Genomic DNA, 121,463 nt, shown 5'->3' with positions numbered 1-121,463 from the left:
TCTCTCTATCATCGATAAGTTTCCTATAATCTCTTGAATTTACCTATTGGTTTTGTTAATTAGTCTCATATATTTCCAACAATCTGAGAAGTGACTTGCTCCAATTAATAATCAAATACGAGCATTGCACCTGACATGTCTAAATTGGAACCATTTGATGGAAACCATTATAAGAGATGGTCTGAGAGGATGTTATTTTATCTTGAATCTATTCATGTGGATTATGTGTTATTCAATGATCGTGTATCTGATGAAATGCATGAGCTTGCTCGTTATGCTTCTATTAGGAATTTTGAAAGGGATAATTGTACTTGTAGGGGTCATATTCTGCATTACTTGTCCAATTCATTATTCGATATTTACTGTGGTTATAACTCTGCTAAGGAAATTTGGGATGCATTAAAAAAGAAATATTCCATGGAAGATGCTGGTTTTAAAAATATGTTGTTGGTAGGTTCCTTGATTTTAAAATGGTAGATGAAAAACCAATCATGGATCAGGTCCATGAGTATCAACATATTGTTTTAGAAATTTTGGCTAAAGGGATGAAAATAGATGAGGCGTTCCAAGCAGCTGCTCTCATAGAGAAGTTGCCACCTTCTTGGAAGGACTATAGAAACTATTTGAAACACAAAAGTAGAGACTTATCAATGGAGGACCTAATTGTCCACATCCAGATTGAGGAGTCAAACCGGATGAGAGATATAACAAATTATACTAACCTAGAGTTCACATCTAAAGCAAACTTAGTGGAACAGAAAAATGCAGAAAAATTTCAAAAAATATGGAAAGGGCCTAATGGAAAAACTGAATGTATATTCAAGAAACAAAATAATATTGGAAAGAAAAAGAAAGGTCCTTGCTTTGTGTGGGAAAAATTGGTCATGTGGCTTCTGATTGAAAGTTCAGGAAGGGACAAGATCACCATCACCCCAAGCCTCAAGCCAACTTGAAAGAATCTGAGGTGATAGCTGCAGTTGTGTCTGAAGTGAATCTGATCAACATCATGATTGAATGGGTAGTGGACACTGGGGCCACTAGACACATCTGCTCAAACAAGGAGATGTTTCTTGACTATGAGAAAGTCATAGATGGAGAGAGCGTCTATTTGGGAGATGCTCATACTGCAAGTGTTGCAGGAAAAGGTAAGGCACTTTTGAAATTAACTTCTGGTAAGTCTCTAGCACTGCACTCTGTACTTCATGTTCCTAACATGCGAAGAAACCTAGTGTCTAGATCCTTTCTTAACAAAGCAGGGCTCAAATTGGTGTTTGAAGAGGATAAACTTGTATTAACTCGCAATGGTGACTTTGTTGGGAAGGGCTACTGTCATGGGGGACTCTTTGTACTTGATGCTAGTTTTGATAAAAATTAATGATAATAATAAAAATAATACTTTTATCGCTTATTTTGTTGAATCTTTGATCTGGGGCATGCAAGATTATGCTTTGTGAATGTTGCATCAATAAAAGGAATGAAACAATTAAACTTGATAGTAAATCTAGAAATTAAGAATTCTCAAATGTGAAGTTTTCGTTTGAAGCAAGCACCAAAGATGAAAAACAAATAAAAGAAAATAAATTTGGAATTATGCATAAAGTGGTTGCTCAATGTACTTGAATCTTTGAAAGGATACCAAATATCTCAAAATGTGGGGGTACTTGGCTAAAGTTGGAATCCCTAGATTTTAAAGGTTGGTGTAGATTATTTCTCCATTTACTCACCAATAACAAAAATAATCTCAATATAAAAAGCAATCTCTTGATGCAGAAGCACCAAAATAATGGCATGGAAATAATTAATCATACATTCGTGTCAAATGGATTTATTGTGAATGAATCTGATAGGTGTGAGTATATTAAGCTCAATGCAAACTTTGACTTTATAATTTGCTTGTATGTAGATGACATGTTGATATTTGAAACTGATAAACATGTTATCAATTATACAAAAAAATTCCTATCATCAAAATCTGACATGGAAGACTTAGTAGAAGCTAGTGTGATATTAGGAATTAAAATAATTTGTGGCATTAAAGGTAATTTCTTATCAAAGCCACACTACATTGAGGAATGAAATATTTGAGAAACTCACTTTGAGAGTGAACCTGTAAGCTCGTCATATGATCCTAGATGAGGAAAAATAAAGGGACTAGTGTGTCACAATTGGAATATGCTAAAATTATAGGCAGTGTGATAGTCATAATCCTTTTTGTACTAACTTGTTTATTGAGAAATTTGAAAGGTACAATGAGGATATACAAATGTGCCGGAAGATTCTATGATGCAAATTGAGCATCTGACAATGATAAAAACCAACTCCACATGTGATATACAACTGTGTACCAAACAAGTTGCCTTAACCAATTTCATTGCATTGTGAATTACATGCAGCCATTGGTAGATCAAAGGAAAATTTTACAATGGGAAACAAGGACACATGCAGTTAAGGCACAAAATTGTGTGACAATTTATAAAAACTGGTGTGATAGCCTTGGAGTCTATGAAGTCAGAGAAAAATCTAGAAGATTCTTTGACTAAAGGACTATCTAGAAAATTTGTCCATGATAAATTGAGGGGGATGGGATTGAGGCCTATAGACTGAATCACCCATGATAGTAACCCAACCTATGTGATCGAAGATTCCGTGAATTAGGTTCAATGGGTTCAAACAAGTCGTGGAGAGATTCAATAATGCATTATCAAAAATTGTCCCTCCCTATGGTGTAGTTGGTGTAGATAATGCATACTGTCAAAGTGAGAAGGTTAAGTAGAACTCTTAATGAATTCATAACCTGTAAAGGTTGTGTGTGACAGTACACACTTGATGAGCTCACCTATATTGGTGTGGAAGTGGAGGCTGTTAGGGATTTTACCAAATCAAGGAGTAACAATGAGTGAACAAATGAACACATCAAGTAAATAGAAATTAGTGATTGACTTGGAGGCACAATTGAATGTTATTCTTAGACAATATTTGTCCCCATTCGCAAGTTGTTAAAGGGTTTCTACAAACTTGTCCCCAGGATATAACTAAGTTTATTGAGTTCTATAAATAACAATTTTGGAGAACACCCATAGGATTTCTTGTGTTTCTTTGTAACTTACTATTTTGGGGAGACATAACTAAACCATAGGAATAACTATTACATTACAGCGCTTATTACAGTCTACCAAACATGCCCTAAGTTTTTAAACTTTCAATCTTAGCCATTGATGAAGGCCACAATTCAACTTCTTACAACCACTCTAAAAACAGGCGCGTCGTGAGGCACGGTATTAAATATTTAAATGCTATAAAATATTTTAGTTTGTCTTCCTCATTACCAATTAGTTTTGAGGTGAAGTGGCACAATTCACAATCCGACAAATGGTATTAAAGCTAAGGTTATGAGTTTGAGTCGTGAGAGCCTCATTATGAGGGAGGATTGTTGGGGTTATGTCTATTATGTCATTACACCATACAATTACACTTTTGATAACTAAAATTGAAAGTTAAAAAACTTATTTTTAATATCAACCTTTGGTTCAAACCTTTTAACCTTTTTTTTTTTTTTTTTTTTTTTTTTAATCATTTTATCTATTCAACTTTTTCCTCTCATAATTATCTGGTGCAACAGTCGTAATTATGTAGTACTAGGTTCTTGTTTTTGTTTCTGTTTCTTTTTTTCTTTTTCTTTTTTCTATAATGAATAATTGTAAATATATATATATATATATATATATATGTAATAATTGATACAAAGCCTTCTTTTTTTTTTTTTTTTTTTTATGGGAATCGAAACAAAGGCTATTGAGTATACATTGAAAAAATCTATGCAATAATTGAGAGAGTCTATGATTTGTTTTTATTTTTTATTTGCTGTATAAGAGTCTATGACTCTATGATTGATACACATACGTTCAAATTCAACACAGATATAAGATATTTCCTTGAATCCTTAATAAAACTATTTATTCTACTTGTATCCCGAATTAAATTCTTATAGATAAAATCAATTTTTCAATAACATGTGGATCTACGTCTACCCCTCTTCCCAGATTTATCTTTTATCATTTATCTTTTATCTTTTTCTTTTTTAATTTCTATGCTTTTTTTTTTTTTTTTTTTTGGAACTGAAAAACTTCTGTCTTTGATACAATGCTTGAAATAAACTTGTGTCTATGAAAAATAGGATTACAAATAAAAGTCTGTCTGAAAGTATAAAAGATGACAAGGCTATGTCGGTGAGGTCTGGGAGGGGGAAGATTACAAGAGTCTGTCTTGGCTAAGAGAGGGAGAAAGTGTTCTGCAATTGGATCTAAAACTTCGACCTCCTGTGAGTCTGTGATTTTATAGTGAAAATAAACCATGTCTGTGTTGAAAAGTAACTCAAGTAGGTAAAGTTAACTTGAGTTGAGTTAATCCGTTGGTGTAAACCTGTAGAATCATATAGAAATTACTATTAATGAACAATAAATTTTTTTACTATTCATAAACAATAATCTGTTGGTGTATTAACTCAAGTAGCCACTTGTCTGCAGTTTTCTTGTTGAGTCTGTCAGCAATATTTTAGTCGTACATCTGTCAATCTATCTAACCATAATAAAATATTTCTTCTTACTATAGTGGACCAAGCTTTGAATGGTGTCTTCTAAAAAAAAGAATATGCTTTGAACGGTGAATTAAGATATTAACAGTTGTTAAAGAGAAATAAAAAGTTAAAAAAAGTAAATAATAAAAACATTCATTAAAATTAAAACGTGATTGTTGCGTCTATGTGATAAAGCTGTCGAAGCTACATATGTTTTTCCATGGTAGGACAGGCTCATAATTGGAATATAGCTGTAGGCTGTAGCAAGTGCTACTAAATCTCAACACTTGCGCCTTATTTTTTAATCATTTTTCTCTCTTATCTTTCTTGCTTAATTTATATTATTTTAATAAATTGATTAGGCAGCGGCTGCGGCTGCGGTTGCATTTGGTTGCTCCAGAAGCTTATAAACCTTGAATGGGGCGCATCTCTAACCGATGTGGGACTAGGGTGTCAAGCCAATATCGGCCAAAGTGCCTGAGGTGAAAATCCCAAACACCACACTCGGGGCAGTGAACAAAACCTTGCAGGCCTGGCTCCCCAAAGAGGACAAACGGCTTGCGGGGGAAAAATCCCCTACAGATAGATATTCAGATGAGAATCTCCTAAGCAATATATAAATCCAAGTAATCAACTGCCAAAATCCCATATCAAGCTTCATCAAATTAGGCCTTTGTCAATGGCTCTCAACCTACTTGCTTCACTCCCTATTTGCAATTTCCCAAGAGCAGCTCTCCCACCTAAAGGTCCCATCCATTTCAAATCACTTGTAACAAGCAAAAGGGACATTGTTCCTGGTTCTGTCCAGTGCAAGGTCTCCAACAAAATTTCAAGTAGTACTGATATTGTTCGACGATCGGCTAATTACCAACCTCCCATTTGGGACTACGATTACATTCAGTCACTGAGAAGTGAATACCAGGTACGTACATAATAGTATTGTTTTCATTGTTAGGTTTACTAGTACTTGAATTATTACTGGAAACTGATCACTGGGGTCATGTTAATTATAATATTGTGATGTAGGGAGAAGAGTACACAGGGCAAGTTAACAAGTTGAAGGAAAAAGTGAGGATGATGCTTCACAAAGTGGTGGATCCTTTAGAGCAATTGAAGCTAATAGATATTTTGCAAAGACTAGGATTGTCTTACCACTTTGAGAGTGAAATAAAAAGAATCTTGGAAGTTCTATACAACAATGATCATTGTGGTGATACATGGAAGGAGGAGAATTTATATGCCACAGCTCTTAAATTTCGACTGCTTAGACAACATGGATATAAGGTGTCCGAAGGTAATTAAGAAATTTTTTGATTTCATAGTGGGATATTTATTACTAACCAATTTTTTTAAACTACGGTGCACTTCCCCCCCCCCCCCCTCCTGTGAATTGTTTTCATTTTGAGATTTTAAGTTTCAAAATTTTCATTTTTTGTTTTTCAAATTTTATTTCATTTTTATATTGACCATATCCATTTCTATTAGTGATATGACTATTAAGTTTTTATACCCCAAATTGTGCAAATATGATTGGATTGGATTGTTAGAGTGTATGTTGTGCGGGCATGTGCTGAATCCCACATCAGATGTTTACTAGGTGGATCATTATTATGAAAAGTTTCAATTGCAACTTCAGTAGTCCTTTTAGGATGTAATTAAGCACAAATGTGACTAGACCCCAAAAGTGCACAAATTAAGGTAAATTTAATAATTTTTTGTTAGAAACTAAACAAAAATAACAACCTAGTCCCAAGTTTTTTGGGGTCAACTATAGATCCTTAATAAATCAGTCAAGATCGACCACATATATTATTTTCTATTATTCTATTCTATACAAAATATTCTCTTGTCACTTCCTTATTTGATAAATTTTTTTTTTTATTTAAAATTTTTACTAATGACATCTACTACACAAAAAACAATAAAAATAGATACAACTTACTTGAATTTGGTTTTGTGCATCAATGAATCTTAGATGACTATACATTTCGATGGGGATAAAAAAAGTGCGAGTAATGCTACATGCACAAATTATTTTACAACATTTTTACAAACTGTTGATGTGACAAATTTTTACTGATTTTCATCTAAGCTCACCACTAACATAATTTTTCACATACCAATAATCACCAACTGCATTAGTAATTTATAAAATAATTTGTGACTATAACATTACTCAAAAAGTGCATTACACATCATAATTACACATTCAATACTTGATAACATGCTTCTTGAGCCCTTAGAACTCCCTTTAATGATTGTTGGGTTGCTGAGTGCAGAATTTTTCAATAGTTTCATGGAGGGAGGGAGTTTTAAGAGATATCTTTGTGATGATACCAAGGGAATGCTATCCTTGTATGAAGCCTCATTTCTTTCTATAGAAGGTGAGAATAGCTTGGATGAAGCAAGAGAATTCTCAAAAAAACATCTCCAAGAATTTGTCAACCATAATAATGATCAATATCTTTCTACCATGGTGAGCCATGCCTTGGAGCTTCCACTACATTGGAGGATATTAAGAGTGGAAGCGAGATGGTTCATTGATGTATATAGGAGCAAAGAAGACATGAACCCTATCTTGCTTGAGCTTGCAAAACTGGATTTCAACATGGTGCAAGCAACCCACCAGGAAGATCTCAAACAAGTGACAAGGTCAAAAGCTTGTTAATTCTCATTCTATAAATTAAGCTTCATTTGATATATAATTCTTGATTGGTAACATATTTATTGACAACCCTTGGAACTTCCAAGTTAGAAGGATGACTATATAGAAATTGAAGCATAAACTGATAAATACTAAAATTAAAATAAAATCTCATGGCAAAAAATAACAAATAATAAAATTAGTTATAGCGTAAATTTTAAAATTAAAGCTAGTGTTTAACTTACCTTATTCGAAAGGTAAGAAAATGCATTGAAATAAAAAGAAAATTGACATTCTCTTGTTTCTTTCAAATAAAGTTGGTGGAGGAGCATTGGCTTGGGAGAAAAGTTAAGCTTTGTGAGAAATAGGCTGACAGAGAATTTCTTCTGGACAGTGGGGTGTACATTTCATCCTCGGTTTGGTTATTCTCGAAGAATCTCAACAAAGGCCAATCTAATCATTACGGTAATAGATGATGTTTATGATGTGTATGGCACTTTGGATGAACTTGAGCTCTTCACAGATGCTGTTGAGAGGTTAGCATTAATAGAAATAGGCCTTGAATGCTTCAAAGCTATCTTTGACATAATAACTTAAGTGAACTTTTTGTGATTTCAGTTGGAATATCAATGCAATGGATGGGCTCCCAGATTATATGAAGATGTGTTTCCTCGCTCTACAAAATTTAGTTAATGAAATGGCTTTTGATACACTTAAGGAACAAGGATTCCACATCATTCAATATTTTAAAAAATCAGTATGACCTTGACTTATAAATTCATCTATACTAATCTTTTAATATCTTCTTCTTGAACCCATGATATGTTATACTAGCTCTAATTCATTGTTCCTTCATAAATATTTCAGTGGGCAAATTTATGTAGAGCTTATTTGTTGGAAGCAAAGTGGTACTATAATGGATATACCCCTAGCCTTCAAGAATACCTTGATAATGCATGGGTATCAGTGTCAGTGCCAACTATACTATTGAATACTTATTTTTCAACCACAAATCCAATAACAAAGGAAGCCTTAGATTTCTTCGAAGAATGCCCCAACATAATACGTTGGTCATCAATGATTATACGACTTGTAGATGATCTTGGAACATCTAAGGTATGTAGAACACACTATCCTAAGAGTATCATCAACCAAAATTTCATACAGTTATTAATTTAAACCCTTACGATCTTTTCATTTTTTTTTTTTGCATCAGTTTGAGTTAGAAAGAGGTGATGTCCCTAAATCAATTCAATGTTACATGAATGAAACTGGTGCTAGTGAAGAAGATGCCTGTGAATACATTAGGTGTTTGATTAGTGCAATATGGAAGAAGATAAACGAAGAACGAGCTGAGACTTCTCCCTTCTCCGACACATTTATTGAAATTATATTCAACATTGTAAGGGTGGCCCATTGCATGTACCAGTATGGAGATGGACATGGTGTTGGAAATCACGAAACTAAGGATTGTTTATTATCATTATTTGTTCAGCCCATTCCACTACATAGAGATTGACATGATGAATTATTGATATATAAGGATGCAGATTTGAAGTTTGAATTCATCAATTGTATTACATATTACCTCTGAGATTTATGAGTGAGTTAGTTTGTGTTTGTGAGTGTTTTACTTATGTCGATGAGTTTTGGGAATGTTGTTTGTGTGAGTATGTGAGAGTTTGTGAATTTAGTTTGCCATGTTTGATTGAATGTAATTGTAATCCTTGTGGACCATATCATTCATTGTGAACTTGGTTGGAATTATATGTAGACGTAGTCTTGGAGTTGGGCAAACCATGTTAAATATTGTTCTCTTGTCTAATTGCTTTATTTTCTTATTTGTGCAAAAGTGTTTTTGCTAGCCCTAAATCACAACAAATCAGTATCAAATCTCAAAGTTTTGTCATGGTAAAGTTCAAAAAAAAAATTATGTTAGTGCATTTTCAGTAGCTTAATTGCATAATATTAAGCTAATCAAAAGATATAATTTTTTGGTAACTTTTATGTCAAATGTATGATAAAAAGCTAAAAACTAGCTTATTTCTAAATAAAGCAAAAAGTTAGATTATTCGGAAAAAAAGGATTAGACAAAAGGCACACTGTTAGTTACACAGTCATTATCTCCTCTACTTAATGCATTCTTTGATGCCTATTACATAGGGTGTCTTGGCAATAAATGCTTTACCGGTGTCTTTTGTGTTTATCTCAGTAACAATTTATTCTCTTAGAGCTCCCAAAATCAACCTACAGTTGCTCGTTCAGTCACCAAAGTGAAGCATAGATCTATTGTCAACACTCACTACAAGAAAAAAAGTCTAGCGAGGGTAAAATGCCCTCGTAAAAATTCAAATATCACCGTAAAAGGTTATTAGCGAGGGCATATGGCCTTCGAAGACCGTCGTATTTGCTCTTCTTGCTAAAAGAGAATTTGCGACCATACTTTTGCAAATAGATAATTTACGAGGGCAATCCACCGTCGTTATTGAACAAATTTCCCCTCACAAATATATTACCAAACGACGAGAAAAGTTGACGACTTATTTTTAGCGAGGGGAAGCAGTCGTCATTAACAACTATTTGTGAGAACCTTCATACCCTCACAATTAATTATTTGTGAATTCCAAATTGACGATATATTTTTTAGAGACAAATAGTGTCGTCGCTAAAATTGATTTGTGAGGGCTTTTGACCCCTCACAATTAGTTAGAAATAATAGTGACAACGTTAAGTTGTCACTTAAAACGTTTTTGCAAGGGGTTAAATGGCGTCGCTATTCTATAAATTGCGAGGGACTTTGTTGTCACTATAAAGTTATTTATGACCAAATTTTTATGTCAGTGATAATATTTTATATACTATTTTAAATATTTTATTATTTAAATATTTTTAGTTTATTTTATATCATTTTTGTTTAACTATCCTCTTACAATAGTACAATGATTACTAAAAATTGATCCATTGAAACATAAAAATTCTTATAAGTTCAAACTTTATAATATAGAATATACAAAAAAATCCTGAAATTAAACCATGACATAAAAATATTGTTTTAAACAACTAGAATTATGAAAAGATCTATATTAGTTTTCCTCTAGGTCACCCTCCAAGTTGCTTTCAACCTCCATGTTATTGTTTGAGTTGTCCTCTTCATCTCTGCTAGTACCATCCTTTAAAAAAGAAAAAGCGTTAAACAAGAGTTAAAATGAAACAATTAAAGTGAATTTATATTTGTATCAATGCTTCAATAAATAAGTACACATATTACTATATCAAATATAATCATATAATATATCATAAACAACAGTAATATATTTTTTTAAATTTAACAATAATAATAACTTAATTTGATTACTTAAACCACTGTCAAAATTAAATATAAATTAAAATAATATAACAATTGTGAAAAATGTAAACCACAAATAATGGTTAGAGAGAGTGCAAGAGAGATAGAGAGAATTTATGACATGTATTTCATTTATACTCACCCCTCATTCTCCATCCATCCATTTATCCACCATCTTTTTCCAAAAGGGTGTAGGAATGAAGGAAAGACCATTCTTGTAATGATCTTCTTTCTTTGTGTACTTCTTAAAAATAGGATTTTTGATGTGAAACATCCAATCAAAATAGTGGTGTTTCACATATTCCACAAATGCCTTCTTAGAACATACATTAATTGGACCCTTATATGTTTTGGAACTTTTAGTGGAATTTAATTTCAATATGGTTTACCTTAATACTAGATATTGAAGTCCATAACACACCATCCCAATTCCTTATCACAATAAATGAGTGGTTAACTTGCAAAATAAGAGTATATTATTTATAAAAATGTTATCAATGCACTTACAAACTTGAGTACTATAATCTTTATTTTATTAAGATCGACCAATCTAACATGTTTCTCATTAACAAATTGAAGCATAAACTAATAAATACTAAAATTAAAATCAAATTTAATAGCAACGTGAACAAATAATTTACTGGGCCGACCCTATATATTATGGGGCCTAAGACAAAAATTAAATCTAAGCAATTTATATATTTAAATATCAATTCATTAATATAAAAATTAGTTGTAAGGGCACAAAATCTTTAACGGCCCAACAACGATGTTGGGCTCGCACACGGAAAGTCCCTCACAATAATATTTGTAGAGAGTGGGATTAAAAGGCCAGCGTTGGATCACAGGGGGACATTTCGGGCCGGACTTTAGGTGAACCAACATGAGATAAAGCTTTGGGCTGGATATTCAGGCCCTTCAATCTTGTGTTTAGGAGGATTTGGCTCCTCGGATCATGTCCGAGGAGCGATGGTGTTGTCCTTGGTTACCCGTCGGCGGGTTTTTAGGTGGTGTCCGGCGTGTATTCTCCAGGCATTCTCTTTCATCAAGTCTTTTTCAGAAGCTAGATGGGAGACCCTCTTCCTTATTAGTTTACCTTTCCTTTTATACTAGCCTACGTTTGTTGTCCCCCGTCCACGTGTAGGGTCGATCTTTCCAGGACAGATATCTGTCCCATCAATCTAATCCCAAAATTACTGTAGATGATCCATAAAGCCTAAGATCCCGGCTCTGTTAGGGGCAGTGTCATGTCAGGGAAGGGCATTAAAGACAACTTCCCCAGGATATTTTCTGATCTTTCTAGCTTACTCGTGTTCCATTCCTATCCCTGAGGTTTTGGGCCTGCCGAGGACGAAACCGTCCTCGGCTATGTCTTCGGGCTATTTTTATGTTTCCTAGTTTCGAGTTTGGGCCCTGGCCTTCTTCAGTTTAAGACCGGTGGGCTTCCCATAAGCATGTGGGCCGGACCCATAAATTATTGGACCCCACATTAGCCCCTTAAAATCCTGCTGTCCAACATCATGGTAGGACAGGTGGATTTTGATGATGTCAAGCCCTTATTGCCGTTCACTTTCTTCGGATCTTGATCAATTCTGGCGACTCTTCCCCTCCACAAGGAACGCACCGGTCTACGAGCTGTTTTTCCTGGATTTGCACACGTTGCCGTTATGCTGTGTGGTTATCTGCAGCGTGTCTTTAATGTCTTCCCATTTACGAGGCCTCCCAGATGCAACGGTTACTGATGGTGTGGGAGAACGAAACGGCGCGTTATACTCTAGATTTCCCTGGGGATCTGAATGTGTCACATACCCTCTTCTTCGTTCCCTATATAAAGAGAGAAGACAGAGGGTGACTCTCTCATATCTGAATCCCTCACGTTCTTCTCAGAATCCACTTCCTCCATCCGGTTACTCCCTATTCAATAATACTTTTCTCATAGTAATCCACCATGAACAAATCCTGCCTTTCCCAGAAATGCCATGTTCTGACAAAACTTGAGATGGCTCGGTCAGGGCAAGGGTGGCGGAGGCTTAAGATTTGCCTCCCCATTCTTTTAGCCAAAATCCGAAGCAGGGACTCGTCACACCCCATTTCTGGTGTGACTGAGTCGAAAACCTCCATTGTCATCTCCATCCGCTCTCTCATGAGCATACCTAATATGGCTCCCCTTCTCCCTCTTTTGCTCCTTTTACTTTCTTTTCATTGCTTCCCTCTTCTTCTCCTCCTTCCCGCTCATGTCCTCCATCTTCTTTTTCCCTTGCATTCTTCAGTGACAAGAGCTTGCTGAAGTGCTTCCATGTCTTCTAATTCTTCTTCCTTCTCCTTCATTATTTTTGTATAAGGATCTTCTCCTGATATGAGCAGTACTGAGGCATAGATTTCAGAAAGACTTTGAAGGCGAATTCAGAAGACACCTGATGGTTTACTTGTGTTACGGATGTTGTTACTGTTTTAGCAGTTCATTTTTTGTATAGGCTCGTTTAAGCCCTTCCTTGTACGTTGTAACAATTTTTCATATTAATAAAAGTTATTGTTACTCTATTTTGTATGTCTTGTTTATATATCTTAACAAATGTGGAAGCGCTGCTCGGCGTAATAGTATAGCATTTCAATCGATAATAAATAAGGCCAAAGTAATCGTTGATAAAAAGATGCCACGATGACTTTAACAAAATTATTATTCAACATGGCAATCCGACCAGTGAGGAATGAGACTTATCTTAAAATTAGCCGTGATGGGTATTAAATGCTTCGATAAGATGTAAGAAGTAGCTATCCGAGGACGTGTTACCCACCGGATGAATGGCCTCTTTAGGTTGACGATCATTAGGTTGTTCTGCTATTTTCATGATACGCGAGACTTAACCCTTTCCAGTATTTAAGCCGAGAAATTTCTTCATTCGGGCAGTTGATTTCCCAAGCAGCCTGAGTCCGAGGACTTTGCAAAACCTGGGTTTTGTTCAAGACTTATGCGTTTTATCTTATGTACTTGACTTTTTCCCTTTAGGCTTGAGTCCGAGACTTGGGTCTTTATCGGTACTAGGTTTTCCCTTTTAGCTTGGGTCCGAGGACCATGCAAGCCTTAGGTTCTGTCCGGGACCAATGTCTGCATTAGTACTTGGTCTTCCCTTTCAGCTTGAGTCCGAGGACCATGCAAGCCTTAGGTTCTGTCTGAGACCAATGTCTGCATTAGTACTTGGTCTTCCCTTTCATCTTGAGTCCGAGGACCATGCAAGCCTTAGGTTCTGTCCAAGACCAATGTCTGCATTAGTACTTGGTTTTCCCTTTTAGCCTGGGTCCGAGGATCATGCAAGCCTTAGGTTCTGTCCAAGACCAACGTCTGCATCAGTACTTGGTTTTCCCTTTTAGCTTGGGTCCGAGGATCATGCAAGCCTTAGGTTCTGTCCAAGACCAACGTCTGCATCAGTACTTGGTTTTCCCTTTTAGCTTGAGTCCGAGGACCATGTAAGCCTTAGGTTCTGTCCAAGACCAATGTCTGCATTAGTACTTGGTTTTCCCTTTCATTAGGCATTTCCCGAGGTGCCGAACAGGGTGTCTCTGGGCCTTTATGCAAAGCGGGCCTGGGTCGCGAATTCAATGAACCCGCGGATTAAGAGATATTTCTGCAACCTCTGGCCATGCAGTACTTCTCTGACGCCCCAAAGATCGAGGCGCGCCTTTACGAGGCTCCTTCAGTCTTTTGGCTGCAGTTGACGTTGGAAGTTGAGCCAAGACCACTTTGTCTATAGCGCTCCTTGGGACGCCGCGTGAGTTGACTGCCACTATCTTGTCTTTTCAAATTAATAGGAGGGAGAGAGGGTTGCTTTATATATACACCCAGCCTTTTAGTTTTCTCCCACATCACGCTTCCCATCCCCGGAGCTCTCCTTTCTTGACATAACATGTCGAAAGCGAGGGTTGGGAAGAAAGAACTTCCTCCGCCGCAGGGGCGTCGTGTCTTCATGAGGCTTATAACAGTAAGGTATGGGCACAGGAAGCACAAGTTCAGGAGAGTACTCCATCTCTACCGAGGGGGAAAGGAATCTTCCCCTCTTTTAGTCAAAATCCGAAGCAGGTTCTGTCCATGCCAGAGTTTTGGTGTGGCAAAAGAAAGATTTTCCTCCATCAGCGCCTCTGCTTTGCGGCAGGCGTATATTTAGAGAAAGCCCCACCACCTCCAACTCCCTACACCTTTTCTTCAACGGTGTCAGGTTCAAGTTGGGCCTCTTTGGCTGCCTGAGTTATGGGCAGGTAAGGGTGCGTGGGAAGAATAAGGTCTCGGAGCTGTAGCCAACCTTTCCTCCGACATACCTCCTCGGCTTTCTCCAGCTTTCTTGTATTTTTCTTTTTCTTGCTTATGTAGTAAGCTTTGACGTAGGCTGATTCCAGCTTTTCGTTTGTACACTGTACTATTTCTTCATCGTAATAAAAATGGAAATTGATTTACATGTTTTAAGCGTTGATTTAATGGGCAACACAACTTTGTGAACGAATGTGTTCTATGTATGTGTTGCTTTGAAAATATTTGTGATAAAGCTACTTTGAAGCATAATCTAATCAACTCTCATCTGTCAGCACTATCAGGCATTATATCGATAACTTGTAATAAATCAAACTTAAGAAACTAACCGGGATGTCAGTTGGGTATTCTGTGATAAGCGCGTGAATATCGTCCAAGGCTGATGATTTATAAATATTCCATCCGAGCAATCGACTGGGAGTTAGGGAACTCCGATGGCGCTTTTGCGTACTTGGTTTCCCCATAGGCTTGAGTCCGAGGACCATGCAATGCCTTGGTTCTGTCCATTACTTGTATGATTCCTTTTTTGTACTTGGTTTCCCCATAGGCTTGGGTCCGAGGACCATGCAAGGCCTTGGTTCTGTCCAAAACTTGTATGATTCCTTTTTTGTACTTGGTTTCCCCATAAGCTTGGGTCCGAGGACCATGCAAGGCCTTGGTTCTGTCCATTACTTGTAAGATTTCTTTTTTGTACTTGGTTTCCCCACAGGCTTGGGTCCTAGGACCATGCAAGGCCTTGGTTCTGTCCATTACTTGTAAGATTTCTTTTTTGTACTTGGTTTCCCCACAGGCTTGGGTCCGAGGACCATGCAAGGCCTTGGTTCTGTCCATTACTTGTAAGATTTCTTTTTTGTACTTGGTTTCCCCATAGGCTTGGGTCCGAGGACCATGCAAGGCCTTGGTTCTGTCCATTACTTGTAAGATTTCTTTTTTGTACTTGGTTTCCCCATAGGCTTGGGTCCGAGGACCATGCAAGGCCTTGGTTTAGTCCATTACTTGTAAGATTTCTTTTTTGTACTTGGTTTCCTCATAGGCTTGGGTCCGAGGACCATGCAAGGCCTTGGCTCTGTCCATTACTTGTTGGAGATCAGCCCCTAGACCATGGCGGGGGGGATTGGCCTGAAGCCGGAAGCCCCTAGAGCTGTCCGCGCTGTTGACACTGCAGGGCGTAGCCCCTAGCAAAAATTCGGGTCGGAGCAACGACGGCATGTCGCCGGAGATGGAGGGAATCCCACAAACCTCAGCTGGCTAGAGAGTTGACTCAAACACCTCCTACGCCAACGCGCAAGCCTTCCCACAGACGGCGCCAATTGTAAGGGCACAAAATCTTTAACGGCCCAACAACGATGTTGGGCTCGCACACGGAAAGTCCCTCACAATAATATTTGTAGAGAGTGGGATTAAAAGGCCAGCGTTGGATCACAGGGGGACATTTCGGGCCGGACTTTAGGTGAACTAACATGAGATAAAGCTTTGGGCTGGATATTCAGGCCCTTCAATCTTGTGTCTAGGAGGATTTGGCTCCTCGGATCATGTCCGAGGAGCGATGGTGTTGTCCTCGGTTACCCGTCGGCGGGTTTTTAGGTGGTGTCCGGCGTGTATTCTCCAGGCATTCTCTTTCATCAAGTCTTTTTCAGAAGCTAGATAGGAGACCCTCTTCCTTATTAGTTTACATTTCCTTTTATACTAGCCTACGTTTGTTGTCCCCCGTCCACGTGTAGGGTCGATCTTTCTAGGACAGATATCTGTCCCATCAATCTAATCCCAAAATTACTGTAGATGATCCATAAAGCCTAAGATCCCGGCTCTGTTAGGGGCAGTGTCATGTCAGGGAAGGGCATTAAAGACAACTTCCCCAGGATATTTTCTGATCTTTCTAGCTTACTCGTGTTCCATTCCTATCCCTGAGGTTTTGGGCCTGCCGAGGACGAAACCGTCCTCGGCTATGTCTTCGGGCTATTTTTATGTTTCCTAGTTTCGAGCTTGGGCCCTGGCCTTCTTCAGTTTAAGACCGGTGGGCTTCCCATAAGCGTGTGGGCCGGACCCATAAATTATTGGACCCCACATTAGTAATTAAATCTTTGTATTAAGGTAATGTCAAGTTGCCAACTATAATATTTTTGATATCTCTAATTAAATTTTTTATTATAAATTTATTTATTAGTAATTAGTCATATATTTATTTGATGTTTTCTTTTTAATTTTATAAAACTTATTTTTCATTAACAACTGCAATATTACTTAAAAATGAAAAATATCTGATTGTAGACTACTATATATTAAAAAGTTGAAATTCGATTTATAAAAAAAAAAAAAAAAAAAAAACAAAAACAAAAAGAAGAAGAGAGAAAGGTATGAACGTAAGCTATAAGGTTTGGAATTATTTTGTTTCTTTTTGGTCTTTTGATTTTCTTTGTTGAGAGAGATCAGAGAGAGAGAGAGAGAGAGAGAGAGAGAATTTTCAACTTCTTTGAGAGAGATTACATGTTCTACACTCTAAATCTCTCACATAGAGGAAACGGAGAGTTTGTCATCACACGAAGATTTTTTTTTTTTTTTTTTTATAAATTTTTTTCTCTTTTTTTTAAAAAATACTTTTATTTATTGAGTAAAATTTGAATGTTTAATTAATACTCATATCCTATTGATTAAAATTTGGGGCCTTAATTAAGCAGTTGTCTAATTAACTCACCTAAGGCTCATGTTGGTCCTCATAATTAAATTAATTATAGCCTAAATTTTAAAAGTTAAGCTATGTTTAACTTACCTAATTCAAAAGGTTAAATATGCATCAATATAAAAAGATTTTTTTATTTTTTTTATTTTTTTTTTGGCTTCAAATAAAGGTGGTGGAGGAGCACTGGCCTTGCAGAAAAGTTGAGCTTTGTGAGGGATAGGTTGACAGAGAGTTTCTTCTGGACAGTGGGGTGTACATTTCATCCTCACTTTGGATATTGTAGGAGAATCTCAACGAAGGTCAATGTACTCATTACAGTAATAGATGATATTTATGATGTGTATGGAATAATGGAACTTTAGATGAACTTGAGCTCTTGACGGACGCTGTTGAGAGGTTGGTATTAATGACAATACGCCTCAAATGCTTCAAAGCTATCTTTGACATAAAGACTTAAGTGTGCTCTTTGTGATTCCAGGTGGGATATCAATGCAATGGATGGGCTCCCAAATTATATGAAGATATGTTTCCTAGCTCTACACAATTCAGTTAATGAAATGGCTTTTGATATACTAAAGGAACAAGAATTCCACATCATTCGATATTTAAAAAAAAAGGGTATGCAATTGACTTCTAAATCCATCTATATTAATCCTTAACATTTTTTTCTTGAATACATGGTATGTTATACTACTTTAAATTCATTGTTCCACCATAAATTTTTCAGTGGGCAGATTTATGTAGAGCTTATTTGTTGGAGGCAAAGTGGTACTATAGCGGGTATACACCAAGACTTCAAGAATACCTTGAGAATGCATGTATTTCAATAGGAGCACCAACTATATACACCAAGACTTCAAGAATACCTTGAGAATGCATGTATTTCAATAGGAGCACCAACTATACTACTACATGCTTATTTTTCCTACACAAATCCAATAACAAAGGAAGCCCAAGATTGCTTGGAAGAGTACCGCAACATAGTTCGTTTGTCATCAATGATTTTGCGATTAGCAAATGATCTTGGAACATATACAGTATGTAGACCACACCATCCTAAGAGTTTCATCAACATGACTTTCATTTCGTATAATTCACAAACCCTCATAATCTTCTTTTATTATTATTATTATTATTATTATATATCAGGATGAATTAAAAAGAGGCGATGTTCCTAGATCAATCCAGTGTTACATGAACGAAACTAGTGCTAGCGAAGAAGATGCTTGTGAATACATTAGGTGTTTGATTAGTGCAACATGGAAAAAGATGAATAGAGAACAATCTGTGATTTCTCCCTTCTCTGAAACATTTATTGAAATTGCATTCAACCTTGGAAGGATGGCCCAATGCATATACTAGTATGGAGATGGGCATGGTGTTGGAATCATTGTTTGTTCAGCCCATTCCACCATATAAAGATTAACATGATGAATTATTGTTATATAAGGATGTAGATTTGATGTTTTAACTCATTAATTATATTGCATATTACCTTTGAGATTTGTGAGTCAGTTTGTGTCTATGAGAGTTTTGTGATTGTTTGTGAGGTTTTGATTGAGTGCGGTTGTAATCCATATCATTAATTGTGAATTTTAGTTGGCGTTGTATGTGGACATAGGATTGGAGTTAGTCAAACCATGTTAAATACTGTTCTCTTGAGTGATTGTTTTATTTTTTTAATTCATGTGAAAGCGCTTCCTATAGCCTTAAATCACAACAAGTTGGTATCAAAGCTCAAAGTTTGGTTAAGTTCACCAGAAAATATGTTTAGTGAATAGTGGCGGAGCTAGAGGGGGGCCAGGGGGTCATGGGCCCCCTAGCTTTTTGAAAATTTATTTGTTACTTTGGTCTCCTTTAAATCTTAAATTTCCATAGAAAAGTCCAAATTTAAAAAAAAAAAAAAAAAAAAATTCGATTGAATCAAAGACCCACAAAAGAAAAAGTGTCTAGCCCAAGTTCAATTCAACAATAAATTTCCAAATCCAAACCCAAAAAAAATCTATAACAAATTCCCAAATCAGCTAAGTAAGGAGAAAAATAAAAGAAAAAAAGAAAAAAAAAATCCCTTGCAAATCAAGATTCCTCAAAATACAAATCGGAAAAACATTGGAATATAACGAAATCTTCCATCATGTAGCATCTCTCATTCATTTGCCCTGCTCCGATCCAAACTTCAATCAATGACTAGCAACGACCTCCCTCCAGACTAGTGAGTGGTGGTGCAACAGTCTCTCTCTCTCTCTCTCATTTGTCGAGATCTCTCTCTATTTTTTTTTTTTAATCTCTGTCACTCTCTCTTTGTTTTGGATCTTTTTGATGAAGTAGTAGTTTCATAGACAATGCCACGTAGTGTACCACAAATCTAGATTTTGTTTATTATATATATTTTTAGGGTTCAGTTAATGTAAACCCTTAGAACATACATTAATCATCCATTTTGGAAATATTTTATGAAGAATTGAAAAAATTAGAAAGAAAAAAAAAAAGTTAGTAACTTTTTCATTTTTCCATAAAAATGTTTTTTAGAATGATTTAATTAATGTATATCAGTATATCTTAAAAGCTTACATTAAAAAAAAAAAAAAAAAAAAAAAAACTCATATTTTTAAAAATTAGTGGTTCACAGCTTGCCCTTTTTAATGATGATGATGATGTTCCAATTACTGAGCAAGACACAATATCTGAGGATTCTTTGGCTGTTAAAGAATCCAATGATTGTTTTGCTAAGGATATGGACCATGTTTCTGAATCTATGTCCCCACAACATGAATGTCAAAACCTGGCAAGCAAAGACTCAGAACTGAATGTGACAGAGGGTGATGACCAAAGCAATTGAGATTCTGAATCAGAATCCACCACTGAAGGGGAGTCAGATTCTAAATCGGAATCTGCCATTGAAGGGAAGTCTGATGAAGAGATTGCAACAGATGAATCATCTGAGTGTGAAGAAAAATACAGTGATGATGATGCAGAAGCAGCAGAAGAAAAGGATTTAGAGGCTCCAGTTCTTCCTATTGGTTTTGAGAAGTTGGAGAACAACCATTCTGGTTCTGAAGGCATTGTTGCTGAACAATCGGACATACAGGTTTCTGTTGAGAATCAGGCATCTACTATGGAAATTTATAATACTGAAGCATTGGTTGATGTGTATGTGATTGAAGCAGAAGAAGTTGCCATGAAAACCAATGACCAATCATCGGTTGGAACTCCAATATCTATGAAGAATGAGTCCAGATCTCCTAATTTCTGACAGTGAAGTCACATTATCAACTGTGGCAACAAATTCAATATCTGAGGACAAGACTTCTTGTCATGCTGGTGATCCAATGGCCAAGGCAGAAGAGGTGCATGAAACTTTGGTTGATGTTTGTGTAATGCCAGCACATGAATCAAACATGAGTACTGATCTAATTTCCGACAGCAAAGTCACCTATGAAATTCCATTTCAACCATTTGCAGCTGACCAGCTTTCGGGACAGTTTCCTCGCCCTACTCAGTTGACACCAAGGAAATCATCAGCTATAAAAGAATCAACAATTCAAAAGGTTTTAAACTCTGGGTCAAATTAAATTAGGAAAAACTAAGTAAAGGAATAACAGCTGGGTCATTTACGACCCAAGCTAACTTCAAGTGAGGGAGGTGAGTATTAAACTCTCTCCTCTGTCATCACATCACATCATTTGGTTCACCAATTTCTCTCATCTATTCCTTATTTTCACCTTAAAACATGCTCTTTCCTTTGCCTCAACACAACCCCGAATACACAACAATCAACCTTTAATACCATAGCTATGAAAGGAAAGTTTAAAAGGAGAAATTTTAGGGGGATGTTTATCACGGCAAATTTATAAAGATGTGTTAGTCAACCTTGTTATACACTTAACAAAAACAGAGGAAAGGATGTCTCTTAATACATATGAAATAGCAACAAAATTCCTAATTCAGTGTCTTACTCTTCCTTCAATTTCTGTGGGCATTAATACGAGTTCAAACCTTTGGTTTGTGAGTGCACACAACCATAGCTTGCCGTTGAATCCTGGGGCGGTGATCGCTTTCTGCACCAAGGATAAATTGCATCCAATGGGGCGAAATCACTTCTTAGGACAGTGGATTGAGTTCCACACCTCAACTCTCTCTATCATCGATAAGTTTCCTCTAATCTCTTGAATTTATCTATTGGTTTTGTTAATTAGTCTCATATATTTCCAACAATCTGAGAAGTGACTTGCTCCAATTAATAATCAAATACGAGCATTGCACCTGACATGTCTAAATTGGAACCATTTGATGGAAACCATTATAAGAGATGGTCTGAGAGGATGTTATTTTATCTTGAATCTATTCATGTGGATTATGTGTTATTCAATGATCGTGTATCTGATGAAATGCATGAGCTTGCTCGTTATGCTTCTATTAGGAATTTTGAAAGGGATAATTGTACTTGTAGGGGTCATATTCTGCATTACTTGTCCAATTCATTATTCGATATTTACTGTGGTTATAACTCTGCTAAGGAAATTTGGGATGCATTAAAAAAGAAATATTCCATGGAAGATGCTGGTTTTAAAAATATGTTGTTGGTAGGTTCCTTGATTTTAAAATGGTAGATGAAAAACCAATCATGGATCAGGTCCATGAGTATCAACATATTGTTTTAGAAATTTTGGCTAAAGGGATGAAAATATATGAGGCGTTCCAAGCAGCTGCTCTCATAGAGAAGTTGCCACCTTCTTGGAAGGACTATAGAAACTATTTGAAACACAAAAGTAGAGACTTATCAATGGAGGACCTAATTGTCCACATCCAGATTGAGGAGTCAAACCGGATGAGAGATATAACAAATTATACTAACCTAGAGTTCACATCTAAAGCAAACTTAGTGGAACAGAAAAATGCAGAAAAATTTCAAAAAATATGGAAAGGGCCTAATGGAAAAACTGAATGTATATTCAAGAAACAAAATAATATTGGAAAGAAAAAGAAAGGTCCTTGCTTTGTGTGGGAAAAATTGGTCATGTGGCTTCTGATTGAAAGTTCAGGAAGGGACAAGATCACCATCACCCCAAGCCTCAAGCCAACTTGACAGAATCTGAGGTGATAGCTGCAGTTGTGTCTGAAGTGAATCTGATCAACATCATGATTGAATGGGTAGTGGACACTGGGGCCACTAGACACATCTGCTCAAACAAGGAGATGTTTCTTGACTATGAGAAAGTCATAGATGGAGAGAGCCGTCTATTTGGGAGATGCTCGTACTGCAAGTGTTGCAGGAAAAGGTAAGGCACTTTTGAAATTAACTTCTGGTAAGTCTCTAGCACTGCACTCTGTACTTCATGTTCCTAACATGCGAAGAAACCTAGTGTCTAGATCCTTTCTTAACAAAGCAGGGCTCAAATTGGTGTTTGAAGAGGATAAACTTGTATTAACTCGCAATGGTGACTTTGTTGGGAAGGGCTACTGTCATGGGGGACTCTTTGTACTTGATGCTAGTTTTGATAAAAATTAATGATAATAATAAAAATAATACTTTTATCGCTTATTTTGCTGAATCTTTGATCTGGGGCATGCAAGATTATGCTTTGTGAATGTTGCATCAATAAAAGGAATGAAACAATTAAACTTGATAGTAAATCTAGAAATTAAGAATTCTCAAATGTGAAGTTTTCGTTTGAAGCAAGCACCAAAGATGAAAAATAAATAAAAGAAAATAAATTTGGAATTATGCATAAAGTGGTTGCTCAATGTACTTGAATCTTTGAAAGGATACCAAATATCTCAAAATGTGGGGGAACTTGGCTAAAGTTGGAATCCCTAGATTTTAAAGGTTGGTGTAGATTATTTCTCCATTTACTCACCAATAACAAAAATAATCTCAATATAAAAAGCAATCTCTTGATGCAGAAGCACCAAAATAATGGCATGGAAATAATTAATCATACATTTGTGTCAAATGGATTTATTGTGAATGAATCTGATAGGTGTGAGTATATTAAGCTGAATGCAAACTTTGACTTTATAATTTGCTTGTATGTAGATGACATGTTGATATTTGAAACTGATAAACATGTTATCAATTATACAAAAAAATTCCTATCATCAAAATCTGACATGGAAGACTTAGTAGAAGCTAGTGTGATATTAGGAATTAAAATAATTTGTGGCATTAAAGGTAATTTCTTATCAAAGCCACACTACATTGAGGAATGAAATATTTGAGAAACTCACTTTGAGAGTGAACCTGTAAGCTCGTCATATGATCCTAGATGAGGAAAAATAAAGGGACTAGTGTGTCACAATTGGAATATGCTAAAATTATAGGCAGTGTGATAGTCATAATCCTTTTTGTACTAACTTGTTTATTGAGAAATTTGAAAGGTACAATGAGGATATACAAATGTGCCGGAAGATTCTATGATGCAAATTGAGCATCTGACAATGATAAAAACCAACTCCACATGTGATATACAACTGTGTACCAAACAAGTTGCCTTAACCAATTTCATTGCATTGTGAATTACATGCAGCCATTGGTAGATCAAAGGAAAATTTTACAATGGGAAACAAGGACACATGCAGTTAAGGCACAAAATTGTGTGACAATTTATAAAAACTGGTGTGATAGCCTTGGAGTCTATGAAGTCAGAGAAAAATCTAGAAGATTCTTTGACTAAAGGACTATCTAGAAAATTTGTCCATGATAAATTGAGGGGGATGGGATTGAGGCCTATAGACTGAATCACCCATGATAGTAACCCAACCTATGTGATCGAAGATTCCGTGAATTAGGTTCAATGGGTTCAAACAAGTCGTGGAGAGATTCAATAATGCATTATCAAAAATTGTCCCTCCCTATGGTGTAGTTGGTGTAGATAATGCATACTGTCAAAGTGAGAAGGTTAAGTAGAACTCTTAATGAATTCATAACCTGTAAAGGTTCTGTGTGACAGTACACACTTGATGAGCTCACCTATTTGGGTGTGGAAGTGGAGGCTGTTAGGGATTTTACCAAATCAAGGAGTAACAATGAGTAAACAAATGAACACATCAAGTAAATAGAAATTAGTGATTGACTTGGAGGCACAATTGAATGTTATTCTTAGACAATATTTGTCCTCATTCGCAAGTTGTTAAAGGGTTTCTACAAACTTGTCCCCAGGATACAACTAAGTTTATTGAGTTCTATAAATAACAATTTTAGAGAATACCCATAGGATTTCTTGTGTTTCTTTGTAACTTACTATTTTGGGGAGACATAACTAAACCATAGGAATAACTATTACATTACAGCGCTTATTACAGTCTACCAAACATGCCCTAAGTTTTTAAACTTTCAATCTTAGCCATTGATGAAGGCCACAATTCAACTTCTTACAACCACTCTAAAAACAGGCGCGTCGTGAGGCACGGTATTAAATATTTAAATGCCATAAAATATTTTAGTTTGTCTTCCTCATTACCAATTAGTTTTGAGGTGAAGTGGCACAATTCACAATCCGACAAATGGTATTAAAGCTAAGGTTATGAGTTTGAGTCGTGAGAGCCTCATTATGAGGGAGGATTGTTGGGGTTATGTCTATTATGTCATTACACCATACAATTACACTTTTGATAACTAAAATTGAAAGTTAAAAAACTTATTTTTAATATCAACCTTTGGTTCAAACCTTTTAACCTTTTTTTTTTTTTTTTTTTTTTTTTTATCATTTTATCTATTCAACTTTTTCCTCTCATAATTATCTGGTGCAACAGTCGTAATTATGTAGTACTAGGTTCTTGTTTTTGTTTCTGTTTCTTTTTTTCTTTTTCTTTTTTCTATAATGAATAATTGTAAATATATATATATATATATATATATGTAATAATTGATACAAAGCCTTCTTTTTTTTTTTTTTTTTTTTATGGGAATCGAAACAAAGGCTATTGAGTATACATTGAAAAAATCTATGCAATAATTGAGAGAGTCTATGATTTGTTTTTATTTTTTATTTGCTGTATAAGAGTCTATGACTCTATGATTGATACACATACGTTCAAATTCAACACAGATATAAGATATTTCCTTGAATCCTTAATAAAACTATTTATTCTACTTGTATCCCGAATTAAATTCTTATAGATAAAATCAATTTTTCAATAACATGTGGATCTACGTCTACCCCTCTTCCCAGATTTATCTTTTATCATTTATCTTTTATCTTTTTCTTTTTTAATTTCTATGCTTTTTTTTTTTTTTTTTTTTTGGAACTGAAAAACTTCTGTCTTTGATACAATGCTTGAAATAAACTTGTGTCTATGAAAAATAGGATTACAAATAAAAGTCTGTCTGAAAGTATAAAAGATGACAAGGCTATGTCGGTGAGGTCTGGGAGGGGGAAGATTACAAGAGTCTGTCTTGGCTAAGAGAGGGAGAAAGTGTTCTGCAATTGGATCTAAAACTTCGACCTCCTGTGAGTCTGTGATTTTATAGTGAAAATAAACCATGTCTGTGTTGAAAAGTAACTCAAGTAGGTAAAGTTAACTTGAGTTGAGTTAATCCGTTGGTGTAAACCTGTAGAATCATATAGAAATTACTATTAATGAACAATAAATTTTTTTACTATTCATAAACAATAATCTGTTGGTGTATTAACTCAAGTAGCCACTTGTCTGCAGTTTTCTTGTTGAGTCTGTCAGCAATATTTTAGTCGTACATCTGTCAATCTATCTAACCATAATAAAATATTTCTTCTTACTATAGTGGACCAAGCTTTGAATGGTGTCTTCTAAAAAAAAGAATATGCTTTGAACGGTGAATTAAGATATTAACAGTTGTTAAAGAGAAATAAAAAGTTAAAAAAAGTAAATAATAAAAACATTCATTAAAATTAAAACGTGATTGTTGCGTCTATGTGATAAAGCTGTCGAAGCTACATATGTTTTTCCATGGTAGGACAGGCTCATAATTGGAATATAGCTGTAGGCTGTAGCAAGTGCTACTAAATCTCAACACTTGCGCCTTATTTTTTAATCATTTTTCTCTCTTATCTTTCTTGCTTAATTTATATTATTTTAATAAATTGATTAGGCAGCGGCTGCGGCTGCGGTTGCATTTGGTTGCTCCAGAAGCTTATAAACCTTGAATGGGGCGCATCTCTAACCGATGTGGGACTAGGGTGTCAAGCCAATATCGGCCAAAGTGCCTGAGGTGAAAATCCCAAACACCACACTCGGGGCAGTGAACAAAACCTTGCAGGCCTGGCTCCCCAAAGAGGACAAACGGCTTGCGGGGGAAAAATCCCCTACAGATAGATATTCAGATGAGAATCTCCTAAGCAATATATAAATCCAAGTAATCAACTGCCAAAATCCCATATCAAGCTTCATCAAATTAGGCCTTTGTCAATGGCTCTCAACCTACTTGCTTCACTCCCTATTTGCAATTTCCCAAGAGCAGCTCTCCCACCTAAAGGTCCCATCCATTTCAAATCACTTGTAACAAGCAAAAGGGACATTGTTCCTGGTTCTGTCCAGTGCAAGGTCTCCAACAAAATTTCAAGTAGTACTGATATTGTTCGACGATCGGCTAATTACCAACCTCCCATTTGGGACTACGATTACATTCAGTCACTGAGAAGTGAATACCAGGTACGTACATAATAGTATTGTTTTCATTGTTAGGTTTACTAGTACTTGAATTATTACTGGAAACTGATCACTGGGGTCATGTTAATTATAATATTGTGATGTAGGGAGAAGAGTACACAGGGCAAGTTAACAAGTTGAAGGAAAAAGTGAGGATGATGCTTCACAAAGTGGTGGATCCTTTAGAGCAATTGAAGCTAATAGATATTTTGCAAAGACTAGGATTGTCTTACCACTTTGAGAGTGAAATAAAAAGAATCTTGGAAGTTCTATACAACAATGATCATTGTGGTGATACATGGAAGGAGGAGAATTTATATGCCACAGCTCTTAAATTTCGACTGCTTAGACAACATGGATATAAGGTGTCCGAAGGTAATTAAGAAATTTTTTGATTTCATAGTGGGATATTTATTACTAACCAATTTTTTTAAACTACGGTGCACTTCCCCCCCCCCCCCCCCCTCCTGTGAATTGTTTTCATTTTGAGATTTTAAGTTTCAAAATTTTCATTTTTTGTTTTTCAAATTTTATTTCATTTTTATATTGACCATATCCATTTCTATTAGTGATATGACTATTAAGTTTTTATACCCCAAATTGTGCAAATATGATTGGATTGGATTGTTTGAGTGTATGTTGTGCGGGCATGTGCTGAATCCCACATCAGATGTTTACTAGGTGGATCATTATTATGAAAAGTTTCAATTGCAACTTCAGTAGTCCTTTTAGGATGTAATTAAGCACAAATGTGACTAGACCCCAAAAGTGCACAAATTAAGGTAAATTTAATAATTTTTTGTTAGAAACTAAACAAAAATAACAACCTAGTCCCAAGTTTTTTGGGGTCAACTATAGATCCTTAATAAATCAGTCAAGATCGACCACATATATTATTTTCTATTATTCTATTCTATACAAAATATTCTCTTGTCACTTCCTTATTTGATAAATTTTTTTTTTTATTTAAAATTTTTACTAATGACATCTACTACACAAAAAACAATAAAAATAGATACAACTTACTTGAATTTGGTTTTGTGCATCAATGAATCTTAGATGACTATACATTTCGATGGGGATAAAAAAAGTGCGAGTAATGCTACATGCACAAATTATTTTACAACATTTTTACAAACTGTTGATGTGACAAATTTTTACTGATTTTCATCTAAGCTCACCACTAACATAATTTTTCACATACCAATAATCACCAACTGCATTAGTAATTTATAAAATAATTTGTGACTATAACATTACTCAAAAAGTGCATTACACATCATAATTACACATTCAATACTTGATAACATGCTTCTTGAGCCCTTAGAACTCCCTTTAATGATTGTTGGGTTGCTGAGTGCAGAATTTTTCAATAGTTTCATGGAGGGAGGGAGTTTTAAGAGATATCTTTGTGATGATACCAAGGGAATGCTATCCTTGTATGAAGCCTCATTTCTTTCTATAGAAGGTGAGAATAGCTTGGATGAAGCAAGAGAATTCTCAAAAAAACATCTCCAAGAATTTGTCAACCATAATAATGATCAATATCTTTCTACCATGGTGAGCCATGCCTTGGAGCTTCCACTACATTGGAGGATATTAAGAGTGGAAGCGAGATGGTTCATTGATGTATATAGGAGCAAAGAAGACATGAACCCTATCTTGCTTGAGCTTGCAAAACTGGATTTCAACATGGTGCAAGCAACCCACCAGGAAGATCTCAAACAAGTGACAAGGTCAAAAGCTTGTTAATTCTCATTCTATAAATTAAGCTTCATTTGATATATAATTCTTGATTGGTAACATATTTATTGACAACCCTTGGAACTTCCAAGTTAGAAGGATGACTATATAGAAATTGAAGCATAAACTGATAAATACTAAAATTAAAATAAAATCTCATGGCAAAAAATAACAAATAATAAAATTAGTTATAGCGTAAATTTTAAAATTAAAGCTAGTGTTTAACTTACCTTATTCGAAAGGTAAGAAAATGCATTGAAATAAAAAGAAAATTGACATTCTCTTGTTTCTTTCAAATAAAGTTGGTGGAGGAGCATTGGCTTGGGAGAAAAGTTAAGCTTTGTGAGAAATAGGCTGACAGAGAATTTCTTCTGGACAGTGGGGTGTACATTTCATCCTCGGTTTGGTTATTCTCGAAGAATCTCAACAAAGGCCAATCTAATCATTACGGTAATAGATGATGTTTATGATGTGTATGGCACTTTGGATGAACTTGAGCTCTTCACAGATGCTGTTGAGAGGTTAGCATTAATAGAAATAGGCCTTGAATGCTTCAAAGCTATCTTTGACATAATAACTTAAGTGAACTTTTTGTGATTTCAGTTGGAATATCAATGCAATGGATGGGCTCCCAGATTATATGAAGATGTGTTTCCTCGCTCTACAAAATTTAGTTAATGAAATGGCTTTTGATACACTTAAGGAACAAGGATTCCACATCATTCAATATTTTAAAAAATCAGTATGACCTTGACTTATAAATTCATCTATACTAATCTTTTAATATCTTCTTCTTGAACCCATGATATGTTATACTAGCTCTAATTCATTGTTCCTTCATAAATATTTCAGTGGGCAAATTTATGTAGAGCTCATTTGTTGGAAGCAAAGTGGTACTATAATGGATATACCCCTAGCCTTCAAGAATACCTTGATAATGCATGGGTATCAGTGTCAGTGCCAACTATACTATTGAATACTTATTTTTCAACCACAAATCCAATAACAAAGGAAGCCTTAGATTTCTTCGAAGAATGCCCCAACATAATACGTTGGTCATCAATGATTATACGACTTGTAGATGATCTTGGAACATCTAAGGTATGTAGAACACACTATCCTAAGAGTATCATCAACCAAAATTTCATACAGTTATTAATTTAAACCCTTACGATCTTTTCATTTTTTTTTTTTGCATCAGTTTGAGTTAGAAAGAGGTGATGTCCCTAAATCAATTCAATGTTACATGAATGAAACTGGTGCTAGTGAAGAAGATGCCTGTGAATACATTAGGTGTTTGATTAGTGCAATATGGAAGAAGATAAACGAAGAACGAGCTGAGACTTCTCCCTTCTCCGACACATTTATTGAAATTATATTCAACATTGTAAGGGTGGCCCATTGCATGTACCAGTATGGAGATGGACATGGTGTTGGAAATCACGAAACTAAGGATTGTTTATTATCATTATTTGTTCAGCCCATTCCACTACATAGAGATTGACATGATGAATTATTGATATATAAGGATGCAGATTTGAAGTTTGAATTCATCAATTGTATTACATATTACCTCTGAGATTTATGAGTGAGTTAGTTTGTGTTTGTGAGTGTTTTACTTATGTCGATGAGTTTTGGGAATGTTGTTTGTGTGAGTATGTGAGAGTTTGTGAATTTAGTTTGCCATGTTTGATTGAATGTAATTGTAATCCTTGTGGACCATATCATTCATTGTGAACTTGGTTGGAATTATATGTAGACGTAGTCTTGGAGTTGGGCAAACCATGTTAAATATTGTTCTCTTGTCTAATTGCTTTATTTTCTTATTTGTGCAAAAGTGTTTTTGCTAGCCCTAAATCACAACAAATCAGTATCAAATCTCAAAGTTTTGTCATGGTAAAGTTCAAAAAAAAAATTATGTTAGTGCATTTTCAGTAGCTTAATTGCATAATATTAAGCTAATCAAAAGATATAATTTTTTGGTAACTTTTATGTCAAATGTATGATAAAAAGCTAAAAACTAGCTTATTTCTAAATAAAGCAAAAAGTTAGATTATTCGGAAAAAAAGGATTAGACAAAAGGCACACTGTTAGTTACACAGTCATTATCTCCTCTACTTAATGCATTCTTTGATGCCTATTACATAGGGTGTCTTGGCAATAAATGCTTTACCGGTGTCTTTTGTGTTTATCTCAGTAACAATTTATTCTCTTAGAGCTCCCAAAATCAACCTACAGTTGCTCGTTCAGTCACCAAAGTGAAGCATAGATCTATTGTCAACACTCACTACAAGAAAAAAAGTCTAGCGAGGGTAAAATGCCCTCGTAAAAATTCAAATATCACCGTAAAAGGTTATTAGCGAGGGCATAGGGCCTTCGAAGACCGTCGTATTTGCTCTTCTTGCTAAAAGAGAATTTGCGACCATACTTTTGCAAATAGATAATTTACGAGGGCAATCCACCGTCGTTATTGAACAAATTTCCCCTCACAAATATATTACCAAACGACGAGAAAAGTTGACGACTTATTTTTAGCGAGGGGAAGCAGTCGTCATTAACAACTATTTGTGAGAACCTTCATACCCTCACAATTAATTATTTGTGAATTCCAAATTGACGATATATTTTTTAGAGACAAATAGTGTCGTCGCTAAAATTGATTTGTGAGGGCTTTTGACCCCTCACAATTAGTTAGAAATAATAGTGACAACGTTAAGTTGTCACTTAAAACGTTTTTGCAAGGGGTTAAATAGCGTCGCTATTCTATAAATTGAATGGTGAATTAAGATACTAACAGTTGTTAAAGAGAAATAAAAAGTTAAAAAAAGTAAATAATAAAAATATTCATTAAAATTAAAACGTGATTGTTGCGTCTATGTGATAAAGCTGTCGAAGCTACATATTTTTTTCATGGTAGGACAGGCTCATAATTGGAATATATAGCTGTAGGCTGCTGCAAGTGCTGCTAAATCTCAACACTTTCGCCTTATTTTTTAATCATTTTTCTCTCTTATCTTTCTTGCTTAATTTATATTATTTTAATAAATTGATTAGGCAGCGGCTGCGGCTGCATTTGCGTAGCGTGCTTTTTTTTTTTCTTGTCCATGATACTGTTCATAAATCAGCCCAACGATAAAAATGCATGAATAGTAATTTAGATTAATAGAAAATATTTTACTATAATTTTTTCAACAATAAGTTTTCAGTTTTTAGTAAAATAAACAGTATTTAAATGCACATTAAAAAGTGGACCCAAAGAAGAAAATAAGAGAAAAAAAAAAAAAACTTATGAGATCATTGAGTTTTCTTTTGAGGTTCACTAAAATGCAATCTCACCAAAATGAGGAAAAAATGATAGAGAAAATGTGAGGGATGAAATGTCTGTTTTGGACAAAATTGCCCCCGGTATAATATGCCTTTTTTTTTTTTTTTTTTTTTTTTTTTTTTTTTTTTTTTTAAATCTGTTGGCTTTATCCTTTCTTTCATGTTTGTCTTTTTCCTTCTCTATTTTCTATTACCTCTCAACAGTTCTAAGATCTCGTTCCTTTTGTTTTATTATTATGATTTTTTTATTATTTTTTTTTTTGTGGTCAACTTTTTTATTTGGCTAACATATTTAGTTTTTATCATTTATACCATATTTTAATTTAGTTTCTAACCTTTCAATTATGTTAATTTGGTCTCTAACCTTTCAGTGTCATATCAATTTAATTCATGTCATTATTTCTTGGACAAGAAATTACTGATATGGCAAATGGTTAAAAATAAAAAATTAGTTTTCGTTAATGTAGCAATAAACTAATTTTTTATTTTGGCTGTTTTTCATGTCAGCAACTTTTATCCAAAAGATAACAATATGGACTAAATTGACATAATATTAAAAAGTTAAAGACCAAATTAACACAATTAAAAGGTTGGAGACCAAATTGAAATATGGTATAAAAGATAGAAATCAAATATATAGTTTACCATTTTTATCTATTATTTATTTTCCATCCGTTTTGGTTTTTTTTTTTTTTTTTTTTTTATTTTTAATAATGAAGTGGCCATATATATATATATATATATATATATATATATATATATATATATAATTTTTTAATAAAAAAATAATGTGTTACTTTAAAAAAAAAAATTAATAGAGGCATAAAAGTAAATTTATACAATCTATCTTTTCTATCATTTAATTTTCATTTTCAATCAAACAAAATAGTTTTCCATCTTTCAATTTTTTCATCCCCAACCAAACACCTAAAAAGAAAATTAAATTTTTTTATATCCTCTTACTTTTTCATCAACTCTCCATTTTTATCTTCCTACTTTTCTATCTCATCTTTGATAGGGTGGAAAAAATATGATGTGAGGTGAATTGTGAAAGAGTTTCTAGTAGTTTACTCTCTCTCTCTCTCTCTCTCTCTCTCTCTCTCTCTCTCTCTCTCTCTCTCTCTATATATATATATATATATATAATACAACATCAAAAGTCACAATTTTGTCACAAATATCCGAAGTTGTAGACTGTAATTAGCTGTTTATCAATTTCACATGAACCCACTAATTTTTCTTCACTACTCACAGAGTCTTCACGTAGATAGTTGGGACAAAATTGTGATTTTTAATATGTATTTAAAAATTTTAATTGTAAAATGATATATTGAGGTAGCAAAAAGTAATATTTTTGGTGTTAAAAGTAACAAATTTATTTGTGAAGAAAGCGGATGTTAGTGGTCAGCACGTATGACTACAAAGTGTCATATACCATGGATAGCATTGACGTTGATTCATGAGACCATATATGCAAGTACATGTCTGTACATCGTATTAATAATACAGAACTTTACCACATGTTGAACATGATGCAAATTATAATTATAATAATGGATATATAGTCGGATGAGAATCTCCCAAGCAATATATAAATCCAAGTAATCTACTGCCAAAATCCCATATCAAGCTTCATCAAATTAGGCCTTTGTCAATGGCTCTCAACCTACTTCTTTCACTCCCTACTTGCAATTTCCCAATAGCAGCTTTCCCATCTATAGGTCCCATCCATCTCAAATCACTTGTAACAAGCAGAAGTGACTTTGTTTCTGGTCCTGTCCAATGCAAGGTTTCCAGCAAAATTTCAAGTAGTACTGATATTGTTCGGCGATCAGCTGATTACCAACCTCCCATTTGGAACTATGATTACATTCAGTCACTAAGAAGTGAATACCTGGTACATGAAATATTTTATTGTTATTTCATTGTTAGATTTACTAGTACTTGAATTATTATTGGAAACTAATCACTGGGCTTATGTTAATTATAAGGATCATGTTATTGTATGTTTTAAGGGCACACATTAGTCATCTATTTTTGGAATCATTTTATAGAGAATTGAAAAGATTGTCACAAAAGTTGGTAACTTTTTCGTTTTTCCATAAAAAATTTCCTAAAATGATTTAGTAATGTATGCCCTAAAGGTACACATTAGTAAAATCCTAATTATAATATTGTGATGTAGGGAGAAGAGTATATGAGGCAAGTTAACAAGTTGAAGGAACAAGTGAGAATGATGCTTCACAAAGTGATGGATCCTTTAGAGCAATTGGAAATGATAGATACCTTACAAAGACTAGGATTATCTTATCACTTTGAGAGTGAAACGAAGAGAATACTAGAAGGTCTAAACAACAATAATCATGGTGGTGATTTGTGGAAGAAGGAGAATTTATATGCCACAGCTCTGAAATTTCGTCTGTTTAGACAACATGGATATAGTGTGTCTGAAGGTAATTAAGAAATAAATTGATATTTATAAGTTATAACTAACTAATGTTTTTGAATTATAGTGCACTTTTGACCCTTATTTTAGTATTCAATTTTTTCTAAAAATATTTTATACTGTTTTTATATTGTTCATGTTGTCCACTTCTATTAATAATCTAACCATTAAGAGGTGATACCCCAAATTTTGTGAATTTGATTGAATTGGATTGGTTAAGTGTGCTTTAAGCCCTACATCAAATGTTTACTAGGTAGATCTTGTGTGTTGCATTTATAAATAACCACAATGAGTCACAAATGTAACTTGATTATAGTCATTTTGGGGTGTAATTGCAAATGTAACTAGAGTTTTTCTCTTGTAATGATAGAATGGTATCAATGCCCACTTTGCCCGCTAGGGTGATGGGTAGGTCACACAAGAGAACGTATGGCCCTTAGTGGGTTGGATTGTGGGAACCCAAAAGTCCTTGGACTCTAATTGGTATGACGCACGCACACGTGTATGTATATATATATATATATATATGTATATAATGGATGGTCAAATTGCTAATGGAAATAGATTACATGGCTAATATGAAAATATAATAAAATATAAATTTCCAAAATGAAAAATTTGAAATGATGAAAACAGTTACAAACTTTAACAGTCAACATTGTATTTTAGTCATGTTTTTAACAGAAATCCCAAATGTGCACAAATTAAGGTATGTGTGTGTATACATCATTTTTGGAGATTAAAGTTAACCAACACACAAATACAACAACAACCATGCTTTAGTCTCAAACTCTTTATTGTTGGCTATGATCCTAACAGATTAATCAAGGTTAACCACATATATTTTTTTCGTCATTCTATTCTATCCAAAGTCGTATTCTTTGTTACTTTCTTAATTGACATGTTATTTTTTACTATTCCTACTAATGTTAGCTCTTACACAAATAACAACAAAAATATATACAACTTCCTTGAGATTGTTTAGGTCTACCAATGAATAATAAATAAAGTTTAATTTAAAAAAAAAAAATCAAATTACACAATAATTAAACATTAAATATTCAATAACTTGCTTCTTGTACCCTTCAAACACCTGTTAATCACTGTTGGGTTGCTGCGTGTAGAAGTTTTTAATAGTTTCATGGAGAGAGGAAGTTTCAAGGCATGTCTTTGTGATGATACCAAGGGAATTCTAGCCTTGTATGAAGCTTCATTCCTTTCGATAGAAGGTGAAAATATCTTGGACGAAGCAAGAGATTTCTCAAAAAAACATCTCCAAGAATTTGTAAAGCAGAATAAAGATCAAAATCTTTCTACTGTAGCAGTGAGCCATGCCTTGGAGCTTCCACTACATTGGAGGATACTAAGGGTGGAAGCGAGATGGTTCATTGATGTATATAGGAGCAAAGAAGATATGAATCCTACCTTGCTTAAGCTTGCAGAACTAGATTTCAACATGGTGCAAGCAACCCACCAAGAAGATCTCAAACAAGTGTCAAGGTAAAAAGCTTGTTAATTTTTATTTTGTAATTTAAGCTTCATTTGATAACATATTTTACACATTAATGACCCTTGGAAGGAATATTATATAGAAATTGAAGCATAAACTAATAAATACTAAAATTAAAATCAAATTTGATAGCAACATGAACAAATAATTTATTGGGCCGACCCTATATATTATGGGCCTAAGACCAAAATTAAATTGGAGCAAATATATTTAAATATCAATTCATTAATATAAAAATTAGTAATTAAATCTTTGTATTAAGGTTATGTCCAGTTGCCAACTATAATATTTTTGATATCTCTAATTAAATTTTGATTATAAATTTATTTATTAGTAATTAGTCATATAATTATTTGATGTTTTCTTTTTTTATAAAACTTAATTTTTCATTAACAACTGCAATATTACTTAAAAATGAAAAGTATTTGATTGTAGACTACTATATATTAAAAAGTTGAAATTCGATTAAAAAAAAAGAAGAAGAAGAGAGAAAGGTATGAACGTAAGCTATAAGGTTTGGAATTATTTTTTTCTTTTCGGTCTTTTGATTTTCTTTGTTGAGAGAGTGAGAGAGAAAGAGAGAATTTTCAGCTTCTTTGAGAGAGATTACATGTTCTACACTCTAAATCTCTCACATAGAGGAAATGGAGAGTCCGTCATCATACAGAGATTTAAAAATGGGTCTCACAGCACTATCCACACATTTAAAAATTATTTTGCTACAGTGTTTTCAGTTTTCAGCAAAATAAGCGGTATCCAAACGGACCCTATTGACTAATATTTAAATGTTTAATTAATACTCATATCCTATTGATTAAAATTTGGGGCTTAAGCAGTTGTCTAATTCACCTAAGGCACATGTTGCCATGTTGGCCCTCATAATTAAATTAGTTATAGCCTAAATTTTAAAAGTTAAGCTATGTTTAACTTACCTAATTCAAAAGGTTAAATATGCATCAATATAAAAAGAAAATTGATTTTTTTTTTTTTTTTTGCTTCAAATAAAGGTGGTGGAGGAGCATTGGCATTGCAGAAAAGTTGAGCTTTGCGAGGGATAGGTTGACAGAGAGTTTCTTCTGGACAGTGGGGTGTACATTTCATCCTCACTTTGGATATTGTAGGAGAATCTCAACAAAGGTCAATGTACTCATTACAGTATTAGATGATATTTATGATGTGTATGGAACTGTAGATGAACTTGAGCTCTTCACGGACGTTGTTGAGAGGTTGGTAATAATGAAAATACGCCTCAAATGCTTCAAAGCTATCTTTGACATAAAGACTGTAAGTGTGCTCTGTGTGATTCCAGGTGGGATATCAATGCAATGGATGGGCTCCCAAATTATATGAAGATATGTTTCCTAGCTCTACAAAATTCAGTCAATGAAATGGCTTTTGATATACTAAAGGAACAAGAATTCCACATCATTCGATATTTAAAAAAAACGGTATGCAATTGACTTCTAAATCCATCTATATTAATCCTTAACATTTTTTTCTTGAACACATGGTGTGTTATACTACCTTAAATTCATTGTTCCACCATAAATTTTTTAGTGGGCAGATTTATGTAAAGCTTATTTGTTGGAGGCAAAGTGGTACTACAGCGGGTATACACCAAGACTTCAAGAATACCTTGAGAATGCATGTTTTTCAATTGCAGCACCAACTATACTATTGCATGCTTATTGTTCCTACACAAATCCCATAACAAAGGAAGCCCTAGATTGCTTGGAAGAGTACCCCAGCATAGTTCGTTTGTCATCAATGATTTTGCGATTAGCAGATGATCTTGGAACATCTACAGTATGTAGACCACTCTATCCTAAGAGTTTCATCAACAAGACTTTCATTTCGTATAATTCACAAACCCTTACAATCTTCTTCTTTTTTTTTTTTTAATATCAGGATGAATTAAAAAGAGGTGATGTTCCTTCATCAATCCAATGTTACATGAACGAAACTGGTGCTAGCGAAGAAGATGCTCGTGAATACATTAGGTGTTTGATTAGTGCAACATGGAAGAAGATGAATGAAGAACGATCTGTGACTTCTCCCTTCTCTGAAACATTTATTGAAATTGCATTCAACCTTGGAAGGATGGCCCAATGCATATACCAGTATGGAGATGGGCATGGTGTTGGAAACCATGAAACTGAGGATCGTTTATTATCATTGTTTGTTCAGCCCATTCCACCATATAAAGATTAACATGATGAATTATTGAAATATAAGGATTTAGATTTGAAGTTTTAACTCATCAATTGTATTACATATTACCTTTGAGATTTGTAAGTTAGTTTGTGTCTATGAGAGTTTTGTGATTGTTTGTGAGTGTTTGTGAGGTTTTGATTGAGTGCGGTTGTAATCCATATCATTAATTGTGAATTTTAGTTGGCATTGTATGTGGACATGGGCTTGGAGTTAGTCAAACCATGTTAAATATTGTTCTCTTGAGTGATTGTTTTATTATTTTTTATTTTTATTCATGTGAAAGTGCTTCCTGTAGCCTTAAATCACAACAAATTGGTATCAAAGCTCAAAGTTTGGTCAAGTTCACCAAAAAATATATTTAGTGCATGGTAGTAGAGCTAGAGGGGGAGCCAAGGGGGTCATGGGCCCCCCTAGCTTTTTGAAAATTTCATTTGTAGTAGCAAAAAAATAATTTAAAAAATTGATAAATTACATGTAACTTATATGCAGATTAGTTGACTAGCCCCCACTAGAATTTTGAGGAAAAAATTTATTGGTTACTTTGGTCTCCTTTAAATCTTAAATTTCCATAGAAAAGTCCAAATATTAAAAAAAAAAAAAAAAAGTGTCTGGCCCAAGTTCAATTCAACAATAAAATTCCAAATCCAAACCCAAAAAATCTATAACAAATTTCCAAATCAACTAAAGAAGGGAGGAAAAAAAAAACCCTTGCAAATCAAGATTCCTCAAAATACAAATCGAAAAAACATTGGAATATAATGAAATCTTCCTTTATGCAATATCTCCCATTCATTTGCCCCGCTCTGATCCAATCTTCAATTAATGACTGGCAACCACCTACCTCCAGACCAGTGGATAGTGGTGCAGCAGTATCTCTCTCTCTCTCTCTCTCTCTCTCTCTCTCTCTCTCTCTCTCTCTCTCTCTCTCGAATCTTTTGGTGAAGTAGTAGTTAGGTAGACGATGCCACGTAGTGTACCACATATCCAAATTTTATTTATTATATATATTTTTAACGTCCAGTTAATGTAAGCTCTTAGGACATACATTGATTATTCATTTTTGGTAACATTTTATAAGGAATTGAAAAAATTAGAAAAAAAAAAGTTTGTAACTTTTTTCATTTTTCCATTAAATGTTTCTTAAAATGGTTTACTTAATGTATTCCTTAGAGGCATACATTAAAAAAAACCCATATTTTTATAAATTAGTGGTTCACAGCTTGCCCTTTTTAATGTTCTACTATTTATGTAGTTCATATCCAAGGCTTGTCCTTTTACTTCTCTCCCTGTGTAAAGTCTTCCTGTTGACGTGCCCTTCCTCATGTCATATTTAAATTTAATAAAAGTTTTTTTTTAGAAAGAAAATTTAATAAAAGTAGTTTCCCAGTTTTCATCTCTTTGATTGAAATTGGTTTAAGTAATTAAAGTTTGTTATTGCCATATGTTCAAAATCATTATAAACCTGAAAGAAAATAAGAACCAACTTTGTTGAGTTAAAGTTAATTATATAATAGTAATACTCCTTTTTTATAAAAATTTTGTTATAGCATTTAGCTTGGCCCCCAGAAAGATTTTCTTGCACTTTGCAAGATTGGTTGGAGGTAACAAGATTGCTTTAAACATGGAAACAATGATGAAATTGTTGAATGAAACAATGCGGAAAGTTAAGTGGAAGTGGATATTTGTTAAAAATTATATTTAATAGAAGTGTCGGTTGTTGCGTACTCTTATCTTATCCTTTTTGCGATTAAAAAAAAAAAAAAAAAATTTATCTTATCCTTTTTGCTGAATAATTGTCGTGTTCTCATTTATCAAAGTGATATTCCATTGCCATTGGCAGCTTTTTCGCTAGCTACAGTAGCTAGATATTTTCACATGGTAGGACAAAGGGGTAGGGTAGGACAGGCACTACAATAGATACTTTGGGGTCGGGGTCGATACCATAGTCAATTACAAAGGTAATTCTAGCCTTTTGCCTTTCATTTTAAAAAAATTTAGCAATATATCCTTATTTCGAAACTATATAAGGATATGTCTCTATTTCGATACTCGATTACCTTAAAATCGAGTTTTAATGAAATACTCGATTCGTAAAAAATTGAGTTATGCCTGATAAAATAAAAAATAAAAAAAAATTGCATGGAACTCAAGTTTATGGAATTCGAGTTCCAAAACGCCGCTATAGGGTTTTAAAACGTCATTATAAGGCTTAAAAACGCCGCTATAGGATTTTAAAACGTCAATATAAGGTTTAAAAACGCCACTATAGGGCTCCCTGAAATGGGGTTATCACACAAAAAACATTTGCAGAAAAACGCCGCTATAAGGCTTTCAAATGTCACTATAGGGTTTAAAAACGCTATTATAGGGCTTTTTGAATATGGGGCAATCACATTTATAAAAAAATTTGCAGGAAAACGCCGCTATAGGTCTTAAAAATGCCGCTATAGGGCTCCTTGAATATGGGGCGATCACACTTATAAAATATTTTTTTGCATGGAACTCGATTTCCTGAAACTCGAGTTCCATGCTTTTTTTTTTTTTTTTTTTTTTAAGTTTGATCGGGTATAACTCGATTTTCTACAAATTGAGTATTTAATTGAAACTCGATTTTAAGGTAATCGAGTATCGAAATAAGGGCACGCCCCTATATAGTTTGCAAACAGAGGCATATTGCCAATTTTTTTTTAAAAAAATTAAGGGTAAAATGCCAGAATCTCCCAATTACAAACTTAAGCTTTAAATAAAAAACTTTAATAGTTTATCGAGCTTCTACTTTAATTATATTATTATTACTTTTGATAATTTAGTAATTGAGGTGGAAGAATTTTAAACTTTAAATATTTCTTTAAATAGATTAGGAAGTGTCGACTATTTGGATTACAAGCCTCTTAATTAAACATATTATTATTATTATTATTATTATTTTTTGTTCTTAGTCAATGAATATATGAAAAAGCTCATAAAAAATTGATATAATATATAAATATATATAATTAATAAATACTAATAAATTATAAAATTAGAAAAAATTGAGGCTCATGTAGTTTGTGCTAACATATCCAAAATTTGAGCCATTTCCATTTTTTCCCTTTCGCTTTCTTGTTAACTGTTTATTACATCTCCTATACCGCACTAGAGTACCGAAGTTTCTTCAAGCTAGTAATTGGTTGTTTGGCCTTGCCCAAAGAAGCAAAAACACATGGACAGCACAGTGTGCTTCTCTTAAGATGTTCCTAATAATTTCTTCAATCTCACTCACAATCACAAGTTAACCTATGTCTTGGAAAAGACCACGTTGTTGTTGTTGTTGTTGTTGTTGGGGTTGGGATCTCATTTTTAGTATCCTTTTTATAATGAATAATTGTAAATATAGAGTCCGGTTACGATATACATTAATCATTCATTTTTGAAAATATTTTATGGGGAATAGAAAAAACTGTCAAAAAAAGTTAATAACTTTTTTTATTTTTTCATAAATTATTTTTTTAATTTGGTTTATAAATGTATGCCCTGAGAACATACGTTAGTAAAACCCATATCTATAATAATTGACACAAAGTCTATTAATTAGACAGACTAAATCTATGTAATAATTGAGAGAGTCTATATTTGGTACACAGATTTTCCTACCCAAAATAGTTTAAGATATCTCTTTGAATGGTTAATAAAAATATTTATTCTACTTGAGTCCAAATTTATCACTTTACCCCTCTTCCAAGATTTATATTTTATCCTTCTTTTTATCTTTTTAATTTATTTTTGAATTTCTAAGTTTTTTTTTAGAAGATAGTTTCTATATACGACGTCTGTTGGGTTTTGTGAAGCCTAGTTGTATTTGATTTGGATTATGACCTGACCCGAAATAATATTATTATAATTTTTAATAGGAGATTTTCTAAGACTTAGTCTATGAAGCGGAAGCATAGGTCTATCGGCCCAAGCCGTAGTAGTAGCCCATTGTGAATCCTGTGCGTAGGATAGAAAAACTGTTGTTTTGGAAATTAGGGTTTTATGTAGTTTTTGAGAGAGAAAATTGTATTGGTGCATCTTATATTTTTCTCTGAGAATAGTGAAATTCCTGCAACTCCGTGGATATAGGTTGTGGGGACCAATTAATTAGGAAGTATTGTTAAAGCAATATTAACTGGGCCTATGGCCCTATTCGAGGATGTTAGACCATCCAAGGAGGCCCAAATAAGGTCATAAGGGGAATAAAACGGAGAGAGGAGTAGAGACAATGTGAGATAGGGCCCAATAATCGTTCGAGGACAAAAACCTCCTTGGCAGCATGTGTTCGAGGTGAATCTGATTGTCTTATCATCACAGACTTACTTTGGAGTTATATCACAACTAAGGGTAGGACATTGGATCAGAGATAAGAATAAAAAGGTAGACAAATATCTTCAAAAGCTGCTATCTTCGCATTAATTGCCTCTCAACCAACTCTTTGACCGCATTAATGTGGAAGTGATGTCTGAACAGTGATCAAGCAGCCTTACAACTACTGGTTGATGGTTCTATGAGGTGTTTGATAGGACAGGAAGGAATCCCCCGAATCTAACCTATACGTGTGTGGTAAGGATAACGTCAAGATTGCAGTATATAACCTGGAAGAATGCATTGAGAGAAAGGATTGGAACTCTTGTATAATTTTATTTTGAAGAAAACCATATGAAACAAATTACTTAATTTGTTCCGAGGATAAATTCTCTAATTTTATTTTTGTCAAACCGTCTTGAATTGTTAAGTCTAATCGTTTTTCTTCTGAGATAAATCTAGTTCTTCTATCCACGCTCTATAAATTCATTGTTTGGGCCGCAGGGGTTTGAGCCCAATCCAGTTTTGGGATCAATCCAAATCCAGTCCCTACATAGGTAAATTACCGAACCACGTAAATATTGTCTTATGTGATTGTTTTCTTTGGTGCATATTTTTCTCTATTTTTGTATTTCACAGATCTGAGAATTTCGTGATTATTCCATTCAACAACGTTCACTCAGATTGAATCTCAAATCTTTTATTACTAATTGAGCTAACGGTAGCTGGGTTGAATTTCTAAGCTTAGTGTTAGATAGAAATATTTGTACCTAATCTTTTTTTTTTTTTAGAAGAAATATCTACCTAATCATAACAAATCCTTTGTTCTTGCTAGTTACTATATAGTGGACCCATGAGCTTTGAATGAGGAATTGAAATATTAACTGTAGGGACACGATTTGCGTTGGACCACAGTAGGGTTGGGTTCGCACGTAAATGGACCCGTGCAATATCATTTGTAGAGAGTGGGGTCGAAAGGCTAAGTCATGTTTACTCGGCTGTGGTTTTGTTAAGTTTTTCCTGCATGATTTAGAGGTGTTCACCCCTTTGGTCCTCTTCTTTCTGGAAGGCCCCTTTTTTAGGTTGCAAATTTTCCTTTTATATTAGCATGCATTTAATTTCCTTCGTCCACGTGTAGGGTCGAACTTTCCTAGCCTGACACTTGTCCCATCAGTTTAAGACCTGAGTTGTTGGGAGTGGTTGAGTAGGCTAAAGAGACACGACTCTGTGAGAGGCAAAGCTCCGTCTAGGGCAGGTAGTTCGGGCAGCCTTTCCTAGATATTTTAGATTTCTTACAAGATTATCCCTATGCCGCTTTTACCCTTTTCCTTAGTGTAGCTCTAGGCTAGCCGAGGGCTGTACCCTCCTCGGCGGTTTCTATGGCCCATTGGTGCTTTGCGTTTATTGGGCTGGGACTACCATCCTCTTCGGCCTGGGCCTTAAGTATTCCTGTGAATAGGTGGATCTGGCCCATCTGTTGTCGGGCCCCACAATAGCCCCTCAAAACCCTACTATCCAACTCCTCGGTTGGAAAGGTGGGTTTTGATGATACCGAGACTCTATTGCAGCTCATTAAGTTCGGCCCTTAATCAACGTCTGCGACTTTTCACCTCCCCAAGGAATGTGCCGGTCTACGAGGTATTTCCCTTGACTTACGCGTGATGCATTTATTCCGTTTGGTTAGCCGTAGTGCGCTTTTAATGTCTTCCTTTTACGAGGCCTCTTAAATCTAGCGGTTATGGATAGCTTGGAGAAACGAAACGGTTTTGCATTTACTAGCAGATTTCTTAGAGGATCGGAGCGTGTCACGTACCCTCGTCTTTTTCCCTATATAAAGAGAGAAGATAAGAAGGTGATTCTCTCATATGCGAATCCCTTAGACCCTTCTCAGAATCCCCTTCTTCCCTCTGGTTATTCCTCAGTCGATAACACGTCCCCCATAGTGATCAACCATGAATGAATCCCTCCTTTCCCAGAAACACCATACCTTAACGAAACTTGAGATGGCTCGGTCGGGGCAAGGGTGGTGGAGACTCAAGGTTTGTCTCCCCATTCTTTTAGCCAAAATCCGAAGCAGGGGCTCGTCACATCCTATTTCCGATGTGGCTGAGTCAAAAACCTCCCTTGTCATCTCCATCTGCTCTCTCATGAGCATACCTAATATGGCTCCCCTTTTCCCTCTTTTGCTCCTTTTACTTTCTTTTCATTGCTTCCCTCTTCTTCTCCTCCTTCCCGCTCATGTCTTCCATCTTCTTTTTCCCTTACTTTTTTCAGCAACAAGAGCTTGCTGAAGTGCTTCCATGTGTTCCAATTCTTCTTCCTTGTCCTTCATTATTTTTGTATAAGGATCTTCTCCTGATGTGAACAGTACTGAGGCATAGATTTCAGAAAGACTTTGAAGGCGAATTCAGAAGACACCTGATGGTTTAATTATTTGTGTTACAGATGTTGTTACTGTTTTAGCAGTTCATTTTTTGTATTGGCTCATTTAAGCCCTTCCTTGTAGGTTGTAACAATTTTTCATATTAATAAAAGTGATTGTTACTCTATTTCGTATGTCTTGTTTATATACTTTAACAAATGTGAATGCGCTGCTCGGCATAATAGTATAGCATTTCAATTAATAAGAAATAAGGCCAAAGTAATCGTTGATAAAAAGATGCCACGATGACTTTAATAAAATAATTATTCAACGTAGCAATCCGACCAGTGTGGAATGAGACTTATCTTAAAATTAGCCGTGATGGGTATTAAATGCTCCGATTAGATATAAGAAGTAGCTATCCGAGGACGTGTTACCCACCGGATGAATGGCCTCTTTAAGTTGACGATCATTAGGTTGTTCTGCCATCTCGATGATACGCGAGCCTTAACCTTTTCCAGTATTTAAGCCGAGAAGTCTCTTCATTTGGGCAGTTGATTTCCCGGGCAGCCTGAGTCCGAGGACTTTGCAAAACCTGGGTTTTGTTCAGGACTTATGCGTTTTATCTTATGTACTTGATTTTTCCTTTTAGTTTGAGCCCGAGGACCATGCAAGTCTTAGGTTCAGTCCGAGACCAATGTCCGCATTAGTACTTGGTTTTCCCTTTTAGCTTGAGTCCGAGGACCATGCAAGCCTTAGGTTCTGTCCGAGACCAATGTCCGCATTAGCACTTGGTTTTCCCTTTTAGCTTGAGTCCAAGGACCATGCAAGCCTTAGGTTCTGTCCGAGACCTTGAGTTCAAATTTTCCCTTCCTTTGAGCATTTCCCGAGGTGCTTAACAGTGGTTGTTCTCGGCCATGGTCATTGCTCGGCGTCGGCCAAAGTACCTGGGCCCTTACCCAAAGCGGGCCCGGGGCCACGAATCTACCTAGCCCCTGATTTAAGAGATATTTCTGCAACTTCTGGCCACGTGGTACTCTCTGATGTCACGGGGACCGAGGTGCACCTTTACGAGGCTCTTTAATCTTGTGGTTGCAGTTGATGTTGGAAGTTGAGCCAAGACTGTTTTGTCTGTAGCGTTTCTTGGGAAGCCACATGAGTTGACTGCCATAACCTTGTCTTTTCCAATAAATGGGAAAGAGAGAAAGTTGCTTTATATACGCACAAATCCTTCAGATTTTCTCCCACATCACAGCTTCCATATTCGGAGTTCTCCCTTCTTGGCATTACATGTTGAAAGTGAGGGTTGGGAAGAAAGAAATGTCTCCGCCGCAGAAGCGCCGTGTCTTCATGAGGCTTATAACAGTAAGGTATGGACACAGGAAGCACAAGTTCAGGAGAGTTTTCCATCTCCACCGAGGGAGAACGGCGTCTCTCCCTCTTTTAGCCAAAATCCGAAGCAGTCTCTGTTCATGCCAACACTTTGGTATGGCAGAAGAAGGGTTTTCCTCCATCAGCGCCTCTGCTTTGCGGCAGGTGTATATTTAGAGAAAGCCCCATCACCTTCAACTCCCTGCACCTTTTCTTCAACGGTGTCAGGTTCAAGTTGGGTCTTTTTGGCTGCCTGAGTTATGGGCAGGTAAGGGTGCGGGGAAAGAATAAGGTCTCGGAGCTGTAGCCAACCTTTCCTCCGACATACCTCCTCGGCTTTCTACAGCTTTCTTGTATTTTTCTTTTTCTTGCTTATGTAGTACTCATGTAGTAAGCTTTGACGTAGGCTGATTCCAGCTTTTCATTGCACGATGTACTATTTCTTCATCGTAATAAAAATAGCAGTTTATATACTTGTTTTTGGGTATGGTTCTTTTGGCACATCACCTCGTGAATGAGTGTACTCCCCGTATGTGCTTTCTCTCAGCGCTACTTAGGGCAGGAGCCCCTTGAAACACGATTCAACTCGTTCTAATTCGTTCTAACTTACCTATACTACCAGGCATAATAATAATTGACAATAAGTTAAATTCAGGAAACTAACCTTGGTATCGGTTGAACGTCCCGTGATATGTGCGGGAATGCTGTCCGAGAAACGATGAACTCCAAATAATTCATTGAAGGGGGTGACTGAGCATCGAGCAACTTTGATTATGTTTTAGAAACATGTTACTCCATTTCATATCGGCCCTTTTGGTGTTGAGGGTCCGAGGCTTGTATGCTTCCCTTTAAGTAGTTGGTTTCCCCAGAGGCTTGGGTCCGAGGACCATGCAAGGCCTTGGTTCTGTCCAAAACTTGTATTTTTCTTTTTAAGTAGTTGGTTTCCCCAGAGGCTTGGGTCCGAGGACCATGCAAGGCCTTGGTTCTGTCCAAAACTTGTATTTTTCTTTTTAAGTAGTTGGTTTCCCCAGAGGCTTGGGTCCGAGGACCATGCAAGGCCTTGGTTCTGTCCAAAACTTGTATTTTTCTTTTTAAGTAGTTGGTTTCCCCAGAGGCTTGGGTCCGAGGACCATGCAAGGCCTTGGTTCTGTCCAAAACTTGTATTTTTCTTTTTAAGTAGTTGGTTTCCCCAGAGGCTTGGGTCCGAGGACCATGCAAGGCCTTGGTTCTGTCCAAAACTTGTATTTTTCTTTTTAAGTAGTTGGTTTCCCCAGAGGCTTGGGTCCGAGGACCATGCAAGGCCTTGGTTCTGTCCAAAACTTGTATTTTTCTTTTTAAGTAGTTTGTTTTTTGAAGGTTTAGCTCCTCAAATAAGGTGGGGGGGAGCTGGCTTGGTGTTTGAAGCCCCTAGGCTTGTCCATGTCGTTGACAACGTGGAACGTAGCCCCTAGCAAGAGCTTATGTTGGAGTATCAGCAATATGTCGCCGGTGATATAGGCACCTTCATAGCCCCTTGTTCGAGAGAAGCTCAACTTCACCACCGCTCGAGCTAACATGCAAGCCTTCCCACAGACGGCGCCAATTGTAGGGACACGATTTGCGTTGGACCACGGTAGGGTTGGGTTCGCACGTAAATGGACCCGTGCAATATCATTTGTAGAGAGTGGGGTCGAAAGGCTAAGTCATGTTTACTCGGCTGTGGTTTTGTTAAGTTTTTCCTGCATGATTTAGAGGTGTTCACCCCTTTGGTCCTCTTCTTTCTGGAAGGCCCCTTTTTTAGGTTGCAAATTTTCCTTTTATATTAGCATGCATTTAATTTCCTTCGTCCACGTGTAGGGTCGAACTTTCATAGCCTGACACTTGTCCCATCAGTTTAAGACCTGAGTTGTTGGGAGTGGTTGAGTAGGCTAAAGAGACACGACTCTGTGAGAGGCAAAGCTCCGTCTAGGGCAGGTAGTTCGGGCAGCCTTTCCTAGATATTTTAGATTTCTTACAAGATTATCCCTATGCCGCTTTTACCCCTTTCCTTAGTGTAGCTCTGGGCTAGCCGAGGGCTGTACCCTCCTCGGCGGTTTCTATGGCCCATTGGTGCTTTGCGTTTATTGGGCTGGGACTACCATCCTCTTCGGCCTGGGCCTTAAGTATTCCTGTGAATAGGTGGATCTGGCCCATCTGTTGTCGGGCCCCACATTAACAATTGACAGAGAAGTAAAAACTAAATTAAAACGTGATTGTTGCGTACTCATTAGTCATTATCTATGTGACAATGCAATTGGCATTTGGCAACTAAAGATTTCTTCATTAAAAAAATCTAGATATTATTTCATGGTAGTACAGGCTCTTGGATTGTTCTGTCGATATTATAATTGGAATACACGACGATCTAAGCACTCATTAATAAACTTTAGCTTTGTTCAAAAAAAAAAAAAAAAATTTAGCTTTAAAAAATTTACATTTTACCGCTCTAAATTATATTTCGATTATACTTTACACTTTAAACTTTTCAAATACACGTTTTACACCCTAAATAATGATCTTTATTATACTTTGCACCCTAATATCAAATTTATTGTCATCTTAGATGGAAAAGTATGACACTATATGAAAAGACCATATTACTTATTTTCTCAATCCCTTATAAATAAAGAAGAAATTAAGTTTACCACCCTAAATTATGATCTTAATTATACTTTGCATCATTAATTTTGAATTTTCATTCACGTTAACAGCAAACTTAACGTTGGGGTGCAAGGTATAACAAGAGTTATAGCTTAAGATGAAGAATGTGCATTCCAAAAGAGTTATAATGAATAATTTAAGATGGTCAAATATAATTTTTCCTTAAAAAAAACATTACAAACTATTTCTTAAAATTGACGGACACCCGATTCTCTAAATTTTTTTTTTTTTTTTAAATTGAGGGACATTGTACAAAACTAGAGAAGGTTCACTTGCTTACTTAAAAAAGAAACTTAATCATTTATTGAGCTTCTACTTCAATTATATTATTATTAGTCTTTTAACAAAAAAACATAATTATTATTAGTCATTAATCTGTGTAATAAATCAAAAAGCTTGTGAAAAGGTGTGTGTATATACATATGAGACATATTTTAAGAAGAATTAGTAAATGAGTACTTAGTATTCTACAAAAAAAAAAAAAAAAAAAAGTGAGTTAATCTCACATTGGAAAATGAGTGTGAGTTAAAAGAGGTTTAATGTCTATGCTGTATATCCAAATGACCTAAAATTTAAGACATTTTCCTCTCTTAACGTGTGCATGTTAAAATACTTAGTATTCTAAAAAAAATATAGTAAATAAATAAATCAAATTAGAGAAAAGACACCTGAAAATTTTACTTAAAATTTATTAAGAATAAAAAAAATTAAACCTAATTTTATTCAAATTTGTTTGGTGTTGGGTTGCTTTATAATTCTAAAAATAAAAATATTTTAAAAGTATATTTATTAAAACTAAGATAATTATGTTAATTAGACAATTAAAATAATTTATTATAATTAATATTTTTATTTGAGAAAGTTTTAAGATCTCTTATTTAACCATTAAAGATTTTATCAGTTAAGCTAACTAGAACCCACTTATAAATAATATAATTCTTTTAAATTTCTTTAAATTAACTTTCATTCATAATTTTAATCATAATTTTCAAATTTGTAAACTTTTCAGGTTTGAATAATAGAGTTCCTCTCAAATGAATTTTTGATACACTTGACTGAAGAATGTCATGGCACATCCATGCCTGTAAAACATATAGCGTTGACGTTGATAACCATTATTTGCGAGTACTAGCATATAAGACATAGCTTTTTTTTCTTTCTTTTTTCTTTTTCTTTTACGTACAATATAATTTAAATTTATGGTAAGCTAATTACTTTTTATTATCATATTCAAAATATCAATTGATTTTACAAGTGAGAATCTTCCAAAAGGCTTAACCGAAACCAACACTAAGATAAAACTTTTACTACTGTTAAACATGATGTAAAATTGTAAATTATGATAATGGATAGATGGACCGGTGAGAATCTCCCAAACAATATATAAAAGGCTTATCTCTAACTTAAATTTTTATAATAAAAGGAGAGACACTCATAACTCACAAATACTCACTCTTAATTTACTCTTAGATTGAGAGATGTAGAGATAGTCAGATAAAAAAGAGAGATGAGATGAAACTTATGAGAGAGAGAGAGAAAATATTTGTAATTTGTGTTGTTTGGTTTTGGAATAAAGGGATTTGTATTGCTATTTGATTTTGGGCTCAACTAATATGTGATCAGGTATATAAAAATATTTTTAAAGTTAAATCAAAGCAGTAAAAAAATATTATATATATATATATATATATATAATTTTTTTTCCGTGCCGACGGTAGGTGAGGAGCCGACCAGAGGTACCCACTGGCCATTACCCACACTAAGACAGAACTTTTATTACTTTTTTTTTTTTTTTTTTTTTTGAGAAACTTATTACACTTAACTTTTTTTTTTTTTACAGAAGAAACTTATTATACATGTTAAACATGATATAAATGGTAACAATGGATAGATTCATAGATATACGCATGAGAATCTCCCAAGCCTATATAAAGGCACATATCTAACGTATATGTTTCAAAGTAGTAACTACGTACCCAAAAAACCATATAATAAGCTTTATCAAAGGCCTTTGGCAATGGCTCTCAACCTGCTTGCTTCACTCTCTATTTGCTTTATCAAAGTAGTAACTATAAAACTTGTTGATAAAAATCATATGGTAAATAATAAAAATGCAACAAATACACAAAATCTATTTAATTTGATGAAAAAAAAATACTTGCAAGATTGTAGGTAAGGAAGAGAGAAGAAGGGGAAAATATAGCACACAATTGTAAGGTAGGTAGTAGAAAGAAGAATACACCAAAATTTTGTGTGTGTGTATATATATATATATATATATATATATATAAAGGGAATTTTAAGTTGTGAAGAAGTTAATATGAACAAAAAAAAAAAAAGAGTTTAGGTGAAAATCAAATACTTTCTTTTGTTATTTATTATTAGGAAAAAGATGACATACGATGCATATTTATCAAAAAAAAAAAAAAAAAAAAAAACAAAAAAAAGAAAAAGAAAAGAAAGAAAGGAAGGAATGTAGTGGAAAAAAAATAACAAAACGTAGGTTGATCACAATAGTCAATAGTATTCAATTCGATCTAATTTCTTTTATTTTATTTTTTAATTCTATCTTATTTACTTTTAGGTATAATTTTAATCTCTTACATATATATATATATATATATATATGTGTGTGGGGGCCAGTTAATCAATAATTATTAAAACCATGTTAATTGGGCCTGTGGTCCATCCGAGGACGTTAAATTATCCAAGGAGGCCCACATAAGGTTATAAGGGGAACCAAATGAAAAGAGGAGTAGATATCACATGAGATGGGTCCAGTATTCGTCCGAGGACAAAATCTTTCTCAGCAATAAGTGTCCGAGGATGACCTGAACGCCGTATTGTCACACACCCACTTCGAAGTTGCATTATCACTAAAGGTGGGACATGGGGCCAAGGGTAAGAAAGAAAAGATAAACAAATATCTTTAACAACTGCTGCCTCCGCATTAATTGCCTCTCAACCAACTCTTTGGCCGCATTAATGTGGAGGTGATGCCTGAACAGTGATGAAGCAGCCTTACAGCTGCTGGTTGAAGGTTCTAGGAAGTGTTAGATGGGACAGGAAGGGATCCCCCGAATCCAACCTACACGTGTGTGGTGAAGATGACACCAAGAGGGCAGTATATAACATGGAAGAATGCATTGAGAGGAAGGATCGAAACTTCTAAACAAGGAATGCCAAGAAGAAAATCTTATGAAATAAAGAACTTAGCTTGTTTCAAGGAGAAATTGATTGTAATATTTGTGTTAATCCATCTAGAAACGTTAAGTTTAATCGTTTTTCTTTTGAAGTTAATTTAGTTCTTTTATATCCACGCTCTACAAATTTATTGTTTGGACCTTGAGCGATCAAACCCAATATGAGTTTGGGATCGTTACAAATTGAGTTCTTACAATTGGCGCCGTCTGTAGGAAGAGCTTGATTTAAATTAAAAGAAATCCAGTTCAACGTTCATGATGGAGGAAGCAGGTTCACATCACTACACAGCAGGACCACACCAGGTAGATGCCAACCCACACCAAGCAGAGTCAAGAGGTTCTCAACATGGTAATCCGCACCGGAGTCTCGAACGGAGAGAAGGTCGTGCGGGGAGTGTACACATAACTCATACCACTAAAAATCACTCTCGTGGGAAGAGTCACGTTTCCCATGCAAAAAATGATAGGAACCTGCAACGTGAAATTGACGAGTTGAAAAGAGAGTTGCGCCATGCCCGGCGAGAACGTTCCCCGCCTTGCTCCGAACCATCATCCGAGGAGACAGATGGAGCTAGTTATAGGCGAAGATCCAGAACTCCGCCTAGTGAGACTTTTTCCTATGAAGAGGAGCACAACCATCGACATAGGTACAAAAGCCCGCCTCGCAGGGGCTTGGGGAACAACGCCATGAACAAAGCGTTAAGTCAAGTCTCCAAATCACTCTTCACAAGGAATATAGAAGATGCGATTCTTCCTCGGCGATTCCATCAGCCTACATTCACCCTATATGACGGTCGACAGACCCAGTAAAACACGTTAGCCATTTTAGCCAAAAGATGGTTATCTACTCCAGAGATAAGGCCTTGATGTGCAAGGTCTTTCCATCAAGTTTGGGTTCGGTGGCGATGAGATGGTTTAACGGTTTAAGGGCCAACTCTATTGAATCCTTCAAAAAGATTACCCGGGCTTTTGGCGCTCGCTTTATCACTTGTAGTAGGGTTCCTCGGCTTTTGGGATCCTTGCTATCTATGTCTATGCGAGAGGGGGAGACTTTCAAAATTTATTCAGATAGATACTAGGAAATGTTTGATGAAATAGAGGGAGAGCATGATGATGTGGCGATAAGTACTTTCAAGGCTGGTCTTCCAGCCGAGCATGATTTAAGGAAATCTCTAACTGGTAAACCTGTTACCAGTGTACACCAATTGATGGATAGGATTGACTAGTACAGAAGAGTAGAAGAAGACCAATTTTAGGGAAAAGGAAAGGCTAAGGTAATCCCTCAGGAGAGGAGGGATTTCAAATCGGATCGTTACAATAGTAACCGACCTCGGAAAGACTTCGTTGGACAATCAGGTTTTGCTGACACCCAGGTGGTTAATGCAGTTTTTCGAGAGCCAGTGCAGCAGGTATTGGAGAAGATAAAGAATGAGCCCTTTTTTAAATGGCCAAACAAGATGGCAGGAAAGCCTAAGAGACGCAACCCGAACCTTTATTGCCACTATCATCAGGATCATGGGCACACGACGGAGGATTGCAGGAATTTATGGGACCATTTGGAGCAGCTGGTCCGAGAGGGGAAATTGAAGCAACTCTTGCATCATTCCAGTGGTAGGGTAGGCCAGGCAGGCTCAGAGATGCGTGGGGACACTTCTTCAAAACTCCTCCTTGGCAAAATAAACGTTATTTTTGCCGCCCCAGGGAGGACTGGATCTTGCCCTTCCAGGGAATTGTCGGTGTTTCGACCTCCGGTAGAGGAGCATTGCCAAGCGTCAAAAAAAGCCAGGATGGACATCCCCCTGATTTTGGGCTTTTCGGATGAGGACAAAGTTGTTACCATACAGCCCCATAATGATGCTCTAGTGGTCATGCTGAGAATTGGTGGGTACGATGTAAAAAGTGTGATGATTGATCAATGTAGTGCTGTTGATATAATGTACCCAGATTTGTATAAAGGGCTAGGTTTGAAGCCTGAGGACTTGGCAGCCTACAGTTCCCCTCTGGTGAGTTTTGAGGGAATGATGGTCGTTCTAAAATGACAGATCAGACTACCTGTGCAAACTGGTATGGATGTGGTGGAGGTGGATTTCATTGTTGTAGATGTTTTCTTTCCATACACGGCTATTATGGGCAGACCTTGGCTTCATACCCTGGGAGCAGTCTCATCTACTCTACATCAGAAAGTGAAGTACCCATCTGGGAGCCAAGTATTGGACATAGTAGGAAACCAGGTTGCAGCTCGGCAGTGCCTGGTAGCGGCTATACAACATCGGCCAGAGGCAAAGACCTCGGCTACCGCCGATAATGGATTATAGCAATTAAAACCCCCAGCATTACTCTTAGATGGACCAGCCGACGAGGTAAAGTGTGAAGATTTGGAAAGGATAATTGTTGTTGATGATCTGGAAAGATTTTTCCAGGTTGGGGCTAAACTGCCTTTGCAAGAGAAGGAGCGATTGCTGGAATTCCTCAGAGAAAATGTAGATGTGTTCGCATGGAGCCCATATGAAGCCCCAGGTGTAGATCCGAATTTCATTTGTCATCGACTCAACGTGAATCCTTCCGTTATTCCGAAAAGACAGCCACCTCGACGACCATCAAAAGAGCACGCCGAAGCTGTCAGAAGTGAGGTGGCCAAGCTCAAGCAGGCTAGGGCTATCAAAAAGTTTTTTACCCTCAATGGTTGGCCAATACGGTGGTGGTAAAGAAGAAGACAGGAAAGTGACGAGTGTGCGTGGACTTCACGGACCTCAATAAGACCTGTCCCAAGGATCCTTTTCCAATGCCGAAGATAGACCAGTTGGTGGATGCAACCGTTGGTCATCCTCGGATGAGTTTTTTGAATGTCTTTCAAGGATACCACCAAATACCGCTGGCATTGGATGATCAAGAGAAGACGGCATTTGTCACCGCTATTGGAAACTATCATTATAAAGTGATGCCCTTTGGTTTGAAAAATGCAGGATCTATCTATCAACGGATGATGACTAAAATGTTCGAACCACAACTGGGTAGAAACATTGAAGTCTATATCGATGATATGGTAGTGAAGAGTAAAGTGGTGTCCGAGCATGTGGAAGATCTTATGAACATATTTGGAATACTGAGAAAGCATAAGTTACGTCTGAATGCTTCATAGTGTTCCTTTGGTGTAGGCTCCGGGAGGTTCTTGGGATACATGGTGACTCATAAAGGAATTGAAATGAACCCAGATTAGATTAAGGCCATCAACGATTTACAAGCACCTCGAAATCCAAAAGAGGTGCAGAAACTGACTGGAATGACTGCTGCTTTGAACTGATTTATCTCCAGGTCGGCCGAGAGGTGTCGTCCCTTTTTCCTTCTACTGCATAAGTGGAAATTATTTGAATGGACCGAGGAGTGTGCTGTGGCGTTTCAGCAGTTGAAAGAGTACCTGTCCAGGCTGCCTATCATGTTTAGTCCTGAGGTGGATGAGGTCCTGTTTGCTTCTCTAACAGTTGCCCCTCATGTAGTTGGTTTTGTCTTAATACGAGAGGACAGCAGCGTCCAAAGACCAGTTTATTACATAAGTCCCTTCATGAAGCCGAGGTGAGATATTTATCATTGGAAAATGCCATCTTGGCGGTGGTCCATGCAACACGCAAACTTCCACATTACTTTCAGGCCCATATTGTGGTTGTCTTAACTTAGTTACCTCTCAAGTCCATACTTAGAAGTGCAGATTATACTGGGAGAATTGCTAAGTGGGGCACAATCCTAGGTGCTTTCGACATCAAGTATATGTCTCACACCTCTGTGAAAGGCCAAGTCTTTGCCAATCTGGTAGCTGAGTTCGCCGAGTGTCCAGAAAAAGCTAACATCAAGCAAAGTGACATGGATGAAAAGTCGGTTGGTCTGATCTCCACACAAGGCGGTTCCTCTTGGAGAGTATATGTGGACGGAGCAGCAAACCAACGGGGGGCAGGATTGGGGCTAGTTTTGATATCCCCTAAGGAGATCATCATTGAGAAATCCTTGAGGTTGGGATTCTCGGCTACTAACAACGAAGCAGAATACGAAGCTTTGTTGATGGAAATGAGTATGGTCCAGAAAATGGGTGGAAATGTAGCAGAATTATTTTTGGATTCAAGATTGGTAGTCGGCCAAGTGAAAGGAGACCTGGAAGCCTGAGATCCAAGAATGCAGGGATATTTGAGTCAAGTTAGGCGTATGCAAACGAAATTTGAATCTTTTGACTTGTCGCATATCCCTCGAGGTGAAAATACCCACGCCGATTCCCTGGCAACCCTTGCCACCTCTTCAACATGGAGTTTTCCTCGGCTGATAATCGTCGAAGATTTATATACCCCCACCCCACCAGGAAAGGACGTATGTCAGGTTCGTCAAGTCAATCTAGCGCCGAGCTGGATGGATCCCATATTGAAGTTCCTCGAAAGTGACATCTTACCCGAAGAGAAAATAGAAGCTGAGAAAAAACAGAGGAAAGCTCCTCGGTTTTGGTTATGTGAGGACAAAAAGTTATACAAACGGTCCTTTTCTGGGCCGTATCTACTTTGTATACATCCCGAGATGTCAGAGTCACTCCTAGAGGAGCTGCATGAAGGCATTTGTGGAAGTCATACAGGGGGAAGGTCCCTATCACACCGGACCATTACTCAAGGATATTGGTGGCCAAATATGCAGAAAGAAGCGCATGAGTATGTTAGAAAATGTAACCAGTGTCAAAGGTTCACTCCAAACATCCACCAGCCTGGAGGAATTCTTAACCCTCTGTCCAGCCCTTGGCCTTTTGCTCAATGGGGGCTAGATATCGTCGGTCCTTTTCCTAAAGCCTTAGGAAACAAAAAGTATCTGTTGGTCGGTACGGATTATTTTACTAAATGGGTCGAATCTGAACCTTTAGCTAACATCGGAGATGTAGATGTTAAGAGGTTTATCTGGAAGAATATTGTTACGCGATTTGGAACTCCGTGCACTCTTGTCTCGGATAATGGCCTCCAATTTGATAGTAAGGCCTTCAGGCAATACTGTTCAGACTTAGGTATAAATAATAGATATTCCACTCCGGCCTATCCTCAAGGAAATGGGCAAGCTGAAACTGTTAACAAAGTAATAGTCAATGGACTTAAGAAGAGACTGGATGATGCAAAAGGAAAATGGGTGGAGGAATTGCCACATGTTCTTTGGACCTATTGAACAACGCCTCGACGATTAACAGGGGAGACTCCTTTTTCCATGACCTATGGAGCCGAGGCCGTCATCCTTCTGGAAACTAGATTCCCAACGTTAAGGACTAGTATATTTTTCTCGGACAGTAACGATGGGATGTTGGGAAAAAGTTTAGACTTGATCGAAGAGCGAAGGGAGAATGTAATGTTCCAATTGGCTTACTACCAACATAAACTCAAGCAAGGCTATGATACTAATGTAAAGCTGAGACCGTTAGTGGTAGGAGATCTGGTGCTGAGGAAAGTTCTGGGAACCACTAAGAATCTAGCTTGGGGAAAATTGGGGCCTAATTGGGAAGGGCCTTATCGGATTACTTCAGTAGCCGGAATAAAAGCCTATTATCTGGAAGACCTAGATGAAAAAGCTGTATTCTATCCTTGGAATGTAAATAATATCAAGAGGTATTATTATTAATAAAAGTAGTCTAGTTTGGGTTTCCTTTAATTTATGCTGATCATGCACCTTGTGTTTCCACATCTAATAGCATTTTATGAAGTATTAAACAAAAACTAAGTTATGTCAGGTCCTCGGACCACAAGCTTTGTGGAAATTAATACCCTATGACATCTATTGAAGTATTAAATAAAAACTAAGTTATGTCAAGTTCTCGGACCACAAATTTAGTGGAAATTAATACCCTGTGAAATCTATTAGGTTACTAAGTGGGTTCCTTAGAAACTAATGCAGCCTCTTGCTATTAAAATGCTAGGGCCACTTGGGCTTATGCATTCCAGAATAACAAATTCTGAAATATCGTCCTAAGATCACAGGAATTTTAATTACCTATTGAAGTACTTTAGAGCCAACTTTATCCAACTTTTGAACATTCCTTTAAGTTTCAATTTATTAGAAGGAATGTATATGTATCCAAATTGTCTCCCTAAGATCTCATAGTATTAATGTTTTTCACCCATTTTAACCGCCAAAGGTTAGTGTGTATAAGTTATTTTTTCTCTTGCAAACAAAAGACAGTTAAGATGAATCCATTCCAGCTAAGATAACAGAGCTAACAATTACAAAAATGAGATAAAACGGCGACAACAATAAGCAAATAGACATAAAATCCTTACAAAAGTCCTAATCAAATTACAAAATAAGTTTTATTTTTTCAACTTAATTTGGAGCTTGGGAGCTTGGTTAGCTGATTTATCTGCCTCCGAGGTAGTGACTCCCTCTTTGTCCTTAGTAGCTCCCCCAGCTGGCTTGACTGTGGAAGCCAAATCCTGTTGAAAGCCTTGAGAGGCTACCTCTGCCTCAGAAGCTGCTGCAGTCTTGTCCAAGGAGGCTTCTGGAGGGGCATTAGTCTCTTTAGCTGGTTCTGGTTGGCCAGGAGGAGGAAGATTTTGAGGCAAAACCTCCTGATTAGGATTGGTGGTTGAGGGAGTGTCTTCAGCTTGACTGGATGGAGGAGCCGAGGTGCGGATTGCTGTAGGGTAGAACACATTCTCTGCCTTCCTTAACTCGGATGAAGCCTCAACCCCAGCTTGGTTAAGGGCTTCATTCCAAGTTTGGACGCAGTAAATGCGGCATACTAATGGCACCTCTACCCTTAGGGTCTCCTCCGTCTCAGCCACCTCGATTTCGTAGCCTTTCTGTTCGGCCTCATTCATTGCCTGTTCGGCCTCAGTCTTTGCCCTCTCAGCTTCCTCCCTGGATTTTTCAGTTTGCTCCCTTAATTTTTGAGTTTCCCCCAAGTGCTTTTTAAGAACTGCCACTTGCTCCGGGCAGCCTTCAATTCCTCATTTGCTTCGCGCAAACGCTTTCTCTAGTCCTCAGCTTGCTTTTGGAAGCCTTTTAAGGCTGAGTCAGCGCTTTTGTGAGCTTGCTCCTCAGCGACTAATTTTTTCTTTGTTTCCGCCAAGTCTTGCTCGGAAATTGTTAGAGTTTGTACGGCCGACGACCGTCTCTTCCTTTCATCTTCTAGCTGCTTGTAGCAGTTATTGAGCATCTCATCCAGCCTAAAAGTATTTTCGATAACCTAAAAGGAAGAAATTAACACTGTAGTCAGTAAAGAGTACACATCAGTGAGTAATAATCGCAAAAGGAAAAAGAAGAGAGTTAGCACCATACCATTCCCAAATATCTTTTATTGTTGAGGATGAGTTCATTCTTCCTTGCATTCTTTATTTCGGCCATGTCCTTTGGGAGTAACAAAACCTCCTCTATAACCGAGCCTATGTGACACCCAATGCTACCGTTGAAGTCCCTAATAGATGCATCATCTCGTATGAGCTCCCCACCATGCATGGGTGCTGGCAGCCATGCTTGTGGCTCAGGAGGTTGAATGTCAGACCTCTCCTGGCCTCGTTGAGGAAGATGGCTAGTCTTCTGTTACTTTGCAGTTCGTTGGGCATCTTCTTTGTGGGTTGGACGGGATTTGCCAGCATCCACCACGTCTTTCCCTTTTTGCTCCCTGCGCCTTTTCAATTCGGCAGTATTAGCTCTAACTGGCTGGGGAGGTTGATGAGAAGGTTGATGAGGAGCAGGAGGAGGAGACCTGGTGGGAAAAGGAGGAATCTGGGATTGCGTTGATTTTCCCAGTGCATTCTTCCCAGGCTGATTCTCTATCAGCTCCATTAGACTTTTCTGGGGCTTCCTTTGTATTCCCATCTCGTCAAGATCTTCCTCAGAGCGTATAGGTTGATCAAAAATCTCAAAGTCGTCCGAGGAGTCTGAGAGTTCTACAACTTCTTCTTCCTTTTTTTCTTCTTCTTCTTCTTCTTCTTTCTCTTCTACTTCCTCTTCCTTGAGGGCAAGCTGGGATGAAGAGGCTCCTGTTGAGATAGCGGCAACAAAAAGGGGCTTAGTGCGGGAGGTGTCCTTAGGAAGTGGAACACCTTCTGGAACGATGAACCCCTTATAGGCAACGCTTATACGGTGAAGCCGAGGATCGCGGGTTTTGATCACGCACTTCGGTGCTTGGAAAGCAAATGAGAAGGGGGTGTAGCCGAGGATTAAATGGGCTGCCCAGAGTTGGTCGTCGGCTTCGTTCACGTATATCTCGGCTTTCAATACCCTGTCCAAACCTGCTTTGTTGACTAAACTAAGTTTGGGCTTGATAGAACGTCTGTCTGCAAAATCATTGAATTAAAATGAAGCGTCATTAGAGATAAGAATACTGAGACTCAAAACAAAAAAAAAGAAAAAGAAGGGAAAATATGTATGTATAAACCGAACGTTATGAATCTATGGCTGCATTCCCACCTGGTTCTCCTTCCTCCATGGGGCATGGCAGACCATCATGCCATTCCCCAAAAAAGATAAGAAAGTCCTCCTTTAGGTTCTTGTTTGAAGTGGGAAGGAACTGAATTAGTCTCACCACGGGATACCTCGACTTGAGATAGTATCCCTGCCCTTTCAAATTGTTGAGGTTGTACACCCAATTTACGTCATGATGAGTCAGGTTTAGGTCCATTCTCTCATTCAAGGCTTCTATACTTCCCAGGACCCTAAACATATTTGGGGCACACTGAGTGGGGGATAACCTAAAGAACCTAAGGTAGTTCCTAGTAATAGTACCCATGGGGATAGTCATCCCGCCTTCTATGAAGGCAATTATGGGAATAACCACTTCCCCTGTTCTTCTAGCGCCGACCCATTCCCCTTGGGCTGCGTACCTCATACCCACTGTTAGGGGGATCCTATACTTAGAGCGGAAACTTCTCATACCTTCCTTGAACTCAACCAGACATTGAAACTTACTCACTTTCCCCATTTTTCTAAAGGGTTTTCGTAAAAAAATTAACGAGTTTAAGATGAAAACTGAAAAGGTTTTAAGAAGACTTACAGGTTTGAAAGAGGGCCCTCGGACAAGATTCTAGTATTTGTAGATGCACAAGAAAACGATGAAAAAGGAGAAAGACAGGTTTAGTGTATGTGCTCTAGAATTGTGTGATCGCTGAAGGTAAGAAAGAGAGTTGGTCCGAAAATTCCTTTATAGTCGTGCAGAAGTTATGAGCGAGAAAGTTCCCGCTTGCAAAACGAGACAGACCCTTCACCGTTTGATTTACATCTTACCGTTGAACGTGGGGGATAGGGGCATCGCCAAAATTTAATGCTACCGCGCCCGAGACGCTGAAGCATCAGCAGCATGCCCAAAACATAAAAGGGTATGAGCTTATGACATCAAAATCAACCTTTTCTCCCAAGGAGTCGAAAAGCAAGATTTTGAGGGGCTATTGTGGGGGCCAGTTAATCAATAATTATTAAAACCGTGTTAACTGGGCCTGCGGTCCATCTGAGGACGTTAAACTATCCAAGGAGGCCCACATAAGGTTATAAGGGGAACCAAATGAAAAGAGGAGTAGATATCACATGAGATGGGTCTAGTATTCGTCCGAGGACAAAATCTTTCTCGGCAATATGTGTCCGAGGACGACCTGAACGCCATATTGTCACAAACCCACTTCGAAGTTGCATTATCACTAAAGGTGGGACATGGGGCCAAGGGTAAGAAAGAAAAGATAAACAAATATCTTTAACAACTGCTGCCTCCGCATTAATTGCCTCTCAACTAACTCTCTGGCTACATTAATGTGGAGGTAATGCCTGAACAGTGATGAAGCAGTCTTACAGCTGCTGATTGAAGGTTCTAGGAAGTGTTAGATGGGACAGGAAGGGATCCCCAGAATCCAACCTACACATGTGTGGTGAAGATGACACCAAGAGGACAGTATATAACATGGAAGAATGCATTGAGAGGAAGGATCAGAACTTCTAAACAAGGAATGCCTAGAAGAAAATCTTATGAAATAAAGAACTTAGCTTGTTTCAAGGAGAAATTGATCGTAATATTTGTGTTAATCCATCTAGAAACGTTAAGGTTAATCGTTTTTCTTTTGAAGTTAATCTAGTTCTTTTATATCCACGCTCTACAAATTTATTGTTTGAGCCTTTAACGATCAAACCCAATACGAGTTTGGGATCGTTACAAATTGAGTCCTTACAATATATATATATATATATATATAGGTAATTCTATCCTAAGGCATTGTTGATAATATTTTAGATATACATAATTGTAGGTTGTAGTTGTTTGGCACCACCCAACTAAATTTAATCTCTTTTTGAAATTTTTAGAAAACACTTATTGTAGGTTGCACGTTTTGTTAAAACGCTTATTATTATTTTATCCAAAAAAAAAATGATAAGAACAAATAAACAAAATAATGTTTTTTTATCTAAAAATTACTGCAAAAATTGGACTTAGAAGTCATGGTTGTATCAAGTGCTTTCACCAAATTGCAATTCTTTTTTTTTTAGATTTTTAGATTTAAAAAAAAAATATATATATATATATATATATATATATAATTTTTTCTTCTCCTGTAATTTCTAAGTTGATAAAAATCTCAATTTAATTATTGTAGGGGAACAATTTGGTGACCCAGTCCTTGTTGTTCAAGTCTTGGTCCAAAAAGTCCAACACAATGAATTCTTGTAGAGTATGGGCTAAAGAACTCGGTTTAAGTAAGTTTAAACGGTTTGTTGTATGGGTTAAGGGAATACACGAACAAGAACAAATGCCACTGTGTCGAAAGATCCCCAGGAATGATAGGGCTAAAAACTTGATTAATGGATACAGATCAGTGCAATAGGATTCCTCTTAATGCTATAGTATTCTCCTTTTTTTTTTTTTTCTTTTTTTTTCTTCTTCTTGGGGGACTTCTACATATTATATAAGCCCTTTCCAATCATCTGGGCTTTACACTTGTTGATCATCCAAACCCCCACTTGAGCACTTGTCCCATCAGACACCTCTCTCAGTTCTTTGTGAGTTGCGGTAGCCAAGGTAGCACTGTTCAGGGGTCTTCTCCACATTAATGCGGCCAGGAGAGTAGTTGTAATGCATTTAATGTGGTGGTGGCAGCCTTTGTTGAGATATTTTGGGTTTCCTTTCTTTTTACGTATTTAGAAGATGGGCTGTAGTGGCTTGGATGTACCCTTACTCCGGATTTTCAGTATCCGAGGAGAAATTACTCCTCAGACATGTTTTCTTTACCCTAGTGGGTCTGAATAAGGATTGCTTAAGTCACGCTGTCTCCTTAGATGGGCTGCGTCCTTGGACGGGCCTAGGGCCCAGCCTGTTATTTTGGGCCGGTCCCCACAATTATAATCAAAATTCTTCATCTAATCCATCTAATCCTTATCTTTTTAAGTGTAGTGTATTATAATCCAAATTCTTCATCTAATCTATTTAATCCTTTTTATTTTATTTTTTTTACGTATGGTGTATTATAAAAAAAAAGTAGCAACTTTCTTATTTTTTATTACTACACTACATGTATTTAGTTGGTTTTTTTTTCTTTGAGAGGTAAATTTAGTTGGTTGGTTCCATACAACTAAAACCTACAAATGGGTCTATCTAAATATTATCAACAAAGCCTAAAATAATAGGATAGAAAGAAAAAATTTTTCTAAAGCATAAATTATTAAAATGTGTATTTGTGATGTAAAAATATAGCTAATCCCATGAATTAAAAAAAAAAAAAAAAAAAAAAAAAAAAAAAAAAAAAAAAAAAAACAAAACGTGATTGATGGCTGTAATCTATATAAGGAAATATGATAGAATTGTTTTATTTTTTAAAAATGGAGTTATTATACAGTTTGTTAGCATTCTCTAACTAAAGTAAAAGACAATAGCTTTCATTTACCTGGTACCAAACAAAATCAAATTAGTAAATAAATAAAATATTTATTAGATATTTTAAGAAGAATTAGTAAATAAATAAGATCAAATTAGAGAAAAGACACCTGCGAAATTTAATTAAAATTTATTTAGAAAAAATCAAACCTAATTTAATTCAAATTTGTTTGGTGTTGGGTTGCTTTATAACTCTAAAAATCAAAATTTTAAAAAATATATTTATTAAAACAAAGATAATTATGTTAATTAGACAATTAAAATAATTTATTATAAGTAATATAATTCTATTAAATTTCTTTAAACTTTAATTCATAATTTTAATCATAATTTTCAAATTTTGTAAACCTTTCAAGTTTGAATAATAGAGTTCCTCTAAAATGAACTTTTTGAAACACTTGACTGAAGAATGTCATGGCACATCTATGCCTGTACAACATGTAGTGTTGTGGTTACATAGCTTATTTTCTTCTCTTTATTTTTACATACAATATAATTTAAATTTATGGTAAGATGATTACTTTTTATTATCAAACTCAAAATACCCATTTATTTTACAAGTGAAAATCTCCCTAGAAGCTTAATTGAAACTAACACTAAAATAATACTTTTACTGCACATGTTAAACATGATGTAAAATTGTAAATTATAATAATGGATAGATATACGGGTGAGAATCTCCCAAACGATATATAAAGGCATATATCTGTAAATTTTTATAATAAAAGGAGAGGTACTCATAACTTACAAATTCTCATTCTTAATTTACTTTTAAATTCAAAGATGCAAACATAGTCAAATAGAAAAGAGAGATGAGACAAAACTCATGAGAGAGAGAGAGAGAGAAAATATATATATATATATATATATATTTGTGATTTATATTGTTGTTTGATTTTAGGCTTGTGATCAGGTGTATAAAAACATTTTTAAAAGTAAATTAAATTAATAAAAAAATATTATATATATATATATATATATAAATATATTTTTTTCCTTGCCGACGGTACATGAGGAGCCGACCAGAGGTACCCACGTCCCACTTCCCACTTCCCACTTCCCACACCAAGATATAAATTATAATAACGGATAGATATAAATCATATAAAGGCACATATCTAACGTACATGTTTCAAAGTAATAACAACGTACCCAAAAAACTATTGTAAGCTTTATCAAAGGCCTTTGTCAATGGCTCTCAACCTACTTGCTTCACTCCCTATCTACAATTTCCCAGGAGCAGCTCTCCCATCTAGAGGTCCCACCCATTTCAAATCACTTGTAACAAGCAGAAGTGACATTGTTCCTAGTTCTGTCCAGTGCAAGGTCTCCAACAAAATTTCAAGTAGTACTGAAAGGTTAAAGGTTAAATTGACATAATTGAAAAGTTGGAGACCAAATTAAAATATAGTATAAAAGATAGAAATTAAATATGTAGTTTACCATTTTTATTTATTATTTATTTTCCATCTATTTTAGTTTGGTTTGGTTTTTTTTTTTTTAATAATGAAGTGGCCATCTATATATAATTTTTTAATAAAAAATAACGTGATACTTTTTCTTTTTTTAATTTAATAGAGGCATAAAAGTAAATTTATACCATCTATCTTTTCTATTATTTAATTTTCATTTTCAATCAAACAAAATAGTTTTTATCTCTCAATTTTTTCATCCCCAACCAAACACCTAAAAAGAAAATTAAAATTTTTTTATATTCTCTCACTTTTCCATCAACTCTCCATTTTTTATCCTTCTACTTTTCTATCTCATGTTTGGTTGGGTGGAAAAAATATGATGTGAGGTGAATTGTGAAAGAGTTTCTAGTAGTTTACTATATATATATATATGTATGTATGTATATAAAATACAACATCAAAAGTCACAATTTTTGTCATAATTATCCTAAGAGGTAGACTGTAATTAGCTGTCTATTACTTTCACATAAACCCACTAATTATTCTTCACCATTCACAAGGTCTTCTAGAGTCTTCCACGTAGATAGTTGGAACAAAAATTGTGATTTTTAATATGTATTTAAAATTTTTAATTGTAAAATGATATATTGAAGTAGCAAAAAGTAAAATTTTTGGTGTTAAAGTAACAAATTTATTTTTCAAGAGAGCGGATGTTAATGGTCAGCACGCATGACTACAAAATGTCATATACCATGGATAGCATTGACGTTGATTCATGTCATGAGACCATATATGCCAGTACATGTCTGTACCTCGTACTAATAATACAGAACTTGACCACATGTTGAACATAATGCAAATTATAATTATAATAATGGATATATATTCGGATGAGAATCTCCCAAGCAATATATAAATCCAAGTAATCAACTGCCAAAATCCCATATATCAAGCTTTATCAAATTAGGCCTTTGTCAATGGCTCTCAACCTACTTCTTTCACTCCCTACTTGCAATTTCCCAATAGCAGCTTTCCCATCTATAGGTCCCATCCATCTCAAATCACTTGTAACAAACAGAAGTGACTTTGTTTCTGGTCCTATCCAATGCAAGGTTTCCAGCAAAATTTCAAGTAGTACTGATATTGTTCGGCGATCAGCTGATTACCAACCTCCCATTTGGAACTATGATTACATTCAGTCACTAAGAAGTGAATACCTGGTACATAATATATAGTATTGTTATTTCATTGTTAGATTTACTAGTACTTGAATTATTATTGGAAACTGATCATTGGGCTCGTGTTAATTATAAAGATCCGGTTATTGTATGTTTTAAGGATACACATTAGTCATTCATTTTTGGAATCATTTTATGGAAAATTGAAAAGGTTGTCACAAAAGTTGGTAACTTTTTCGTTTTATTATAAAAAATTTCCTAAAATGGTTTACTAGTGTATGCCCTAAAGGTACACATTAGTAAAACCCTAATTATAATATTGTGATGTAGGGAGAAGAGTACACAGGGCAAGTTAACAAGTTGAAGGAACAAATGAGGATGATGCTTCACCAAGTGATGGATCCTTCAGAGTAGCTGGAGCTGATAGATACCTTGCAAAGACTAGGATTGTCTTATCACTTTGAGGGTGAAATGAAGAGAATATTGGAAGGTCTATACAACAATGATCATGGTGGTGATTTGTGGAAGAAGGAGAATTTATATGCCACAGCTCTTAAATTTCATCTGTTTAGACAACATAGATATAGTGTGTCTGAAGGTAATTAGAAAAGAAATTGAAGTCACCGGTCGATATTTATAAGATATAACTAACCAATGTTTTTGAATTATAATGCACTTTTGACCCTTGTTTTAGTATTCAATTTTTTTTTTAAAAAAAACTTTTGTCCTTTATATTTTATACTGTTTTTATATTGTTCATGCTGTCCACTTCTATTAATAATCTAACCATTAAGAGGTGATACCCCAAATTTTGTGAATTTGATTGAATTGGATTGGTTAAGTGTGCTTTAAGTCCTACATCAGATGTTTACTAGGTAGATCTTATGTGTTGCATTTATAAATAACCACAATGAGTCACAAATGTAATTCGATTATAGTCATTTTGGGGTGTAATCGCAAATGTAACCAGAGTTTTTCTCTTGTTATGATAGAATGTTATCAATGCCCACTTTGCCTGCTAGGGTGATGGGTAAGTCTCACAAGAGAACGTATGGCCCTTAGTGGGTTGGATTGTGTGAACCCAAAAGTCCTTGGACTCTAATTGGTAGGACACGCACACATGTGTGTGTGTATATATATGTGTATGTATATATAATGGATGGTTAGATTGCTAATGGAAATAGATTACATGGCTAATATGAAAATATAATAAAATATAAATTTCTGAAATGAAAATTTTGAAATGTAAAGGGTTAAAATGAAAACAGTTACAAACTTTAACAGTCAAAATTGTATTTTAGTCATGTTTTTAATAGAAATTCCAAATATGCACAAATTAAGGTATGTGTGTGTGTGTGTGTGTATACATCATTTTTTAGAGATTAAAGTTAACCAACACACAAATACAACAGTAACCATGCTTTAGTCTCAAATTTTTTAGGGTTGGCTATGATCCTAACAGATTAATAAAGGTTAACCACACATTTTTTTCGTCATTCTATTCTATCCAAAGTTGTCGTATTCTTTGTTACTTTCTTAATTGACATGTCATTTTTTATTATTCGTACTAATGTTAGCTCTTACACAAATAACAACAAAAATATATACAACTTCCTTGAGATTGTTTAGGTGTACCAATGAATAATAAATAAAGTTTAATTTAAAAAAAAAAAAAATTACACCTCATAATTAAACATTTAATATTCAATAACTTGCTTCTTGTACCCTTCAAACACCTGTTAATCACTGTTGGGTTGCTACGTGTAGAAGTTTTTAATAGTTTCATGGAGAGAGGAAGTTTCAAGGCATGTCTTTGTGATGATACCAAGGGAATGCTAGCCTTGTATGAAGCTTCATTCGTTTCGATAGAAGGTGAAAATATCTTGGACGAAGCGAGAGATTTCTCAAAAAAACATCTCCAAGAATTTGTAAAGCAGAATAAAGATCAAAATATTTCTACTGTAGCAGTGAGCCATGCCTCGGAGCTTCCACTACATTGGAGGATACAAAGGGTGGAAGCGAGATGGTTCATTGATGTATATAGGAGCAAAGAAGATATGAACCCCACCTTGCTTAAGTTTGCAGAACTAGATTTCAACATGGTGCAAGCAACCCACCAAGAAGATCTCAAACAAGTGTCAAGGTAAAAAGCTTGTTAATTTTGATTTTGTAATTTAAGCTTCATTTGATATAATTCTTCATTGATAACATATTTTACACATTAATGACCCTTGGAAGGAATATTATATAGAAATTGAAGCATAAACTAATAAATACTAAAATTAAAATCAAATTTGATAGCAACATGAACAAATAATTTACTGGGCCGACCCTATATATTATGGGGCCTAAGACCAAAATTAAATTGGAGCAAATTATATATTTAAATATCAATTCATTAATATAAAAATTAGTAATTAAATCTTTGTATTAAGGTTATGTCAAGTTGCCAACTATAATATTTTTGATATCTCTAATTAAATTTTGATTATATATTTATTTAGTAGTAATTAGTCATATATTTATTTGATATTTTCTTTTAATAAAACTTAATTTTTCATTAACAACTGCAATATTACTTAAAAATGAAAAGTATCTGATTGTAGACTACTATATATTAAAGAGTTGAAATTCGATTAAAAAAAAAAAAAAGAAGTGAGAAAGGTATGAACGTAAGCTATAAGGTTTGGAATTATTTTTTTCTTTTCGGTCTTTTGATTTTCTTTGTTGAGAGAGTGAGAGAGAAAGAGAGAATTTTCAGCTTCTTTGAGAGAGATTATATGTTCTACAGTACTGTAAATCTCTCACATGGAGGAAATGGAGGGTCCGTCATTATACAGAGATTTTTTTAAAAAATTTTTTTTTTCTCTTTTTAAAAAAATACTTTTTATTTAATACCCGTTTGGATACAGTTTATTTGTGTTTGTGGTTTTTTTTTAGAAGGGCATTTCAAATTTTCCAGTGGATCCCGTGTATTGTTCACGGGATTCACAAATCTTTTTTTTCAACAAAACTTTCATTAAAAATAGGTCTCACGGCACTATTCACACATTTAAAAATTATTTTGCTACAGTGTTTTCAGTTTTCAGTAAAATAAGCGGTATCCAAATGGAGCCTATTAACTAATATTTAAAGGTTTAATTACTACTCATCCTATTGATTAAACTTTGGGGCTTAAGCAGTTGTCTAATTCACCTAAGGCACATGTTGGCCCTCATAATTAAATTAGTTATAGCCTAAATTTTAAAAGTTAAGCTATGTTTAACTTACCTAATTCAAAAGGTTAAATATGCATCAATATAAAAAGAAAATTGATATTTTTTATTTTTTTATTTTTTTTTATAAATTTTTGCTTCAAATAAAGGTGTGGAGGAGCACTGGCATTGCAGAAAAGTTGAGCTTTGCGAGGGATAGGTTGACAGAGAGTTTCTTCTGGACGGTGGGGTGTACATTTCATCCTCACTTTGGATATTGTAGGAGAATCTCAACAAAGGTCAATGTACTCATTACAGTATTAGATGATATTTATGATGTGTATGGAACTGTAGATGAACTTGAGCTCTTCACGGACGTTGTTGAGAGGTTGGTAATAATGACAATACGCCTCAAATGCTTCAAAGCTATCTTTGACATAAAGACTTAAGTGTGCTCTGTGTGATTCCAGGTGGGATATCAATGCAATGGATGGGCTCCCAAATTATATGAAGATATGTTTCCTAGCTCTACACAATTCAGTCAATGAAATGGCTTTTGATATACTAAAGGAACAAGAATTCCACATCATTCGATATTTCAAAAAAAGGGTATGCAATTGACTTCTAAATCCATCTATATTAATCCTTAACATTTTTTTCTTGAACACATGGTGTGTTATACTACCTTAAATTCATTGTTCCACCATAAATTTTTTAGTGGGCAGATTTATGTAAAGCTTATTTGTTGGAGGCAAAGTGGTACTACAGCGGGTATACACCAAGACTTCAAGAATACCTTGAGAATGCATGTTTTTCAATTGCTGCACCAACTATACTATTGCATGCTTATTGTTCCTACACAAATCCCATAACAAAGGAAGCCCTAGATTGCTTGGAAGAGTACCCCAACATAGTTCGTTTGTCATCAATGATTTTGCGATTAGCAGATGATCTTGGAACATCTACAGTATGTAGACCACTCTATCCTAAGATTTTCATCAACAAGACTTTCATTTCGTATAATTCACAAACCCTTACAATCTTTTTTTTTTATATTTTTTTTTATTTTAATATCAGGATGAATTAAAAAGAGGTGATGTTCCTACATCAATCCAATGTTACATGAATGAAACTGGTGCTAGCGAAGAAGATGCTTGTGAATGCATTAGGTGTTTGATTAGTGCAACATGGAAGAAAATGAATGAAGAACGATCTGTGACTTCTCCCTTCTCTGAAACATTTATTGAAATTGCATTCAACCTTGGAAGGATGGCCCAATGCATATACCAGTATGGAGAAGGGCACGGTGTTGGAAACCATGAAACTAAGGATCGTTTATTATCATTATTTGTTCAGCCCATTCCACCATGTAAAGATTAAAATGATGAGTTATTGATATATAAGGATGAGGATTTGAAGTTTTAACTCATCATTGTATTACATATTACCTTTGAGATTTGTGAGTTAGTTTGTGTCTATGAGAGTTTTGTGATTGTTTGTGAGGTTTTGATTGAGCGCAATTATAATCCATATCATTGATTGTGAATTTTAGTTGGCGTTGTATGTGGACATAGGCTTGGAGTTAGTCAAACCATGTTCAATATTGTTCTTTTGTGTGTTTTTTTTTTTTTTTTTTTTTTTTTTTTTTAAAATTCGTGTGAAAGCGCTTCTTGTACCCTTAAAACACAACAAATTGGTATCAAATCTCAAAGGTCGGTCAAGTTCACAAGAAAAATATGTTTAGTTTAAAATGGCGGAGCTAGAGGGGGGGATTGGGGGGTCATGGCCCCCCTAGCTTTTTGAAAATTTCATTTGTAGTAGCAAAAAAAAAAAAAAAATGATAATTTTTTTTTTTTTTTTTTGAGAAACAAACACACACACATGGGAGAGGAAAATAGATTCTAACACAAAAACACACCACAACTCCACTCAAAAGCCATATTAACTTTTAAGAGACGGTGGGGCAAGTTATACTACGCACAACATACTCTCTCTCTCTCTCAATCTTTTGATGAAGTAATAGTTTGGTCGATGACTATGTACATAGTTTAAAATAAATCTAGATTTTGTTTATTATATATATATATTAGGGTCCAATTAGTTCATCCAATGCTTGTTCACAATTTGCCATTTTTAATGTTCTACTATTTATGTGGCTTATATCCAAGGCTTGTCCTTTTACTTTTCTCCCTGTGTAGAATCTTCCTGTTGACATGCCGTTCCTTATGTCATATTTAAATTTAATATAAGTAATTTCCCACTTTTCTTCTCTTTGATTGAAAATTGTTTAAGTAATTAAAGTTTTTTATTGCCCTATGTTTTTTCTGGGTCATGCTAACAAGTACCCTTAAAGTATTGGTTAACTGTCCATTTTTAAAAAGTTTTGATACCACTTTTATGGAAAATGAAAAAAGCTGTCAAAACATTAATTTCTTTTTTTTTTTTCCCCATAAAAACTTTCTTTGAATGAATTATTAACCAATACCCTAAGAGCATTTGTTTGCATTTCACTTTATTTATTTATTTATTATTACATGATTATATTTGATAAAGTAGTACGTGTGACCAAAAAAAAAAAAAAAAAAGTGTAATAGAAAAAGTGTTAGTAATTTAATGAAAGGAAATCATTCACAATTGATGCATATTTTAAAAGAAAAAGTGTTCAAAATTAGGAGACCATTGCTCAATTCTCTATCTAAATTACTAAAACCGCACAAAGATACGAACTTAATAGATTTTTTTCTTTGAACATAATCATAGATTACAATTATAGATATGAGAATGAGTTTTTGAACGTTTGCTTAAATGTATATATAGAAAGAAAAAATTAGCTAAAAAATTTAGTTCAAAATCAATATAAACCTGAAAGAATGTAGGAACCAACTAGGGCTGTAAATGAATTAAGTCGTTCATAAACAACTCGACCTCAGCTTGATAAAAAGCTCGTTCATATTTGTTTGTTTATAAATAAGTCAAGCTTGAACCTTAGTTTTAGGCTTGTTTAGTAAACAAGCCGAGCCCAAGCAAAACTATTTGTTCATGAACAAGCTCGTGAGTTATATAAGGCTTGATACAAAACAAAGTCAAGTATAGACTCATTTATAGGCTTGATATGTGCTTTCTAAATAAACTCATTACACATATCTTAATAATAAAATGTCTCATAATGGACCACTACCCTTTACCTTAATTTTTCACTTCCCTCTAAATTGATCAAGCATCACTTTAGATTTTAGTTACCTTTTTAAAAAAATTTATAAGTGGGCCACATATGGTCCTTCCTTATCCATTATCCAATGTAAAGTTATAAAACATGTTAATTCTTTCTCATTCACAATAGTTACAAACAAATCTTTTTCTAGTTCTTTATCATCTAATGTGGATGTAAAAATTATACTTTAAACAATTGATGAAGCTATAGACAATAAAGGATGAATGGATGAATTTAATTTTGTAAAGTTGCAATATGAACAATGGCTAATCATAGGTCGAACTAAAAGCATGATAAAATGAGTATGCTATTTTCTTATTTTTGTTTACTTGATTTTGGAAGATTTAAGCATTTGATAAGATAATTTTGTTGAATCTCAAGCTCAAAAGCTTGATCTGAGCTCGAGCTTGGCTTGACTAATGAATCAAGCCAATCCAAGTCAAGCTCAAGTTTTTTTGGCTTTCCTACAAGCTCAAGCTCAAACAATATTTTAGGCTTGTCTCAAGCTTAAGCAAAGCTTGAGCTTTTTTAATTTTGTTAGGTTCTAAGAAATTAGGAACTAATGTATTAGAATTTCAATTTGTATTATGTTGGCAAACCATGATCAAAACATAGAGACTAGGTTTAGGCTTGTTCAAAGTATGTGAAAGTTCAAATATGTGTATAAACACCCTTGAACGTTTAGACCCCCAATTTCCAAATTAACCAATTCAAGCTTTATGTCAAACAACTAGTGTGCGGAAAATGAACACAAGCTATAATATAGAATTGGAAAAACTATCTAAGCCAAATAAAAATCACAACCCACAGCAGATAATAAAAGGCAAAGATAAATGGGAAGGAAGATGCAAACACAAAGACAACACGCGATGTGTTATCGAAGAGGAAACCGAAGCCCCGGCGTAAAACCTTTCCGCCGCCCTCCAAGCGGTAACAATCCACTAGAAAATGTAGTTGGGATACATGGATAGCAATAGACCCTCCAAGCCTAATCTACCCAGTGCACCTAAGCCCTCCAAGCTTCTTGCTCCAACGAGGTTGCGCCGAACCTTTTTCTTTTCTAGCTTCCCGGATTCCTCTACTAGACCGTAGCATCAACCAATGTAGATTGGTTCCTTCCTAACTGCTTCACAGAACACCAAACAGCCCTCTCACAGTGATGAATATGGTGAGAACAAGGTTTTGGTAAAATGCCTCTCAAGGGTTTGACAATGGAGAGGAAGAGAGTTGAGGAATTTGAAGAGACTCTAATGTATAGATTGTAGGTGAATCAATCTTGTTTTACTCTAGGGTTTTTCTCTCACAATTCTCTCTGGAAGCTCTCATTCATTTGTGGGTATAAGGGGTATTTATACTGGGGTGAGAGGAGAATGTGAAACGTCAGGTTTTTCAAAACAAGGGTGACTCGCGACTTGGCCTCGCGACTTGACTGAGTCGCGAGATCCAGTCGCGAGATAACCGTATGGCCAGTTATCCTGTTTTGTCCTGTAGTGCTCCAACTAGCATGACTGTTCACCTTCTGGCATGCTTGGCACGTGTGCTGCGTCTGGTGGCTTGCAGCCGCAAGTCACCCGCGAGTCTCTGTTTTCTTGCACACTCTTGAGCAATCAACACTCTATCTCACTCACTACCCTTACAACAAACCCACCTAAATACAGGGTTACTAAATGTTGTAATACAAGCAAATTTGGCACGGAATAAAGCCAATAAGATGGTTGATTAAATTCAACCTTACAGTATGTTTATTTGTAAAATTGGAATCGAGTGATTGCAAAATTTATTAGACTAAATCTACAAGGCTCTATCGATCGAAAATTAGACTCGATCGATTGAACCACGTGCAGATTTATTTTTCTATTGAATTCCAGTTCAGCCCAAACTCTGCTTAAATGTATTAGGGTTCAAGTAATACTCTCCTATATATAAGGGAAACCCTAGAATGTTTTTTAGAAGTTGTTTTAGAGAGATTAGAGTGCCTCTTGTGCCTCTTTTTGTATTTAGGGTTTTGTACCCAAAGGCTCTCTAAAGGTTGCTCATATTGCTGTTTTTGTGTAAATCTCTTGTGAGATCTGTGAGGAGCTTTCCTTTACACTAGCTTAGGATTATCAAGAATGAGATTTCTTCAAGAGCTTAATGATCGTTTAGTTGCCGCCATAAGAACTTAAAGAAACACAAGTAGGTGTGCTTGTACTTGCTGGAGAATCCAAGAAAGAAGGAGTCCGTGGTTTCGAAGCTTGCACGTGGTCATGTCAGTAAGTTTCTACTGATGGGTAGTAATAGGATGTTAGTAGTCTAAGTCCTGTTGAACAACTTCGATTCTTTCATAGTGGATTCAAGTTTACCATAAGGATAGCTAGGTTAAATCATTCCCAGTTTTTTACCGGTTTGGTTTCCTGGGTAATCATATCATTATCTTATTTATCTTTCCGCTGCTTTGCATGATATGATTGTTTTGATTGTGATAATTTAGATTTGTTAATTTGGACTAAGTTACCAACTTGGCTAATTACCTAGGTTAATCCAATTGTGTTTTTAAGGGGTCTAAAAACCATCAAGTGGTATCAGAGCAGGTAGCTCTTTTTGTTTTAGATCTTTTGATCTAAGAGCTGATCCTTAACCCCTATTGTCATGGATAATTTGAAGTGTCTTTCTGATCATGTTTCTGCTCATGTTTTTGTTGATTTTATTGATGCTTGTAAAACTATTCGTAAGGAATAATTGAAATCTATGAAAATTGTTAAGAAATTCAAGGAATAGTTAAAATTGGCTAATCTTTAGAAAGAGGAATTGGTTGTTAGATTAGATGAATCTAATAAAAAGAATGAATTTTTGAAAAATCAAATTTCCTCTCAAGATGAGAAGATGAAAAGCTTGGAACAAGAGTTAGTTGAATCTAGTGCCAAGCCTGCTATTGATAACAGAAGTATTTCTGTTTCTCTTAAGCCTAAAACTGAGAAAGTTTATATCCCTCCTTTTAAGAGGAATAATAAAGAAAATGCTTATTTTGCTAGGTTAGACAAAGGTAAAAGTTCTACTGTAGATGCTGAAGTTTCTAAACCTAAGTCTAAATCTACTGTTGGAGAGCATGATAAATCTGTTTTTGTGCCTACTGGTCACCTTTGTGGTGTTGTTGGTCATATTAGACTAAATTTGTTCTTTGTTGAGGCAAGAATCAATGCTTGTGACCGGAAACCTTACTAGGAATACTGATGTTCCTAAATTTGTTCCTGTTTGCCATTATTATGGTGTCTGTGGTCACATTCGTCCTAATTGTCATAAACTGAAATTTAAGCATTCTGTATTTCAATCTAGGATTTGTGATGGTATTTCTCCTGCCATAAGTCCATATAAATTATTTCATATTCTTTTGAAGAATTTAAGCTTGTTGGCTTGTAAAAGGAATTTGCAAGATTTCAGTCTTTCTTAGAAGATTGGCGTAATCCCTCAAATACACTCTGCTTCTTATGGATTTTCACCTACAAAGCCGAAGGCTCGTGCTATATGGGTGAGAAAAGATTCTCCAAGGTGAGTTTTACTGACTTGTCCCTGATTTAATTCTTTCAATTGTTTGTGGACATGTCTTGTTTTTGTTTTTGGTTGTTTTTTTTCTTTTGGAATGTTTTTTTATTTAATAAAAAAAAAATCCAAAAACATTGAAAAATTTTCAAAAAGACGAAAATATTTTATTTTGAGTCTTGTTTTATTTTTCTTGAGGATTACATGAATTATGATATCTTTCTTGATTTTGAACATGCTTGACATTGTGGAGAAACTTGAATAGTATGTGCTATATAAGTACTAAGCTATTTATAATTTTGTATGAGTATGTACTAGTTTGTACATGTACTTATGGGTTAATTAAGAAATTGATATTTCTTGTTTGTGTACTCTCTATAACTTAGTTAAGCACTATCATGCATTGCATTTGCATTGTTCATTTAGCATAATGTGTGTTTTTTGTTTTTTGTCATAAATTTTTTAAACCAAAAAGTTTTTTGTGTTTTGTATCTTACATCTTGGATTTATAACCAAGGATTGGTCATATTATCTTTACATAACAAGTTTATGTACCTTGTTTAGCTTGGATGAGCTTATTTTTTGCACTTTACTAGTTTGACCTTTGTAGTGCATGTTGTGTGGGAAAGATGTTTATGGTTTTGATCACTTTATCTTGATCTTGAAGTCACATGTTTTTTACTGTCGGACTTGAACCTTTAGAGAAAGGCATAAATAACTATCTCACCACTGTTTACTAGCCAATCATGAACACCTTAGTGCATATCGTAAGATTTTGTACTCGAGAAAGTGTAGCACGTGCACAAAAAGAATATAAGGTGTAGCCTCGGTTTAAATGCTAAAATTGGTGTGTACATTATTGGGCTTTAATAACTTCACAATCAAATAAAAATTGGTGTGTACAATACGAGGCAAATTAAGAAACTTACATGGTTGCAAGCTTGTTTTCTAGGAGATATGGGAGTTATATTATGTAACTCTTTAAGTGATATTCTCTTTCAAATTCTATGTGATGAATTTTGTAGAAATTGTGATTGATTTCTATTTACATATCACCTCACATGTTTTTCAAGTTTTTGCTAGTTGCACAAACTACATAAGTTATTCTTTGCTAAACTTGGTACATTATATTGTGCGTGATCTTGTTGTGGCCATCCAAGATTACATGTTCCTGGATTTTGATGCAAAATGTCTTTAATATTTGAGTTTTGGAGACAAATTGATTAAAAATCTTGTTTTTGGAAGAAAGATCTAGGTTGAATTCAAGTGTTTTTTTTAAAAAAAAACTTTTCATCTCATACTCATGCATTTTATTCATAATACAATGTGCTTTGAGGAGTTTTTGCATTAAAATGCTCTGTTTTTCAAGAAACTGAAAAATTTTCAGTTTTTTTTTAGTGTTTGACCAATCTATTTTTATGCATCATTTATGTTTAGGATTCACATGCATCGCATTGTTTTCAGTATCCATCTTGCAATTTTGCAGTCATATCTCTCATTTTTTTCACATATAACATGCATACACTTTGCTAAATTGGGTACTTAACTTGATTTAAAAATTGATTGATTAATTTTTGAGTTATGTACTTTTTAGTATATGCTTTTTTTTTTTTTTTTTTTTTTTTTTTTTTTTTGTGAATCGCAAAAAATATTTTTCTTAAGAGATATGTTAGATAATCAATGTGCAAATATTTTCTCTACTCATGCAACTATTTATGGTTCACATAGTGTCAAGTTTGCATTTATTGAAAGAGAGAATATTTTTTCTTTATGTGCATTTTCAACTTAATTTTTTTTAAGATTAGGTTTGTGTGTTTTTCTTTTCCCCACCTCCTAAATTTTCCCTAAAACTGTTTTTCCCAACGCTTGTTTTGTTTTTCCTATTTTTATAGGAGGAGAAGCTTGTTTTTAACCTTTGTTGTTCATAGGGGGAGTTGTCTCTATTTTTTATAGAGTTGAATTGTTTTGTGTTCCCTTGATTGTCTATTTTCTCTTGACCTTTGTTACTCTTTGTTTGAGTTATCTTTGTCAATTCATGACAAAAAGGGGGAGATTTATTTGAAATTGTTTTGAGAATATGTGTGGAAAATACAAGAATGTTCTGTTTAGGGGGAGTTAACATTGAGTTAACATTGTTTTTGATGTATCTAACTTAGGGGGAGAGTTAGTTTGCATATTTGTTGATTTACTGTTTTTGTTTTTCTGTCACACATGCGTTTATGCGTTTGCTGAGTGTTTTAGGAAATATACAAGTTGATTCAGTCATGTTGCTGTCTACACTTGTAACTGATAAATAGTAGTTATGTTGAATTGTTTTTGGGCTATTTGTAACTTTGAGCATTTCATGTTTGTGATGTGTTTTGTCACGGATTGCCAAAGGGGGAGATTGTTAGGTTCTAAGAAATTAGGAACTAATGTATTAGAACTTCAATTTGTATTATGTTGGCAAACCATGATTAAAGCATAGAGTCTAGGTTTAGACTTGCTCAAAGTATGTTTATTTGTAAAATTGGAATTGAGTGATTACAGAATTTATTGGACTAAATCTGCAAGGCTTGAACAATCGAAAATTAGACTCGATCGATCGAACCACATGCAGATTTATTTTTTTGCAGAATTCCAGTTCAGCCCAAACTCTACTTAAACGTATTAGGGTTCAAGTAAAACTCTCCTATATATAAGGGAAACCCTAGAACGTTTTTTAGAAGTTGTTTTAGAGAGATTAGAGTGCCTCTTTTTGTATTTAGGGTTTTGTACCCAAAGTCTCTCTAAAGGTTGCTCCTATTGCTGTTTGTGTAAATCTCTTGTGGGATTTGTGAGGAGCTTTCCTTTACACAAGCTTAGGATTATCAAGAAGAAGATTTCTTCAAGAGCTTGATGATTGTTCAGTTGCTGTCATAAGAACTTAAAGAAACACAAGCGAGTGTGCTTATACTTGCTGGAGAATCCAAGAAAGAAGGAGTCCGTGGTTTCGGAGTTTACACGTGGTCGTGTCAGTAAGTTTCTACTGGTGGGTAGTAATAGGATGTTAGTGGTTTAAGTCCTGTTGAACAACTTCGATTCTTTCATAGTGGATTCAAGTTTACCTTGAAGATAACTAGGTTAAATCCTCCCCAGGTTTTTACCGGTTTGGTTTCCTGGGTGATCATATCATTATCTTATTTATCTTTCCGCTGCTTTGCATGATATGATTGTTTTGATTGTGATAACCTAAATTTGTTAATTTGGACTAAGTTACCAACTTGGCTAATTACCTTGGTTAATCCAATTGTGTTTTTAAAGGGTCTAAAAAGCTATCAAATTTTACTGAAGAATCAAGCTTAAACATGTACTACTTGACAAAGTTCGGCTCGTTTACAACCCTAGAACCAACTTTGTTCGGTTAAAGTTAACTATATAACAGTAATACTCTCTTTTTATATAAATAATTAAAAAAAAAATTGTTATAGTATTTAGCTTGGCCCCTACAAAAATTTTCTTGCTCTGCCGCACCTGCAAGATTGGTCGGAGGTAACAAGATTGCCTTAAACATGGAAACAGTGATGAAATTGTTGAATGAAACAATGTGGAAAGTTAAGTGGAAGTGGATATTTGTTAAAAATTATATTTAATAGAAGTTTTGGTTGTAGTGTAGTACTCTTTTTCCTCTTTGCTGAATGATTGTTAGTGTTCTCATTATCAAAGTGATATGCCATTGCCATTGGCAGCTTTATCGCTAGCTACAGTAGTTAGATAATTAAAAATAATAATAAAAATAATAAAATAATAATAATAAAACAAGTAGTTGAGTACTCTCTTATCCAATAATTAAAAAAAAATAATAATAATAAAATAATAATAATAATAAAACAAGTAGTTGAGTACTCTTTTATCCAATAATTTTTTAAAAAAAAATAGTTGAATACTCCGACCTTGTTTGGTTTTTTTTTTTTTTTTTTTTTTTTTTATCACTCATCATTTCTTACTCAGTTTCCTTCACTCATTACTCATCACTTAAAACACACCATTTCGTTTGGCACCATCACTCACTTGTCATCACTCAATATTTTTCAATTGTTTGTGGGCCCCATACATGTCACTTGGTGCAACTTTTACTCTTTTTTTTTTTTTTTTTTTTTTTTTTTTTTTTTTTTCTTTAACCCCTAATGCCCAAACTCACTGAACCTAGTGAAAAAAAAAAAAAAAAAAAAAAAAAAAAAAAAAAAAAAAAAGGGAAAAGAAAATGAAAAAACCCCAAACACCAAATCCAGTGAAAAAAAAGAAAAAGAAAAAGAGAGGGTCAAAAGTTGCGGCTGAGTTTGACAGTGGGACCAGGTATGTGATGTTATTTACAGAAATGTCATCGAAAACAGAGTTATGGAAACTGAAAACACCTAAAATGTGTTTTCAGTTTCCATTACTTATCACTTAAAAATCAGAAAATTGAATGATAGGAACAAAAACTGAAAACAGAGTTATGAAAAACCAAACAGACTTCTCACATATGGGTCCCATCATTTTTGAGTTATGAGTGATCAAAACAGAGTTATGAGTTATGAAAACACAATCCAAACACCCCCTCAATTTCAAACTTGAGCTTTAATCGTTTATTGAGCTTCTACTATTTTATTTACGTTATTATTATTTTTGATAATTTAATAATTGAGGTAGAAGAATTTAAACTTTAAATATTTCTTTTTTAAAAAAAAGAAAGAGATATCAACTATGTAAATTACAAGACTCTTAGTTAAACATATTATTATTTGTTCTTAGTCAATGAATATATGAAAAACCTCATAAAAATTGATATATAATATATATGTAATTAATAAATATTAATAGCTTCTCAAAAATAATTTAATAAAACAATATAAAATTAGAAAAAATTGAGGCTCATGTAGTTTGTACCAACATATCCGAAATTGGAGCCATTTCCATTTTTTCCTTTTCGCTTTCTTGTTAATTGTTTATTACATCTCCTATACTGCACTATAGTACTCAAGTTTCTTCAAGCTAGTACTTGGTTGTTTGGCCTAGCCCAAAAAAAAAAAAAAAAAAAAAAAACACTTGGATAGCATGCCGATCTTAAGATGTTCCCAATAATTCCTTCAATCTTGCTCACAATCACAAGTTAACCTATGTCTTGGGAAAGATCACATTGTTGTTGTTGGGGTTGGTATCTCATATTTAGTATCTTTCTATAATGAATAATTGTAAATATAGAGTATCTTTCTATAATGAATAATGGTAAATAATTGTAAGGGATAATTACAGCAAACCTACATGAGGTTTGGCCTGTTTACACTTTACCTACCCGTGGTTTAAAACTTATCAGTTTGCCCACCTGAGGTGCCTTCCGTTAGAGATCTGTTACCCACCTCTCCCTTTGCCGTTAGAAAAACACATTTTTAGAGAAAAACAAACATAACAAAGATCAAAAAGTTAGGGTTTTTTATTGCTTAAGAACTTCGCCTTAAAACTGCATTACTCAAACTCTCTCTCTTTCTTATGAATCAAATCAAAGGAAGAAGAAAAGGAGAGAGAGACTGTGAGTGTTGTAATCTCTAAACTCTAAATCTATCATTTGTTATGACAAAAGAGAAAGATAAAGAGAGTTCTTGGAGTCGGAGTCTTAGGAGAGTAATAAAAGAAAAGAAGTTGAACATCAAAGCCCACGTGATTTTACGATCAGAATGATCGATCACCATGAGCCCAGATGCCAAGGCGGCGAGTGATACCATCATCCCAGTCACACTGCTCAAAAGCAACGGGTAAGAAAGAGCTTCACCCAGCCAACACGGTGCACCTCGCTGAACCCACGTGGCAAAACGGTGTTCCTCAAGGAAGATCCGAAGTGGTTCCAGACGGTTCTCAAGGACTCGCCGTACCTGAAGGCCCACACGGTCAAGTACCGAACCCAGCTTTCCCAGGCCGACCATCTCCTCTCCTCGTACCGCTCCGAACGCCTCTGCTCGTCGTCCGATGCGTACCTACGTGGCAACACGCGGTGTCGTTTGGCGCTCGAGAATCTTCCCGACGAGGTGTACGAGACGGAGTGGGATTTGATAATGATCGATGCGCCGAGAGGGTACTTCGCCGAAGCGCCAGGTAGGATGGGTGCGATTTTCTCGGCGGCGGTCATGGCGAGGAACAGGAAGGGATCCGGTGTGACGCACGTGTTCCTGCACGATGTTGATCGGAGAGTAGAGAAGGCTTTTGCTGAAGAGTTTCTTTGTAGGAAGTACTTGGTTAAGGCTGTCGGGAGGCTCTGGCATTTTGAGATTCCGTCTGCGGCTAATAACGCTAGTGTTGCTGGGAGTAACTTAGTTACTTTTTGCTGAGTTTAATTTTTGGAAGACCTCTTTAGTCCACCCGATCTGGAAGTTGACGATGGTGCAGATGATGGGAGGTTGGGATTGAAAGCGGTTGGTGGTGATATAGGCTTGGAGTTCGAGGGCAGATTGCTGGCGGGTCGGATTAGATCTAGGGCGCATAGGAGGACCCAAGATGAGTGGGTTTTGAGAGAAGGAAGAGGAAATATGAGTGGTGGTGGTGCCAGAGATGGAGGGAATGACGAGGGTAGTATGGAAATTATGGGAGGAAAGGTGGGTGCAAAGCTCCATGCAAGGGTGAAGGATTGAAAACATGTTTGAATAACCAATGGACAAGAGAATAGCAATACTATTGGTTTGTGTTTTGTTCTAAAAGAAGTTCTTAAGCAAAAAAAAAAACCCTAACTTTTTGATCTTTGTTATGTTTGTTTTTCTCTAAAAATGTGTTTTTCTAACGGCAAAGGGAGAGGTGGGTAACAGATCTCTAACGGAAGGCACCTCAGGTGGGCAAAGTGATAAGTTTTAAACCACGGGTAGGTAAAGTGTAAACGGGCCAAACCTCAGGTGGGTTTGCTGTAATTATCCCTAATTGTAAATATAGAGTCCGGTTGGAGTATATATTAATCATTCATTTTTAAAAATATTTTATAAGGAATAAAAAAAATATGTCAAAAAAAAAGTTACTAACTTTTTCATTTTTTCATGAATTTTTTTTTTTTAATTTGGTTTATAAATATATGCCTTAGAGCATATGTTAACATAACCCATATATGTAATAATTGAGAGAGTCTATATTTGGTACACAGATTTTCCTACCCAACATAGATTTAAGATATTTCTTTGAATAAATTAATAAAAATATTTATTCTACTTGTGTAATGACTCAAGAAAAAGCGCTAGTCACATCTGCGCTATACCTCAAAAGGACTAGTCACAATTGAGGTTCTTTGCAGTTGTTAATAAAACCCAATTCAACCCAGTAAATACCTGATGTGAGACTCATCACACACCCACACACATCACACAATCAATCAAATTTGTGCATCACAATCTCCCCCACTTAAGTCCCTAATGTCCTCATTAGAGCCCACTTTGTAGAGTAGTGTCTATGAGCCCACACGGGATTACCGAGTCAGCTTTGATACCATATGTAACAACCCAAGGAAAAACGCTAACCACATCTGCTCTATACCTCAAAAGAACTAATCACAATTGAGGTTTCTTACGATTGTTAATAAAGCCCAGTTCAACCCAATAAATATCTGATGTGGGACTCATCACACACGTACACACATCACATAATCAATTAAATTGGGGCATCACAACTTGTGTCCCGATTTATCACTTTATCCCTCTTCCAAGATTTATATTTTATCTTTCTTTTTTATCTTTTTAATTTATTTTTGAATTTCGAAGTTTAAAAAAAAAAAGATAGTTTCAACATACGACGTCTGTTGGGCTTTGTGGAGCCTAGTTGTATATGATCCAAATTATGGCCTGATCCAAAATAATATTATTACAGTTTTTAATAGAAGATTTTTTGAGGCTAAATTTATGGAGCGGAGGCTTGGCCCAATTGGCCCAAGCTGTAGTGGTAGCCCAATGTCAATCCTATGCGCAGGATAGAAAAACTGTTATTTTTGAGATTAGGGTTTTATGTAGTTTTTGAAAGAGAAAACTGTACTAGCGTATCTTGTGTTTTTTTCCTAAGTATAATGAAATCTTTGCAACTCCGTAGACATAGGAAAATTGCTGAACAATGTAAATATTGTCTTATGTGATTGCTTTCTTTGGTACATATTTTTCTCTATGTTTGCATCTTATAGATCTGGGAATTTCGTGATTATTCCATTCAACAACGTCTACTCAAGTCGAATCCAAAATCTTTTATTACCAATTGAGATAATTGTAACCAAAATCTTTGTTCTTACTAGTTACTATAGTGGACCACGAGCTTTGAATGGGGAATTAAAATATTAACAATTGACAGAGAAGTAAAAACTAAATTAAAACGTGATTAATTGTTGCGTACTCATTAGTCATTATCTATGTGACAATGCAATTGGCCTTTAGCAACCAAAGATTTCTTCATTAAAAAAATTTAGATATTATTTCATGGTAGTACAGGCTCTTGGATTGTTCTGTGTCAACATTATAATTGGAATACACGTCGATGAGCACTCAATAATAAACTTTAGCTTTGTTTAAAAAAATAATAATAAAATTTATCTTTAAAAAATTATATTTTACCACTTTAAACTATATCTCAATTACACTTTCACTACTAAAAAAAAAAAAAAAAAAAAAGGGCCTATATGCGCGTTTTTAAAACGTGGCTATAGCTCTTGAAAACGTGGCTATAGGCCAATTCAACCCATAGCTGCGTTTTTTTAAACCGCGTTTTCAACCGTGGCCTAAACTTTTTGAATGCACGTTTTGCACTCCTAAACTATAATCTTTATTATACTTTGCACCCCAATATCAAATTTACTGTTAACTTAGATGGAAAAGTATAACACTATATGAAAAAACCATATTACTCATCTTCTCAATCCCTTAAAAATAAAGAAGAAATTGAGTTTACCACCATAAGTTATTATCTTAATTATACTTTGAATTATAAATTTTGAATTTCCATTCACGTTAACAACAAACTTAACGTTCAGGTGCAAAGTATAACAAGAGTTATAGTTTAAGATGAAGAATTTGCATTCGAAAAAAAGTTTAGGGTGAAATGTGTAATATGGTGAATATTTTAAGATGGTAAAGTATAATTTTCTCTTAAAAAAAATTACAAACTCTTTCTTAAAATTGAGGGACAGTTGATTCTATAAAAAAAATAAAAGAAATTGAGGGACATCGTACAACAATTAGAGAAGGTTCACTTGCTTACTTAAAAAAGAAACTTAATCATTTATTGAGCTTCTACTTCAATTATATTATTATTAGTCTTTTAACCAAAAAAACATAATTATTATTAGTCATTAATCCATGCAATAAATCAAAAAGCTTGTGAAAAGGTGTGTGTATATATATATATATGAGACATATTTTAAGAAGAATTAGTAAATACTTTGTATTCTCAAAAAAAAAAAAAGTGGGTTAATCCCACATTAGAAAATGAGTGTGAGTTATAAAGGTTTAATATTTGTGCTGTATATCCAATAGTTAAACACTTTTAAATATACACCATTATCAGTTTCTTTAAAACATTTTTCTCATTCTCCATATGTATGTTAAAATACTTAGTATTCTTAAAAAAATAATAAATAAATAAATCAAATTAGAGAAAAGGCACCTGCAAAATTTACTTAAAAATTTATTTAGAAAAAAAAAATCAAACCTAATTTAATTCAAATTTGTTTGGTGTTGGGTTGCTTTATAACTCTAAAAATCAAAAAAATTTTAAAAATATATTTATTAAAACAAAGATAATTATTTTAATTAGACAATTAAAATAATTTATTATAAGGAATTTTTTTTTTTGAGAGAATTTCAAGATCTCTTATTTAACCATCAAAGATTTTATCAATTGAGGTAACTAAAACCCACTTATAAATAATATAATTCTTTTAAATTTCTTTAAATAAACTTTAATTTATAATTTTAAACATAATTTTCAAATTTGTTAACTTTTCAGGTATGAATAATAGAGTTCCTCTAAAATGAAGTTTTTGTACACTTACTAAAGAATGTCATGGCACATCTATGCCCGTACAACATATAGCGTTGACGTTGATAACCATTATATGTGAGTACTAACATATAAGACATAGCTTCTTTTCTTTTCTTTCTTTTTTATTTTTTATTTTTTATTTTGTTTATTTTTAATTTATATATTTTTTTTTACGTACAATATAATTTAAATTTATGATAAGATGATTAATTTTTATTATCAGACTCAAAATACAATTTTACAAGTGAGAATCTTCCAAAAAACTTAACTAAAATCAACAATAATATATATTTTTACTACACATGTTAAACATGATGTGAAATTGTTTTTTTTTTTTTTTGGAGAAAAATGTGAAATTGTAAATTATAATAGTGGATAGATATACGGGTGAGAATTTCCCAAACAATATATAAAGGCATATATCTAACATAAATTTTTATAATAAAAGGAGAGATACTTGTAACTCACAAATACTCATTCTTAATTTATTCTTAGATTTAGAGATGCAAAGGTAGTCAAATAGAAAAGAGAAATGAGACGAAACTCATGAGAGAGAGAGAGAAAAAAATTTGTAATTTGTGTTGTTGTTTAGTTTTGGAATGAACGTATTTGTATTGTTATTTGATTTTGGGTGTATAAAAACATTTTTAAAAGTAAATTAAATTAATAAAAAAAATACTTTAGATATATAATTTTTTTTCCAAGCCAACGGTAGATGAGGAGCCGACCAGAGGTGCCCACGTTGAACTACCCACACCAAGACAGAACTTTTATTACACATGTTAAACGTGATATAAAAATATAATCACGGATAGATTTATGGGTGAGAATCTCCCCAGCCTATATAAAGGCACATATCTAACGTACATGTTTCAAAGTAATAATTACGTACCCAAAAAACCATAATAAGCTTTATCAAAGGCCTTTGTCAATGGCTCTCAACCTATTTGCTTCACTCCCTATCTGCAATTTCCCAAGAGCAGCTCTCCCATCTAGAGGTCCCACCCATTTCAAATCACTTGTAACAAGCAGAAGTGACATTGTTCCTAGTTCTGTCCAGTGCAAGGTCTCCAACAAAATTTCAAGTAGTAATGATATTGTTCGGCGATCAGCTAATTACCGACCTCCCATTTGGGACTATGATTACATTCAGTCACTGAGAAGTGAGTACCTGGTATGTACATAATATATAGTATTCTTTTCATTGTTAGATTTACTAGTACTTTAATTATTACTAGAAACTGATCAATGGGGTCATGTTAATTATAATATTGTGATGTAGGGAGAAGAGTACACAGGGCAAGTTAATAAGTTGAAGGAACAAGTGAGGATGATGCTTCACAAAGTGGTGGGTCCTTTAGAGCAATTGGAGCTAATAGATACTTTGCAAAGATTAGGATTGTCTTATCACTTTGAGAGTGAAATGAAGAGAATCTTGGAAGGTCTATACAACAATGATAATTGTGGTGATACATGGAAGGAGGAGAATTTATACGTCATAGCTCTTAAATTTCGACTGCTTAGACAACATGGATATAAGGTGTCCGAAGGTAATTAAGAAAAATTTTGATTTCATAGATTGGATATTTATTACTAACCAATGTTTTTAAACTGCGGTGCACTTTTGCCCTCTTATTTTTTGAATTGTTTTCATTTTGAGATTTTACATTTCAAAATTTCCATTTTTTGTTTTGCAAATTTTTTTTCATTTTTATATTGACCATATTCATTTCTATTAGCAATATGACTGTTAAGTTTTGATACTCTAAATTGTGCAAATATGATTGGATTGAATTGTTTGAGTGTATGTTGTGCGGGCATGTGCACAAAAGGAACTTGTATATATATAACTAATTATGAGAAGTTTCAATTGCAACTTGAATAATCCTTTTAGGGTGTAATTAAGTACAGATGTGGCTAGACCTCAAAAATTCACAAATTAGGGTAAATTTAATAATTTTTTGTTAGAAACTAAACAAAAATAACAAGCTAGTCCCAAGTTTTTTTGGGGTGATCCTTAATAAATCAATCATGATTGACAATATATAATATTTTCTGTCATTTTATTCTATACAAAACATTTCTTGTCACTTCCTTATTTGATAAATATTTTATTATTTTGACTAATGACATCTGCAACACAAAAAACAATAAAAATAGATACAACATACTTGAATTTGGTTTTGTGCATCAATGAATCTTAGATGACTATACACCTCGATGGGATAAAAAAGTGTGAATAATGCTACAAGCGCAAATTATTTTAAAACATTTTTACAAATTGTTGATGTGACGAATTCTTACATGAGCTTACTACTAACATCATTTTTTACGTATCAATAATCACCTATCGCATGAACAATTAGTAAAAAGAAAAATTGTAAAATAATTTGTGACTATAATATTACTCAAAAGTGCATTACACATCATAATTACGCATTCAATAATTGATAACATGCTTCTTGAGCCCTTAGAACACCCTTTAATGATTGTTGGGTTGCTGAGTGCAGAAGTTTTCAATAGTTACATGGAGGGAGGGAGTTTTAAGAGATATCTTTGTGATGATACCAAGGGAATGCTATCCTTGTATGAAGCGTCATTCCTTTCAATAGACGGTGAGAATAGCTTGGATGAAGCAAGAGAATTCTCAAAAAAACATCTCCAAGAATTTGTCAACCATAATAATGATCAATATCTTTCTACCATGGTGAGCCATGCCTTGGAGCTTCCACTACATTGGAGGATATTAAGAGTGGCAGCGAGATGGTTCATTGATGTATATAGGAGCAAAGAAGGCATGAATCCTATCTTGCTTGAGCTTGCAAAACTGGATTTCAACATGGTGCAAGCAACCCACCAGGAAGATCTCAAACAAGTGTCAAGGTCAAAAGCTTGTTAATTCTCATTCTATAAATTGAGCTACATTTTATATATAATTCTTGATTGGTAACATATTTATTGACAGCCCTTGGAACTTCCAAGTTAGAAGGATGACTATATAGAAATTGAAGCATAAACTGATAAATACTAAAATTAAAATCAAAACTCATGGCAAAAATAACAAATAATAAAATTAGTTATAGCCAAAACATTAAAATTAAAGCTAGTGTTTAACTTACCTTATTCGAAACGTAAGAAAATGCATTGAAATAAAAAGAAAATTGACATTCTCTTGTTTCTTTCAAATAAAGGTGGTGGAGGAGCATTGGCCTAGTAGAAAAGCTAAGCTTTGTGAGAAATAGGCTGACAGAGAATTTCTTCTGGACAGTGGGGTGTACATTTCATCCTCGGTTTGGTTATTCTCGAAGAATCTCAACAAAGGCCAATCTAATCATTACGGTAATAGATGATGTTTATGATGTGTATGGCACTTTGGATGAACTTGAGCTCTTCACGGATGCTGTTGAGAGGTTAGCATTAATAGAAATAGGCCTTGAATGCTTCAAAGCTATCTTTGACATAATAACTTAAGTGAACTTTTTGTGATTTCAGTTGGAATATCAATGCAATGGATGGGCTCCCAGATTATATGAAGATGTGTTTCCTTGCTCTACAAAATTTAGTTAATGAAATGGCTTTTGATACACTTAAGGAACAAGGATTCCACATCATTCAATATTTTAAAAAATCAGTATAACCTTGACTTATAAATTCATCTATACTAATCTTTTAATATCTTCTTCTTGAACACATGATATGTTATACTAGCTCTAATTCATTGTTCCTTCATAATTATTTCAGTGGGCAAATTTATGTAGAGCTTATTTGTTGGAAGCAAAGTGGTACTATAATGGATATACCCCTAGCCTTCAAGAATACCTTGATAATGCATGGGTATCAGTGTCAGTGCCAACTATACTATTGAATACTTATTTTTCAGCCACAAATCCAATAACAAAGGAAGCCTTAGATTTCTTCGAAGAATGCCCCAACATAATACGTTGGTCATCAATGATTATACGACTTGTAGATGATCTTGGAACATCTAAGGTATGTAGAACACACTATCCTAAGAGTATCATCAACCAAAAGTTCATACAGTTACTAATTTAAACCCTTATGATCTTTTCATTTTTTTTTTGAATCAGTTTGAGTTAGAAAGAGGTGATGTCCCTAAATCAATTCAATGTTACATGAATGAAACTGGTGCTAGTGAAGAAGATGCCTATGAATACATTAGGTGTTTGATTAGTGCAATATGGAAGAAGATAAATGAAGAACGAGCTGAGACTTCTCCCTTCTCTGACACATTTATTGAAATTATATTCAACATTGTAAGGGTGGCCCATTGCATGTACCAGTATGGAGATGGACATGGTGTTGGAAATCACGAAACTAAGGATTGTTTATTATCATTATTTGTTCAGCCCATTCCACTACAAAGAGATTGACATGATGAATTATTGATATATAAGGATGCAAATTTGAAGTTTTAATTCATCAATTGTCTTATATATTACCTTTGAGATTTATGAGTGAGTTAGTTTGTGTTTGTGAGTGTTTTACTTATGTCGATGAGTTTTGGGAATGTTGTTTGTGTGAATATGTGAGAGTTTGTGAATTTAGTTTGCCATGTTTGATTGAATGTAATTGTAATCCCTATAGACCATGTCATTCATTGTGAACTTCGGTTGGAATTATATGTAGATGTAGGCTTGGAGTTGGGCAAACCATGTTAAATATTGTTCTCTTGTCTAATTGTTTTATTTTCTTATTTGTGCAAAAGTGTTTTTGCTAGCCCTAAATTACAACAAATCAATATCAAATCTCAAAGTTTGGTGTTGGTAAAGTTCAAAAAAAAATTTATGTTAGTGCATTTTCAGTAGTTTAATTGCATAATATTAAGCTAATCAAAAGATATAATTTTTTGGTAACTTTTATGTCAAATGTATGATAAAAAGCTAAAAACTTCTAACTTAAAAAATAAAAAATAAAAAGCTAAAAACTAGCTTATTTCTAAATAAAGCAAAAAGTTAGATTATTCGGAAAAAATGGATTAGACAAAAGGCAAATGGCAAAAAGTTTTTTGCCTTTTCCCAAACACCGTTAGTTACATCACTTACATGGTCATTACCTCCTCTACTTAATGCATTCTTTGATGCCTATTACATAAGGTGTCTTGGCAATAAATGCTCTACCGGTGTCTTTTGTGTTTATCTCATTAAGAATTTATTCCCTTAGAGCTTCCAAAATCAACCTACAGTTGCTCGTTCAATCACCAAAGTGAAGTATAAAGCTATTGTCAACACTGCTACTGAATTATTATCTATTCAATCTCTTTAACGTGATCCTGGCATCCCCCAACCTCGTCCACCCTAGTTATAGTCCGACAATATTGGTGCATGTACCTCACTGCTAATCCTATTTTCATGCTCGCATGAGGCATGTTTAAATTGATTTTCACTTTGTTCGGGACGAAGTTGCAACTATGGCCTTGGATGCCTAATTGATTTTCACTTTGTTTCATCACTTTTTCATTGGCTGATTTTTAAACCTAACGGTTTGGAATTTCACCTAATTCCTAGAAACCTGTGAGATGAAAAATAGAGAAAATTATAAAAAGAAACAATCACAATTACGTAATTTGACAATGTGCGTACATTCACAGAGTTGCAACAGCTTCACTATTTCATAGAGGAAATATAGAAGCAGTAATATAGTACATAAATACAGCAAACATTCGGCTCCATGTTGGGTAAGATCACAAACTACATCGAATAAAAACTAAGCTCCACATAGTCCAACTTCAACATCTGTCTACCCCTAGCCTGTTGAGCTTGTGCCAGAAGGGAGGGGGGTAATTGAAGCATAGCTATCAAATAAGCCCAAGCTAACCGAATGAAATACAACACCAAAGAGGATTTAGATCAGTTCAAACTTCAAAGTTGGCAAAATTATAGGAACTTCTCACGCCTCATCTATCAGAAGGGCAAGTCTAATGTTGCAAGCTAAGATGAACAAGTACTGAAATGTAGAGAGACAAACCTTCAGGCAGAGAGGTAGGGGTCCAAAACAGAGGAGCGGAAGGATTGCATCAGTTATAGCAATACGACAGTCCTTCAGTCCAGAACAGCTTGTGCGACTTGTAGTTTAGGATGAGTTCATTTCTGTAGTTTAGTAGTTATTTATACATGTACATGTGTAATGATTTGGTTGGTTATGCCGCTTAGATCCGTATAATGTGGAGTTTTTTTTTTTTTTTTTTTTTTTTTTTTTTTTTTTTTGAGGGGGCGTATAATGTGGAGTTAGGAGTTAGTTTTTGCTTCAGCTTTTGTATCAACACTAGTATAAAATAGCTCTTGTACAATAATTTCCTAATTAATACAAACTCTTGTACAATCATTTCCTAATTAATATAATCAGAGTTTTAGATCATTTTGGATATATACTACTTTAAGTTTCTTTAAAAAATCTTCTCCCCTATCCTAGTGTGTGTGTTAAAAAATACTTATTATTCTCAAAATATATATATACTAGTATTATACCCGTGTGATGCACGGCTTAATAAAAAAATATTTTGATAATATAATTAAATTTAATAACAAATAAAATGAAAAAAGAATTAATTCAAAATTTAATATTAAAAAATAAATTGTACTTGTACACTAAAAAGAAATTTAATTTTTATTTCTTATTTTGATATTTGAATCATTTGTTTTAGTGTTGATTTCATTCAAATGGTTATAAGCTATATCAACCCTAAACCAGCATATGTATCCATATATAACATTCTAAATTAATAATAAATAAAAATATAATACTCTAACTTAATGTAACATTCTAACTTACTAATAAATAAATATAACATCCTAACTTAAAGTAACGTTTGTAATTGTATTGTATTTTAGCCTTTAAGAAAACATATATTATTTTTTTTTATCATAAAAAAACAAAAATATTAATATTACACATGAAAAAATAATGAATTCAATAATTGAAAAACAGTTGAAAACAAAATTAAGCCAAAACCTCAATTCATTAATGAAAAAATATCCAAATTTTTGAGCTTAAAAAAAAAAGGGAGTAAAGTAAAGATAAACTTACATAGAATTTTGGACGGATGGATTCTCTCATATCCAATTTCATGTTTGACAGCAAATTTTGCTTTTAATTAAAGAATATAGATTACATGGAATAAAGCACCAAACAAAAGGCATAACAAATTAAATCCACTATAAAATATTGATGTCAACAACAAATAATCATGTAATAAGAAATTAAAAAATACAAATATATTGCTTGCTATATTGACTTTTAAAAGAAAATACTAAAAAGTGCGATTAAACATATAATTTCAGCCTATTTATAAAACTTGTTGATAAAAATCATATTATATATAATAAAAAGGTAACAAATACACAAAATCTATTCAATTTGATGAAAGAAAAAAAAATTACATGCAAGGTTGTAGGTAGGGCAAAGGGGAGAAATGAAGAATATAGCAAATAATTGTAAAGTACGTAGTAGAAATAATAAAACACCAAAAAACTCTGTGTATATATAGTGATAATTTTAGGTTGTGAAGAAGATGATATGAACAAAAAGAAGTAATTTAAGTGAAAGTCAAATATTTTTTTTTTTTTTTTTTACATTATTATTAGGAAAAATATGACATAAGAAGCAAATTTATCACCAAAAAAAAAAAAAAAGGGTGACGTGTTCCCTCCTTGGTGAGATCACTAGGCTACATTACATGTTGGGGCCTATGATTTTAGGCTTGGCTGTACCAGATGGTTGGCCCTTAGGATCAACAATAATTAATAAGCTTGAATCCTTCGTTTCGTTAATTCTCTTACCAACTTATTATGTGCTCAGCTGCGGTAGCTTAGTATGCAAGTTTATCTTCTTCTTTTTTCTTTTTCTTTTTCTTTTTCTTTTTTTTTTTTTTTTTTTTTTTTTTTTACGTTTTTTAAAGAGGCGTATGAAAAAAAATGCAAATTTGATTTTTTTTTTCTTTTACATTTTTTTATCTCTCTTTTTTTATTTAAATTCTATCCTTAGGTAATTTTATTTTATTGATTTTAGACTTTGTTGATAACATTTTAGATAGACACAACTATTATAGTTGTAAGTGAAATACTACTTTCTTTCATTACTTAATTTGTTATATTTATCCAAAAAATATGTATATAACTACTTTTTAAAATCTAAAATTTTATTAAAATTTATGCAATTTGATGAAGTCACTTGGTGCAATCACGGCGTCTAAACCCAACTTTTATTTATCTCTCTTTTTTATTTAAATTCTATCCTTAGGTAATTTTATTTTATTGATATTAGACTTTGTTGATAACATTTTAGATAGACACAACTATTATAGTTGTAAATGAAATACTACTTAATTCTTTCATTACTTGATTTGTCATATTTATCCAAAAAATATGTATATATCTATTTTTAAAATCTAAAATTTTATTAAAATTTCTACAATTTGGTGAAGCCACTTGACGTAACCACAGCGTCTAAGCCTAACTTTTATTATATATAATATAATATAATATAATATAATATAATCAGAGTTTTCTTTCACAAATCCTCACATCATCTATAACTCATATTTTGAACTCATTGTAGTCTGTCTAAATACCTTAACAAGTGTAACTGTTTTGTCTATTTAATGAAATCATTTTCCCAACATTCAAGTGTGGAAGCCAAAACACATTCAAACAATATTCTGATATTATAAGTATTGATAGATGTAACACTTAGGAGTGAACGTTTTGGTTGTGGCCCTGCATTGTTGTGTTGTTTGTGGATGACTCTGTAGTACCCCTTTTTCTACTTCCTAAGTATGAGTATGAGTTTTCCCAGTCTTAGATAGTCTAGTGGCGACGCCACTCACAACTCAGGGTGTTCCTGGGAACACCCTGAGCTGAAAAAAAAATCCTGAATTTTTTTTTTTTTAATTTTTATATTTCCTCTGTATTAGGAACACCCTCAATCACAGAATTAGGAACACCCTCAAATTTTTTTAAAAAAAATTATATGTTTTACTTTCAAGCAAAAAAAAAAATTGAACTAAAATCTGAAAAAAAAAAAAAAAAAAAATTGTAACAGAGCCCACGGCAAGCCCAACGTAGCAAACCCACGGATTCTCCAAAAAAAAAAAAAAAAACAGAGCAACGCCTCAGTCCCTAAAGTCTAAATCTGAAATCACTAAATGCTTTATCAAAAAAAAAAAAAAAAAGAAATCACTAAAATCCAATCCAAACCTAAAGACAGAGCAACGGGTTCTTTTCAACGCCGTCGCCGCTTGAGATCGGATCGCTCGCTTGCTGCAATGCCGCTTGAAATTGGATCGCTGATCGCTCGCTCACTTGCTGCAACGCCGCTTGAGATCGCTAGATCGGATCGCTCGCTCCGAGCAACAGGCGGAGATCGGAATCATCGGATCGCTCGCTCGCCCCTCCGCGTCGTCGTCGTCGTCAACGCCCCTATGGATAGGACTTTTTGTAAGGAAGAGAGAGTGACTGTCTATTGTTTGATTAATTGATTTCCAAACCCAACAGATGTGATCTGCAATGTCTGTTTGTATTCAGAGTATAGTCAATTGTAAGTTTCAAACAGAGAAAAATGTGTGTACGTCTGTTTGGGTTTAGTTTTGTCTTAATGGTGGTATCTGTAATAAATTGAGTGGTTTTTTTTTTTCATAGGATAATAAATTGGGATGTTGAGAGTTTTGGTTGTGTGATGTTGTTGGGTTTTGGAGTAGATATTTACATTTGTGGGCTTTCTTTTTAAGTCTAAAAGACTTGAGTTTTTACTCTTTGGTCAAGGGTAGTTTGGGGAAGGTGTATAACATTCATGATTCAACCTTGTCAGTTAAGAGATTTCTAACACCAAGCTGGAAGAAAGAGAATTGTGTCAATAAATTCTAATACTATAAGAGATTTTACTGTTTAATCCATTGTGTGTGTTTGTTTCTCAAAAAAAAAAAAAAAAACAGCGGGTGAAGTTGGTGCAGGTGAAGTTGGTGTTGAGTGCCTTTTATAGCATGCGTTCAATTTTAGATATGTGTGTTTGTATCTTAACATGTCCTTTGTAAAAAAAAAAATACACAGTGGGTGCTATAATTGTAAACAAACCCCAGATATTTTGGCACTTGAGCAATGACTTCTTTTTAGAGCCTCAAGGAGTTAGTGAATTTACTAAAAAGTTAGTGAGGGCAAGGAAGCATGAGACTTATCCAGTAGTTTATTTGCTTGTGAAGTTAGCTTTGACCCTTCATGTTGCTACTGCAATAGTAAAAAGAAGTTTTTCAGTAATGAAATATATAAAGAATGAACTGCGCAATCAAATGGCAGATCAGTGGATGAATGATTGCTTGGTTGTATATATTGAAAAAGATGGAACTTGTAGCATTGATAATGAGACTATCATGCAACAATTTCAAAATATAAAAACTCGTAGAAAGCAATTGTAAATTTTATGTATTTGCGTGTTTTTTGATTGTTGTTGTTGTCAATATATAATTTTTTTTTATTAGATTGTGTAATTTATATTTGTTGAGGAACACCCTGAAAAAATTTCCTAGAGTCGCCGATACTACTTGCCAAGTCTTGTGTTTTGGTAGTGACATGTACAATGTTTGACAAGTGAAATGTTGCTATTGTAGACAAAGATTAAAATAGAAGATTTTCCATTCCTGCATCATATTTCGTCACACTCATGTCTCTCACACGATGAGTGGAATGGTTCTTCCTCATTAATTTTAAATTCAATAGTAACGCAATCTAATTCAACTCGCTCTCCAGATTTGAACTTTCGTTTAAATTATTTGGCATGGTCCTTGTTTATATTCACAAGAATCCGACTAAATTAATTATTGCCGAAGGTTTGTCTGTCACTCAAACCAGGGCTTCAATTGGGCTAAGAGAGAGAGTCAAAGAGAGAAAGATGAGTTTTACCCTCTCAATTTTATTATTATAAAACTAGTGTTATGCCACCAGGCGCCGTGCAATGCACAACTTAATTAAAACTTGAAGTAAATAAATTGAAATCATATTAATAATTAGTGAGTCACTTGACATTTTAATAGAATTTTACCAAAAGTAAATTAATATCTTAATAATTAACGAGTCACATAATAAAACCACACAATATAATATGTAAATTTTACTATATTAGAATCTTATTTTAGATTATATGAAAAGTTTTGGGAATAGAACTTCAGTGGAAGTAGAAATTTTAATTTATTGGAAATTAGATAATATAGTTTTAATTAGAGTAAACAATTGGTACTATAATTTTACCCATCTTAATGTTATCAACAAAAGTAAATCATCTTAATAATTAATGAGAGTGTAGACATTTTTCACATGGAGAAGAAAGCCTCTTAACATAATCACGACTTTTAAAACCCAAGTTTCATTATATAGTATAAGCATGTGATTTTAGACAAACAAATTATGCCTCTAATTAATTAGTGTTTTCTTTTGCTGGGATGATTTCATTCACTTAAAAAAGTTTGTGAGGTGATTTATCTAATTCTTTGTAATATTCATCAAAATTATCCTTCAAATAAATCCGACCAATTTTTTTTTTTTTTTTTTAATTTTAAATCCTCAACTGTACTATCATGAATAACAATGAATATATTTAATAAGAAAAGTGAAGTAAAAGAAGAAGAAAAAGAATTAAGTTACCATAATCATTACCTTTAATAAGAAAGTGTTTATAATTTTTTAAACAATATCTTGCAGGAAATATGAGATAACAAATTTTTTTTTTTTTTAAGATTATGTTTATTTAAAGAATTGATAAGGAATTAAGCTACTGTTTCTAACCAAAAAAATGTTGAAATTTGGTGCAACCACTAGGTAATTAAACAGAATATTTACTTGCTGTATCACGACTTCTAAGTTCAACTTTTATTATATAATATATGATACTTACAAAAAAGAATAGTATTATAGCCTACAGGTACTACAAGTTTTACTTCGCCAATTAGAAAAGTGAATTATTCAAAATCATAGTTATAAGATAGTTGAAATCTACCAATTAAATTTATGACCATATTAGTTTGTAAACTTTATGCCGTAAAACTTATAATACTTCTAGTATTTTCTTACAAATAACATGACAGCTATTATAATTGGTATCACATCAATCACATATTAAACAAATTTTTTATGTACTTTTTTTTTTATATGTTTAAAAATTGATATATTAATTTATAAGACTAATATAATACAATTATTAGTTGCCCTAGCAACACTCAAACCCTGAAAATGTGATGAGGATTGAGGACAGGTGGATGGCTCTTAGGCTTACAACAGAGGATAAATTAGTTGGATAGTTTAGTAAAAGTTAGGTAAATACGATTTGGTGAAGTTACCTTCGGGTAATTCAGGACAATAGGTTTAAACGTAAAAGACACAATTTGTTTTTTTTATTAATAGTAGTAGTGTGCCAATGACGCAATTGAGATGAAAGTGATGTTATTTGAATTATAATTTAGGGCATGTTTGGATGTTGTTTATCACTAAAAATTGAAAATTGAAAAATATTATAGCAAAATAATTTTTAAATGTGTGAGTAGTGTCGTGGGACCTAATTTTAAAGTTGTTTTTACTAAAAAAGTACTTGTAGGTTCTATGAACAATGTACAAAACCCACAGAAAAGCAACGCAAACGCTATCCAAACTCTGCCTCATTATAAGTAAAAAAAAATTTGTAAACTTTTTTAGTTTCAAAGTATTACCCATGGTTTAATTTGCAAGCACAATTTTTATCACTTAGAAACCTTTTTTTTTACATTAGTCCACTCATCAGCTGTTAAAATTCAAAGTTTCTAACCATGCATTTCTGACAATGTAAAATTTAACAACTGACCCACTGAATGTTGATTTAGATGGATTTCTTGTCATTTATATCTTCTGCTGCTGTGAAGAGTCATAGAGGTAATTAAATGAGTGTAGCGCAAGGCAAACATTATGGGGGTATTTGGCACGTATGTTTAAACAAAAAATTTCAGTTTTTTTTTTTTTTTTTTTTTAATACATGTGGATGAAAAAATGTGTAAAAATACGTGTAATATTGTTTGAAAATTGAAAACTTGTGTTTAAAATGATATACCAAACATGACCTATATATCTTAGAAAATAGTAAAAAATGATAGGAAAACTGAAAAAAAAGGGCAAAAAGTCTTGTAACCCATTTTCAGAAATAAGTGTTTGGTACATGTTTTCAAACAACAATTTTCAGTTTTTAAACAATTTTACACGTATTCCCACATATTTTTTCACTTACACGTATTTTCACATATATTTTCAAACAACAATTTTCAGTTTTTAAGTGCATGTACCAAACACCCCAAACCATTTGAATGAGTTAGGTTGCTGTTTTTTTTTCTTTTTTTCCATATATCATGCCAGGCATTCTCAAGCATTCGTGACATGACTGTTATGGTCAAATCGTGGGAGGAGAACTTGTTTCACAAATCAATGTATATTTGTGATTTTTAATGTCACTGCTAGCTATATATATAAGACATTCTTCCTTGGTCTTCTCTATCTCTTAACCAAGGAACAATAATGTATTTCACAACCTTTGCTCGTAGGAAAATCAGCATGCTCATGAAAAAACTAGGTTTATTCAGTCATTCAAAGAACTCGTACAATCGAATTGACTCTACTGAAAGCTCCAAGACCCGCAAAGTTCTAAAAGGTCATATAGGTATGTACGTGGGAGAAGAGAGGAAGAGGTACGAAGTTCCAGTGAAGTATCTATCATTACCAGCATTCCAAGAATTGTTTGTGCAGTCACAAGAAGATGAGCTTGAAGCAAAAATAGAAGGTCCCATCATGCTTGCATGCAAAACTGAAGAATTTGATCAGTTATTAAAGCTAGCCAAAGTATCTTCACGTTCCTAGAAACTGGTTCTCATGCATGCACGAAGATTGTTGAGAATTCATAATTTGGATTCATCAATTGCTTTCATGTATTAAAAAAACAAAGTCTTTGACTCTTGGTAAACTTTCCTTCTTCTTCTTCTTTTTTTTTTTTTTTTATTAATGGAAAAACTTGCTATTTTGTTTCTCTATTTATCTTTGCAATCTTTTTTACTTTCTCTCTTCCTTTTTCCTTTCTATTCATTACTAAACCACTAAACATGAGATTTTTAGAATTAATTTATTTTCATCAACTTATTTACCATAATTAGTTTATTATATGAAAGTATAATCAGAATTAAAAAAAATCACTACATGAAAACGTTATACATTCTCCCTTGATCAAGAAAAAATAAGCTCATCCATACGAAGTCTTAGTCTTATTCATGTGAGAGAATGATAGGAAAATGCCTTATTTATGCGTAGAAACCCCTAACATATATACTTAACATAAGAAATTCATATGATTTGACTTTTTTATTTTCCAAATTGTCTTGTGCGTGTGTGTATACTATACACTAGTCCAGATCTGCGCGAGGCATGTGAATATGCGATATAATGTATAGTTTGAGCTCTGAAATTTTTTGAAGATAATATATTTAAATTAGATGTCTTTAGAAGAAGTAGATTCAATTACTTACAAAGGTATTCCAACACTCAACATTTTTCTTTTTCTTGATTGCATTTAAGCATCACCATTTATGTTCATTGACTCTCTCTCTCTCTCTCTCTCCAAGTGCAACAATTTTTTCAGGATTTTTTTTTATTTGGTCTCTGTCTCTACAAATGTATATTTCTATTTACTCTTTCTATATCAATTACTCTTTATTTGCATATTTTGGGAGCGTTTCTTTAATGTTGTTATTTTTTAAACAGGTTTTATTCACCTAATTTGTGCCAAAGTAGGTTATATATGTTTTTCTAGATTTTATTCTTTACAATTGAACTTTTTTAGATTTAAATTTATTATTTTGATGAATTTCAGATTTCTCATTCTCTTAAGAAATTTATCATAATAATCAAAGCCATCACAAATTCATAAAATTATCTAACTCAAAATTAAAATGATGTTTGTTTTGTTTAGACCCCTTAAACTAGATTGTTTAACCTAATATATTAACCAAGTAATTACTTAGACTAATTATTCAAATCTAGGTTAAACAATAATAAATCATATCATGCAAAGCAGCAGAAAAGTAAATAACACCACGATATGATGACCTAGGAAAACTGATGAAAAAAAACGTTTCAAGGTAAAAACCTGAGGAAGATTTAACCTAACTATCCTCAACGTAAAGCAAATCTACTATAAGAGAATTGAAGTTTTTACAATTAGATTTAACCTAAATCTATCGTTACCACCAGTAGTAACTTACTGACACGGCCATGTGCAAACTCCGAATCTATGGACTCCTTCTCTTCTTGGGTTTACTGCAACACAAGCACCCATGCTTGTGACTTTGAGATCTCACTCAAAGGTTTCAGATCACCTTCAGCTGTTGATCTTTGTAGCAGCAACTAGGTTCTACCACTGCTTGATTGTAGATCTTGCTCCAATAGACGCTTGTGTAGTTAGAAGGTCCAAAACCTCTTAGATCTTACAAAGAGTAACACAAAAGTCTTAAAAAACATAATTAGGGTTTCCCTTTTATATGTGGACAAGTTAGATTAAAAACCTAAAGGTATGTTTGATAACTATTTTTTCTCCTTATTTTTTGTTTCCAAAAACAATTTTCTATTTTTGAGACTAAAAAACTTGTTTGACAACTCAAAATGGACAAAAAAAAAAAGCTGTTCTCAAAACTTAGTTTGTGAAGGAAACTGAAAACATATAAAAAGTTTTCAGTTTCTAATTTTCAAAAGTCAATGAAAATACACATTTAATTTAATGAAGCTATCTCATTTAATAAGTTAGCATTAGAGTTCAAATCCTAATAACAACATATTTTAGTATTTTCTATTTTTTTCTTCAAAAAATTATCTTTATTAATATCAACTAACCAAATATATTTTTGATTTCAAAAATACAAGAAAATTATTTTTTCTTTATATTCCCAAAAATAAGTTTTTGAAAATAGAAAACAAAAATTGTTACCAAACATAACCTAAACGTTTTTGTGGGCTTAGGCCTAATTTAAAATTCTGCAGAAATTCTTTTTTTGCGATTCTCGATCAATCGGGCCTAATTCTCGATCGATTGAGATTGGTAGATTCTGACTCCTCTTTTCTGCAATCAACTCGAACTTGAAGCTTGAAACATACACATTTGAGCATTGTTTAACACATAGACTAGACATGTTTTGTTCTCGGTTTGCCAACACATACAAAATATGACTCTATACATTTAATCCTAAATCTTTAGAACCTAACAATCTCCCCATTTGGCAATCCATGACAAAACACACATACAAAATGAATTGCTCAAATCAAACACCAGCCCAAATACAAAGTATTTCCCTAATATAATTCTAACACAACTACTAACTATTAGTTGCTAGTATAGACAACAGCTGTTGAAAGAATTAACTTGTAAATTCCTGAAACACTGAAAATAAACCATAAACACATGTGTGGAAAATATAGTAGAAATCCAATAAATAAAGACTGAACTTGAATTCACAAAGCTTAAAAGATGAGAGTTGACAAGGAATTCCATTAATAACTAGCCGTTTTGATCCTTTGGAACAACTCGATGAATTTAGTAGATCTTTTTAGGAGGCCCCAATGACCATAGATAGAACCTATCCCATTTTTACAGTGCGATGGTTGGCTGTTCATGGATTAGCTGTACCTATCGTTTCTTTTTTGGGGTCAATATTTGCAATGCAGTTCATACAACGACAAACCTAATTCAAATTATAGATCTATGACACAATCAAACACGAATGAACAAAGTGTTGAATTGAATTGTACCAGTCTCTACTGGGGTTTATTACTCATTTTTGTACTTGCTATTTTATTTTCCAATTATTTCTTCAATTAAGAGAAGCAAAGAGAATAGTAAACAACAGAATAATATAAATTCTCTTATCCCAACAGAATATCAAATGAATAATCATCAAATATACTATCATAGTCAATGAACCATCAATGTTTGTGAAACAAGAACGATAACACTAAACAAATATAAAACAAATATACATGAAAATAAAGAAAAAATATATATCATCAGCTAAAAAACAACTCCCCTTAAGTACAAAAACTCTCTACTCCCCCTAAATACAAGAACTCTCAAAGCCCTAATACTTACTCCCCCTTTTTTTATGAATTGCCAAAGGCAACCATCAAGCATCAGAGGGCGAAGGAGGTGGAAAAACACTCCTATACTCAACAAAATCAACTCTCAAGGCAGCCACCTCAATAAGTAACTCATCAAGAAGCTGTCCATGAGTTGTTTGAGTAGTCATAAAGGACTCCATCATGGCATGGAGTGAGAGAGGAGGGATAACTGTAGGTTCAACAGCATCATCATCTCCAGAAGGATCCACATGTATCTCCTCAGCAGCAGGCATAGCACCAGAGGCAGGAGCTGTAGTAGAAGCTTCACCTCTTGATCTCTTTGAAGCCTCAATGTTTGGTTCAGCACTCTTCATCTGAGCCTGTCGCTATCTAAGAAAAGTGACTCCTACAGGGGTAGTGATATGAACTAATTCTAGAGGAGGAAAACCTGATAACCCTAGAAATTTCAAGACCCTATATATATACAATGGAAAGAACAACTTTTGTGCTTTACACTTACTCTTATAAATATCAACAATAGTTTGGATGTAAAGACAAGGAAAACACATAGATCCATCAGTGATGAGAGCATAAAGGAATGCACACCTATCTATAGGAAGAGTATGAACAAGAGAGATAGGATAGATGTCATGGCAGGATATCCTTAAATAAAGATAGTTAAGCTCAATAAACTCAAATGAGTTTATTCTTGGTTCAGATCCCCAAGAAACTAACCTACCACAGAGCAAAGACATGATATCATCTACAGGAGGAAAATCAGTATATGGATATGTGGGTTTATGAACTAAAGGTATACCTAGAGCTTTAGAAACCACACGTTTAGAAATCCTAAATTGTACCTCTAATCCTAGAAGTCAAATAATGACCACTTGAATCCTCATGATAAATAAAGAGATTAGAATAAAACTCTCTAATCAAAGCAGCAGTAGGAGGATCAGACACATCACATAAAGAAACTCATTTCCTAGACACTAGATTCCTACATATGGAAGGATCTAACTCATCTAAAACAATCTCTCTCTCTCTCTCTCTCTCTCTCTCTCTCTCTCTCTCTCTCTCTCTCTCTCTCTCTCTCTCTCTCTCTCTCTCTCTCTCTCTCTCTCTCTCTCTCTCATATAGACATATACTTAGTTAAGGTCTCATACACTTCCTCAGTCTTAGCAAAAAGAAACATAACCCTATCAATCAAGGAAGAGGCAGAAGAAGAAGAAGCAGTGTTTCTATTTGCTTTGGTTTTGAATTTCCTACCAACCTTAGGAGCCATGTCTTAAAGATTAAACAGAAGACAAACAAAAACTAAGGGCAGACTACATCAGGTGAAGTTAGAGACATAATAACATGTAATTTTTGAAAAACTATATGATGCATGACATTAGTACACGAATAACGCGTGATCTAATGCTTTAAAACAGTTCAATTTCATGACAATTTTGAAAATTGACCAAGAAAATTAGAAATTTATCAAAAACCCCAATTTTGAAAATCCTAATTTTCAAAAATTCTTATATTGAGCAATTGCACAACACAACAAGTATAACACATGTTATAATCACTCAATTAAGCAATATCAAGAGTCAATTATAATCAATTTAGCCCAATTGAACAAAATCCCCAATTCTCTCAAGAACACATAAACCCTAATTTCAATATTTTTTAAGATATCATGAAATTTTTTAAATTAAAGCATGAGAAACATGTTTATATGATGCATGAACAAAAACCCATCCAACAAAATGGATCAAATTACTCAAAATCATCAAAAACCCTAAATCTCTTTGATTCGAAAATTTTGAAAATTTTTATGAAAAATGCATGAATGCATGTAATTTAATCAAAAAGAAGGGGTAAAAGAGTCTTACCATATGTTGAAGAAGAAAACATTTGAAACTTTGACTCAGAAAAAGACAAAAAAAAAAAAAAAAGTAAGAAGGGATCGAGAAAGGGATTGAAGAAGCTAGAAGACAAAAACATGAAGAACATCTAATCTAATTCCTATTTGTTTAAAAAAAATGAGTTTCGATCGGTCAGGAGGAATCGAGACAAGAATCACAAATCATTTAAAAACATATTCGACTGATTGAGAGAAATCAGAGAGGAATCAAGATAACTCGAGAGTTTTAGCCTTAAAACTGGATTTTTCTTTTTCTTTTTGATTGGTCGAAAAATAGGTTCGATCGATCGAATCCTAAAGAATTAGAAATTTTGAAAAACCTGGAAAATTTTCAGCAAAAACATTTGTAAACAAGTTTTTATGATATGAGATGAATGTTCATAATTTCAAATGTTTTACAAAAGCAGTCTTTCCAAAATGTATTAAACATATCATGAAGTTAAATTTCATCAAACAATTCTTTCCTCACACCCCCAAAATGTATTAAACATATCATGAAGTTAAACCTTGGGTGGCCACAAAAGTTAACATACAATCACATGTACATGGTTTAACAAAGACTTGCTTGTGGTGTGTGCAACTAGTAAGTGTATGAGTTACCCAAAAGGTGATATGTAGATGCAAAATAAGCACAATTTCTACATTATCAATCACATAAGTTTGAAAGTGACTATCACCTAAAGAGTTACATCATATAATTCTCACATCTCTTAGAAAACACGCTTGCGACCATGCATTTTTTTTTTCTTTTTCTTTTGAAGCATATTTTTCTTTTCGCTTTTTGCTTCTTTTATTTGCTTTGAAAGCAACACCTTAATTATCTTGTTGTGCAAGTGCTACACCTTACTAAACATGGCTTTTATGATTTGCACACAAGTCTTCATGATTAGTGAGTAACAGTGGTAAAATGGTTATTTATGCCTTTCTCCTAGGATTTTTTTAATCCTTACAATCAAAAGAATATGACTTCAAAATCAAGAGCATGTGTTTAAAAACCATAAACAACTCACACAATATAAGCACTACATAGCACAAACTAGCAAAGTGCAAAAAAATAAAGTTCATGAAAACTAAACAAGATACATAGTCATGAAATGCAAGTTTCATAGGCCAACCTCAATTACACATCTTGAAGATGTATAATACAAAAACCTTTTTATTTATTTCTTATTTTTTAGATTTTTTATTATTTATTATTATTTAAAAAAAAAAAAAACCATAATAGCATAAAAAACAAACCTAAAATGAAATGCATGAATGTAATGCAAATGCAAACCCTAATGAAATATAGTTTTGGTCACAATAGATTGAAAGAATTAACACAAGAACCATGTCAGACAGACTCATTGAGACTGAGTCTTTTGCATCCAGACAAACTTGGCGTTGGGGTTTCTATTAGAATTAGCCCTAATCTCAGCTCCAATATTGGCATAAATGTTAAGAACCTTTACCAATTCATGGATAAGTGTAGGGGTGTGCATGGGTCGGGTTGGGTCGGGTTGAGGGAATTTTTTGACCCAACCCACCATGGTGGGTCAAAAAAAATTCAACCCAACCCAACCCATCACATAAATTCAACCCAACCCAACCCAACCCACGTGGGTCGGGTTGAACCCATGTGTTTGACAATTTTTTATTTATTATTAAATTGAGTAGAAAAAAAAATATAAATATTAATATATTAAAAAAACCTAAAGATTAGTATCAATGTAACTCCTTGAAGGCTCAACACTAATGACTAAACAACAATAGTAATTTATTAGAATTTGTGTAAACTAATTGGCTTTTATATAGGATAGGAAAAATTGGTTATTTAAAAAAATTTATTAATTATATAATATATTATATATATATATATATATATTAAATTAGTATTAGTAGAAGGAATTGAGGAAATACAAATTATTAAATATATAATATATATTTAAATAAATAAATATATATATATATATATATATATAAAAGTGCCCTACAATTGATTTTTTTTAAAAAAAATTATTAAATATAAAATATATTTTAAATATATATTAAATATGGGTGGGTCAGGTCGGGTTTGGCGGGTTTGTAATTTTATGACCCAAATCCAACCTGACCCACTATAATAATTTTTTTGGTAACCCAACCCAACCCACCAAGCCTTAAAAATCGACCCAACCCGGTGGATCGGGTCGGATTGGGTCGGGTTTGGCAGGTCGGTGGGTTTTCTACACACCCCTAGATAAGTGCCATAGGATCTTGGGCTTTTGGCATAGGCACTTTTTGTTTGAATGCTTGCTTTGAAGCATACAGCTTCATGGTTGTCAAAATCCTGATATGGATCGTACAATTTTATTATCCCAACTCACCAAAACATTTAGAATCACACTAGGATCATAAAAATGGCAGGATCGTATAGGATTGTAGGATCATATGAGATCCTACCAAAACATTAGTTTTTGATATTTTTTTTTTTATAGCTTATATTTTTGGTTTTGATGAAGTTTTAAGGGTTTTTATTTTTTTATGTTGTGATGCTATGACTCTTTATTTTTATATATAATTGTCTTAACCTAAGCAAATATTTTCTAGTTTCTAGTTCACTTGTTATTAAAATGAAGGAATGCTTCGTCATTTCTAAATGAAGAATTTGTATTGGCTTAGCTACCTTTTAAGCTATAATATTGTTAAATTTGTTTGATCAATATACTAATTTGTGTTCTAATATTCTTATATATAATTCTATTAGTATGCTTGTATTTGTATATTAATTGATTGATTTTTTTGAGCATGCTTTATAATTGTTGCTGAATGGTATAGCTAGAACAATTGAGTGTGAAGTTGTATCTTGATCTCTTTTGTAGTTCTAATATACAAATATACAATGTCTACATAGATGATGAACTGGATTATGATCATTAGGATTTAGGATGGTGGTTCTAAAAAACCTAGAATGAGAATAATTAAATGTTCACTTCAACTTAATATTCATCCTACTTTTAGATTTCATATTTTAGTTAGCTAGTTTCCATTTAATAACTTATTTTGGATTTTAAACTTGAAACTTGGAAAATATTTCTGTGTGTGTTGATAAATATTTTGGTATTTGGTTGCTAATTAAATAATTATTGAATTTTATAGATACATTAGGTCAAAGCATAACTATATTTATTTCGTTAGTATAGACATAGCGATGTGTGACATGCAAATTGCATCATATAATGTAAATATTTGTTTTTTTATAGATAAAATCAAAATTTCCATGATTATTCAACATAAAAAATCATAATCAATGTGTTTTTTGCTTTAAATTTGAAAATATGTAAGATCTTACGATCCATGATCTGATCCTACAATCCACGATCCCACCTACCTCCCATGATCCCACTTACCTCCCATGATCCCACCTACCTCTCACGATCTTATGTAGAATCCCCCGATTTTGACAACCTTGTGCAACTTAAAGCAATTTGGCCAAGAATGCCTTGCTCCACCATAGAAATGACAAAACCACTGAGGTTTGTGTTTTTTCTTACTTCCAGATTGATTGGGATTCTTAAGTTTCGACTCACTTAGATCTACCCTAGTTCTTCTAGAAGCTAGAACTTCTTCCTTATGTACTTTTACTTCAGGCAAAGATATATGAACAACAGAAATAGATGTAGCAGGTACAAACTTTAGGGGATGAACAACAGAAGAAGAACCACTCTCAACAAACCCTAAACCTGTCTTATCATAAACAAATTTTTGAACATTTAGCATGTCATCCAATTTAGAAGTAGAAGACCTATCTAGTTGTTCTCTGACAACAAATAATTCTAATTCTAAACTTTTACCCTTTTTAAGCAAAGATATGTTCTCAATCTAAACAGAATTTAAGAGTTCATTGGCACCAAACAATTTCAACAACAAATTTTTCTTCTCTAGTTCAAGGGTGTTTATCTTTTTCAGCCCTACATCAACACTAATGGCATCTCTTGCTGTAATCTTGCAAAGCTTGTTATAAGCCTCTTGCAGGTTAGCATTCTTAGAGAGTTCCCCATCAGAATGGTTCTTAGTCTCAGTTTCACTTATTACAGTAGTAACAGTGAAAGCCATAAAGTTTTCTTCTTGATCACTTTCAGACTCATTATCAAAAACTTCATCATCACTTAGAGTGATAGCCATAGCTTTTCTTTTAGATCTCAAAAATGTTGGACATTCAAATTGTAGATGACCATACCCCTGACAACCAACATTGTTGTCCTAAAGAATTATTAGAAGATTGAGAAACTTTATCTTTAGATTTTTCATAATTGTTATTTTTAGTTGTATCATTCTTCTTCGCTTTTTTAGGGTCAACATTGTTTCTATTTCTTGCCCTTCTATTATTATTTCTAAAAAAATTCTAAAATTCTTGGCAAGATAAGCAATCTTAGTAGATGAGAGTTCATCATTAAATCCACAATCATCAACATCATCAATAGATTTCAAGGCCATAGATTTGGATTTGTTAAGTTAGATTCATATGACTGAAGAGATCCTACAAGTTCATCTACAGGAATGGAATCAACATCTTTACTTTCAGTTATGGGCTTATGGCAGTCACATTTGGTCTAAAGTTCTCAGTTAATAATCTAAGAATTTTCCTAACAATTTTAGGTTGATCATAAACTTCACCCAAATTAAAAGTAGAATTGACAATATCATTCAACTTAGCATAAAATTCATCAAAAGACTCTTCATCAAACATTCTAATACTTTCAAATCTAGAGGTCAACTGTTGCAGTTTATTAATTTTCACTACCTTAGTGCCTTTATGCACTGTTTGCAAGATGTTCCATGTAGTGTGAGCAATCTCCACATTTGAGATACTCTTAAATTCTTCCATAGAAACAGTAAATATTACATTCATAGCCTTACTGTTAAAGCTTGCTGCTTCCTTTTGGGCAGTAATCCATTCACAAATAGTAGTGGTTGGTCTTTTCCAACCGTTTTCAACAAAGATCCACACTCTCTCATCAATAGATTTCAAGAAGGCTTTCATCCTAACCTTCCAATAAACATAGTTATTCCATCAAAGTGGGGAGGGATCACAAGAAAGTGACCATGTTCCATGACGACAGGGGTCAAGGATCAACTCAAAGTATAGATACCTAAAAACAAGAGCTAACCTACTCTGATACCACTTGTTTGTTCTATTTAGACCCCTTAAGCTAGATTGTTTAACCTAATATATTAGCCAAGTGATTACTTAGGTTAATTATTCAGATCTAGGTTAAACAATAATAAATCATATCATGCACAGTAACAGAAAAGTAAATAACACCACAATATGATGACTTAAGAAAACCGATAAAACGAACCGTTTCAAGGTAAAAATTAGGGAGGATTTGACCCAGCTAAAAAATCTAGGAAGGATTTGACCTAACTATTCTCAAGGTAAAGCAAATCCACTATAATAGAATTAAAGTTTTTACAATTATATTTAACCCTAAATCTATTGCTATCTCCAATATTAACTTACTGACTCAACCACATGCAAGCATCGAATCCATGGACTCTTTTTCTCCTTGAATTTACTGCAACACAAGCACCCCATTAACTAGCATGACTGGTAATTATATAGAATATACTTAATTACAACTGCACTCTATTTTTACTATTGAGATTATACTTCACTTAATTTAGCTATAATGTACATGAAATATATAATTTTTTAACATTAATAATGTTTAAATAGGATCTGCTAGCAGAACTACCCATGGAGCAACACGTGGTATAGCAGTACGGGCACTTGTTGAAAAAAGTGGTAAGCTGCCAGTACGTATAGCTGCAGAGTATGATGCTCCTGTTGGAAAGAATGTGTGCAAGCTTGTCAATCACGTTGGCGTACAAGTGCAAAGTATTTTGTCCAGTTACAATGTGAAAAATTGGAAAAATGTTAATGTTGCTACTAAAGATGTGGTGCTTCAAAATATCGTGGTAAATTTACATTGATAACGTCTAACTCGTCTAATTCATATAATAATATTTTTATAAAATACATACACTTCATTTTACAGGATCAGTTTGAGCTAGAAGGAGATTCCAATTTGGTAACGAAAACATTAAATACAAAATGTGGAAGATTATTGAGTTCTAACTCCCACAAGTTGCATCAGGCTTATAAAAAGCTTAAACAATCTCATGGTGCTGACTATGCAAGAAGCCACCCGCAAATGAATGCCACGGAGAAGCAATGGACTGAACTCATTGATGGGAGATGGACCAATGAGGATTGGCTGGTAAATTATTTATGCGTATATTATTATTATCCAATGTTTACTATATTATGTTATTAACTGATTAGATTAATATTTAGATGAAGTAAATGTATATTGTTTTATTCATGATCTAATAAATATCTTAAATATTTTTTATTAGAAAAAATCAAGAAAGAACTCTGAAAATAGGAATAAAACTAAAGGCAAACATAGATGTGGGACAAAGGCACTTGCTGTTAGGGTTGATGAGGAGGTGTGTATTTTTTCATTTTTTTAAACCTAAGTATATTGCATGTTGTGATTAATTAAGTATATTTATCTAACACTTGAATGTTAATTAATTAGACAAATAATAATGATGGTCAAGTTCTTGAATTGACAAAAATCTTCAAAGATGTTCATTTCAATCCAAATACAAATATGTAGATACACCCTGAAGATGAAGCAACATATGTATGTGTATCATTCCATCTCTATCATGTTTGTAAAGCTATAACATATGTAGTATTAATGTTGTGATTGCTTGTTTCTTTCTCTCATTCAAATGATAGGAAAATATTCTCAAAGTGCAAGCGGATCATTGTCAAGATCCTAATGCTATTCCCCTTACACAAGAGGAGATCTCAAACTTGGTGTTTAAGAAGAAGTCCGGTATTGTAAAAGGACTTGGCATGAGACCTTCCTCTTCTCTAGTAACCATCGCCTCCTCTAATTCATCGGTGGAATATATCCAACGGTTAGAAAATGAGATAATTGAGCTCAAAGAGGCAAGAGTTAGAGATCAAGAGGAGCGAGCTAAGGACCAAGATGCACGAACTAAGCAAGATGAGGTCCAAAAAAATATTCTTAACTTTTTGAGGAGCAAGGGTTATGATGATGCTCTTACTTATGGGGGTGGTTCAACTTCAAGTTAAAACAATTTTTGGTTAGTACTTTATTTGCTTTCTACAACTTATACATTAGGAGTTGTGATTTTAATTATTGGTGTGGTTACTCTTAATGAATTATTAGAAATATTTCTTATAACATAGTTAATGTTTTTACTTTACGGTTTTAACGAATTATTGTTTTTATATTTGTGTAGATTTCTTATTAGTGGCTTTTAGGGGATTTACTTTTGGCATTACTTGAAGACATATGATAACATCTTCCGTTAGTTTTAAAATAGGGTTTAGGTAGAGTAATTGTATGTATTGCAAACAATTATTGTATGGAAGGAGTTTGAATTAGATACTTGTTTTATTTTTTACTTGTGGAATGTATGGATCTTGTTTTATAAATGTGTTGTTGAAATAAATGTGTTATTCAAATGTGAGGTTTTAATAATGTAATGACAGGTTATAGGTTAATACCATGAAAAAAATAAAAACAGAAAATAAGTTTTAGTGATGAATTTTTTTCGTCACAAATATAGCAACAAAAAATTGTTTTAGTGACGAAAATTTCGTCACTAAATATAGCAAAATTTTGTAAGAAATGGTTTTAGTGATGAAAATTTTCATCACTATATGTGCCTGGATTTTCTTAAAAATAGTTTTAGTGACGAATTTTTTCGTCACTATATGTACCCGAACATAGTTTTAGTGACGAAATTATTCGTCACTAAATATGATTTTGTAAGGTTGAATTTAATCAACCATTTTATTGGCTTTATTCCGTGTCAAATTTGCTTGTATTTCAACATTTAGTAACCCTGTATTTAAGTGAGCTTGTTGTAAGGGTAGTGAGTGAGATAGAGTGAAGTTTGCTCAATAATGTGCAAGAAAACAGAGACTCGCGGCTTGGCCTCGCGGGTGACTCGCGGCTACAAGCCGCCAGACGCAGCACACGTGCCAAGCATGCTGGAAGGTGAACAATCATGCTAGCTGGAGCACTACAGGATAAAACAGGACAACTGGCCATACGGTTATCTCGCGACTGGATCTCGCGACTCAGTCAAGTTGCGAGATCAAGCCGCGAGCCACCCCTGTTTTGTAAATCCTGACGTTTCACATTCCTCTCTTACTCCAGTATAAATACCCATTTTACCCATTAATGAAAGAGAGCTTCCAGAGAGAATTTTGAGAGAAAAACCCTAAAGAAAAACAAGATTGATTCACCCACAATCTATACATTAGAGTCTCTTCAAATTCCTCAACTCTCTTCCTCTCCATTGTCAAATCCTTGAGATGCATTTTACCAAACCTTGTTCTCACCATATTCATCACTGTGAGAGGGCTGTTTGGATTTCTGGAAAGCAGTTAAGAAGGAACCAATCTACATTGGTTGATGCTACGGTCTAGTAGCGGAATCCGGGAAACTAGAAAAGAAAAAGGTTCGGTGCAACCTCGTTGGAGCAAGAAGCTTGGAGGGCTTAGGTACACTGAGTAGATTAGGCTTGGAGGGTCTATTGCTGTCCATGTATCCCAACTATATTTTCTAGTGGATTGTTTACCGCTTGGAGAGCGGCGGAGAAGTTTTACACCGAGGGCTTCAATTTCCTCTTCGATAACACATCGTGTGTTGTCTTTGTGTTTGCATCTTCCTTCCCTTTTATCTTTGCCTTTTATTATCTGTTGTGGGTTGTGATTTTATTTGGCTTAGATAGTTTTTCCAATTCCATATTATAGCTTATGTTAATTTTCCGCACACTAGTTGTTTGACATAATGCTTGAATTGGTTAAGTTGTAATTTGGGGGTCTAAACGTTCAAGAGTGTTTATACACATATTTGAACTTTCAGATTTAGTAAACTAAAGTGTTTTTAGCGACGAAATATTTTCGTCATTGAATAGTGTTTTTAGTGAGGAAAACATTTAGTGACGAAACGTTTCGTCACTAAAAGTTTTTTTTTTAAAAATCAAATCAAACTTTTAGTGACGAAATTTTTCGTCACCAGGACTTTTAGTGACGGGGCTACAATGACGAAATGAGTTTCGTCACTAAAAGTCTAATTTCGTCACTAAAGGTCCTTAGTGACGAAAAACTGGACTTTTAGTGACGAATTTTTTCGTCACTGAAAATATATTTTGTTGTAGTGATTGAGATCTCACTCAAAGGTTTCAGATCACCCTCAATTGTTGATCTTTGTGGCAGCAACTAGGTTCTACCACCACTTGATTGAAGATCTTGTTCTGGTAGACACTTGTATAGTTAGAAGGTACAAAACCTCTCAGATCTCATAAAGAGTAACACACAAGTCTTCCAAAAGTCTTTAAAAATGTAGCTAAGGTTTCCCTTTTATATGTGGACAAGTTAGACTGAAACCCTAAACGTTTTCGTGGGCTTGGGCCTGATTTAAAATTCTGTAGAAATTCTTTTTCTGCGATTCTCGATCGATTGGGCCTAATTCTCGATCGATCAAGTTTGGCAGATTCTAACTCCTCTTTTCTATAGTCAACTTGAACTTGAAACTTGAAACATACACCTTTGAGCATTGTTTAACACAAAGACTAGACATGTTTTGTTTTCGATTTGCCAACACATACAAAATATGGTTCTAAACATTTAATCCTAAATCTTTAGAATTAGAACCTAACAAATGAAATCAAGGCATAAGAGATAAACTTTTTAATATTCAATTACGTAGGTAAATGAATTTGGTAGGCACATTCAAATATATAGCCAGGTAGATTGTTTTTTTATATAAACTTAAATTCTCACTTCCAAAACAATTAAATATTAATTTAAACTAAAATCAAACCAAAACCACAACAAGGAGAAAGAGGACTTGTGATGGGAACTAAGAAACACAATACCAAAACACCAAACCGCACCAACCCAAACTGAGCAGTCAACAACACAAAAAGTCATCAACCAAAGTCGAGCTATAAGAGAATAATTTTTAATTCTAATGCAATTAATTGAGTATGTTTCTGCAGGTGCAATAATAAAAGAGTTTGCGCTGTCAGCCTGTCAATAACAATCTTGAGAGCTGCCACTATATGAAAGTACAGAAGTTAAAACCGTGCCTATATCTCCTAAACCAAGATTTACTTCTGAGAGACTAACAAGTGGCCTTCAACAGACTGAGGATCATTTTTTTTTTTTTTTGGTTATAAGAAAAGTGTTCAATTAAAGGATCATGTTACTAAGCTAATGGTCTATTATCCAAAACAGAATTTTATTTATTTATTATTATTATTGTTATTATATATACTATGGGGGAGAAGTGGGTTGTTTCTTTTGGTTTCTTCTTTCTGTCAGGACACGCTAGAGCAAACTATATACACTCGCTAGTGAAGAAAATGCCCCTAAATATGTTTGATTAGTACAACATGGAAGAAGATGAATAAAGAACGAATTGCAACTTCTCCCTACTCTGAAACATTTATTGAAATTGTATATATATATTTTTTTATTAGATTGAAATTGTATTCAACCTTGAAAAGATGGCCCAATGCATGTACAATATAGAGATGGGCAAGGTGTTGGAAACTATGAAACGAAGGACTGTTTATCATCATTATTTGTTCACTCCATTCCACTGTATAGAGATCAACATGATGAAATTTTTATATATAGGGATGTAAATTTGAAGCTTCTCAATTGTATTACATATATGACCTCTAGCTTTTGTGAGTTAGTTTGTTTTATTTGATCGTTTTATTTTCTTATTAGTGTGAAAACAACCTTTACGTGTTTAACAGTTCATTTCGTCTACTAGTTTCCTTCAAAATATTCATGACACAAGCAAGTTGTGGGTTATTTGGCCTGACCAAAAAAATATAAAAAAACATATGGATGGCATACTTCTCTCTTAAGATGTTACCATATATTCCGGTAATCTTGCTCACAATCACAAGGAAACCTATCACCTACCATGACACAACAACTTCTCCTACGTCATCTATTTTGAACTTATTGTAGTCTGACTAATTTTAGTATATAATACCTTAAAAGTGTAACTGTTTTTCATATCTTGCTAAAAGAAAATGTCAGAACACAAAAGTCTTAGATAGTCGGTAGTACCCAGTTTTTCTACTTACTATAAATGGTTTGCCCTGATTGTCTTTGGATACTACTTGCCAACACGTTTTGGTAGTGAGCAATATATATTTTATAATATAAGATCATTCCATTACAACATCATATTTCGTCACTGCGTGTTATTGACTTGTGCAATATATGTTTTATAATATAAGATTATTCCATTACAACATCATATTTCGTCACTGCTATTGACTTGTGCAATATATGTTTTATAATATAAGATTATTCCATTACAACATCATATTTCGTCACTGCTATTGACTTGTGCAATATATGTTTTATAATATAAGATTATTCCATTACAACATCATATTTCGTCACTGCTATTGACTTGTGCAATTATTGTCTCACACGATTTGTGCAATGGTTCTTCCTCGTCAATTTTAAAGTCAAATGGTAACACCATTCTAATACAACTCTTTCATCAAATTTGACTTTCATTTAAAATATTGGGTAAATTCCAGATAACTACCCTGAGGTTTGGGGAAATACCAAACACATCCAAGACAATTGAAAAACAACCATTTTAGTCCTTAAAGATGAACACCGTTGGTATCCCGTTTGTTCACTCCACCCAAAACAAAAGTTGCACAACTTTTTCTCCATTTTCAAGAATGAATGTTTAGGTACCCCAAACTCATTTGTTCCCGCCAGCCTTAATGCATTTTGCAAATGCAAATGCTTTCTAGTTTTAGTCCATTTTAGTCCAGCTATGGGACCCATTGTTTGATAATAAATAAATGCAATTTCATTCCAAACAAACTTAATTAAAATGCAAATAGTCTAGCAAATCACTTGTGAATGAATCAATTGAATATATACAAGAGTCCGTAATTCTATATAAATCATAAAGCAGACTTCTATTTCATGGGATTACATATGTATATGAGAGATTTAAGGAAATATGTTTTCCTTTGATGAAGTTGTTGTAAACATGTGTACTATATTTCCTTGATAGTGGTAATCTATGCAATTGATTAGCCGTGGACTTTGTGTGAGAAGAGGATTTTTCAATCAATCCCATGATATTTGCATAGCCTTTAATATTTGAAATATTTTTGTTACCGGATATATCAACACTCCTAATGTGGGAAATTTCTTTGATCTAGGAATTTTCCTTAACAGCAACACTTCTTACATATAGATAAGATAATTCATGATAGTACAACCATGTCAATTGGTTAAATAATGTTATGCATAAGATAATCCACTTTCACATTCTTATGATGAAAACATTAAAAAAAAAAAAAAAAAAAATCTGTTCTCACAAAATTAATAAGTAACAAGTATAGACAAGTAAGTTCAAATTTGCATTTACATTCCCATTAAGTTCATAATAAATATTCATTGACAGCATTGTCAAAGTCATATATATCATTAGTTACATTCACAGCATTTGTACCATCTATTACTTACAAAAACTTACACTAATAACCATCAGTCTAAGTTAATACATGACATGAAAAGGAAACCAAAAAGGCAAAAGCTGTCCAAGACCCACCAGGTCCATCATGTATGTAAGCTGTTCACAAGAAGTTTAGCTATATTTTGATATCAAGAACTAATTTGTACCTTTCTTCAGATTAAAACTTGAACACAAGCCCTCTTTCTGTTTGCTCAGCCCGAAATTTTTTTTTTGAGTAAGAGTTGAAATTCTAGCTTTGATGAAGTCTCAAAAGAACCATTGAACCAATTGACTTGGGTTACTTTCTTTTGGTTTATATTAAGAGCCCTTTGTTGCTCTTGGGAAGAGCAAGAATGATGAAAACATGTTGGACTCAAATGTGATGATTTTGGCTTGGCGGGAATAGATGGTGTGAGGTACATTTTCTGAACTTGTTGCCTTGGAAATGAAAAAAAAAAAAAAAAAAAACTGTACAAATTTTGTTTTGTCTAATGAACAAACGGCTTGGGCAGCTTTGGGGTACCTGAGCATTCATTCTTGAAAATGGAGAAAAAGTTATGTAGCTTTTGTTTTGGGTGGAGTGAACAAACGGTATGCTAACGGTGTTTATCTTTGGGACTAAAATGGTTGGTATTTCCCCAAACCTTAGGGTAGTTATTTGGAATTTACCCTAAAATATTTTATATGGGCCTCGTTCATATTCATAAGAATCCAACTTGATTAATTATTGCCAGAGGTTTGCCTGTTACTCAAACCCAAGCATCAATTTGGGTTAAGAGTCTAATACAACTCTTTCATCAAATTTGACTTTCATTTAAAATATTTTATATGGGCCTCGTTCATATTCATAAGAATCTAACTTGATTAATTATTGCCAGAGGTTTGCCTGTTACTAAAACCCAAGCATCAATTTGGGTTAAGAGAGAGAGAGAGAGAAGTTTTACATTCTCAATTTTATTATAAAATGTTTACAAACTAACGTGACACTAATTTTAATTAGTATCACCAATCGCTTATCAAATAATTTATAATTACTTCTTTTTCTCACATGTTTAGAAATGATACATTAATTTATAAAATAGATATAATACAATTTTGTTTTTTTAAGAATCAATATAAATCAATATTAGTAGCCCTAGCAGCACTCAAAAAAGTTCCTACAAATTAAATATGTTTGAGGACAATTGGATGGCTCTTAGGGCCACAACACAGGATTTGGATTGGATAAAATTGAAAGAAAGAAAAAGATTGACAAGTTATTCTTTCTTCAAATTAGAATAAAATTAAATCATATATCCCACCTTTTCTATTTCATTTTATACTCCATCAATTATAATTTAACCCTCCTTATAAAATAACTAAAGTTAAATAATAAAAAAAAAAAAAAAAAAATCAAACACATGACATACCATACTTGGAAAAACACAAAAAGTATGACAAATTATTTGTATACGATAAATTAGATGACAGCTTTGAATGTGAAACATTTAAATAGGAAGCAAGGCTAACAAATAAAAAATAAGGATGTTATATTATTTATTAAAAGTATCAAGGCTAATGAATTAAAAATGTGGATTCCAGTTAACTCAATTGGTAAAGTTTCCCGTTATAGAACAAAATATTTGAAATTTAAACTTCACTTACAGTAAAAACCAATTGGTGTGAGCAATCATCATAGAGTGGATGGTATATGTTGAAATTCTATCATATTTAAAATATAAAAAAAATTATTGAATTTTTTTTATTTGGTGGGTGGTATAATAGGATTTGATTCTGTTACAATCAGGAAATTCAGGTTACAATAACTTTAAAGAAAAAAAATTAATTTTTCAATCTTTTAACTAATGAAAGTAGTATTAAAAAGGAGTTAAGATGAAAGTGATGTTAAATCATATATAAACCCTTACCTGTGTTCATAGTATTACTCTTCAAATTACCCATGCTTCAATTTGCAAGCACAATTTTAAATTGTTTACTCAGAAAACCCTTCAAAAATAAGTCCTTTCATCAGCTGTTAAAATTCAAACCAAAGCCAACATTTCTGAACTTCATTCCATAAAGACTAACCATTACAAACTTCTAGAATAATATTAGACAAATTAGAATATAACAACGACTGACCAATTGGGTGTGGATTAGAATGAATTTCTTGTAATTTATATCTTTTACTGCTGTGTAGAGGTAAGTAGATAAGTGTGGCCCTAGGAAACAATACTACTACCTTACAAAAGAATAAAAATATAATAGAAAAATAGGGGCAAAAAGTCTCGTAACACATTTTTCAGGAATAACCCATTTGCTTTTTTTTTCCTTGGCCGATGGCACAAGGCATCAAGCATTCGGGACAGAATGTTATGGTCAAATAGTGGGGGCAGAACTTGTTTCACAAATCAATATATATTTGTGATTTTTAATATGAAAAAGTCTGGTGACACCAAATTTGTCACCAAAATTTTCACCCAAACCGTGTATATTTTGTGTTTCAGTGGGTCCCAGTGAGGTGAGATAACTTTGTGAAAGAGTATATGAACTTTTGACAAAAATTGGGAGTAATTCTAGGACTACAATAATTACCACAATTATTTTATATAATAGAGTGTGACTGATTACATGGCTCCACTATTTTTTTCTCCACTGCTCACAATTTGTTACATTAGAATTGTGGCAAAGTCGGGCCGTTCTGGATATACACCACTTTCAATTTTTTTAAGACCTTCTCCTATCTTTCATGTGTGTTAAAATATTTAGTATTCTAAAAAAAAAAAAATTTGTGGCAAAGTCATATTACGTAAAGTTATAGTGCTAGATTTTTTTTTGAAAATTCGGAGTCTATAGTGGAACTTTTTAAATATTACTTGGTTCAATTTTCCATGGATTTGTATTGGTGATTTTAATGAGATTTTGTATGTAGACAAAAAATAGGGGTGACTTGATAGACCGGAGAGACAAATGCAGGGATTCCGGGATGCTCTTGATTTTTGCAGACTAAAGGATTTGGGGTATTTTGGTTTCCCTTTTACTTGGTGCAATAGGCAACCTAGTGATCAAAATATTTGGATTCGATTGGATAGAGGGGTTGCCTCAGTGGAGTGGATTTTATGATTCCCTTCTTCTCGTATCCACCATCTGGATGCTTTTCACTCTAACCATAAA

The 121,463-nt window shown here is 34.0% G+C and overlaps 5 protein-coding genes, 1 long non-coding RNA gene and 2 pseudogenes across 7 annotated transcripts; 7 read left to right on the top strand and 1 right to left on the bottom strand.

Annotated features, from left to right (window-relative positions):
* The first annotated feature begins 5,146 nt into the window (after nt 1-5,146).
* Nucleotides 5,147-9,033, top strand: LOC126700098 (myrcene synthase, chloroplastic-like). The gene is made up of 7 exons (XM_050398094.1): nt 5,147-5,495; nt 5,600-5,867; nt 6,853-7,225; nt 7,535-7,753; nt 7,836-7,974; nt 8,085-8,333; nt 8,434-9,033. The coding sequence occupies exons 1-7, from the start codon at nt 5,253-5,255 to the stop codon at nt 8,734-8,736; spliced, it is 1,794 nt and encodes a 597-aa protein (XP_050254051.1). The 5' UTR covers nt 5,147-5,252; the 3' UTR covers nt 8,737-9,033.
* A 1,127-nt stretch (nt 9,034-10,160) lies between these two features.
* LOC126700103 (uncharacterized) lies at nt 10,161-10,842 on the bottom strand. Its single transcript, XR_007647006.1, has 2 exons — nt 10,706-10,842; nt 10,161-10,387 (listed from the first exon to the last, which is right to left on the bottom strand). It is a non-coding gene; the product is annotated as an uncharacterized LOC126700103 (long non-coding RNA).
* A 4,354-nt stretch (nt 10,843-15,196) lies between these two features.
* LOC126700889 (myrcene synthase, chloroplastic-like) lies at nt 15,197-21,112 on the top strand (annotated as a pseudogene).
* A 5,703-nt stretch (nt 21,113-26,815) lies between these two features.
* On the top strand, nt 26,816-91,371 carry LOC126700097 (myrcene synthase, chloroplastic-like). 2 transcript variants are annotated; one of them, XM_050398093.1, is made up of 8 exons: nt 26,816-27,167; nt 27,272-27,539; nt 28,528-28,900; nt 29,210-29,428; nt 29,511-29,649; nt 29,760-30,008; nt 30,109-30,200; nt 90,872-91,371. In XM_050398093.1, exons 1-8 carry the CDS (start codon nt 26,925-26,927, stop codon nt 91,080-91,082), a joined length of 1,794 nt encoding a protein of 597 aa, XP_050254050.1. In that variant the 5' UTR covers nt 26,816-26,924; the 3' UTR covers nt 91,083-91,371. The 2 variants fall into 2 exon arrangements, with proteins under 2 accessions (XP_050254050.1, XP_050254049.1); XM_050398092.1 differs by lacking the exons at nt 26,816-27,167; nt 27,272-27,539; nt 28,528-28,900; ... (2 more) ...; nt 29,760-30,008; nt 30,109-30,200 and adding exons at nt 87,581-87,865; nt 87,974-88,241; nt 89,202-89,574; ... (1 more) ...; nt 90,184-90,322; nt 90,433-90,681 and having other exon boundaries at nt 90,780-91,371.
* Nucleotides 33,847-38,633, top strand: LOC126700096 (myrcene synthase, chloroplastic-like). Its single transcript, XM_050398091.1, has 7 exons — nt 33,847-34,128; nt 34,417-34,684; nt 35,802-36,177; nt 37,195-37,413; nt 37,497-37,635; nt 37,745-37,993; nt 38,096-38,633. The coding sequence occupies exons 1-7, from the start codon at nt 33,886-33,888 to the stop codon at nt 38,396-38,398; spliced, it is 1,797 nt and encodes a 598-aa protein (XP_050254048.1). The 5' UTR covers nt 33,847-33,885; the 3' UTR covers nt 38,399-38,633.
* LOC126700101 (myrcene synthase, chloroplastic-like) lies at nt 66,569-71,547 on the top strand (annotated as a pseudogene).
* Nucleotides 76,690-83,035, top strand: LOC126699677 (probable methyltransferase At1g27930). The gene is made up of 2 exons (XM_050397630.1): nt 76,690-76,713; nt 82,476-83,035. The coding sequence occupies exons 1-2, from the start codon at nt 76,690-76,692 to the stop codon at nt 83,022-83,024; spliced, it is 573 nt and encodes a 190-aa protein (XP_050253587.1). The 3' UTR covers nt 83,025-83,035.
* Nucleotides 91,372-100,226: 8,855 nt separating the features above from the next.
* LOC126700888 (auxin-induced protein 15A-like) lies at nt 100,227-100,565 on the top strand. Its single transcript, XM_050399058.1, has one exon. It carries the CDS (start codon nt 100,227-100,229, stop codon nt 100,563-100,565), a length of 339 nt encoding a protein of 112 aa, XP_050255015.1.
* The last annotated feature ends 20,898 nt before the right edge of the window (nt 100,566-121,463 follow it).

Source organism: Quercus robur, chromosome 9 (assembly GCF_932294415.1).
Source record: "Quercus robur chromosome 9, dhQueRobu3.1, whole genome shotgun sequence".
Lineage (NCBI taxonomy): Eukaryota > Viridiplantae > Streptophyta > Magnoliopsida > Fagales > Fagaceae > Quercus > Quercus robur.
The sequence above is the reverse complement of the archived record's forward strand: the minus strand, read 5'-3'. Positions and strand labels throughout refer to the sequence as shown.

Excerpts from the sequence above, each read along its gene's own strand:
- LOC126700888 (XM_050399058.1), top strand. The coding sequence starts at position 100,227 with ATGTATTTCACAACCTTTGCTCGTAGGAAAATCAGCATGCTCATGAAA.
- LOC126700096 (XM_050398091.1), top strand. The coding sequence starts at position 33,886 with ATGGCTCTCAACCTACTTCTTTCACTCCCTACTTGCAATTTCCCAATA. Across the intron at positions 34,129-34,416 it reads CACTAAGAAGTGAATACCTG|GGAGAAGAGTATATGAGGCA; the intron begins GTACATGAAATA and ends ATTGTGATGTAG. Across the intron at positions 37,994-38,095 it reads ATGATCTTGGAACATCTACA|GATGAATTAAAAAGAGGTGA; the intron begins GTATGTAGACCA and ends TTTTAATATCAG.
- LOC126700098 (XM_050398094.1), top strand. The coding sequence starts at position 5,253 with ATGGCTCTCAACCTACTTGCTTCACTCCCTATTTGCAATTTCCCAAGA. Across the intron at positions 5,496-5,599 it reads CACTGAGAAGTGAATACCAG|GGAGAAGAGTACACAGGGCA; the intron begins GTACGTACATAA and ends ATTGTGATGTAG. Across the intron at positions 8,334-8,433 it reads ATGATCTTGGAACATCTAAG|TTTGAGTTAGAAAGAGGTGA; the intron begins GTATGTAGAACA and ends TTTTTGCATCAG.
- LOC126699677 (XM_050397630.1), top strand. The coding sequence starts at position 76,690 with ATGGGTGAGAAAAGATTCTCCAAG. Across the intron at positions 76,714-82,475 it reads GTGAGAAAAGATTCTCCAAG|CCAACACGGTGCACCTCGCT; the intron begins GTGAGTTTTACT and ends AGCTTCACCCAG.
- LOC126700097 (XM_050398093.1), top strand. The coding sequence starts at position 26,925 with ATGGCTCTCAACCTACTTGCTTCACTCCCTATTTGCAATTTCCCAAGA. Across the intron at positions 29,650-29,759 it reads TTCAATATTTTAAAAAATCA|TGGGCAAATTTATGTAGAGC; the intron begins GTATGACCTTGA and ends TAAATATTTCAG. Across the intron at positions 30,201-90,871 it reads GATGCCTGTGAATACATTAG|GTGTTTGATTAGTGCAATAT; the intron begins GTGTTTGATTAG and ends TGAATACATTAG.